The following is a 127,218-nucleotide window of genomic DNA, read 5'->3' on the forward strand; positions in this document are numbered from 1 at the left end:
GTTTATTCACAGATAAATGGCTTGTTTGCACCTTGGCATTTATCTGATAACAGGAGGAGACATATCCTTGGTAAAAGTTCTATTATCATTATCTCTTATTTTAATCACAAGCATCTGGTTGAGGTTTAGTTCCTCTTCCATAAAGAAGAAAATGGGGCTGTTCCAAGAATCAATAAAGGGGTATCAGTGAGACAGGCTTGAGCTCCCATCAGAACCATCTGGCCCTGAATGCCAGACAAGCCAAGGGAAGGCACTTGCCACATTTGTAATATTGCTTTTGAAAGTCTGCTGAGACCTCCAGAGAACACTCTGCCCCACGGGGAACTCGGTGTGAAATTTCACTTCATAGTTGTCAAGTAGATCAGTCCTGGAAATGAAAAAGTGTCTATGATGAGGGCATTAGAGAACGAAATTAGAATGAAGTCCAGGTAACTCATTTCCAGCATTGGCTCTTTGAGAATAGAGCAATATTGACACTCGAGTCACAAGTGACAGGGTGGCCTTGAGGAGGCCTAGTAGGAGCACCCGCACTTCAGGCCGGTGCTGTTTGAAACTGAGGGTACCACATCCATGGTTTCCATACAGTTAGAGTGATCCTGAGGTAGCATCAGCCCCTAATCCCCTTGCCTTTTCTGTCCCTGTCTTTACACCTACCCCCAATGTTCACAGCTCTGTCCTACAAACCTGCTTTGACACTCAGTTCCTGCCCCAAGCGTTTCTTAGAGAAGTCCAAGGCTTTCCAGGCCCACTTCACTTTTGAAACTGGCCTGCTGAGTTGCAAAGACTCTTTTTTAAAACAATTGTTCTTTCTTCTCTCCACTCCCTCTCACCATGGCCTGGAAACACTTGTTTGCCTCTGACCCAGCCCTGAGCCCTCCTTAGGCAACCATGTCACCTGGCTGGAAAGTATAAACTGGACCAATCCAATGTCTCTCTCTGGATTTAGAATTGAAAAACCAATTCAAGGGACTGAAATAGTGATGTGAGGAGAGTAGAGAGGGAGGCCTTGTTCAGAACTATGGTGGGCATCACCAGAGAGTATGAGTCAGTGTAAGAAGCCAGTCAGTAGACAACATAGAGCTAATGTGCTCCCCCCTGCAAAAGCAGGAACACATGTTGTGATCGAGACCATCCAGAGAAAGAACTGTCTCATTCTAGGAACCCTAAAATCCTGCGAGGCCAACTCTTCTACAGCCCCTTTTCTTGGGGAAATACAATTTCACTTTTCACTAAAACAAACCCACTTTACTTTCAGTATCCTGATTGGGTTTCTGTACATGAGGAAAAAAATATCTAACTAGAAGTCAGTTAGCAATGTAGAGAGCGGCCTAAAACTAGATAATTTCTGATGAACTTCCCAATGAATTGAGGAGAAATTATCCTCCTTCATTATTCTCTGGAGTCTAGACTTACAATAAAGAGATGTAAATCCAATAAAACATCCTAACAATATATAACATTCTGTGTCAATATAAATCCCAGAAAACTAGCCTGAGAGGGGCCCAGAGATCTAGGAGTCTAGGCCAGAGATCTCTAATTTCTATGGTAAAATTATTTCTTCAATCTCACAAAGAATCCTTTTATATAAAAAATACCCAAGCAGAGATGCTTTTGTTGAACAACTCAGTCCTCCTTCATACTTCTCCCAAAAATCAAGAAACCCTACAGGTCCCAGAACGTGGCTTGAAAGCATTTAATCTCTCATTTGATATGTGAACTACAAAGGATTGAAGCACTGCTCTATGCGCACATAACCAGGAGACTTCCTCTCTGAGGCCATCTGCAATCTCTGGCTCTCCTATGCTGAAATCCAATATTCCTATAAGAAGAAACTATTTTATATTTGTTCTCTGTGGATTCTTGTGAGAATTTCCATCATAGGCTTCAAAATATCCTAATATTGGAACATTCATTTGAGACAAATATTTCATATCACAGTATTTTTAACAGAGTACATTGAAAGTCCTTGCCAAAGCAGATTGGATTTGGGCAGTAGCCCAAAGACTGAACTTTAAAGAGATGTGGAATGTGTCTCAAGAAGTTCTAAGGTGAAAACCTGAGGCTGAATGATGATGAGGTCTCTGCTGGTGTAACTAAAGTGTGTCTTTGAGACCAAAAGAGAGGTATGGTTTATATATGAAAACGAGTGATCGAAGTATAGGAATGTCTCTTAAATTTGACTTATTTAAATCTCAAACGGTTGGTTTCTGTCACATAACTTCCCAAACCACATTAACTGCCAAATGCATTTATTCTGAAAGCAAGGTGTGATAGATGAGTAATGAAGGTAATATTAGAGGCTGTGACAGACGTACCAGGGGCCTTCGGTATTCACTTCCCCATCTTCCCCAGTGATACAGCTCCAGGTTTATTCTGAGCAGCACTGTGCCCACTGAAGTGACTACGTTTCCAGCTTCCCTTGCATCTAGATGTGGCTAAGTTCCAGCCAAAAATATACATGCAGAAGTGTTGTGTGAGATTTCCAGGGATTCTGGTTAAAGGAAGTTACCTCAGTTAGGGGGTGTCTGCTTTACTCTCCCACTGTCCCCCCTTCTTGACACCTCAAACTCAGATTCTGATGGCTGGAGATCCACCACTGTCTTGAATGACAAGGTGACCTTGAGGATAGAAACAACACAGTAAGATGCAGTTGTCTCACCAGCTGCACACCGCTTACCCCCAGACTTCACATACAGGAGGATCTTCTATGTCGGTCCACTGTTCTTTGGTGTTTTCTGTGAGATAACATTAAACCAAATCCTGATTGCATCATTGGCCTAACTTACAAAGTATTCTAGTATTCTTTTAGGACTGTGGTGTGAGTCGGAGGAAAAAGTGAGGTGGGAATGGATTACTTTTGAGAAGTTAAATGTGCATCTGTTTGTCTCCTGCCTGCATTTAAATGCAGCTTTCATTTTTTTTAAGTGCAGAAAAAAATTCAGTTTATGAATTCTAGCATCGCTTGAATAAACAACGGAATGTCATACTATAAAAATATGACAATCACAAAAAAAAAAAAAAAACGTGAAATGACATTAAAATTTACCCTAACTTATGTTAGGGTAAACTATGCTACCTACCTTTCCCATACCTAACTTATGTTGACCATATGAGGTTTGATTGCAAAACAGGGATGAAGTACATCCCCCCCCCCTTAGAAATCTTCCTATGCATTTGTATCTAGAATAATCCATATTTGTTTTCTGGATAGAAGGCGATACACATAGTGCTTCTTTCTGGCAGAAATAAGAGCAGAAAGATGCTTAGAACTGTTTCCATAACTGTTATTGCATATTACATGTAGTTGAAAAAAAAAAGAAACACAAGCTAACCCCATCAATCAATTAATTCTTTTCATTTTAAACATAACTGTTACCTCATGGAGAACATTAAAAATATCCTCTCCTTTTCCTTAACTATGGAAGACATTTGCATTAAAAAGGGAGGATTTTATTTCCTTAGAGTTCATCTATGCCTGCTGGTTATTCCCCAGCTAAAGTCATAATCCTGTTTGCAACATCATAATCATTTACCCAGCAAACGATCAGGGTGTCACTAACAAAGAATTATGACTTTAGGTGGGGGATAAACTACAGGCACAGATGAACTCTGAGGAAATAAAGATTGTTTTCATGAAAATGTGGCTAGTAATAAATAACCGGTGATGAAAATTATGATGAAACAAAATATCCCATAAAAACAGACTTGGGGAAATATAAATAGTATGTTTTTAAGATCTCTCCTCTCCGAAAGTATGATGCACAGAGTGTTTATAAAAGTACCAGTGCAATCTTAATATTTAAAAATTCTGAATTAACACATGATAGAAGAAAGCGAAAAATAGGAAACAATGTTTCAAAATAGTCTTGATAAATTTAGATATTTAGCTTTGAACATAACTTTATACATTGTTCAGTCTAACTGTTCAATCACTGACAGCATTCTCCACTTTAGATATTGAGTGACTTTTGTGTATCATTTATTAACTCGATCCTGAATTCACTAATTGATCCATCCATTAATTTGTCTATTCAATGACTGCAGTGTAAACTCATGAAAAGTGATGGTAATAGCATGACAGAGAGCATTTCAATTCCCAACATGTTTCCACATTCACTACTGCTTTGGGTGCCCACAACATTCCTCTGAGCTAAGTAGACTCAGTGGTTTTGTTTTTTTTTTTTTCTTTCATGATGAAAAACACATTCAAATAAGTTATATACCAACTAGCAAATAGTGTAACCTGATAACCCATGTTTCTCTCATTTTATATATCTTATTGTCTCCCCTTGGGAAAAATTACGGACTGAGATGGCTTATCATTGGATTCTGTACATTCATTCACTCATTCATTCCTGATAACCAGCAGTGTGAGCTAGGCAAATGGTAGAGGCAAAGTGTGTAGTGGTGTACAAAATGGACATAATCCATGTTCCATTGAAAATGTATAGTCTGGTTGACATACATTCAAAAATCACACTTGGGCAGCCCAGATGGCTCAGCGGCTTAACGCCACCTTCAGCCCTGGGCGTGATCCTGGAGACCCGGGATCGAGTCCCACATCGAGCTCCCTCATGGAGCCTGCTTCTCCCTCTGCCTGTGTCTCTCATGAATAAATAAAATCTTTAAAAAAAATCACACCAATAAATTAATATGCTATGAGGTACTATGAAGGGAAAAGCAGGATGCCATAAGACAGAATAAAGAAAAAGGAACATAGGAAATTAATTTAGACAGAAATTTGAAAAAGTGTCATTCAGAAGGTACATTTTGAGAACTTAGAGATGAGAAATACTATGTAGCTAAAACCAAGATGAGATAAGCATTGCTTAAGATCTTTCCAACCACTGAATCATAGGGACAAAGAGAACTGTTTTTCTGTTTTGATTTGTTTTGTTTTTTTTCTGAATCAAGGCATTATTTAAAATACCTGAGTGCCCTCTTACAGAGATGGATCCATTTTGTGACATTCCTTGTTCAAGAAAGGTTTTCTGTGTGCTTCACATATCAGGCACAGCATTAAGTGGCCTGTGTTGTGTCGTACTCAGAGTGCACTGGATGTGAACGACTTCAATAAATATCAAACAACATATTCAAACTATCAAATATAATTTAACGTCAATTTGTTTCCATTATGTCTATGTCCAGAGTTGTAAGACTATAGAATTTCATATGACTATTACACCATGAGGCAAGTCTGAGTATTAACTAGTAAATACCAACGTGCATATAAAACCATGTGATCATTTGCCCAGGGCTTGCTAGAGGCACAATGTGATAACGTTAGCACTGGGAACATGGTTGTGATTCTTCTGGGATGTCTGTAACTCTCTCAATTCCACAGTCAGAACTAGGTGCATGCCTTTAACACTGATTTTAAGCCTGAGCTTCAAAATGAGAGAACACATTGAAACTGCTTCAGGCAAAGGCTCTAATCTTATTTAGTTTTTATTTCCTCATTAGACTAATGGCAAAGGAATTAAGGAACTTTTCTAAATGTGTGGTTATGGGAAGCAAATAAAGGCAGAAGGGGGTCTGCTCTGCCACAGAGGACCCTCATGTTTAATTTCAATGTCATACTGGAAGTCAAATGACAAAGTCAATGGTATACGCCTTATCCCAGGTACTGGCCAATAATAACTAATAACTAATTCTCAGATTTATTTTTATTTTAAAATTTTAAATTGTAAAAGGTAACTGCATGTTATAAAATCTCTTTCTGAGCTAATTCATAGAAGACACAAGCTATGCCCGGATACACAGAAGGAATAGTAGTGGTCCTCCGTCCTTAATGAGGATAGAACAACACCTCCTTTCACTTTGTGAAAGACACTGGACTTGTATAAATTGCAATGAGGGGGGAATTTTCTTCTGTATCAGAAAGAAAAAGGAAGAGGTTTTACAGCAAAGGACGGTAGAGAGAGTCAGGAAATTTTAAACCTGAGCAGACATGCTAAAAACAAAAATAATCCATTTTCTTCCTATTTTACCTGATGAACAGGCAATCTCCATTTTAACTATAACTGCTAAAATTCAGAAAGCTATCAGCCTCAGGACAAGATGCCAGAAGGGCCTTTAACAGACATGATGAGGATTCAAGGGTGGCTCACTGTTATCTCTCCAGGATGGTGACAGAGGAAGTGTTCAGAGGACAGTGAAAGCTTCAGAGGAGCCACACTCTTAATTTTAAGATATTTATTTCTTTAGAGAAATTTCTTTTTGATAGTATGATTGGATTTCCTATTGCTTATTGTTTATTTATGTTAATCATTTTTAATGAAGGGCATTTTTAGAGCCAATTAAAGGGCATTTTTAGACCTATTAAAAGGCATAAAAAATAGGTATTTTTTATCCTGGCAGTAGGTGACCTGTGTGAATACCAGTACAGTATATATTGATCCCATGGGAAAAAAATATCAAAGATAAATTAAACCAAACAATAATCAGTCTTATACAAGAGGTTATTTACCCAAAATCATAAGGAAGAAAAAAAAGTTTGATCCTTGAGATATGTATGGATGGCTATGCTCTGCTGATGGCATAGCCAATATGCAAGTCTGTTTTTCTGATGTCAATAAACCCCTTAAGGGTAAACTGTCCTAAAATGTCACAAAATGACAGTCATAAAACCATCCCTGTGCATGTCTTCTTCTTTTGTTAAACCCTTGAATCAAAACACCATGTAAAGCACAGAAACCCATCAACCCGAAGATCTCCTACTACTCAAGACCAGGAGAACACCTCTATATGGGTTATTTTCTTTCATTATCACAAGAATCCAGCAACAAGTATTTGTATTAGTCAGGGTTCTCCAGGCAAACAGAACCAATTGTGTCAGCTAGCAAATTCAAAATCTACAGGGCAGGACAGAAGGCTGGAGACCTAGGAAAGAGTTGATGCTGCAGTTTGAGCCCAAAGGCAATATGAAGGCAGCAGTCCCTCCTCTTTGGAGGACTTGCGTCTTTTTTCTCTTAAGATTTTCAAACTGATTTGGGACACCTGGGTGGCTCAGCGGTTGAGAGTCAGCCTTTGGCTCAGGGTGTGATCCCAGGATCCAGGATCGACCACATCAGGCTCCTTGCACGGAGCCCGCTTCTCCCTCTGCCTAAGTCTCTGCCTCTCTCTCTCTGTTTCTCTCTCTCTCTCTCTCTCTCTCTCTCTGTCTCTCATGAATAAATAAATAAAATCTTAAAAAAAAAAAAAAGAGTTTCAAACTGATTAGATGAGACCCACATACATCATGAAGGGTGATCAGCTTTACTCAAAGTCTATTTATTTAAATGTTAATCTCATCTAAAAAATACCTTCACAGAGACATTTAGAATATAGTTTCACCAAATATATGGGTACCATAGTCTAGCCAAGTTGACATAAAATTAACCATCACACTGACCCTCAAAGTAAGATGCTTGGGTGGGGGTGGGTTTCTGCATTCTCAAGTATATGTTTCTATGTCATACTAGAATGACAAGTGTTACTTCTGCTTTATATTGGGTCCTCTTTTTCTCTTCTGGCAACAAAGTTTGAAGTTAACAGAACTTTTCTAAATGTTAAAAACCCTAACAGAATAATAATTAAAAAAAAAAAAAACGAAAACAAAATAGTAATTACCAAAGTAAAATATGGATTGTAGGCTCAATTAATGGTATTGCCAAGTATGAGTTGGTGATCAAATGTATACTCTTATGAAGACACAATTATTTAAATACAATCCAACAATTAAATATTACTTTAAATGCAATCATGTTCTAACCTATAGTAGGTTCTAGAGACATAATTATAACTGCTATTTTTACAAATTCACCTAATTTTCCTAATATGATCTGCAATATAGTGTTTGACATACAATAAATCATTTGGAAGAAAAAGCCCTTAAACTTATAATTTCATTAACTTTTATTAGTCTGAAAACCTTGAAATATCAGAAACATTAATAATCAAAATCTCCAGCACCTGGACAGGTAATCACTTGGTCACTTTTTCAGCTGTTTGCTTTACTTTAGGTACAAAATGGAAAAAGTAATGAACAAATGATCATTATCATTAGGCACTCTATGACCATGGTAGTGTGATGACATGTTGCTTGTCAAGAAAATCCTCTTCCTCCTCATCTGTGCTGCTTTCAGAAAGTGTTAGCAAAGACTGAGTTTCAGTATCTCTTTCAGAAGAGCTGGAAATACATTAAAAGATCAATACACAATATACAGAACCAGGTTTCAACTCTTCATTTATCTTCTGATCAATACGACATGCATTGAAGTCATTGGAGGCAGGCAGATGTGAGGGGGCTGTCTCAGTCTGGGGCCATAATTTTCAACGTGCCCAATATACCAAGCCTCCTTTTAATGAGAAATTCTCATCATTCTCCCTCTCCCAAGAAATAAAGCCACAGTGGAACCAAGGGGAGATTTTATGGTCTCTGGTTGTGTCTTTCATTGATGATTCAAAAGGCACTTCAGGAACTTGCAGAGCCTCAGGGTCATCATTAAGAACATTCATCATTACATTGGCTGTTTAATAGAATCCCAATGAATAGACTGCCAGATAAATCACCTCTTTTGTGTACAGTAAATTAGGACGATGTGGATAGCCAGTCAAGATATGCCAAAGCCAAAATTAATCGCAGCAATTATTTAGTTATTTTGTTACATTTTATTGGGGAAAGGAACTGCTAGAAACTCTAGCCTATGGGTGTCAGCTATAGGGAGGGAAGTGGGGCAACAGAAAGGAGTTTGTATGACTCAGATTTTTTTGTCCAAGTTATCTAGAATTTCAGCCCATGTATGCCACCAAATAACATAAAATACTTCACCCTGCGATGGATATTTTTTGGGAAGCTTTTAAATGCCCAACAGAGGCTAAATCAGCTGTTCCTAAGCTCTGATCTGTGGACCAGGGCAGATCTGACTGAGATAAAAATTTTCACTAGTCTAAGAAGAGAAAATAAGGGCAAGGTAATGACTTTTTCATGACATTTTTTTAATTTTAAAGAACTGTGCTTTATTCTGTTTGCTCCTTTATATTTTTAGTAGTAAATGTCTTTTCTTTCATGAAATGATGCCAAGGGTATGCCTTAAGTTTAGTTACTTTGTTTTAAGAAAGCTTTTTAGGAAAAAAAAATAGCGATTTTATATTGATCCCTCTTTTTAAAAATGTAAGTGGTGTTAGAAATGCAAAAATCCAAGGACCACAGCTAAATGATTTTGTCCTTTAGAAAGACAGACTAATGGACTCTTGATTCCCTTTCACTGCAATATCAGACTTCAAACCAGTCAAAGGAATTTACAATTCAAGGAACTTTTATTTTACATTTATCTTGATCCTTCTGGAAAAATCCTTCATCCTTTTTTAAAGAGATTCCAGCATGTCAATAATAGATCAACACGATGAACTACTTTCTGAAGCATTTATTAGTATAACCTGTGCTCTCTATAGACTGATCATCCCTAAATGTTTTTCACACGAGGAAAAGAATGAAATTATACAATTTAAAATATGCTATCATTAACAATCTTGATTTTAAGAAAGACTCTTCTCAATATTCTAAAAACCTTATTCACATTAAGATTCTATTAGTGCAGAGTATTGAAATTTATTAAGTTAATTAATGCAAGTAAAGCAACTGTCTTTCAGTCTAAGAAGAAAGGCTGAATGATTATAAAATTCCAAATATCTTTTCTTTTTGCTGACACACATTGTGGAGCAGAGAATTATCTCTTCACATTCAAGTAACCACTTCATAAGACTTTTACTAAGTCCTAGTAATAGGTCAACAAAAGACCTAGACATTTTTATAAAGAATGGCCATGTAAAGTGCACACATAAGGACACTCCTTCTTTATATAGTAAAGATAACTATTTGGGGCTCGTCAAAAATTTCACTATGCACTATATTTACATATGGATATGGGCTGCAGGCTTAACCTACCTCCATTCTTCAACTGTGCAGGGGCCTCTTGCACTTGAGGTCTTACGGAAATCTAGTGTAGTCTGACTTATGTTCAACGAATGGTTGTTGAAGGCTGGTAATTCTTCTGAGGTTAGGCTGTAAAGCTTTTCTGAAGGATCTGAAACATTTTATTTCATGCACTGTCAACACATAAATTCAAGACAGAAATGCACAGTATATGGTGCTGAAAGTTTACCCAGCATAAACTATAAGCAGTACAAGGAAGGTCAGCACAGATTTCTAATCATCTCAATTTTCTAGAATTTGTGGGGTGGGCAGAGTACGAAGTAATTTTGATCTGAGCTTCTGAATTAGGCTTGGGTATCAAGTTACTTTCATCATATTGATTTGGTTTTTAGCAAATTCTCCGATTCTTTTCAGCTTTATGGAGATATGATGGACATGTAACACTGCATGAGTTTAAGATGTACAACATATTGATTGGAACACTTATATATTGCCAAATGGTTACCACCATAGTGTTAGTTAACAAACACCTCCATCATGCTATATAATTAGCTTTTTTTTGTTTTTGGTGAGAACATTTAAAATCTACTTTCTTAGCAACCTTCAAGTATATATATTGTTAACTATAATCACCCTGGTGTACATTACATTCCAGAATTTATTCTTCTTCTAGCGGGAAGAGTATACACTTTGATCAATATTTCCCCCATTTCCCCCATCCCCTAGCTCATGGTAAACACTATTCTAGCCTCTGTCTCTATGAGTTTGGCTTTTTTAGATTCCACATATAAATGATATTACACAGAATTTGTCTTTCTCTGTCTGACTTATTTCACCTAACCATATCAGTTTTTAAATATATATTATAATTAAGGTGTTGATTGTCCTGAGAATTTACAAAATTGCAAAGAAAATCATGGGACCCTCTTCAAAGCTAGAATATTATGCAACTCTTCCATTTGCCTGAATGTTAAATAATTTATCGTTTACTTTTGTATTCTAAGGAATAAAAGCTTTACCCCTGAACAGTCTAAGGCAAAGGTGAGTTTTGGCAAAACTACCCTTTCTTTTTCTGCTTCCTTGCCTTGTTTGGGTAGATAATAACCATTTTTATGTGAAAGGGGAGAAGCCTTCAATCTTTTACATGAAGCTGGCCTATGATTTAGCTCAGGTAAGGACAAATAGTGCAAGTTAAATGAGCAAATGGGCAAGTAAGCATATTTTATATAAACTACCAAAAAGTCAAGTACAGAAATAAATATGATTACTATATTAGACCATAATGCCTTCTTTTCATCTTTGATAAAGTTGTAAGGGCCATCTAACTTATACCTAAGGTTATGTTAGGATGACTTTTAAACCTTACAAAACAGTTAAAATTACTGGGTGTTATTCTTCCCTTTACTCTTATGAAAATGCCAAGCAAATACCTTCTTAATCAGAAGGACCACACACCAAACTATGTGTATTATACATTTGACTGAGAGAGGAATGATAATAATAATTGTTATTATTATAATAATTATTCCTTGGTAGATAGTTACTTACTTGAAGTTTTTGAGCAAGCAGAGATTCCCCTGCTGGAAGAAACTTCAGATTATTCCTGCTGCAAGACAGACCTCAATACATTTACAACTGGAAATATCCTTAAAATTTTTTAGGCCAGTGACTTTCAAATTATGATACATGATGTATCATAGATTCAGTAGGTTTGGGGATGAGGTTTCTGCTCCCACAACTCCAAAGAAATCAAGACAGCTTTCACCTGGTCTCATATAAATTTGGGGCTCTGTATAAGACTAATTTTGAGAAAAATAAAAAATTATTCAGCTAGAATTTTTGTGGCATCCCCAGTTGTTGGAGATTGGGAAATTGTGGGTCCCCAAGGGATTGGTAACTTGGAATTCACACAACCAGAATAAAAGAACTAGGAGTAGCCCTAAACTCTTTAGCTCACCAATATCATCAATCACTATGTTCCAGTATCTAATTCTTTAGCTGAGGCTTTTATTTTCTTTCGTCTTTTTCCACAAGGTAAAAAAAAAAAAAACAGGTATGCACAACACCCCAATGATAGGGAGTGTTACCCATGAGAAAGCAATCATTTCAGGATTTGGAATTGATAAAACTACAGTACTGAAACCTAACAGTGACTCTTAGATATAAAGATACCACCAGGAGAGGTGTTTAATCTCTGCCAGGCATTTGAGTCTCAACTGAATGCACACAGAGCTAATTCAGATGGTGCATAAAGAATGGGCCTATTTTTGTATAATTGTTCATTCTCAAAATTATATTTCTGAATACCCTATGAAGTTAGTAAAGGCAAAGGGGACATCATTTGATTTTCAAGGCAGAGGAAAATAAAACTGCTAATGAAAACACTATTATGGGTTTGTGTTAAACCTAAAAGATCAATTGTACAAAAACCCAAGTTTCTCTAATAGAAGACCAGGGAAGACAGGATTGACATTTATATTGGAAATTCAGCTCTTATAAATTTACTTTATACTTGTCAAGAAAGTGGACTATTAGGAATGGATTGAAGTTAAACCTTTTCTACCCCTGGAGTAATAGTGTATATGTTCTCTGATCATTGAAGAATTTCTTAAAGGCAATAATAAAGAATGGCAAAGGGGGAAAATTGACTAGATACGAAGTTTTAAGGTATATTTCTTTTTTTTTAATTTTTATTTATTTATGATAGAGAGAGAGAGAGAGAGAGAGAGAGAGGCAGAGACACAGGCAGAGGGAGAAGCAGGCTCCATGCACCAGGAGCCCGACGTGGGATTCAATCCCGGGTCTCCAGGATTGTGCCCTGGGCCAAAGGCAGGCGCCAAACTGCTGCGCCACCCAGGGATCCCCTTAAGGTATATTTCTAAAATCCAAAACATTTAAAAAATATATATATTATATATATTATATATATTATATATAATATATATATGACTTTATTCTACAGGGAAATAAATATTTAGATGAGTAAAAGAAATGAGGGAAAGAAGAAAGGTAGAGCCAAAAAGACTAGTTAAAAACTTCAAAGAATGAACACAAAACAGGTTACTTTCCTATAAGGAACCCAACCACCACCAATAACAATATCTAAAGAACTATCTAAAAAAACAACAAAAAACAAAAAAACAAAAAGAAAAAAAACTAAAAAAAAAAAAAAAAACTAAAAAAAAAAGATCTAGCAGAGCTACAGATGACGTCACAATGTTTAGAGGGTGTGACAACAAGGACACTCGCCAGTAACCTGTGAGCCCTACCCCCAACCCTTCAGACTTTTGTTTTGTTTTCCTCTCCCACCATTCATCCCTACTGTCATTGTGTCTTGCTTTGTCTATCCCTCCATACCTTCTTTCCTTTACCTTCACTCTGTCCACAACCCTCTGTCTCTTAAGCGGTCACAATATTGATTAGAAGTAAGGGTTTCACATTATATAAGTGGCACTGTGGTAGGGTGGTGAGACAAAGGAGTGGGGCAGACTTGCCTGGGTTTGTTCCTGGGCTCTTCTGGGCACCCAGAGAAAACCCTGGTCAGTTAGTAAATCATCTAGAGACTCAGTTACTATATCTACAAAGGGGAGATAGAAAATTGTACCTGCTTCATTTACCTCATAGAGTAGTTATGAAGATCAAATGAAGCAACGTTGCATATAAAAATAAGTAGTGATTATTACTCATTGAATGGTTTCATATTCCTTAGAATTTTTTAAAATACACTGACTTTCACTTATACATGGCACTCTTTTTTTTTTTTTTTTTACCCTTAAATTGAAAGGTGATTTAAAGCAAAAAGACTGCCATTCCAGGGCAGCCCCGGTGTCCCAGTGGTTTACCACTGCCTTCAGCCCGGAGCATGATTCTGGAATTCTGGGATCGAGTCCCATGTCGGGCTCCCTGCATGGAGCCTGCTTCTTCCTCTGCACCCCGCCCTCTCTCTCTCTCTCCTGTGTGTGTGTGTGTTTCATGAATAAATAAATAAAATCTTAAAAAAAAAAAAAAAGGACCGCCATTCCAGCACATCTTAACTTGACTGTCTTACAAGGGTTATTTACTTAATTTGCTAACTATAAATCCTGATTAGCCCTCTTAGAGTTTAATATCTTACTTGATGGTCAGCCTATGAACAGAGGCCCCAATTACTCACTGCCTTACTATTTTATTTCACCAATAATAAAGCTACATCTGCTAGTATTAGGTAATTTTTATTCATTCTTGTTTAAGAAAAAGTACTTTTCTCTCTTTAATTACTTGGCTCAGGTAACTACCAATGGACTTCTACAAACATAGATTGCCATGGGAATTTAAGTTTTAAGCCACAAGTCAGAATGAATTTGAATAAATGAATCATTTTTAACTAATGAAAGTATGAATGCTTTAACATGCATTATTATTGATACTTTCTCATAATGCATATCTTCTGGTATTTCTCAAATGTCTGCAGGCTAGAACAATATTCAAAAGTTGACAAAGTGACTCGGTAAGTAAGTTATACTGCCATGTTGAGCCCATTAAGGAAGTGACTATAGCATCATTTACAAAGATATTTGTTGAGGAAATATATGGCATGAACTATAACTAACTATACCCTCAAAGTGGCCCAGAAGAAGACACGGCTTTATAACGGAGACAGCTTTTAGATGTTTTTGACCAAAAATTAGATTTATTCAGAGAACCTTACCCTATTGTATGTGGAAAGTACCATTCACTGGTTCTTTACATAACTTAACAGATTTTTTTTTCAGGGCTTACTATGTGCTAGACAATTAATTCTTGAGAGAGAGAGAGAGAGACAAAGAGACAGAGAAAAAGAGTATGTGTGTGGAGAGAAAGAAATTTTCATAAATATATTTAATATGTAATCAAATTCAATCATTGAACAATTTTATGATAGGGCCTATTATTACTCATCCTTTATACAGAGAAACTGATGAAAAATCAGATTAAGAAAGTAATTTGCCTAATGTCATGAAGCTAGTAAGTAGTGGTTTCAAATTTCAAAACCAGGCTCCTGGCCCCAGAACCGGGCTTCCAACTACCCTGCTTTGCTGCCCCCTATCTCTTGATTCAGCGGAAAGTGGTGTCTGCAACCTGCACACCCATTCCCTGCCCTGTCGGCCACCTGCGTGCCCTGCCTGCCTGCCTCTGAAAAGGCTTTAATATCTGCCACAGCGATCTGAATGAAAGGGGAAAACACTTCACTTAATGCAGTTATTTTGTCTTTTCTGCTCCCAGTTCCTTGGTACAGTTGTTTCCCATAGAACTTAGAGGAAGTGGATGTACCCTAGAGCTAATGGAAAACAAGTCGGGTTTGCTGTTCTCAAAAATTTAGCTTTCACAGGGATGTGAGCACATTTACATTTGTATAAGAGTCAAATTGTGTAGCTGTGCTTCTGTGGAACCAAACCTCATGCGGAGTTTTTCCAGGCTGCACCATGAGTAGTGAAATGTGGGTGGAATTTTTCTGCCCATTGATGCTAAACAGAATACAAAAGTCTTGTACAGAAACAGTGAGTTTTCTAGAATAGCGGCTGATTACACCACAGCATCTGTCACCTCACACTGACTGTTGGGTTGATTCAGCTGATGTGCTACCCTCTTCCTTCTTCAGCTCCAGGTGAATGTCTCTAAAGCTGTGCACTCATCCAAAGCCAATCTTCCCAAATAGAAAGAGAGCTATTCATGGGTCAAGTGTGTGTAAGTGATTTCGTTCTGCTCCTGGACCATCAAAAAAACTCTGGCGGTTCATAGGCTACACAGTATGTGCTTGCTTTTGTATACGGAAAGTTACATATTCTAGTGAAAATACTGGTGTTGGCATATGAGAAGATGAGTGGCCTGGAGAAAAGTGAAGTACGTAAGTACAAAAGTGATAAAGGAAATAGGAACGCTAAGTGGTTAGAAACAACCACAAGAGACTACTGCTTATTAAGGGCTGTGTTTCATTTATAGATAATGGAATTTACCAATTTATCAAAATAAGAAACCTTTCATTTTCTGATTAAAAACTGTGTGGTTATCCTTTTTTAGATCCAGTTCAAGCCCGTCATGCTTCATTTTGGAATTGGTCTTTAAGTGAGAATTACCTCCAAGGAGAGTTACATTTGATTTTTAGTATTTTAGAGTAAGGCAAATGGACGATGGATATAGATGAATCATAGACTCTCATTCTCCAACCCATGATGAAATGAATAGAAAAAGAAGAAAATTAAAGTAAAATCAAATCACAAAAGGGATCAAACAAAGAAAGGGATACAAGTGCACACAATAAACTTTGACAAAGGGCAACCAAAGAAATAAACAGAAGATTCATTGAGGTGTAGCTGTGTGCTACCACTGCCCACTCACTTCCCTTCTCACTTAATACTCACACCAAACTAGTAACAGGAAAATGAGAGTCATCTAAATCTCACCAATACCACACCAATTTGGAGAAAAGCAGGGGAAGGGGAAGTAAGAATAAATTATTTGAAATATTTTTAAAGCCTGTAAGTACCCACTCTAAGACCTTAGCAGATGAAAGAAAATTACAAAACTGCAGGTGTCCTCATAGGGACAGACAGATTTGAATCCAGGTACAATGAAGTTTAATATAATCAGGAAGACTCGAGAGGCCAGGCCCTTCAACAAAGGAGGATGAGTTCCCCAGTCCTTCAACTATCCTCTCATGCCTCTGTGCTGGCAAGATACAGAAAACAATGCAATAACCAATCCACAAATAGTAGCTCCAAAGAGAAGATTGTCATATCACAGGTGCACAGGTGCATTTTAGGGAAAATGGAGTCTCACTAAGATCAGAAAAGACAAAGCATGTGAGCAAAGCCACCCACAGTGAGTATAAACGAGGAAGACACAAAGAAAAGACAACAACTATCTATGCAAACTCGAATCCAAGAACCCATAACATGCAAAGAATAATTAAATAAAAGATAAATCTAGTTAGTAGAAAACAGATCAAGATCATAAGAAAATTCCCCATGAGTCCTTTTACTACTAAAAAAATAATGAAAACGACGTTTTAAAAGAGTGTACCACTGTGAGAAGCCAGCCCAACATGGTGGTATAGAAGATTCTGAACTCACCTCCTCCCATGGACCCACTTAATCTACACCTACATACAGAGCAATTCCTTCTGAAGAGTTCCTCAAACAGTTAAAAATATACCTGCCCTACGACCCAGCAATTGCACTGTTGGGGATTTACCCCAAATATACAAATGCAATGAAACACCGGGACACCTGCACCCCGATGTTTCTAGCAGCAATGGCCACGATAGCCAAACTGTGGAAGGAGCCTCGGTGTCCAACGAAAGATGAATGGATAAAGAAGATGTGGTTTATGTATACAATGGAATATTACTCAGCTATTAGAAATGACAAATACCCACCATTTGCTTCAACGTGGATGGAACTGGAGGGTATTATGCTAAGTGAAGTAAGTCAGTCGGAGAAGGACAAACATTATATGTTCTCATTCATTTGGGGAATATAAATAATAGTGAAAGGGAATATAAGGGAAGGGAGAAGAAATGTGTGGGAAATATCAGAAAGGGAGACAGAACGTAAAGACTGCTAACTCTGGGAAACGAACTAGGGGTGGTAGAAGGGGAGGAGGGCGGGGGGTGGGAGTGAATGGGTGACGGGCACTGGGTGTTATTCTGTATGTTAGTAAATTGAACACCAATTAAAAAAAAAAAAAAAAAAAAAAAAGAACTAAGGGCTGAATGAATGGCTTTTGCACAATAAATGAGAAAGCACACAAGGAAGGGTAAGAGATGGAGACACAGTAATGAAGGAAATCCCATCCCCAGAGTGGCAACCTGCAGTGGAGAGGCATATATCACTGAGGGGCCCATGCACAGACTCTTTCATCCTAGGATACAAAGAAAAAATAGTGATTTAAAGGGAAATTGGACTATAAGTAAAGGAAACCTATTAACTAACCATAGAGCGTCTGAAAAGTGGTGGGAACTACTAGAAATCACTCTGGGGGCAGCCCGGGTGGCTCAGCGGTTTAGCACCTGCCTCCAGCCCAGGGCGTGATCCTGGAGACCCAGGATTGAGTCGCACGTCAGCCTCCCTGTATGGAGCCTGTTTCTCCCTCTGCCTGTGTCTCTGCCTCTCTCTCTCTCTCATAAATAAATAACATCTTAAAAAAAAAAAAAAGAAAGAAATCACTCTGGGGTTGGAAACACTAACAAATGCCACTTTTTTATGTTCTTCCTCCACCTTGATAGCACAGACAAAAGCAGAAACCAGGTACTATAGTTGGCCTGCTAGGGCTGACCCAACAAGCCCCGGGCCCTAGCTTAGAATAGCTCTATCCATTTCTTCAAGACAACCCCAGCATGGTACAACCTGGGCCAATCCCACTCATGGGTACAGAAGGAATGCACTTGAACATAAAAAGACCATATATGACAAATGTAAAGCTAATATTATACTCAATTATGAAAAGCTGAAAACCTTTCCTCTAAGATCAGGGATAAGACAAGGATGCTTACTTTCCCCACTTTTATTGAACTTCCATGTTTTGTTCAATATATCCAATATCAGAAGTCCTAGCCACAGCAATTAGGCAAGAAAAAGGGGAAAAAATGGCACCAAAATTGGAAAGAAAGAAGTAAAATCATCAGTATTTGCAGAAGGCATAACATTGTATACAGGAAAACCAAGACTCCACCAGAAAACTGTAAGAACTAATAAATGGATTCAGTAAAGTCACAGGATACAAAATTAACATACAGAAATCAGTTGCATTTCTATACACTACTAATAAGGTATCACAAAGAGAAATCAAGAAAACAGTCCAATTTACAACTGCATCAAAAAGAATAAAATATCTAGAAATAAATTTAAGTAGGTGAAAGACCTATGCTCTAGAAACTATAAAATACTGATGTAAGAAATAGAAAACAACATAAATAAATGGAAATATACAATGCACTCCTGGATTGGAAGAATAAATATTGTTATCATGTCCATTCTTCCCAAAGCAATCCAAAGATCCACTGCAAATTCCATCTAATACCAATGGCATATTTTACAAAGCCAGACCAAAGAATCCTAAAATTTGTATGGAACCAGAAAAGATCCCAGAGAGTCTCTTCAATAAATGGTGCTGGGAAAACTGACAGCTACATACAGAAGAATGAAATTATACCACTGTCTTATACCAGAAATAAAAATGAGAGACTCCTAACTCTGGGAAATGAACTAGGGGTGGTGGAAGGGGAGGTGGGCAGGGGGTGGGGGTAACTGGGTGATGGGCACTGAGGGGGACACCTGATGGGATGAGCACTGGGTGTTATTCTAAATGTTGGCAAATTGAACACCGATAAAAAATAAATTTATTAAAAAAATAAAATAAACCAGATCTTAAGAAATAAAAAAATACCAATAAATATAAAAATATTTTTAAAAAAATAAGTTCAAAATGGGTTAAAGGCCTGAGTATCCACCAATATATGAATGGATAAAGATGTGAGATATACAGACACATACAGATACACACACACACACACACACACACATCAGAATATTACTGAGCTATTAAAAAAAAAAAGAATGAAATCTTGCCATTTGTAATAATATCGATGGACCTAGAGAATATTATGCTGAGTGAAATAAGTGAGCGAAAAACAATACAGTATAATTTCACTTATATGTGGAATCTTAAAAAATGAACAAATAAACACATAAAACAGAAACAGTTTCATAGATATAGGAAACAAACTGTTGGTTACCAGAGTGGGAAGGAGTGGGGTGGGGGGTGGGGGGTAATGAGCAAAACAGGTGAAGGGGATTAAGAGATACAAAGAGATACAAACTTCCAGTTATAAAATAAATAAGTCATGGGGATATAATGTAAGGGATGTAGTCAATAATATTGTGATAACTGTGTGTGGTGACACATGGTAAGTAGACTTACCATGGGGATTATTTCATAACATATAAACATACTAATCACTCTTACATACACCTAAAATTAATAGGATATCGTATGTCAATTATACTTCAATGAAAAAATAATTAAAGAGTAAAAACTAATCTCAAAGATCAAACAATAGCATGTCAGACATGAACATTTTTTTTCAATGGTCACCTGTTCCTGGATTGGATTCTGTACCAAAAAATATTCCCAATTATAATAACACTTTTGAGACAAATTTTAAAAATTAGATATGCACTGTGGATTAGAGAATCCCATTGTATCAATGTTAAATTCCCTGATTTCGATTACTGTACTATAATCCTTGAGAGAATGGCCTTGTACCTGGGTAATACACACTGAACTATTTTTTTGATCAAGAGTCATAATGTTTATAACTTCCTCTCAAATGGTTCACAAGAAGAACAGTGTGTGTGTGTGTGTGTGTGTGTGTGTGTGTGTATTAATATCCCAGCAGGGAAAAGACAAACAGGTAGTGAACTGGGCAAAGAGTATACAAGAGTTCCTTGTACTTTCTTACATTCTTGTAAATTTTCTATAAATTTGAAATATAGCAAAGTAAAAATTTACCCCCCCAAATCAAAGCAATATGTTTAGAGAGCTAATGTATTAATTTAATCAATTATTTATGAAATCAATCAATAAAGAATGGACTACAACTATAACTGGAAATTAAACTTCCAACACAGAACAACAAGCTTAAAATAAAGTAGCAAATGCAAAGGAAAATAAAATCTGGTCAAAATAGTTGAAGAAAATATAAATAAATACATTGTACAAAGAAGATCCAACATAGACAAAATAGGTTTGTCAGCAGGAGAAAGCCAAATGGAACAGAAAAGCAATTCAAACATACAACAGCAGAAAATTTCTTTGAAAATAAGGAGCGATTTATTCTAGACAGAAAGAAAGCCATGCACTTTAAGAAATGCTGAATTATTGATATTGAAACACATTCCTGGTCCCGTTATTGAATTTCAAAGATTATGAAAAAGTTCTTCAAATATCTAGTCAGGAAAGAAGCCTGTCACATGCAAGAGAGAGTGAAGTAAAAAAAAAATTAAAAAAATAAATCATCGTGACCTCAGACTACTTTATTTATATCAGACCCAAAAAAGCAAAGAATTAGTATGTACAAGGCTTACAAGTAGAATGACCCCAGGAAATTACCCTCATCTGATTTGCCTTTGAAATATAAAGGAAGCATGCATTCTCAAACATGAAAGAACTCAAGCAATAGAGGCACCCATGAGCGCTACCTGGGGAGAAAACTATTCGACAATTAAATTTAACCAAGCAAAAGTTAAAAGGAATAACTGTGCTAAAGTATTAACTAGCATCAAAACCCAGAGACAGAAGACAGTGGAGAAATCTCTACTAAGTGAAGAGGAAAAAAAAAATTGTGATCCACTAAATTAATCTAGCTAACTTGCCAATCAACTCTAAAGATGAAACAGGCATTCTCAAGAAGTCCACAGTCAGCTGGCCCCTATCAAATGCATGAACAACTTTCTGATGAAAATTAAGAGGACTGGTTCCTCTGAGGTCTGTTACTGAACCAGACCCTTGTATGTTCAAGGATATGATTATGATTTGCTAGATTGCAACCACTGAGGTTTAGGAAAGTGAATGCATAAGTATAATTGTCCTTAAACTAGTCTGCCAACCAGCAGCATTGACATCAACTGGGTACTTGTCAGATGCGCAGAATCCTGGGCCCCACCCCAGAATCTGCATTTTAACAAGATTCCCAGGGCATTTGTAAACACACGTTGAAACTTGACAAATACTGCTTTAAAAGTCTAACAGCTCAATTCCCCCAAAAAAGATGTTGGGCACTGGCTTACATAAAGCTACAGAGATTAGCCACTCAGCAGGTTTGTAAAAAGGAGAAAACAATTATTTTCTTGTCCATGTGACATTCCTTATGATACATTAACTGTGTATTATGTAGGCTATGGGGATCATCTCTGGTGTGGACATCCATACATTTTATTATTATTATTATTATTATTATTTTCATACATTTTATTATTATTATTATTATTTCATACATTTTATAACATCCTCAGGGTGATGTCAGAGGACGTCCAAGGAAACAATTACAATGGTTGGTGGTTAAATAAGGGAAAGGAGAGTCTTGTTTTCTTGGAGTGTGACATGAAAAATCAAGCAGAAGGCAAAGTTAACACTGTCTATAGTAAAAAAAAAAAAAAAAAAAAAAAAAAATTGCATTACCTGCAAGATTTCTCAGCATATTTAATTCTTTTTCCAAACTTTCTAAAGCTTGCTGATCAGCAGTGCCATCTAAGAAAGACTTGTTGTGGTCAGTAATATCAATATATTCAATTTCTGAAATTTCAGAAGCGGCTCTAGATAATGATCGAGCAGCTGCACTTCTTGATCGAGGATGGGAGGAGCCAAGGCAGCTGGAACTTTTTTTAACAGAGCTGGAAAGGGGTAAATTTGCTGTTGAAGGTCTCTGCGGTATCTGGCCTAAAATGAAAAATAAACAATTTTTAAATCAACTTATTTAAAAAAATTGTGAATGAATGTTTAAAGATACAAAATACTAGCCCCCTAAACCTAGAGCAGTTAACGTCGTGCAACAGAGTTTAAGAGAAAGTAGATTTCAGATTATCATGCATTCTGGTTTACTACAACGTTTTAATCTCAAATTACATTCCCTATACCATAAAGGACACTTCCAGGTTATTTTTTTCCTATATTCTACATTTCTACATTCAGAAAAAGACAAGCTAATTTTAATATTAACTAAAGTAAAACATCTGTAAACCAAGTTAATTCCAGAACAATTCAATGTCTAAACTTTTTTCCCCCAATGTCCAATCTTATAATCTATTCCATAACCATCCCAAACTGTGTTGTTCCTTAAATTCTAGGATAACTGTATGGTACCACTTCCTAGTGAATTTTATTTGATGCTGTATAGCATTCTTCTATTAAAACAAATATAAAGACAAAATACTAGTATGCACAATCTTTTAGAAAAACACAGGCTTTGAAAAAATTGAGATCATATTTATAATTTTCCCAAATATGAGTTCACTTTCTGCTGCTTTATTAGGGCACTTCAGTGGAAAAGTTCCAGAAACATAGACCTAACTCAGGTTATTACTTTGTTATATAAAGACAGCCACAACTTTGTCTTGGCCTATTTCAAGGTTGATTTAGTTGGTTTCTTCAACATGTATGTTTTTTTCATAGTAGGAAAAAAAAATCCCTTCAAAATCTTACACTAACACAAAATAACTATATCTATCTATCTATCTATCTATGGATACATATATCTATCTTTTGGTACTGCTCTCAAGATTCCTTAATGAAGGCCAAGGGAATATTCAAAGCACAAAATTAGAAATTCATAGTGCAGGTATATTTTATTTTATTTTTTTATTTTTTTAGTACAGGTATATTTTAATATGTACTAAATTATTCTTGTTTTAGATAAATATATTTATATTAAATATAAATAATTTATAAGATAATCTCGTATTCCCTTAACACAAATTGGCTTTGTGCAAAATATTGGATACATTAAAGTGCTATTTTTGATATCATGAAAATCATATTTAAACATACGCCATTATAATATTATGCCCACCCAACTCGAAGGAAACTGTGAGATTCAGTAAAGTAACTACAGGTAGTTGTCTTGTATTAAACATTTAATGACTACTGGGTTTGTCCTTTTTTTCAACTTAAAAATCTACTTTGATTGTAACTAGTACCCTAAGAAACATCCTAATGCAGTATGTAATTATTTAAGCAATTAAAACTGACGAAGGTAAGTCCCAAAGGGCACCAGTTTTAATGAACATTTCAGAAATCAATTTTGAAAACATTTTTTGTTGGAATGAAATTATGAATAAATTAAAATAAGATTCTGACCTTTTTGTCTATGTGCACGGAGACAATTAGAAAGAAAAATTATTGACAAAAATGTGTCTATGTTTTAGGACATATAAATGTAAATATCCCTATGGATTTCTTTAATGACCTGAATTTGGAAATAATTCCCCCCTTTACCTGTAATACACAAAAGTACATCAGATATAAAATATTCAAATACATAAAAATACATAATACACAAAAAAGCAACCTTGCCATTCCTACATAGTAAGGCTGTGGTCGGAACAGCCATCGTGGAAGCAAAGGCCAAGGAGTCTAATAGAAATTCAACTGTATGAATGGAAACTTCTGTATCTATGTAGAAAATGTACCCTCCCATTTCTATTGTGCTATGTCCCAGGGAAGTAAAACTTCGAGTAACGCAGAACTCTGATTAAAATAAAACAAGTGGAAGGTGTTATGAGGAAGAACTGGACGTCTGCCAACACAGGCAAATATGAGTTGAGAAAAATTTAACATAATATAGATGCCCTTCAGAAGATTCAGAAAAGCAAAAACATTTGCCAAACTCTTGTGACAACATCTGGTTGCCACAGTATTAGAGGTTAATTGATCCCAACTGAGAAAAAAAAAAAAAAAAGTATACTTGGGGGTGGGGGCAGATGTATGCTCAGCATGCAGCAAACAGATCATCTTTTTTATCGAAAATATATGTAAAGTGTAATTTAAAGTACCTAAAACAAAAAAAAATAAAATAAAAAAATAAAGTACCTAAAACATAGAAAGAGACAGAAGATGCTTCAGTCTGGTCCTTCATCTTATTTATTTATTTTGTTTATTTAGGTGAATTTATCATTCTCTCTATAAGCTTATTAATGTAGAAGCTCATTAATGTTATTGGTGGGGTTAAGATGTGAAACACCGCTAAGACTGACACTAATGAAGAATTCCATGATCAAAGGGAGCATTTCATAATTTTTTAAAAGTCCAGTTTGTAAGATTATAAGCATAAGAAATTCCTTTTGGAGTAACTTGTGCCACTACTGGCAGTGTAATCTTAGGAAATTACAGATTAGCTTTGACCATAGTTATACTCTAAAAATAACTAAAGAAATTGTCCTTGGTATTAGCTAAAAAATATATGCCTTATGACTACTGAGACCATATCAGATATTGGTAAGATAAAAGAGAAGGGCGCTTTCTGCTTTATTAGTGGGCGTAAGAATGCTGACAAGGATATGAAAGTATGAATCACTCACTGAATAGTACTTAGTACAATAATTTTTATTGCTGGTCTAAATAAAAACATTGGGTGGCGCAGCGGTTTGGTGCCTGCCTTTGGCCCAGGGCGTGATCCTGGAGACCCGGGATCGAATCCCACATCCGGCTCCCGGTGCATGGACCCTGCTTCTCCCTCTGCCTGTGTCTCTGCCTCTCTCTCTCTCTCTGTGACTATCATGAATAAATAAATAAAATCTTTAAAAAAAAAAAAAAAAAGAACTGGACGAAACATCAGTAGAGCAACATGCTTTTTGCACAATGTTTCAATAACAAATAACATCTGAACAAAGGAGCCACTATTTTATTCCTGAATAAAGGTTGCAAAACATCATTGTCTTTTGAGATTCTTGTTCTACTTTGTAAATTACTAAGCATTTATACCTAAAAAATAAAAATGTATTTTCTAAGTGTTCTGAAGATACATATGAACATTTTATTTAGCAGCATAGGGTTAGTAGAAAGAAGGCTAAAGTGGGAAGTACTCCACCAGATTAGAAATCACCCTGTGACCTGAGACATTCATATTCATATTTCACCTACAAAATTTAGGAGTAATTTAGGAGTTGAACAGATTGGTATCTTAAATCCCTTCCAACTCTGAGAGCTTATGAATTGAAATACCCAATACAATTAGATTATAAAATCATTTGTCAAATTCTAAAACTCCCAGGCACTGTGTCAGGATCAGGGTACTCAAAAGTGAATGGGACATGGCCCCTACCCTCAATGTACTCCAAACTAACCCACAGTCCTGCTCTCCCGCTTCACTCCTTTAGACATGCTTGCTAGGTGCTGACAAGATGCCAGGCTATGTTCCATCACTGAGGACACAACAAAGAAGAGGACAGGCTAGGTCCTTGCTTGCTTTCCAACCAAGTGTAGGATGAGCAGAAAATAAACAAGTAAAATAAATATCATCTAGTAATAGGTTATAGGAGAGGGACAAAAAAAAAAGGTAAATGTGATTGGGGGGTCTCAAGAGGCTAGCACTAGGTAGGGTGGTTTCAGAAGGCCTCTACGGAGGTAGCAGCTGGGCTGAGATGGATAAATTGGAAAGAATCAATCATATGAAAAGGGTATGAAGAGGGAGAAAGAGGCTACAGATCATCCCAGGATAGATGGAAGAGCAAATTCTAAAGGTAACAAGCAAAAGAGAGTGTGTGGCCTGTGCAACAACAACAACAACAACAACAACAACAACAACAACAAAAAGCCAGCATAGCTGCACCCTGGGAGAGGATGCAGTTGGGCCAGGCCAGGCCAACTCAGTACTGCTGTGTGATGTCTGGTAAGAAATATTTTTTTTCTTCCTTCTATAAGAAGCTATAAAATGCTTTTAAGCAGGAGATTGGTAAGATGCAATTTATGTTTTAAGTTTACAGAAAATATGATTAGTTCCCTGTGAACTATACACGATTTTATGACTCTAGAAACAATTCACTCACTGACTATGAACAGTAGGATTTGATGGAAATCGGTTATAGAAACTTGCTTCAGAAAAGGCAAAAAGTGAAACTGAGAGACAAATGAGAGATGATGGACAAGTGGCTTGGGCTTATCTTGGGCAATAAAGGTAGAGGTGGTCAGATTTGGGATCAGTTTAAGAGCTGAGATCAGCAGGCTCCAGGGATGACTCGGCTGTGGTGGCTAAGAAAGAGGCAAGATGGATCCTGGTTTAAAGACTTACCGATGTTTGCATGGTTGTGCACAGATAGGAAGACAGGGTGGGTGAGCAGGAGGTTTGGGCAGGGGTTGGGGATGATCAATGGGCTTCCTGCTACACACACAGCTGCATTTCATAGCTATTGTGTTTTTACAGTCAGAAACTTAAAAATCCTCCTGAAGAATTCCTTTAGATATTAGCATCAGTTCAGAATATTAGATTTTGGTAACTTGAGGCACAGTCAGAAAATTATTTTTATTTCAGGCTATGGCTTCTGTTCAGAAAGTCATTTCCCTCTGCCCCTAACTGGTAAATCGTATTAATTCTTTAAGACCCAGCTGAAATGTCACTTGGCTCTAACACCTTGGTGATCTACACTTCTCAATGGCAAAGCAATCACTTTACCATCTCCGTTTCTAAAAAAGACTGCACATGTACCTACCTCTATTATAACTGATCACATGTGCTACTATTGTCAGTCACCAAAAGTATGTTACTCACAGTCCTTTTATAGAATGTTTACTTTATTTGGGGTAATTTATGTGTTTACGTATCTATACAGCAGTTTTCCCTAGGTATGATTTTTGGATGGTCTACAGCAGCATAACATGAAATTATTGATAAAATAAATGCAAATTCCTAGACCCTATCTCAGCTTTAATAAATAGGAATCTTAAGAGTGAAGTAGAGAAATTCCCATTACAACAGGTTTCCCATGTGAATGCGGTCATACAAAGGTTTGAAAACCTTTATACCAGACTAAGCTCTTGGAATAGGTGGACAAGGGTTTATTTTGTATCACCAGTGTCTGGCGGTGCCTGGCCTACAGTAGATGTTCCTACACATGTTTTTTATAGTAAATTATTGATTTCAACTGGTCACTCCAAATTGATTCTTAAAAGCATTTGGCTACTTATTCATAAATATCTGTCTCAGTAACAAATTTCTCATAGCATGCATGGGAATTTGTTTTCAGCAATATATGGTAACTTAAAACAGTTCTCAGAAGGAAGCAACCAGGAGTTTTGAAGCTGCTTGAGACTTTGATGTAAGAATAGGTACCTAACTATAGAGCCAAAAAACACTGATCAAAAAAGGATGGTTTTTACACTAAAAAGGCATTCTAAATCTGACAGATTCTCAACATAAATGCATATGAAAGGGATCTCAGCTAGCCAAGGAGTTTTAATCATAGGATTTAGAGCAAGAGAGACACATAAATTTTGCACATTTTGATAAACCATAGGTAATTAAATCTCTGGCTTACAGATAGCCCTCAGATGAAGGCAAATAACCCCTTTTGGTAAGTGTTCCTCCTAAACCTGTGAGCTTCCGGAGATCAGGGAACATGACTTATGCAACTCTTTTCCTTCAGAACCCCAGCATCATGCCGACATACTCAACACATGTCTGTTGAACTGCCTTAATTCATCAATCATCTACAGCAACTTCCCGTGAAATTCAGCATAAAGGAAATTTACTGTAGCAAGTGTTACTGGATAATAATAATGACCTAAAATAAAACTACTGGTTTTAATGATGTCAAAATTCTATGCATAATCTCTCTAGGAAAATACTACAGTGAGATTCAACATGTCAAAAGACTTAACCTATAGACAATCTTATAATTATTTTGGTTAGAGAATGAAGTTAATGAATTTAAATGGAGATTTTAGGGTTAACACAATTGGCACTGAATGTAGAACAGAGGTGTCTCAACCATGGCTACAAGCAGCAATCCTAACCTAAACCATTCCTTCCACAAATGGTTATGTCTGATCACAATTTGAACCAAGTGGATGACATGAAAAATCTAGTACAAATGCACTGGTTCCTGAGAGTGTAATAAAACGATCTTTTATAAGATTGTTTAAAATATATACCATACCCTGAGCTACATTAAAAAAAAAACTTTCACTAATACAATGTTGTAAAAATAACTAAGACTTAACTCATGTTTTTGAGAAAAATATGACTAAACTTGGTTTTGGAGAAAAATGTCAGGTAACCTATTAAAATCTGAAAAAGTTCATATTATGAAACTGCAAAAACTAATTTTCAGGTACCTAGTAAACTGCTCAGAGACAAACTAAAAAACACAGTGAGTCATCAGTACGGCACTGTGGCCTTTCAGCTGATCTTACCCATCTTCTGCTCTGTTCTACTCACTGATGGGTTCTGGGCACTCTGCAGAACACCCAAGGCAACTGCATTATCAGCAAATGCACTTACGCTATGGTCTGGCATCCACTCTCCATCTCCTGAAATGGAAAAATGGTAAACTAATTTAAACCTTAAAAAGGAGAGAAATCCATGTTACTGCTTTATTTATTGTCTTACTGGATAATGTTTAGCTAGATAAGGACCACTTATAATGGTGAGGTATATATTACAAAAGACAAAAATCTCATGATTATACGTAAGAAAAGCATTAGATTTGCATAGCATGATAAAAAGAAATAAGTAAACTCTGAATTGCAAAGATATTACGGCACACATCTGAATAAAAACAAATATTTTTTTCAAATATATAATATAACACAAAGTATAATAGTCTGTATGTGAATACACACATCTGAATACATAGGAGTCCTGAGAATATAGGTGACAGCATGACCTAACTTTCAGAAGGAAATTACAGCTATATCTCAAAAATCTCACAGATCCTGAGAATCTGAGATTTGCTTTTAAGATGGTATTTAAGAATCATCATGCGCTACTTACCAGTTAATTAAGTGATTCAAAGAATTTCTGCCACAATTTAGTAAAGGCTACATTTCTAAATTCTAAAAATAATCTCGCCTCAGTCTCATTACAGTTATGTTCTCTCACATTCTGAGAGTGTCCTCAAATATAAATATATGGCCACTCACACAGGGTTAAAAATTTCAGCTGAAGAAGAAGAAAATGACTTTATTCATTGAACAGAATTCCCCAGTATTTCCTAAAATGAGAGGATGAAGTATTTAAAAAAACAAAAATGCCAGAAAATTGTTAGGTTGGCTCACAGGCCATCTGACTTTGTGTCTGAATTTACCTGCAATTGTAATCCTAGTACTGGAATAGCTGCATTCTAAGCTATGAGAAGGAAGTAAGTTGAGTCTTTCATTGTTATCAAAAACAAAGAATCTTTCGAGTCCTTGATATTGTTCAGTTATAGGCTTACTTCTGAGGGCTATTTCTTGTAACAACTAGGAAACAAAATATTCAACAAAATTAAGTTTATTTTATCTCATCAAAACAAAGCAGCACATTCATTCATTGAGCACCTATTATGTTCTTGGCACTCATTCTGCCCTCATCAAATTTAGGTTCTAATGGCGAAGACATAGACGATAACCCAACACTTATATATAGTAAGATTAGAAAAACATATAAACTACAATTATAGTAACTATCCAAAAGTTGCCATTGATTCGAGGAGGATGGAAGTTCACCAAACAAGAAGTTCTCCTTTCTCCCTTCTTTTATTTTCTTCCCTTCAGTGTCTTTGCATATGAGTTACTCTGGAAAACAGAGTCTCCCTTATGTGCTGTGCTTTTGAGTTAGTACCTTTGCCGATACATAAACTAATTTCAAAGATGAAAGCAGAATACCAAGGAGAATAAATGTGGTCATAGACAAAACCCAAGTTAACAAAATACTCATCATGAAGCAAATATACATGTAATAAATTGAGGCAAGAGCAAACTATGTGATTTGAGAAGTTCATAATGATTAGAAACTAGCAGGCCTAGGTTCGGGCTGATTTCAAGGCTAGGTTTATATCCCCACCCTCTGAATTCATTTTGCCATATGCTTTCATCCTAGGAAAGAATATTAATGGGATTAAAACATACATGAGTCTAATAAGAAAGAACCAGGTTAGAGATTCAGAAGTGAGAGCTCTAGATGGGCTTAAGACACAATCAGAGTGCTCTCAGCATTTAACAGTTCCCTAATGGATTGAATTAATACCCAAATGCAGTCTGTTTCAAGGCACTAAATAAACACAAAAATTATTATAACTCAATTCAAATTTATGTCACATAAATGATAAAATGTTACAAAATAAAGCTAGTGACCGATAAAGCACCTCCTTCAAAGACAAGTCCAAGTTGGCTCTACTCAGGGCATCTTCACTGGCTGTCACAGACACGGATTATCAACTTACAGCACCTCCTCAGTTCTAGTGAAGCTCTTATGTGGATTAGACAACTGCGGATCTGGAACTTGTTTTTTTTTTTTTTAGGTGTCAGTTGAGAGATAAGAACAAAGAAGGTGGGTTGGTTTGTTTCCCAAAGTTAACTGCTGGTGGTCTCAGATCCAAAATCAAGAGTCCCTAACTAGTCCATGGTCCTCCTGGCACCTGACCCTACCCCACTGCGGCTGCTCTACAGCTTGATACTTAATTTCATAGTCTCCACCTTGATAAAGGACTCAGTTTCTGAAAACTGAAGTGTAAAATGAACTATTGTGCACTCAAGTGAAAGTCAAGTAATTCTACTGCTAAAAATTGCCCCTACTGCTCACTTTTAAATTTTCTACTGCAGCAAAATAGATTTTTAAGTAGTCTCTGCTCAAGGAATGACTTCCACTAGAACAGGAGGAGAATAAAGACAGTTCAGGTGTAGTCATCACGGATGAAAACAGAGTAGATTCTATAAAGCACCATTCTCTATGGCATAACCTCTTACCATTTTTTTTTACAGTAGTAGTATAAGGAATCAAAATATGGTTAGTAGATTTGTAACATTTCAATTTTTATTATGAAATACTTTAGATGTGTAGATATGTATTACATATAACATGACTTGATCACACAATTGAGTATCAATAATTTAAAATATTTGCTTCAGGGGGCCTGGTTGAACATCTGACTCTCAGTTTTGGCTCAGGTCATGATGTCATGATGTAGCAGAATCAAGCCCTGTGTCGAGCTCCATGCTCAGTGTGGAGTATGCTTCAGATTCTCTCTCTCTCTGCCCCTCCCCCCATATAAATAAAAATCTTTAAAAAAATATTTGCTTCAGATATCCATACCAAAAAAATTTAGTCTTTAGAGCTAATTTTATTATTGTACTGAAGTGGACATAGTCTACTCCAATGCATATTTTGATTATTAATATATCTAAATGTGTCCATAAAAAGCTATAATTGGCTTAAATATTTCCAAAAATACTGACCTATCTCTATGTGTCCTTTTACGTTTAAATTTTCACGTCATATTTTTGAGATGTATCCATATAAGTAAAAATAGTTCTATTTCAATCATTTTAGCTGCTAGATTGCCTTCCATTATGCAAATTACAGATTACATATCCATGAGTTCTGGCCAAATGTTTTGTATTAGGTTACAGAAGAGAATATCTCCTCCTTGGGCACAGGTCAAGCAGGTTTGCACCCAGTATAAAAGAATTGGGGCCCATATGCTCAGAATTCTCCTCCCATAATACGACACTGAATGTGTAGGTTGTCACACAGCCTTCTTCATAATGCCATATGGAAATTGGAAAATTAGAGTTCTGTTTGCAGAAATTCATTCTGTGATTGTTTTCTTCACTGAGAGGAAGAAGAGTTCATCTGCAATGAGGCTTTGTTTTTGAGATCTATTATCAGCTAAATTGTAAGAATGCCTTCTAGAAGGGATTGGATTTCTTCTGGCAGACACATTAAGGTATCAACAAATATGGATTAAAATTAATGTGAATTTGGGGCACCTGAGTGGCTCATTCAGTTAAGCATCTGCCTTTGGCTCATCATGATCCCAGGGTCCCAGAATGGAGCCCCATTTCAGGGGGCTCCCTCCTCAATGGGGAGCCTGCTTCTCCCTCTGCCTCTGCCTGCAGCTTCCCCTGCTTGTTCTCTCTCATTTTCTCTCTCTGTCAAATAAATGAATAAAATCTTAATACATATATATATACATATATATATATATGTATATATATATAAATTTGTTTGCTTGGAGTTTCTAGGCAAGAAACGTGTATTTAAACTATAAACCTATGTTACATGAAAGCCCAAGTTTTCCATTTTTCAGGTAATATATTTTATTGAGCTGGCCCAGATCCTCTGCAGAAACCAGTTTTTCTTTATCTTGCTGTATCTGTGAATGTGTCTCCCAGGGTATTCCTTTAGTGACTGAGAAGACGTCTTAGGGAACAAGTTTCTACAAAGGTCTCAGTTCCAATTTTGCACTTCAAAAAGAAAGAAGACCCATCACAAAGTGGGCACAAATCCAGTTCCCCAAGCAGAAGTAGTAGCGGCTCAAAATCCATTCTTCTATGTTTTTGGTCCCACCTTCACCTTAGGCACCAAGGAGATTCATTTTGAATGACTTTGAAGGGCTGCTAAAATATTTGCCTTGCCTAATTTCCAAAAAATGTATTAGGTAATCATGATTACCTAAGATTTTTAATATATAGAACAGAGATTCAAATATACTTTCAAAACTTGGCATTAACGCAACAATGAGCTACTTTACTTTTTCTCTAAGATGAAATGAAAACTATACCCTATCTCTTTATTAGCCATGTTTCTGAAGGAATTGCCTTTAAAACCTTATACTTACATTAAGCCACAAAGACTGGGTCTATCTACATATCTGCACTTATTTCATTTTAACCAGTGGCTATACAGTAAAAAGCTAGAAAGGATTTATTATATTAAATTATTCATAATAATAAATTTCATTTAGAAAAGTAACAGCTCTCTTACCATGGTACATGAGGTGGGCCTTAAAGTGTTATTTGTCACAGAAAACCGTTTGTTATAATGGCATTTACCATATTAGAATTTGTCCTGTAGGTCATTAACATTCTTTCCTATATGAGTCATTCTGCTACCATCTCATGATAATATAAAGTAGCACATTTTAACTTCAATAGGTAGTAATATTTAAGAATATATTATGTCAATATAAAATTTTTCTGTGACATTTCTTATAAAAATTTTAATATAATCAACATAATGAGAGATTTACCAGTGGTGACTCTGTAGTTTTAGAATCTTCAAAGTTTGGCCTCTCATGCAGATTGCTAAATTCCAAGGATTCTTTGATGTCCTCAGATAATTGCTCCTTAATGGAAGGTTTTTCTAAATCTATACTTGGCAAAGAATCCTTGCTCTCAAGTGATACACAGGAATCATCAGACTTTTGATTGCTTTTCATATCTATCGTTTTCTCCTTGAAATTTCTTTCAAAAAAGCTGCTTTCCCCTAACTTCTCAGTGGCAGGAAAATAAACATCAGGATCCACGATGGTGTCAAATTTTGCATTTGAAGCTCCTGGTGTTGAAAACAATCATTTACAAAAGTTAAATAAAGTTGATAAAACTGTCAATAAGCCAACACTTCTGTGGTGTAAACCTTTGTCAATAAGCACTATTTTATCAACATTTCTTTACTGAGATCTCAGTGTTAAAATACTTTCACTCTGCTTATGTTTTAAATGATAATCATGATTTACTGATGTATTCAGACCTTAATGAGTTAGACTAATGGAAGGAGGTAAGATTTTATTTTGTAATGAAATCTCAAAATTGATGCACATTTTTATTTCAGCCTGTGGGTCAATTCTCACTTTCCTACATTCTCTCCTGCTCAAGTTTTACAATGGCAATTTATGAAAAATAATGCAGAGAGAACCTTATTTTCACATTTTGCCTCTTTTTCTTAGCATGCCTAGTGATGAGGTGAGGGCAAGGGGAAATCTGCAGATGAAAGAACAGTACCAGTTAGGGGCACAGAAAATGTTTAAGCTGGGACACCTGCCTCTGGAAAGCTACAAAATGAGCAAGATTATATTAGTCACCACCTCATTATGTCTGCTTTAAATAAATGAGTTGCTTTAGATCATTGGTTTTCAACCTGGGTGCACAATGGAATCATCCGAAGGTACTCTTTAAAACTGTCAGTGGATGAGCCTGACCCAAACCAATTAAATCAGATGCTGGGAATGGGTTTCAAGCACTGTTTTTTTCCACCTCCCTCCACCAAGTTCTCCAGGTGATTATAATGTGCAGCCAGATTGTGAAATATTGGTCTAAATTTTGTGAAGAATAAAAATTCTTTAACAATTTTTGCACCATATTGCAATCATTTTAAATAAACATATGTATATCATTATCCAGATTGAATATAGCTTCATCTGATTATCCCTATGCTCTTTCCAATATAAATATCTTATCTCTATAAATAGATGATATAAAATGGTAAAGGCTATGACTAAAATACTCTCCAGTGATGTAAATTCTGCGTTGCTGCCCAAAGGACTTACTCGTTGCAATCAGATGTTTGTATAGCTCGGCAATTACACATAGCATTTAGAACCTCCATTTCCAACAACTATCACCTCTTAAATCACACAAGTACTATGAGAAATATGGTAACTTGTACATCAGAGAAAACTTCATAAAAGCTGTTCAATTTAAGGAAACTTCCATTATAAGCTGTATTTTCCTCCTAAACCTTAATAGAAATTAGTTGATTTTTTTGGTGCAAAGAGATGCCATTTCCTATATATAAATGTCTACAACTAACCTCTGCAATATTTTTGGAAGTTTGCAAAATTCCACTATGAGGATCAATTGCTGCTGAAGAGGTGACAAAGCAGCCTTTTAATAATCTTTAAAATGTAATGCAGAAAGTATAGGCATGATCTAATTTAGTCTATTCAGGGGCACCTAGGTGGTTCAGTGGTTGAGTGTCTACCTTCGGCTCAGGTATGATCCCAGGGTCCTTGAATCGAGTCCTACATCAGGCTCCCCACAGGGAGACTGCTTCTTCCTCTGCCTGTGTCTCTGCCTCTCTCTGTGTGTCTCTCATGAATAGATAGATAAAATCTTTAAAAAAAATAATTTAGTCTATGAGACTTCATTGAAAGTCCCATTAAGTCATAAAAACCAGATGTCTTGGTTTAAGATTTAAAAATCAATTAATCTAATCTGTCACATCAACAGGCTAAAGAAGAAAAATCATAAGATCATATCAGTAGATGCAAACCAGAAATAAAAGGGAACTTCTTCAACTTGATAAAGACAATCTATAAAAGCCTTACAGTTAATATCATACTTAATGATGATAAACCAGATGCTTTAACCCTAAAATCAGGAAAAAGTTAAGGATGTCCCCCCTTCAACTCCTTTCCAACAACATGCTAGAAGTCCTAGCTAATGCAATAAAACAAGAAAAGGAAATAAGTATACAGATCAGGAAGGAAGAAATAAATCTAATTTTGTCCACAGATGACATAATTGTTTATGTACAAAATATGAAAGAAACAACCAAAAAACCCCTGGAATTAATAAGTTATTATAGTAAGGCTGCACAATAGGAGGTCAAGATACACAGATTAATCACTTTCTTACATGCCAACATGAATAAGTAAAACTTGAAATTAATAACACAATGCCATCATCATACAAAAAAACGAAATACATAAGAATGAACCTAGCAAAATATGTATAAGGGATATATGAGGAAAACTAGAAATCTCTGATGAAAGAAATCAAAGAACTAAATAAGAGGAGAAATAGTCCATATTCACAGATAGTTAGACTCAATATTGCCAACATGTCACTTTTTTCCAACTCGATCATAGATTCGATGCAATCCCAATTAAAATTCCAGCAAGTTATTTAGTGGATATTGATAAACTGGTTCTAAAGTTTATACAGAGAAGCAAAAGAGCCAGAAAAACTAACACAATAAGGAAGGAGAATAATGTCACTACACAACTTCAAGAATTACTATACAATTACAGCAATCAAGACAATGTGGTATTGGTAAAAGTATAGTAAAACTGATCAATGCAACAGAACAGAGAATCCATAGTTAGTCCTACATAAATATAGTCAACTGATCTTTGCCAAACAGCAAAGGCAAAATGATGGAGAAAAGATAGCTATTTCAACAAGTGGTGCTAGAACTGCAAATCCATATGCCCCCAAATTAATCTGGACACAGACCTTCCACCATTCACAAAAATTAACCCAAAAGAATGATAGATCTAAATGTAAAATGCAAAACTATAAAACTCTTAGAACATAAAAATCTAGATGATCTTGGGTATGGTGATGACTTTTTAAGACACACACCAAGGGCAGAATCCATGATAGAAATAATTGGTAAGCTGAACTTCATTAAAATTAAAAATCTGTTCTGTAAAAGAATTGCTAAAAGAATGAGAAGATAAACCATAGACTTAGGGAAAATAGTTCCAAAATGCATATCTGTTGAAGTACATTATCCAAAATATTAAAAAATCTAAAATCTCAACAGTAAGAAAATGGAAAACTCAATTAAGAAATGGGCCAATGACCTTCATATCTTCATTAAAGAAGATATGTATATGGCAATAAGCATATAAAATTATGTTCCATATCATATGCCATTAGGGAATTGCAAGTTAAAACAACAATGGAATCCACTCCACAATTTTTGGAATGACGAAAATCCAAAACACTGACAATATCATATGTTGGCAAGTATGTGGAGAACAAGAAGTCTCATGCATCGCTGGTGGGGATGCAAAATGGTACAGCCACTTTAGAAGACAGTTTGGTGATTTCCTACAAAATTAAACATATTTTTACCATGTGATCTAACAACTACAATCCTTGGTATTTACCCAAATGAGTTGAAAAGTTATGTTCAAATATATGTGGATGTTTATAGCACCTTTATTCAGAATTGCCAAAACTCAGAATCAACCAAATTGTTCTTCAATAAGTAAATGTCTAAATAAATTGTGATACGTCCAAACACTGAAATATGATTCAGTACAAAAAAGAAAAAAAAAAAAGGAGCCATCAAGCCATGAAAAGACATGGAGGCACCTTTAAGTGCACATTACTAAGTGAAAAAAAAGCCAGTATGAAAAGATTACATAGTCTATCATTCCCGCTACGTGACATTCTGGAAAAGGCTAACCTATAAAGTAAAAAGATCAGTGGTTGCCAGGAGTTAGGAGAGAGGGAGGTAATTTAAAAGGCAGAGCACAGAGTATTTTTAGGGCACTATACAATTTTTTATGATTCTATAATGGTGGATACATGTCATTATAAATTTGTTCAAACCCACAGAATGTACAATACCAAGATGAACCATAATGTGAACTATGGACCTTGGGTGATAACAGCGTGTAAGTCTGTTTGTTGATTGTAACAAATATACTACTCTGGTTTGGGATGTTGATAATGAGAGAAGCTATGAGTTTGTGAAAGCATAGTGTGTATGGGAACGATCTGTATTTCCCGCTCAGTTTTGCCGTGAACCCAAAACTGCTCTAAAAAGTAAAGTCTATTTACATAAATCAAGTATCTTTAAAGTAACACTCAATGGGTATTTATATTCAGCATGTTTCCAAAGGCAACTGGAATATCAGGCTCCAGGTAGGTAAAAAAAATATCTTTTTGGAGCTATGTAAAGTCCTAAATACCCATATGGATATAGTTCACAGTTGGTCATAATGATTTAGAGGCTTATTAAAGATGTCAAGACAGGCAGGATTACCACAAATCATGGTTCTCTGCCATCTACTACCCAATCAGAATGTAATCATCAGTTTTATAACTAGTTATTTTAAAAAAATGCTCTCAGGTATCTCTCAATCCTTAATATAAGGTACATTTATTCATTTTTCTGAAAATCCTACATAGGTTAAAAATAATATTTGAAAGGCAGATTAAAAACAATCAAGTTCCTATGTTTTAGCTTAGGAAAATGCCATCTAAGAAAGCAAGTGACATGTTCAAGGTCACACAATGATTTAAGGCAGAAAGGGAAATGAAATTGGACTCCCAGACCAAGATAATTTATTGTGAGTGTCTTTAAATGGTGCTCTCCCCATCTGGAAATTGAAATCAGACATTTGCACACAGCATTCTAAACTATAAATTCTAAGGAATTTACTAGTAATAACAATGTAGATATATAAGCACAATGATTTGTTTTGGTTTGGTTTTATCACTTACGTGAAACTTTACATCAAATCTGAATATTTTGTGAGAAGATTTGATGCAAGGGAGGGCAATATGGTGCCAATTAGATTTTCATCATCCATGTAAGTGTTGTAAAAAGTTCACCCATGTTATCTTTTAAATGCTAGCTCGGTCCATAATAACTTTTAGAGACAACCAACAGTGGCTGCTTTCCTTCTGAATATAAACACTGTTGTCCATTGACTGAAAAGAGTATTTGCTAGAAAATTACATATTTTCAACCAAGTTTTTCTAAGTACTAAATTTTCTGGTTTTAGAATGAATGGCATAGTGATAAAGCTTCTACATATTGCAATACCTCCTGGTTTTATTAACTTGCCAACATTCATTGTTAATAATATTAATCCACAAGAAAAAAATTACCTTTTGAGTTATTTTTACCATAAGAAGAGCTGTTGTTCAGATGAAGATGTAAGAGGTCTGTTTTTCCCTTGGTGAAAACATGATGTTGATAGATGTCATTTTCATACAGAAAAGTATTCTGATAATCATGAAATGTGCAACTTTCGTGTTTAGGGACAAGCAAAAGAGAAGAGTTGAAAGAAATGATATAGAAAAGAAAGTTAAAAGTCCCATTTGTTTTATTAAAACAAATAGAGCAAAAAAAAAAAAAAAAAACAAATAGAGCAAAACCTTGAGGGAATAGAATTATTCACATTAATTAATTTATTTTTTAACCTTATTGTGGACACATTCTAAAACCACATGTAGTAGTATTACAGCTTTTAAAGAAACAGGCAACTGGTCCAAATCTGATTCAACTGAATAATGTTAATTGATAGCTTCTTTTAAATAATATTCTGAAATGAGTTTGGTTCCTTATATTCCTTCCTCTAAAAATGGAGAGTTATCTTTCAATCTCATTGAAATCTGATGAAATCAGTGTTTTATGTATTTGATTTATTCTGTCCTATTGTAAATGGCATTATTCTTTAAATTTGATGTTATATGTGTTGCTGGCATATAGAAATAAAATTGATTTTTGTATGTTGAAAAAAAGAAATCAGTGTTTTATTACTTAAATAAACGTTTTCTTCATCAATGAACTATCAGAATAAAAAAGCCATATGTGATATTTATTTTCAATTTTAATAATGATCACTTTATACTAGCATATGTAAATTTTAAATAACATTTTCTATGAATTGAATAACATATTTAATAATTCTCAATATTTATGTAAGCTTTACATAGTACCACCAAAAAACTGGATTATGCTCCATGTCACTTATGATCCCTTCCTTTATGATTCTTCTCAGAAAAGAAGAAACACTACAGGCCCTTCCAAACTCAAGATGCAAAATCATTGCCAAACCATGATCAGTAACTCTCTCTGCCTTCTGTAACACCCTAAATGGAGGTCAAAGCAGGATTTGTGATAAGATATACAAAAGAGGGGATCCCTGGGTGGCGCAGCGGTTTAGCGCCTGCCTTTGGCCCAGGGCGCGATCCTGAAGACCCAGGATCGAATCCCACGTCGGGCTCCTGGTGCATGGAGCCTGCTTCTCCCTCTGCCTGTGTCTCTGCCTCTCTCTCTCTCTCTCTGTGTGACTATCATAAATAAATAAAAATTTTTAAAAAATTAAAAAAAAGATATACAAAAGAATCAAATAGAGAGCAGAGATGTCATTCATTTCCTTAGTAATATGGTAGCCCATATAAATCTCTTATCTACTGACTGAAAGATTATCTCCTACCAAAAGCACATTTTCTGCTAAATATCTGGGTCCAAACATGGGGCTTTTCAGATCTAAGTGCTTCACTTAGGCCCACTGTTCCAAAATGCTGACAAGGCCTAAGTTGATCTGAACATATAAACAAAAACTGGTGTAGGGGCTACTTAATGGGAACTTCATTCAGCTGTTTACCTAATTTAATACTCTGTAGTCAAAACACATGAAACCCTAGCCAAAGTTTCAACAGCAAAGGAGACCTGGAGTCATTTTATCATTACGAACAGATACAGCTAGATATTATTTTTCACTTGTAAATGACAAAATTCTAAAAAAAAAAAAGTTACAAAGTGAACCATTATACTTCATTTATTTATCACATAGGAAAATCTACCTAGTAAAAATCTATAGTTTGGGAATTTTTTATGTCTAACTAACCATTAATATGTGTTTTTATTTAAGGATCATAGCAAACCAAAATAAGACAAATCCAAAGAGTATCTTTGGTGAAAAGAAGAAACCTCATATATGTCACCTTGGTAAAGTCATTTCAAATAATAATGTTAAATTCAGAAGTATCTATTAAGTAATCCAGATATTAGGTAAGAATATAAACATATCATTATAGCCACTTTTCTAATTTTTGAATGTGGCAAATATTAGCAATATTGCACACAAGTTTAAAAATGACTTTAAAAAAAATAAAATAAACATGACCTTGTAAAATATATTCTAACATTGAAATCACTTAGTTTTTACATCGTGAATTTCTCATTTAAAGAGATAGTTGATTTGAGGGGGTAGGTTTTTTAATAAGCATCAAAAAATGAATTAGATGGGGCAACCCAGGCGGCTCAGCAGTTTAGCGCCGCCTTCAGCCCAGGGCATGATCCTGGAGACCCAGGATCAAGTCCCATGTCAGGCTCTCTGCATGGAGCCTACTTCTCCCTCTGCCAGTGTCTCTGCCTCTCTCTCTGTCTCTCTCAGGAATAAATAAAATCTTAAAAAAAAAAAAAGTGAAACTTAAAAAAAATGAATTAGAAAGATCTTACCTTTTTTGACTATCTGCATCTGCTAACTCAACTTTGTAGGACACTATGTCTCCTGGTTCTTCATATTCCTCTTCATAAGTCTTATTAAATGCATATAGTATAATATTAGTATGTTCAATAAGTGGACTCTACATTAACAAGCTAACTTGTATGTAATATTTAGAGAATTTTTTTCCTATAAATAACGTCATGGGCTTTCTGACTATGTGCCATAGAACATTAATTCTAGAAGAACTAAACAAATTCAGCAACTCTTTGTTGAGGCCATTTGCTATGTCAGCCATTTTATCAGTATTATAACACACCTGGAGATAACAATAATAGCTGTTTTATTATGTAACTACTGCGTGCCAAATAGGCTAGTGACTGAAATGTTTTTAGGGACAAAATGTATGGGCTTACTCTATGCATCAACAAAGTGATGACAAGCACACACACACTATGTGAGCACATGTGCTTATTTGTTCAATATCTTAAACTTATCCAGAGGGGAATTAAAATGTTGCTAGGCACACATGCAGACAGAACAGGAGCTATTAACCTTGAGAAGAAAGTAGTATTTAAAGAGGTACTTCCATTCTAGTCTTTTTCTGTGACAACCACAGGGAGAAAACTATCAAGGACAAGTAGTACATTCAGCTACTAGATGATTAGAAAGTCAGAAATGTGCTGAGTTTGTCAAAATTTAACCCTTCAGCCTAAGCTCTACCTCTGATTGGCTTGAACTTCAGTTGATTGTACTTCGTGTCTCCTAGAGGTTTTCATTCAAGTTATTATTATACTAAAACCCTTATACCTTAGTACCATTTTTCCTTTAAACAGAAAATAGGGATGCCTGGGTGGCTTAGCAGTTGACCATCTGCCTTTGGCTCAGGATGTGATCCCGGGGTCCCAGGATCGATCAAGTCCCACAACAGGCTCCCTGCATGGAGCCTGCTTCTCCCTCTGCCTCTCTCTCCTCTCTCTCTCTCTCTCTCTCTCTCTCTCCCTCTCTCTCTGTCTCTCATGAATAAATAAATAAAATCTTTAAAAAAACAGAAAATAATATTAGATGACATTCAAGAAACTACATGTATACAAATAAATAGATACCATATAAAGACCAATTTTTGTTTAAAAAGACTGATAACATAAAGAACTAAATAAAATAAGCTCTAAGCTACATTTCTATAAGTTAAAAGTAGTGCATTTCTCACAATACAAGCTTCCAAAAATGCCACAATAACAGTACAGCCCCCAGACTTACTGCCTACATTGAAAATAATATTGTTTTATTCTTTCAGCATATTTAAATTCAAATTCTTGTAAATTTTCTTCCCAACAGTATTGAATTATGAAAAAAACTCTTGTTGAAAATAATATGTAGTTGTAGCTATATGTTATGAATTTCTTGTTTGTTAAGTAATAGAGTAGTCATTATGCACTTACATCATCCAGTTCGACTATTTTTAGAGATGGTTCGGGTCTCTCTACCTTTAATTCTTCTACTGGCAGAAAAAGTGCTGGGTGTTGTATTTTGGTCTCCTCAACTAGGAAATAAGATCAGGAAATAATATCATCAAGGAATATACTTCACCTGATAATTCCCTATCTTCAAATAACATAGTCAACAATAAAGGAATAACTTTCTTTTGTGCATCCATCCATGCTAATATGTAAATGCTATCAATTTTCCCAGCTCAGGTAAAATACACATTTTCTTAACACTCAATATTTAAATAAATAAAATTATTTAATTTAAGGCAAAGTACATGTATTAAACAGGAAGAGGAGCATGCCTGATTCTGATCTAGAGACAAAAGGTGCATAGTCCAGTTGAGGCTAATATAGTAAGAAAATAAAACAAAACACAAAAGCAGATGCTGACTAAAGCTTAGCATGTAAAATTTGAAATAATAAATTAGAAGATATCTAATCAAGGGTGAACTAACCACCACTGTCTTCATCACTTTCATTCTGGGAACACTTTGCCTCACTAGCAGTTTTACACTGAGGTATGAATGTATCTGGTAGCATGTTTCGAAGCTGCTCCTGTGGAGTTCTACGAAACAAGAAAGAAGTAATTAAAAGACTGAAATACATTATCTGAAATTTTCCCAGACAAGATCTTGATTTATTACACAAACATGTGAGTATACAAAATTAATGATGAAACCAAATACTTCTAATTCACAGAAGTATGATTGTATAACAGAACCTTAATCTACTAAAATAATTTTGTAAACCAAATTAACATCACACAAGATTTTTCAACTGCATGTCCTACTGTTTTTCATTCAGGATGAAAATCAAAGTTATGACAGAGGTCAGTGTTCTTGCAGAAGCCACATGTAGTCCATGAAACACACTACCTGCTTTAAAAAGCTAATTTATGGGGGCACCTGGGTGGCTCAGTCAGTTAAGCACTCGACTCTTGGTTTCAGCTCAGGGTATGATATCAGGGTCCTAAGACTAAGTAAGCCCTGCATCAGCCTCTGTGCTTAGGAGGGAATCTGCTTGAGGATTCTCTCTCTCTCACTCCCTTTGCCCCTATCATTGTTTATACTCTCTCTCTGAAATAAAGAAATCTCAAAAAAAAAAAGCACTGATTTATGAAAGTGCGTTGTATATCACAGCCTAGGTATTATGTTGATAGGTTCTAGGGGAACCTAAAGACATTCTTCTAAACCTCCACCAAGGCAACAGGATGATAAAATCTGTTCCCATCATATGAATGTAGTGTGTTCTGATTGTTGCATTTATTAACCAATTAATGAGGTCTAATATGGCCCATCTCTTACAGACAACAACAAAACACAGGAATTCTCAGAGGTCAAGATTATATATCTGGCTCTAGAGGATATTCCCAAATTACTGGGAAGGTGACACTTTTCAATCAAGTAAGTAGCTACAGGCCTTCCAGGCCATGCCAGCTCACAGAGTCCTCAGGTAAAAGTCAGGCCTTCTTAATGATAATAGTATATAGCACTGATACAAAGCTTAGAATGTACCAGGCCCTATTCTAAGTAATTTGAGATGTTAAATATTACTAGGTATATTAAATAGGCACCAGTATTATCTTAATTTTACAGATGAGAAAACAGAGACATAAATAGGTAACCCAATATGTTCAAAGTCATTCAGGTAGTAAATACAGAAGAGGAATTTGAACCCAAGGAGTCGACCTTCCCAGGTCAATGTTCTTAACCATTATTTACTCTATATGGCCTCTCCCAACTCACAAAGGCAATAAAAGTTGATAATCTGGCAATCTATAGCTATGTTCATTTTCTCAATATATATGATGTATATATCAGAACATTCCAAAATATTTATATATTTTTCAGCTTTGTGTCTTAACAAATTTGATGAGTATGACATCTTACATCTATAATTTAATTAAGTGATGGAAAATATTAAAGAATAAAGGTCAAAACAAACTGGCACCTGGCCACCAGAAACCTCTTTCCAGTTTGACACAGATATACTATACAAAAAAAAAAAATCAATCATAGATGCACATGAATATACTATTATCCAGAACTCCTTCTTTCTGAAGTAAAAATTGATCTAATTTTATGAGCAAAGTCCTGAACCAAAGGTTTAGAGAGTCTAGACAATAGAGTATTGGAACTATTGATTGTATATTCTTTTTTTCTAAGATTTTATTTATTTGTGCATGAGAGACATAGAGAGAGACAGAGGTGCAGAGACACAGGCAGAGGGAGAAGCAGGCTCCATGCAGGGAGCCAGACATGGGACTCGATCCCGGGTCTCCAGAATCCCACCCTGGGCCCAAGGCGGCACTAAACCACTGAGCCACCGGGGCTGCCCTTGATTGTATATTCTAAACTCCATATTTTGTAGATGAAAAAAAAATGTAGACCAACATATTTTATGGGATTTGCCCATGAACAAACAACTGATCAGTCAATGAACGAGGTCTATATTCTGGATATGGGGACCCTGGCACCAATGCTTGCTTGAAAGACCACGCCACATCAATTAAAGGTGAAATATCTTTTAGAATAAGATGACCTCACCATATTTTCCTCAAAATTTAAACAAATATTTATTGAACACTGACTAACTGACAAGTATCCACTACTGAGTTTCATATCTAAAAGACTATTATGGGCATTACACTTTACATGAGATATGGACACCCTAGATAGAGTTGCATAGGAATAAACATAAGAGTATATGAATGAACTTAAAGCCCTGCCACATAAACCACAATGGGCCAGAACTATACACCTATTAAAATAACCACCATCAAACAAACAAACAAACAACCCTGAAAACACCAGGAACTGGCAAAGATGGAAAGGAACCAGAACTCATACGTTGTGGGAAAGGATGCAAACTGTGCATTTGCTTTGCAGAAATCGTCTGATCGTTTCTCATAAAGATAAACATTCACTTACCACACGATCTAGCCATCCCAGCCCAGGCATTTACCCAGGGAATTAAAAACTTATATTCAAAGAAAAACCTATTTGCAAATGTTTCTAACAGATTTATTCATAATTGCCACAGAAACCCAGAAATCAGCAGGAAGTTCTTCAACAGACTAATGGATAAACTGTACATGAGGATGATGAAAATCTCCTCCACAATTAAAAAAAAGGGGGGGTTTCAATTCACTGAAGAGCACAGATGATTCTTAAATGCATTTAGCTGAAGAAAGGACACAAAGGCTACATCTCGTGTGGTCTCATTTACATGACATCCGGAAAAAGGCAAATGTGTATGGATGGAAACAGATTGATGGTTACCATGTGTTGGGGATAAAGGATCAACTACAAAGGGGAAGCAAAAGGGAATTTGGGGGCAATAAAACCGTGCTGTTTAGTACTATGGTGAACTATGCTTGACTCCAGGCATTTGTAAAAACCCACAGAACCGTACACATATTTGTGCTATTCAAATTTTTAAAAGTACTGGGGATATGGACATAATCCAGTGAATGGCAAAAATGATTCTAAAGGAGGTAGGAAAGAAATGAGGGTCATGGCCTCAGCAACTTTGGAGAAAAATATCTTCACTGGATATGGTGAGCTAAAGATAAAAAGCACGACACACAAGCAAGGTACTGTAGTTGGTAAATTTTTTTCTCATAGTAATATTAGTTTGCAATTCTGAAACTACTATATATATGCGCATATATATGTATACACACAAACACTCTAGAGATGATAAATGAATAAATATATCATAGATAATGAAAGTCAAGATTCTCACTGAGGGTGAAAGAAACTACAAATAAGCAAAGGGAGAACGTGATGCTGGTTTGTACTCAGAGGTAGGAGTGTACACTCACGTTTACTTAACAGATGCTCAAGTAGACAGATACAGAAATAAATTTGGTTGCATGTGTGTAGTGGGTAAGTATACATACATATATTTCCTAGATGTTCTCTGAGAAGACCTAGGCTCTGTGGTACCTGTGTAACCATGATCATACCTGTAATCCAGAGCTTTCTGAATTCCATTTTCCCAAAAAAAGGAATTAAGATTAGTTGGAAAATTATATCTGGGCTAGGGCACAGAAATGCATCTTGGGTGTCAGAAAAATGAAGAGATGTTTCAAACAAATGAACCAACAAACAAAAAAGGAGGAGACTACATTGAAAGCAGAGTGGAGTCAACCTGAATCAGCTCTCAGTGGCCAAGCCAGGAACCATTTGAGTCATAAAATAAATAACAATAGTATGGAATATTAATCCAAAAAATAAAATACATATCCATGAGTCCCCACAAATAAACAAATGAATAAATTAATGAAAGGGGGGAGAGATAGTCTCTCCCTGAAGGATTCTCATTAATAAGTATAGAAGAAATAAAGGAAACAGAAAATCCCAGTTTTTCTGCTGCTGACAAAATCCACTGATATAGTAAAATTAGTAGGGGAAAGTTTAAGGAAAAACAGGATTTTATATCACCTCAAGGCATCTCCCCTAAAACCTTTATTAATTACTATGATATTAATGTGCTTGCCCCCTCACAAAAGTCATATGTTAAGATCCTAACACCCAATGTGATGGCATTAAGAGATGGGGTCTTGGGGATCCCTGGGTGGCTCAGCGGTTTAATGCCTGCCTGCAGCCCAGGGCGTGATCCTGGAGTCCCTGGATCGAGTTCCACATCGGGCTCCCTGCATGGAGCCTGCTTCTCCTTCTGCCTGTGTCTCTGCCTCTCTCTCTCTCTCTCCTTCTCTCTCTCTCTCTCTCTCTCATGAATATTTTTTTTAAATCCTTAAAAAAAAAAGAGAGAGAGAGAGATGGGGTCTTTGGGAGATGATGAAGTCATGAAGGTATAGCCCCATATGGGACTGACGCCCTTACAGAAGAGGTCCAGAAGACCCACATAAGGACACAGCAAAAAGATGGCCTCCTATGAACCGGAAAGCAGGCTATTGCTAGACTCTGAGTTTGCCAGTATCTTGATCTTGGCCTTCCAACCTCCAGAACTCTGAAAAATAACCGTTTGTTGTTTGCAAGTTACTCAGTTTATGTTGTTCTGTTACAACATCCCAAATGGACAAAGACAGAAATTGGTACCAGCAGTGGGGTGCTGGTAAAAATGTGGATGCAGCCTCAGAACTCACTGATGAGTACAGGTTGAAAGAGGTTTAAAGTTAGTATTAGTAAATATATATATTGCTATGAAAGAACCTTTAAAGACAATTCTGGTGAGAGGAGAACCGAGGAAAAGCCTCAGTCTTCTTACAGAACACCTAAGCAACCCTGAGCAGAGTATCCATAGAAATATGATTGGTAAACACTATTCTGCTGAAGCATCAAATGAAATAAGGAACACATTATTGGATACTGGAGGAAAAGCAATTTTCATTAACAAAGTGGCAATGAACTTGGCTGAATTGTGCCCGCGTCCTGGTGTTTTACATAAGTTAGACCTTATGAGCAATGTAAGGTAGAACTTAAGAGTGATATAAGGTAGAACTTACGAGCAATGAAATTAGTTCTGTGGCTAAGACAATTTCTAAGCAAAGTATGGAAAGAGAGGCTTGGTTTCTCTTGACTGCTCACAATAAAATGCAAGAAGGGAGAAATGACTTAAAAATAGAATTATTAATCAAAAGATAAGCAAAACCTTGTGTGAAATTCTCAGAACGTTCATATTGAAAGGAATGAGAAGGACTATTCAGGAGAGAACAGGAAGTATATGGCCAAAGGGTCATCTGATCCAGAGATTAGTCAGAGCCATCTAAATAGAAGTCATGACTTTTATCAGAGACAATGGAAAAATGACCTCCAAAGGCAGTTCCAAAGTCATCAGGGCTATCTCTCCCATCATGGGCACAGAAAGCTCCAGGCAGAGAACTGTTGGGGCAATGCCTGGTGAAACTATGAGAGCAAGGGTGCCCCTGTAACCCCAAGCTAAAATAGCCCCATAATTCCATTGACAGTGTGTGACCCCACACAGAGCTATCATAGAAATGGGACCCCCTCCAAAGCCATGGGAGCAGAGCTACCCAGAATCTTGGGGGCCCAGCCGCTGCCCAGTATAGCTGTGGGGACACTTGCCTTAGTGTGTCTGGAAGGCAGGACACCCACTCTGGTGTGTCTGGAAGGTGAGACTTCCATCTCAGTGGGCCTTGGAGTGCAGAGCATCAATGAAGAGGATAATTCTCAAGACTTTACGGTTTAGTAGAATTTGGCCCTGTTGCGTTTCAGACTTGCTTAGAACCTGCTACTCCTTTCTTCTTTCCTATTTCCCTCTTTGGAAGGGAAATATCTATCCCACGCCTGTCCCACCATTATATTTTAGAAGCACATAACATATTTAAATCATCACAGAGAGTAATTTGCCTGAGAATGAATCACACACTAAATCTTACCCATACCTGACTTAGATGATAGTTAGATGAGACTTTGGACTTCAGCCTTGAGTTGACGCTAGAACAAGTGAAACTTTTAGGGGCTATTAGGACAGAATAAACATATTTTACATGTGAGAGATTCATGAACCTTGCAGGGGCCAGGGCAGAAAGCTCTGTTTGGAATAGTTCATAATTTGCCATCCTAACCCCAAAGTGATAGTATTAGCAGGTGGGCCTTTGTGAGATAAGCTCATGAGGATAGAGCCCTCATGAATGGGATTAGTCCCTTATGAAAGGGTTGTGAGAGAGATGCTTTGCCCTTTCTGCCACGTGAGGATACAGTGATGGCCATCAGACGATGGCCATCTGTGAACCAAGAGGCTGGTTCTCTCCAAACACTGAATCTGCTGGCACCTTTATCGTGGACTTCCCATCCTTAGAAACTGAGAAATGAATGTCTGTGTTCATAAGCTACCTGGTCTACGGTACTCTGTGTAACAGCCCAAGACGTTATTTACAAAGGGAAAAGAGTGTACAGTGGAGAAGCTTAGCGAACACCACATTACCACCAGGTTAACATCTTGATGATAAGATACACTGACAATATGACCCTGTGAGAAGGGTATATCCTCTCTGTGTTGTCCTTCTTCAAAATGCACAACCTCAACTTAATTATGAGAAAAAACAAACAAACATCAGATCCACATTGAATATATCCTATAAAACACCTGGCAAGTACTCTTTAAAAATGTCAAGGTCTTGAAAGACAAGGAAAGACTGAGGAATTATAATGGGGAAGGAGATTTGATTTTTAAAAATAAATAAATAAATAAAAAACAATTTGGAATCCTGGATTGGATCCTGAAGTGGAATAAGGATGACAGTAGAGAAACTATGAAATCTCAATAAAAGTCTGTAGTTCAATTAATAATATTGTACCAATTTTAATCTCTTGGTTTTGATACATGCACTATGGTTATGTAAGATATTGCCATTGTGGAAAGCTGAATGAATATGTGGGAAATCTTAATATTCTTTTACACCTCCTCGGTATTCAAAATATGTATATATATTGAAATCTGCCACATGAGAAACAGTTAAAGGAGCATAGGAGTAGATAGTAACCTGTCAAACAGAAGTTTCAAGGAAGATATGAGGGCTGACTTAAAAAATCTGAAGGAATGCCACGGAGAGGAAGAATTCAATTTGCTCTGTATTGGCTTAATTGGTAAGAGTTGAGACCACGTTTAGAAACCAGTCAGAAACAAATTACAGCTCAGTAGGAGATATTACAGCAGTCAGAATGTTCCAAAGATGGAATGGGCCATCTCAGAAGATAGTTTTATACAACTGAAGGTGAAGCAAGGGCTTGCTGATCACTCCTCAGATGCATTCTAGACAGATCCTCCAACACATTGCTCCTCAAAATGCAGTTCAGAGACTAGAATTACCCACATCAATATCAGCTGGTAGCTGTTAGAAATTCAGAAATGCAGAGTGTCAGGCCCCACCCAGATCTACTGAAAAAGAATCTATATTTTGCCAGTCTGCAAGTGATTCATAGGCATAATAAAGTGCAAGCAGTAATGCTATAGGGCAAAGTGAGCCTTTAAAGGTATCTCCCAATATGGATCTTATTTAATCATAAAATTGTGAATGACTCTGACATGTACTCAGTCATAATTCTGGTCCAATATTTAATGGTTTAACTTTTAAACAATTCATAAAATAATGCATCTAGTGAGATAGCCTTTGAATAAAATAATTGAATACTATTAATAAAACTATAATATTAAAGGTCTAATTAACTTAAGTAGATTCTGAGAAATAGAGTCTCAAAAGCTTATGCTAATGTAAAAAAATGAGATTAATACCTTTTCAAAGTAATCTTTCATTTATTGCATTATTTTTGCTATCATTCTTAAATTCTATACCATATTTGTGCCTTTTTCCTCACTACACATTTGCATTTCTCCTAGCAAACTCTAAATTAATGGTGCATCACACATATAAATAAAATTTAAATTCTTATTAGAACAGTAGAAGCTTCACAGGGATTTAATATTGCTTTAAAATTATTTATGCAAATATGAAGCACACATATAAAATTGCTACAAAAAAGCATGTCACACAAGCCAGGAACATAAATAGCTTTTATATTTCTTATTAATAATGCAAAGCTTCAGAAAATACCTTCTGTGTTTTTTAAGCCATAATTTTTCCATATAGGATAGACTGTCTTCCTTAAACTCAATATTGAGTGGTTCTCTCCAAATTTTCAGATTAGTTTGTACTTCACATTCTTCCAATGAGTCTATAAAAATAAACATCATGTGCAAAATTAATGTAAACTAATCTATAAATTACAGCTTTCAAGATACAGAACTCACCATTTTTGAAGCAAATATGCTTGATATTTATCCATGCAATCAATAGTTCTAGGCTTAATTAATGCAAAAGTGTTAAATGTTAGTGATTTATAAAGTGACTTTATAGACAGTTTTCTTCAATAACCTCTCAAAATGAAAGAATCTTATGATTCATAAGGTTTTAAAAAGCAACCAATTCTTTCCAATGATAAAGATAAATACAAACAGATTCATTATATATTCTATAAATGCACATACACATAAAGGTATGTATCATAGCCACTGACAATAATATTTACACATTATGGGAAACAGAGAATAAATAACTCAGAATGACACCTGGAGGAGACAACTGTCCTCATGAATTTATATCTACATGGCAATTTGCTTCCAGATGCTTAAGATGCTTCTGAAGCACTACTAAATTAAAACCACTATTCAGAGATATTTAAAACTGATGGAGCTTTCTGGGAAAGAAAGCAGTGTAAATCCACGATTATCAGTCTCTCCACTTTCCTGGATGCTATCCCTCTCTCCGAACTGACCACCACAGGAGTAGGAAAAGTGCTAAAGGAGAAGAAAGGAAAACACTAAGGAAGAGAAAGATAATTTTCGAAGCCTGAAATTAGAGAATAGTTCCAACTTCATACCACATAGCCTTTGGTGAATAGCTTCCAGAACAGTCAAATGCCAGCAACAGAAAGAAACCAAAAGAATAGATGTCATTCTACCCCTATTCTTAACAAAAAGTAGAGCCATGTTGAAGAAAGCAATGGGAGAAAGTTCTGAGAAACCACCAGAACGTACTACACTGAAAGAACAGGAGCTAAGGATAAGAGCAAAAGGAGATCCCTCCACTCTGGGTCCTTCTTTCCAGTGCAAAACAAAATATTTCTTGATAGGAAAGCTGAAACTATGAGGAATCACTTTTTTTCTGTCTAGTCCTAGAGAGAGACCACTCTGCTTGAAAGATGACCCTTAGGTTTGTCAGGTGATAAAGAGGAAGAAGGTAAAGCAGCTGGTCTGTGATATACCCTTCTCCCATCCCATTACCAATAGTACATCTCCAGGAAATAAAGAGGGCGGGTGACCTGGGTTAATTTGCTTATGTCAATAACCAGACCTTCTGGCAAATAGATTATTGATATTTATGGAAGGAGAGTCTTACCTAATGCATGTAACAGGATAGCTCTTGCTTAGAATTGCTTATAGAAAACAAATCTAGGACACATGGATCTATGAAACATGTCTCCCTGAAAAGTGCCACTTAGAGTCCATAACTTAGGTTTTAGTTTGCTGCCTTGTTCCATGGTTCTCTGGCTACCTTTTGTGAAAATTTGTGTGAGATGCCCCATTCTTCATATTGGTAGAATGTAGGTGTTTTTATCAATAGTAAGTGCCAAAGTCTTAAGGTGAACATATGCTTTGATGTTTTTGAGGAGGTGTTGGAGGAACAGCCAGGCAGCTCATGTAGCTGCAACAGGGCAAGCCAGGAGGAAGATAACAGGGGCTGAGATTACAGAGATAACAGACGTCAGATTACATTGAACTTTCTAGGCCATCGTAGTACCTGCCTTTCACACTGAAGGATTGAGCCTTTGGAGTTCACTCAAAATGAAATCAAGTGAGAAATCAATAACAGAAGGGCACCTGCGTGGCTCAGTTGGTTAAGCATCTGCCTTCAGCTCAAGTCATAATACTGGAGTCCTGGGATGGAGCCCCTCGAGTGAGGCTCCCTGCTCAGTGCAGAGTCTGCTTCTCCCTCCCCTTGCTCATGCCCGCCCCCCCCCATTCTCTCTGTCTCTTGCTTTCTATCAAATAAAAAATAAGTAAAATCTTTAAAAAGAAAAAAATCAATAACAGAAATAACTAGAAAACTTGGAAATTCAAAGCATATTACTAGGCTAAATGGCCAAGGAGCCTATAAAAAGATAATATAATTTGTAATGAGTTACATAAAGTAAATATACCATTTCATCTCTATCGGAGCAGCAAAAATTTTAAAATCTGACAAAGTGTTGATGATAATGGGAGGCAACCAAACCTCCTATATACTGCAAGTGGGAATATAAACTGATACAAATACTTCAGTAAATAATTCAGTTTTATCTAGTATAGTCAAAGACATAGACAGCCTATGACCCAGCTTTCCACATCCAGGAAAAGACAGCTTAGAAATGTGAGCAAATGTGTACCAGGAGGCCTATACAAAGATATTCATACCAGTATTGTTTGTAATGGCAAAATAGGAATCGACCTCAAAACCCATCAACATTTAAACAGGTAAGTGGTGGTATTTTCATATAACAGAAGACTATTAAAGCAGTAAAAATGAATAAAATACAACTATGTATATCTTCATGGGTAAATCTCAGTAAATTATAGTGAGTGAAATAAGTTGCAAAAGAATAGACACTAGCTTTCCACTCACATAATGTTCAAGTACATCTATATTTAACAATGTACTCTTTAGAGAGACACACATGCAGTAAACTACAAGGAATTTTTTTATGAAATGAAAAAATACAGAAATGAAAATGAAATGAAATGAAAAAATGAAATGAAAAAATACAGAATCTAAGTTAGTGACAATCTCTTAGGAGGAAAGACAGAAAACAGGTGCTTACTGCTTTGTTTTTCTCCGGAGGGGATACAAACTTAGTAAATATTCTTTTGTATCTACTTAATATGTTAGGGGAAGAAAAATATTTACAAACATATACATATGATACACACATAGTCCTATATATAATACTCTGGGGCAAAAAAAATCACATATTATATCAACAGAAGTCTTCATCTTAATGATTTCTCTTCAGCAACCACTGACACATCATTTCTACATTTAAAAATCTATTTTAAGGTAATTGTACAAGTACCCAAATAGTTAAGATGGTCATCATAACTTATTTTAACATAGGAAGGCTTAGAAGCAAAATATCCGTCAATAAAATTCTGATTAAGTAAATCATGGAATACAGCATATTATGCAACATTTAAGTAAATCATGGAATACAGCATATTATGCAACAGTTACAAATGATGATGTATAATTCTATTTATATGGAAAATTGAGCATGATAGAATCTAAGCAAAAAAGTTACAAATAGTATGTATAGTGTCACCTCATTCACCCTTGTGTTTGTGCAACTGTGTCTATTGAAAATCATGCACCAACATGTTAACATTGATTATCTCCACATGATTGAATTCAACTTGAACCTTCATTTTCTTCTTGGTTACCTTTTTGTTATAACAAAATCATGTAAAATAATCATTATATTATTCTTATAGTTATTTCCACTATGAAAATTGTTTTCTCTTCTATCTGATTTATCAAATCAGTACTTTTATTATTTTAAACACTGTATCTTTCAAAGTAGACAACCAAAAAGGTGTTTTTATAGAAGGCTTACTCCCTTTCAGGGTAGAAAAGTAAAAAAATACATTGAAATATGAAAGTTCAAATAAAAGGCACATGCAACAACATATATTAAGATACATGTTATAAAGAGAGTACAGAAATAAAATCTTGGAAATATTAATGAAATTGATGTAGCATGAACAAGGGTAGGGAAAGATATTTCAAAGAGAACATTATTTAGTAAAAGATCCAATTCTAATTGGAAGGTGGTATGTGAGACTGAGACCTTGACATTAGGAATTATACTGCTATAAAGAATGAATAATCAGGGACAGCTGAGTGGCTCAGTGGTTGAGCATCTGCCTTTGGTTTAGGGCGTGAACACAGGGTCCTGGGATCGAGTCCCACATCGGGCTCCCTGCATGGAGCCTGCTTCTCCCTCTGCCTGTGTCTCTGCCTCTGTGTGTGTGTGTGTGTGTGTGTCTGTCTGTCATGAATAAATAAATAAATCTTAAAAAAAAAAAGGATGAATAATCAGGAGAGTTCCCATGCTGGGAAAAAAATGAAATAAAAATAATAAAATTGGATGCTGTCAAGGAAGATACATGATTGAAATTTATTACCTAATATTTTATTTTCAGTAAAAAGCAACTGGGAGTCTCTATAAGATTCTGAGTAATAAAATTAATAAATCAAATACACTTCAAAGCATGACATTCCTCAAGAGATTCTGAGAAATAGAGAGAGTATGCACCTCAGTCATCCAATCTTCAGTGTCTAGAATATGGGTGCAAAAGTCATCAAGGAAAAATAAAAACAAGAAATATCCCTTTGGGAAGAAAAAAAACAAAAACAAAGAACAAATCAATTATCCCTCTTAAGTTGAACAGCGGTCCTTGAAATATATTTTTTCAAGAGACATATAAAAAAGTTCTTTACTCTCTGTCCCAGCGATCCTCTTGTTTTATGTCTACTTAAATCTATAAAAGAACAGTTGTCCTGACAAAAACTTTCTGCAAGGAGTGCGGGGAGCTGAGAGCATCCAATTATTCATTCATTTAACAGTTCGAATTTACATAGGAAACAAACACACAACTCCCCAGTGCTCACGCTAGGGCTCTATAATTATTAAACCACTTACCCTTGGTTGTGCAGTGAATGCTCTTTGAGGAGTTATATCAAAATATTACCCTAATGCACACAGTTTTTGAACACTGCATTTATGTTCACAGAGAACGGAGATAAATACAATAAAAGCAGTTTTGTTTTATAACATACACTTTATAAAAATAGCTGTACCTGCTTTCGCTGTGTGTAAGTTCTGCTTCTCATTGTCATCATGATGTCCAGTTCTCTGCTGATTTAAAGCTTCCTGAACGGGCTGGGCAGAAACTCCTTCATCACATGACCCTTCTTCACGTAGAAGCCTATCTTTTGGATTTGAACATTCTGTTCTTTTTGTGGTTGGGACTTCTACCTAATTCAATTAAAAAGTGTATCTAAGTGTACTTTCCTAAATTTTCCATATTTTAAAACACAGGTAGCATTCATTATTAGGCATTTCGAATCATACACTACTTTTTAACTTAAAAAGAGAATGTTTTTAAGTGGTACCTACTTATATGCTTTACTGATTTCTTTAAAACCATATCAACAATTATAAATGGTCTCTTCAAAAATTATTACAACTAGAGCCTGCATGATGGAGGATTTATCATCATGTTATTCACCAGTGTTCTCCCTGGAAAGTGGCAATGGCCGTGAATCTATTCCTCCTACTTCTCCAATCTGCTCTCTGCAACCTTCCCACAGCAGAGGGAAGCAGGTTTTTAAATATGTGTATCTGATCATGTCCCCACTATGTTCAAAACCCTCCAAAGACTCTATGAAACCTCCAGTTCCTACTAGGACCTACAAGGTCCTGCATACAGACTTTCTACTCCCTTGCCATTTTACTTCACTTCTTTAATTCCCCTCTTCATTCACTGGGCTCCAGCCAAATTTATATTCTTGCAATTCTGAGCCCATGAAGCACGTTCTCACTTGAGGGACCTGTACTAGCCATATCCAACACCTGAAGTGACCCTTCTCCATATTTTCACATAGCCATTCCACTCATTTCAGTTGGTGTATATTCAACTGTCACCTACTCAAAGACTGGGTGATGACCCTACAAATATAGCCCCTTTACCCCTCCACTTTCCATTCCCTTACCTGCTATATTTTTCTCTGAATAGCATCTCTGGGTGAATTTACTCCACATGTTTATTTGTTTCTTGCCTGTATCTCCCCATTAGAATGTAATGAGATCAGGTATTTGTTTTTTTTTTCCCTCAGTACCAAGAACAGTGCACCTGGCACAAAGTAGGTGCTCATTAAAAGTTAGTTGAATGAATGAACAAATTAATTAACGCATATGAAGCATCTCATGTTTCTCAGCATAATGAAAGAGGAAAGGATGAATTCGGTACAAAATATAGATTCACTGAGAACACACAGAAGAAAATAAAGGTAGGATTTGGCAGTTATCCACTGGATCAGAGAAAACAGCCAAATTAGGACAATAAAGCAAAATAAAGTCCACACCGATGCTGAATTAGCAATGTGAATTTATCTACACTGATCAAATTGCTAAATCTCCATTGTGTATCTTCTAGATACAAAAGCAGAATCCTCTATGTTCACCCCTTAATTGCAAAATAAACAGGCAGATTGTTTAAGAGTATAATTGAGAAAAGAGCATTAAATACGTGTCCAACATTCTGAATATAAACAAAAAGCATCTGGGAACCTGAAGACACTGTGCCAGCTGCCGGCCACAGAAACACAGGTTAAAAAGTCCACAATAGAAACAGGCACAAGAAACAAGTTATTGGACTCAGATAAACAAGAACTCTATAGGCAAAATGTGGCAAAGACATACTCCAGAGACAGGGACCAGAATATATGCTAAAACATGGAGTCAAAGAGCACAGTCACATAAAACTGTTAGTAGTTTGTACTGCAATAGTAAAAGGTAGGATGTGAGAAAATATAGAGTGTAAAAAATGATCTGGGCCCATCATGGAGGATCCTGCCACCATACAGAGGAAATCAAATATTAATACATAATGGAAATTCAAAGTCATTTAAAAGTCCCACATAGTAGTGTGGGAGAAAGGGAATTAAGGTATAGTGAGTTTGGTTGCAAGGAAACCAGTTAAAACATTACTGTTCATTAATAATATCTATCAACATCACATATGCATGACCCTCTTCAACTAAGAATTTCAGAATTTTATCATATTGATATATCATATATATATATGCAATAATATTTTTCACAATTACTCTTTATACTATAGTTTGTGCTGGCAAAAGATTGAAATAATGTAAATGTTGATCAGTGGGAATTTAAATTTTTTTCAATTTAAATTTTTATATTTTAAAGTCATTCTGTATCCATTAACTGGGGGTGTTTCATAACCACTATATAGAATGAAAAGGCTATAAAATGTACTTACATGAATATCAATACTATATCTTTTTAAGTATAAAAAGCATATCTGCAGAGTAGCATTTAACATATTAACATCTGTATAAAGAAATACATATGTACAAAGCTGGAATTATTATTGACTTCTAGAAAGGGAGAGGATGAAATCCATGTTCTGTGTTAGAAGCCTTTTGCACTTTAAGAAAAAACTAATCTCAGTATTTGGAATAGCAACAAGGATAGAAGGGACCAAATAAGCACGTTTTTAGACGGTAGACTGCATGAGACATGGTAGCCAACTGGATGTGCAGAGTAAGAAGAGAAAGGACTACAGGAAATAATGGTTCTTGGCTCATCTGGAAAGCAAGAAGATAGGCTGTTACTAATAGTGACATCCACAGGTTTTGGAGGAGAGGTGAATTTGGTTTGAAAATACTGAATTTTAGGGACACCTCGGTGGCTCAGTCGGTTAATCAGCCAACTCTCGATTTTGGCTCATAATCTCAGGGTCATGAAATCAAACTGCATGTTGGGCTCTGCACTAAGCATGGAGCCTACTTAAGATATTTCTCTCCCTCTCCCTTTGGTCCTCAACCCTCCCTCATGTGCTCGAAGAAGAAGAAGAAGGAGAAGGAGAAGGAGAAGGAGAAGAAAAGAAAATACTGAATTTTAGAAGTATGTGGGAAGGTATTTATAGGTATCCAGTAATCATTATGAGTGTATGCATGTGTGTGTGTTGTACTAATGAAGCACTGAAAACTCAATGCTTAATATAAAATGGTTTAAGTATGCAGTGATTCCAGCAGGTCTCCAGAGCAGCTCTTTTCCAATCAATGAATCGGAGATATAAGACATCTGCCTTTTATATCTATGCCTTTGGAATACTTGGCTTCCTCACAGTGGTGGGAAGATAGGAAAAGTCAGAAGGATTGGACATTGGCTTTTAAGTGCCTGAGCCCCGGATTGTGATATGCTACTTCCACTCAGAGCCCATCATTACTCTAACCAGTACTGAAGAGACTAGGAAATTTGAAAAACTACACGGAATCCAGTGCTGTATGTTTATTATCCTTCTAAGCCACATACGTAAGATATGTTTTAATATCCCCTTCTAGAAGAAAGGACCCTTTTTAATAAACTTAAACCCAGAGCTTCTGATGCTTATTACAGTTGGGGAGCCACTGCTCTTCGGCCAAAAGGAGTACTAAGTATACGAAGGGGTTATCTCTTCAGAGTGTGCACTGAGTACAGGTGCACACCTAAAGGTTGACAGCAGTGACATTCACCAGAATAATCACACCACAGTGTATGTGTGTGGTGAATACTCACACACACACACCTGAGCAGTTGTTAAAACCACACCTCTGGACCCACCCAAAGAGAGGCTTAATTTAGTCATGTGTGTTTCTTTAATGGTTTTCCAGTTTGTTCTAATGTATACTCCTGGATGAAACCACTGAAATAACAGTTTTTAAGTTAGGACAAAAAGTAGAGAGGGTCTATAGACATACAGTCACCAATGGGGACAAGAGGTAGCATTTATTGTAGGGATTAAAAGCACAGGCAAAGGCATAAGCCTTCTAGTAGGTCTAGTTACTAAGTTCCTCTCTGCTTTTGTCATCTGTTAAGTGGAGTAATAATGAAAAACTTATATAGTTATCGTGATTATTGGATAAGAGAAGGCAATTAAAGGATTAAGCACCATGCCTAATGAAAGTTGTTTAACAAATGTTAATTTATCACTATTTTTATTGTTAAGATAAATGAGATAAAATGGCAGGCAGTAAGGAGAAACCCTTAAAACCACAGCCTCCGTGTAGTAGCTAAAAGCAAATAATTTGGAGTCCCAACGTTTGGGTTCAAATCTTAAGGCCCACTAGCAATGATACTTTGGGCAAATATAAAAACTGATCTTTGTCACTGATTTTCTCACCTGGAAAAAGAAGGGGAAAATTAAGAGAGGACAGAAAAAAATAATACATGTAAAAGATGTAGGACGGTGTTTGGCAGAGTCAGTTTTCAACACGTCACTATCACAATAACGAGGCCATAGCTCATCAGGGATCCTTCACAATCACCCTTGACAGGTCTATTAAGTGAACTTCACATAAAAACACTGACTTTCCTGGACATTTCAAGCACAGTTTCTTTGTTGGAAAGAGGTCCTGTGAGCAAAAAGCATGTTTTCTTCTTTATTCTGTGAGCATGGGTTAGGAACCCAACAAAAAAACTGAAGTCCAAGTCACCCTGTCGCCAGGTAACAAGCTGTTTGACTTTGGCCAGGTTTGTTATGATTTCTGAACTACAGTGGAAAGATGAGTGGCATCTAAAAGAATGAGGATTATTACATATGTCAAAATTTGAGGAAGATTGCTTCTTGCTAAAAAACCAATTCAACAAGTCTATTACAAAATATAGGTATGAACTGATGAAAACTTATCTAGTACATCATGGGATCAGTGATCAATCTGAATAACGACCAGAATTTGGATTAAATTGGATTAAAATCCAATTTTTAATAACTGTAAAATTGCCTGTCACCTAAAATAAGCCAAAATAAAAAAAACAAAACAAAAACAAAAAACAAAACAAAACAAAACAAAAAACTTGGCAAGGTTTTGTATTTTTAGCCTCTCTGAAATCTTGACTGAAATAAAATTGCTATAGTGGGTTGTGCTATTTTTTTTTTCATATTTCTCCCAAATACTCATTCATTTCCTGACATGGTAGAAATGTCCAGAAAGCAACATGGTCAAACAACCATTCATAAAAATAAATAAAAAATAATAAAAATAAAAATAAATAAAAATAAAAATAAAAAAATCAGTGTTCAATGGAATCAAAGAAGTTTCCTTACAAGGATTTTTAGTCTAGATGTTTTTAAATCACAAGACAAAACAAAAAACAAATCCAAATATTAAATACCAATGTGATAAAATAAACTGCAAAATTCTATAGCTCTAGTTAAGCCTACAAATGACAGTCTCCATGATCATGTATGACAGAAAATATCTATTCTATTTTCCATAGCTTACCTCAGGGTTGCTCCCCTGTAGAAGAAGAGGTTTAGGTTGATGCTGACTTTTCCTAATCCCTTTTGTAGAACGATTTTCCCCTTTGGATTCATCTGGATTAACTTCCTTGATAAACTGGTGGGCAACATCCAGTACATTGGACAATATTTGAGATTTTGTCTATTAAAACAAAAACAAAATATGACTGAAAAGTCCAGTATGTCAACCTAAGTAACTTAGATACATTAAATCATAGTTTTGTTATCCTATGATTACTAAAATCCAGTACATTTTATTTACCATTTCAAAATACAAATTGACTTTATATCGACCAATATAATAGTGACAGCTGCCATCTACTCAGGAGCTAGTATGGGATCCTAAGTATGTTAAAAACATATCATTGAATCTTCAAAAGTCAAGCATAACTATTTTTGTCTCTGTTTTAAGGATAAAGAAATGAAAGCTCAGATGGTTTAAATAACTTAGGCCTGGTCACATGGTGAGTGGGTGGCAGAGCCAGGAAATGACCCCAGGTGTGTATAATTCTAATGACTCATAGCCTTCCCACTATGTCAACCCCAAATAGAGAGATGTGTTATTTTTGAACAACACTGCTAAAAAACTAAATATAGCTAATCTAGTAGGAGCCTGAATAAGCAGTAATGAGCATCCCTTGGTGATAAAACATCTTTAGAAAATATTAACTATTCAAAAGTGCACACCAAGAAGTGCCTCTACCTGTAGGTTCCTAGTAAACTAGTTGTTCCTCATTTTGTATCTTTGCTCAGGAGTTTCACCTGCCAGGGAGACCTTCCCTTCTCTACCATCTTCTTTCCCTGGCACACTCCTACTTCTTCTTCTAGATTTATCCTAAGTTACTCCCACAGGTCTAGGAACCTCTTTGCCCTCCTTCCTCTTGCTGTGGGAGGTGCCCATCCTCCATACTCTCTTCATACCCAAAGTAGATCTCTACTAGCCCATACAATATTGGTTTTTACAACACTTTTTGGTGTCTATCTATTCCATCATACCACAGAAATTCACGGAAGGAAAAAAAACAAAAAACAAAAACAAAAAAACCTTGTCTTCTTAAATCCTTCTAAGGCTACCACAGAGCATGGCACATATAACATATGGTAAAAATAAGGTGGTGGGGGAGGGAGAGGGAAAGTTGCAGAATTAAAATAAACGACTGAGAAACAGAATTTAAAAAACCTCTCCATGTGCCTTCACAGTAGCTGAAAAGAACAGTCAACTCTTGGAAATTTTCTTTCCTAGAGTATCTTATATTTAAATATTAGTTTTCTCAAAAAAAATTTTTAATTTAAAAAGTAAATATTACTTTTCTCAGTATTAAGACTGTATATGTCATATGTCATTTTTCTTATTTTTAAAATAAGCATTCAAGGGAAGGGAAAGATTCTATGATCCCCATTATGTAGACGAGGAAATCCAAGTTCATAAAACTTAGGTCGAAGCCAAATGGATCCAAAATATTGGAGCTTAAGTTAGAACCAAGATCTTCCTTCTTCCAGCCTAAGTCCTTTCCTTTACTGAATTATGCTAATACAGATAATGTGTTTTCCTTTCAATTTCCCGGGTCTTAAAATATATTAAATTTTTATGTCCACAGATATGAACATTTTTCCTTCCTTTACAAAAAAACTGTAATTATAATTGCTTATGCAGGGATCACATTTTTTAGTTTTTGTTTCTAACTTATTCTGCTTATTTTCATTTTTGACTAGGCATTACTAAATTGAAGGGAGAGAGATTCTTTTTTTTTTTTTTTTTTAACTTTTATTTATTTATGATAGTCACACACACACAGAGAGAGAGAGAGAGAGAGGCAGAGACACAGGCAGAGGGAGAAGCAGGCTCCATGCACCGGGAGCCCGACGTGGGATTCGATCCTGGGTCTCCAGGATCGCGCCCTGGGCCAAAGGCAGGGGCCAAACCGCTGCGCCACCCAGGGATCCCGAGATTCTTCTTTTACTTGTCTCATCCATTACCTACAATGTAGGGGTGGGAGGCACGTGAACCTTACAGAAACCAAACTTTTGAACAACAAAATTAGAAGTATTCTATAAGAGTAGAATTATAGAACACACTTAAAACATCTATCTCTTAATTAAGAAATATAAAATTTAACAAAATCATTAAGATTAGAAAGTTACCACAGTACTATAACATACTATATTACAATACCTTTAAGTTCCTAGGTATGTGAAAATGTACCATTTATATGTTAATGATTTGCAACTTCTTGTTCTCTAGATCCAATCTCCATACTTATTCTGGAGAAGAATCTACAATCTGGGTGGAGTTTATGATAATTTAACAGAATGTGAGAAGTAATGAATTTTACTGCTACCGGCAAGGTGCTAAGAAACTACCCCCTTTACTGTTCTGCAAGCTTGCTAGATGGATGTAGGGTGACCTCGGAAGTAACATATCCAAGAGGTGGTGCTACACATTAAAGTCCCCAAATCAAGAGAGAGGGAGATGTTTAAAAGAGATGTCTTAGAGATCCATGTTGAACTCTGGGTGAGTAAAAATTAAACTTTTACTGTTTAAGCCACTGAGGTTTGGGAGTTCTTTTTATACTTCAGCAAACATTATCCTAATATATATAGCCTCATATTTGGAACTACTCCTAACTGGGTATTCTGTTTCAGGGAGAGGAAAAAAGAAAAAATAAAGATGCTTTAAAGGTATTTCCTATTAAAAACACACATAAACATAGTATTTCTATGTCTTGCCAAAGTTTTCCTCTCCACTTGGAAAGGCTAGCTTTCCTATTATAATTCTATTTATCATATTAGACCAAGATCAAATGTTATCCAGTTCCAATATATCTCAATGGCATTATAAAAAATAGCTCAGAAGGGCAAATTACTTAATCTCTCTGAATGAGTTTTCTTCCTCAACTAACTGCAGCAAAATTTACATATTTTCTATGTGCCCTTATAACTCCTTGCTTACATCAGTACTAGAGCTTTGCTCCTCCATGTGTAATCTATAAATCAGCAGCACCACCATAAACTGGAAACTTGCTAAAAATACAGAATCTCAGGTCCCACTCAGAACCACTGAATCAGAGTCTGCAGCTTACCATGTAACTTGAATGCTCATTAAGGTTTAAGAATCATGTGTCATACCATTCAGTTGCATTACAGTTAGTTGAATACATCTGTCTTCCCCTTCATGATTATGAATTCCTTGAGAGGGAGGACCATGTCTTATTCTGCCCTATCCATGCTTTATATCACCTTCTTTCGATTCTCCTCCCCGCAGCCCTATCTTTCACACTTTGCAACTAGAACATTGCTTGACACTGGTTAAGTACTTGAGAAATGTTGGTTGCATCAAATTTCACCGACTTACTGAGATAAAAATGACTAAAAATTCTATTTGAACATTCCTTCCTTATACCTAAGCTATCTAAGTCAGTGTCAACAGAGGCAAAATCAATGACACTGTTAATAACAGCATAATAGGGAAAATTGTTTATCCTTCTGATCCTATAAAACGAAGACAATATGTACCTTGCAGAGTTGTTGTGAAAAATATACATCCTGTATGAAAATCACCTACCACAGAGATGACATAAAGTAGTGCATCCAAATGATTGCTACCATTTTATCGAAATCACAATACACTACCTTTTCTGTAAGATAAATAGTTCAAATATCCCGAAAATAGAATTCAAAGGTGGGACATCTGACTGATAATAGTGAAGACGTCAGTAAATAATTCTATCTCCATAAAACAAATGATAGCTGGATAATAAATTTTTTAAAACTATTTCAGGGCTCTGAAGTCAACCAAAAGCAAACAAGATGTTGAGAAGTATTTACTCAAGGAAAAACTACTACAGCATTACTGAAGAGCAGCAAAAATCTATGGGTTCTTTAGATGGGGTTGCTCCTTTCTTCTATCTCCCTTCCCAAGTTGGTCAATGTTACTAGGGTAAGACTGAAGAGAGAGTGTGCTTGACTCCTGGCAGAGGGAAAAATCTTACAGTTATCAATGAACTAACAAATCTGGTTAAAAATGAATGAGGAAAAACTACAGCCCTGACAACTTGAGACTTTGGTCTCAATTAGGGTGAGCAATGGACTAGCCAAACATTTAATGGGATGATTCTGAAAAAAAGAGAAGGTTATAGAAGAGCTGCTTAAAAAATGGAAATCATAAAAAAGAATCAAATGAGAATTGTTTTAAGTTTTTATTTATTGATTGATGAGAGACACAGAGAGAGGCAGAGACATAGGCAGAGGAAGAAGCAGGCTCCTCTCAGGGAGCCTGATGTGGGATCGATCCCAGGACCTCAGGATCACGACCTGAGCCAAAGGCAGATGCTCAACCACTGAACTACCCTGGCGTTCTCCAAATGAAAATTCTTGATTATGACCTAAAAAGAATTTGAACAATTTGAAATGGAAAAAAAAAAAATCAGTGTACTTGAAGAAAGAGATAAATTATCTAATTTAAAAAGTAAAATGTAAAAGTTTAAAGAAAATGAAAACAGCCTTACAGATCTATGGGACATCATCAAGCAACCCATATACATTTAGTGAAGAGTATTAGAGAGAAATGAGAAGAAAAATATATATGAAAAAATTATGGCCAAACTTAAAAATTATTACTTTAAAAATCCAAAAAGCTCAACAAGCCTCAAGAAAGATAAATATACAGAGATCCCTACTTACCAAGACACATCATAACCAAACTACTGAAAGTCAAAGATAAACAGGAAAACTTGAAAGGGATGAGAAAAATTACTCATCACATATAAGAGCACATAAATATGAATAACAAATTGATTTTGCATCTAAATAAAACGGGAACCAAAAAGCATTAGAATGATACAAAGTGATGACAGGAAAAAAACTGCCAAAAATAATTCTATATTCAGGAAAACTATCCTTCAAAAATGAAAGCAAAGACATTCCCAAATAGACAAAGTAAGAGATAATTCATTACTAGCAGATGTGCCTTACAAGAAATACTAAAAAGAGGTTTTAAGGTTAAAGGTATTAAATCCACCAGAAGAGAGATAGATCCCCAGAAACACAATTATATGGATAAAAATAAAAAATATATTTAAATATTTCCTTTTTTCTGTTTTCAATTTATTTCAATAGCATAAAGTTATATATAGCAATAACACTGACACTATATTGTGAATTTATAACATTGATTTATAACATATAACCTACACAGAAAATGGGAAGAAAATAGAGCTAAAATAAAGCCAAGTTATAATATTTTACCATAGTCAGTATTAATGTGAAGTGCTATAAGATGTATATTGTAATACCTAGAACCACTAAATAAATACATGTTCATACACACACAGAGATACACAAATACCCAAAAAAGTAATTTTAATGGCACAATAAAAAAAAACTTTAACAGAAAAGAAAGTAGTAAGGAAGGAAAAAAAGACAAAGGCATAGAAAAAAAATAGCAACATGGAAGATGTAAATCCAATTACATCATTAATTACATTAAACATACCAACTGAGACAGAAACTGTCAGACTTGGCAAAAAAGAAAAAAAAAAAAAGTTCCAACAATATGCCATTGATAAGAGCCTGACTTTAGATTCAAAGACAAATAGATTAAAAGCAAAAAGGTAGAAAATATATACCTTGAAATTAATAATCCTAAGAGAGCTGCAGTGGCTATATTAACAAGGCAAAAAATAGAATAGGACAAAGAGGGATATTTCATAATAATGAGTCAATAAACAGAAAGTTATATTTATGATCATTTATATCTATAACAATTATATATGTAACCAAAGAACCACAAAATACATGAAGCAACAGCACATACAATTAAAAGGAGTAAAAGCAGCTGCTTGGGTGATTCAGTTGATTAAGTGTCTGCCTTAAGCTCAGGTCATGATCTTGGAGTCCTGGGAGGAGTCTCAGAATCAAGTTCTCATTGGGCTCCCTGCTCAACAGCATCTGCTTCTCCCCTTCCCTCTGCTCTTCTCCCCACTTATGTGCTATCTCTTTCCTTCCCTCTCTCTCTAGCACTTGTGCTCGTTCACTCTCTCAAAATAAATAAATAAAATCTTGAAAAGGAGTAAAAGCCAGTTAAAAAATACAATTAGAAATTTTAATTCCCATCCTCAGAGATTAATGAAATAGGTAGGCAGAAAATCAGTAAGGATGTAAGAAACTTAAACACCACCATGAAGTAATTTAATCTAAGAGACATTTAAAGAAACCTTAACCTCACAGCAACAAAATATGAATTCTTTCAAGCTCATATGGGGCATTCTTAAGATAGACCATACATGCTCCACATAAAACAAGTATTAATAAATTGTAAGTATTGAAAGCATATAAAATATGCTCTCTGGGCAGCCTGGATGGCTCAGCGGTTTAGCACTACCTTCAGCCCGGGGTGTGATCCTGGAGACCCTGGATCAAGTCCCAATTCGGACTCCCTGCATGGAGCCTGCTTCTCCCTCTACTTGTGTGTCTGCCTCTCTCTCTCTCTTTCTCTGTGTCTCTCATGAATAAACAAATAAAATATTTTTTTAAAATATATGTTCTCTGACCTCAGCAACAACAACAAAAAAAAAAATTAGAAATCGGCAACAATTTTGGGAAATCACAAAATATTTAGAAATTGAGAAATTTCCTTCCAAGTAACTGTTAACAAAAAATAAATCAGAAGGGACATTAGTAAATAATCTTGAGTTGATTATAAAGGAAGCATAACAAATCAATAAGATACAGTGAAAGCTGTGGATAGACTGAAATTTATAGCTTCAAATGGTTGTTTTAGAAAGGAAGAAGATCTAAAATCAATTATTCTAATCTAATCCTCACTCAAGAAAGTAGGGAAAAATAATGAAAGTAAAAAAGTTCAAAAGTAGGTAGGAATCAGAAAATAAGGATCAGAATCAATAAAATAATTTTTTTGAAAAAAAATCAATAAAACTAAAATGAGGTTTGTTAAAAAGACTTAAAAACCTCTAGCTAAACTGATCCCAAAAAAGAAGAGTAAAATACAAATTAGCAAAATCAATAATGAAAGGAAGAACATTAGTATAGACCTATAGATATTAGAGGATTATAAAGGAATCTAAAACCTTATGCCAATAAATAAGACAACTTAGATTGAATGCGTAAATTCAATGAAAAACACAAATCACCAAAACTTACTTATGAACTAACAGAAAATCAGAATAGAACAGTAGGGTAAAGAAACTGAATAATTCAAAATCTTTCCCTGAAAAAAAAAAAAAAAAATTCCCAGACTCAGATTGTTTTACTGGTAAAGTCTACCCAACAACTACAAAAAGAGGAGGAAATACTTCTAAACTCATTTATGAGGACAATACAACCCCAATACCAAAGTAGACAACCATATTCCAGGAAAAAAATTAAAAACTACAGACTAATATCCCACAGGAACTTAGATATAAAAATCTTTCACAAAATATTAGCAGATCTGTTCCACTAGTATATAAATTATGAATCACGACCAAGTAAAACTATATCCAGTAATGAATTCTTAGCAGGACATCTAAAAATCAAGCATTGTAAAAAGGCATATTAATAAAAGACAAAACAACATGATCATATCAATAAAAATAGGGAAGAAACAGCAGCAAGGAATACAAAGAGACTTCCTCATGGTAAGAGCATCTATGAAAAACCTATAGCAAACATCACAATTATTGGTAAAAAGACTAAATGTTTGCCTTAAATCAGAAACACAGCTGGGATGTGTTTGTCACTCCTATTTAACATTTACCGGTAGCTATAATTAACACAATAAGACAAGAAAAAAAATTAAAAGTACCTACATTAAAAAGGAAGAGATAAAACTATTTTACTCATACAGGATATGATCCTGCATGTAGAAAATCCTAAGGTATCTAAAACAAGCAAACAGACAAAACAAAAAAATGAAAAACAAAAAAACAGCTACTAAAATAAGTGAGTTTATCAAGATCACAACACTCAAGATCAATATTCAAAAATCAATTTTATTTGTATATCCTAGCAATGAACAACCCAAAAAATAAAATTAAGAAAATAATTACACATAGTAACATCAAAAAGAATACTTATGAAATTATTTAACAAAAAAAAATTATATGAGTTTAACACTAAGAAGTAAAAACACTGATGAGAAAAATTAAATAAAATTTAAATGTTATAGACGGAAAGACTCAATATTATTAAGATGGCAATTTTCCCCAAATCAATTTGTATGCCACATAAAATCTTTATGAAAATATTATCCTGTTATGTATATGGACACAATGAGATGTCATCTCACACCCGTTTGGATGGCTACTATCAAGAAAACAAAGGATAACAAGTGTCGGTGAGCAGGGGGAGAAATTAGAACCCTTGTGCACTATTAATGGGCTTGTAAAATAAAGTTCAGCTGCTATAAAAAAATGAAATTTCTTCAAAAAATTAAAAATAGACTTAACATATGATCCACTGGGCAGCCCAGGTGGCTCAGTGGTTTAGTGCCACCTTCAGCCCAGGGTGTGGTCCAGAAGACCCGGGATCAAGTCCCATGTCGGGCTCCCTGCATGGAGCCTGCTTCTCCTTCTGCCTGTGTCTTTGCCTCTCTCTCTCTCTTTCTCTCTCTGTCTCTCGTGAATAAATAAATAAAATCTTAAAAAAAAAAAAACACATGATCCACCAATTCCATTTCTACATGCATATTCAAAGTAATTGAAAGTAGGGTCTCAGAGAGGTATCTACATATCCATACTCATAGAACTATTCATAATAGCCAAGAGGTAGAAATAACCTAAGCATCCATCAATGCATGAATACATAAACAAAATGTGGCATATATACATGCAATGAAATACCACTCAGCCATAAAAAAAAAAAACCTGACATATGCTACAATGCAAATGAACTTTGAGGAAATTATGCTAATTGAAATAAGCCAGACACCAAAGATAAATATTGTATGATTGCACTTATATTAAGTTCTAGAGTAGTCAAAGTAGCCTAATTAATACAAACTAGAATGCTGTTTCATGGGTATATTTTAGAAAACAGCTTGGTATTTCCTTAAAAAGTTAACAAATACTTACCTTAGGAGTCAACAATTCCAGTCCCAGGTATTTACGTAAGAGGAATGAAAACAGTCTACACAAAGATCTGTACATAAACACTCATAACAGCATTATTTTATAATGATGCCAGAAGCTAGTTATCAATTAATTTATCTTTTAGTCCAAATTCCTTTTATGTTGTAGCCCAAACTCCAAAACACCAAAAACCTAAACAATGCCTGGATAAACAATATGATACATCCGCACAATGGAATATTATTTAGCATTAATAAGGAATGAACTCCTGAAAAGGACTTGCAATAATATGGAAAAACCTTATGGTAAGTGAAAGAAGTCAGACACAAAAGATTGCCTAGGAATGATTCCATTTGTATGAAATTTCTAGAAAAGGTAAATCTATACCATCAGAAACCAGACCAGTAGTTGCCTGGAGCTAGAAGTGAGAGCAAGGGATGATTGCAAAAAAAGTTACCAGAAAGTTTTTTGTTGTGATGGAAATGTTGTAAAAACTCAATTGTGGTGATTCTTGCACAGGTTTGTAAATTTACCTTAAAAATCATTGAATTGTACACTTACAATGTGAATTTCATACTGTGTAAATTAAGCTTCAAATAAAAAGAGTTTGGACTAAAAAACAAATCAATCGACAAGGAGCTTCCTGCATCACTAGGTCTAACTGCAGCAGAGACTTGTATTAAGGTGAATATTCAGTTTCTGGAATGCCACTTTCTACTTACTTTCTCCCTGACCTATGCGTGCTCTTGCCCACCACCCCACCACGGGAGACACAATCACTCAACACATTTCTGTCCTCTGGGCTATGGGTCAGTGGACAAGAAAGTAAGCACCTCGTCTTCACTGAATTCATGAGAACTTAAATTTGGAATCAAGAAAGCAATGTTCGTTCTCTCCATCACTGATGCTCTATTATCCAATTCATAATTTGTTAATTATAAGAAAAGAATAAAGCAGATACACTGGAAAGAAATAAAGTTTGAAAGTGGAAGAAGTCTGTCTTGGCTCTCAACAGCTTTCCAATTTCCAGTCCTGGTTCTGAATATGACTCAGCAGCATCACCCCTACTCCCATGCAATGAGAGACATCTATGAGGCCTTCAGCAGCAAGAAACTATTCTTTTTATTTCCAAACTAATGCAAAAAGACTTAACTAATGTGAGGATCAGTGCTTCTTAACTGGGGCAAGGAAATTGGAAAGTGTGGGGAAGTGTTTTTTGGTTTTCACACTCATTGGAGAGCATTACTGGTATTTAGTGGGTGAGGTTTAATGAGTCTTCTGAAATCTGAAGAATGGTGTAGCTCAAGAAGAAAAGGTCCTGCCCCAAATACTCAAGAGAATCCTCACTGAGAAATAGCTAACATAGACCTAGCCCTCAATTAGCAACATTGTTAAAAATTACAGAAACTCAGTAAAAATAAATCATAATGCCACCATATTAAAAAAAATTAAGAAACAGACATTCCTTCCAGTTAACAAGTAGTAATTCACAGGGGTAACCACTGTTAATAGTTTGGTATATACCCCTGCCGTGTTCTGTCTCTGCTTAGATGGACATATCTAGATGTGTAACACAAAACACATTTTCACTTAATAGTTTGACAACTATCATCTTAATAAGTAACCCATGAATAAGAATGTTATTGTTACAAAACATTTAACATAGAAAACTATGCATATTAAGTATCAAACACTGTGCCCTATCAATAAGATGTTATCAAATTTTAAAATTCAAAGATAATTATATTTCCATCTTCCAAATATGAAAACATAATATGTAACAGTACTATTAGGTATCAACAGAAAAGGGAGGGGACTGAAAATGAATAAAATTACCTGTACAACTTTTCTACATGCTAAAAATGTTTAAAAATCAAACCAAAACAGCCTTCAGGGCAGATAGTAAATCATATATCTCACTGTAGGATAGAAGCTTAAACTAAAGCCAAAGAATGTGATTTACTGCCAGCATTTCCAGATTCCCCCCATCCTTCACTATACTGCGTGATGGTAGGATTTCATCTGGTAACTGTTCTAAATTCTCACCTGAACTTTTTTCTCCCTAGAATGATATTATCTTTCAAATTACACTCTAGAAGAATTCATCACTCTGACAATGTATCATTAATCAAAAGTAAAGAGGGTTGATATTTTATAGCATTTTGAAGTAGATGGCACCTTGTAGAAGTTTAGGTCCAAGAGTAAAAGTTTTAGTTTAGTTAGAAAAACGATCTACTTTATGGTGCTGTCAATGCTTCAAAACTCTTAAGTACCATCATTATCCCAAACTCTAGCTATCCAGCAATAAATATTAATAATCATGTTGACATAGCCATGCCCCTTTATGTGATCCAGAAGTTTCAGCTCAAAGAAATTCACACTTAATTTAGATCTATGTTACTTCCTAAATTTGGGCGGGGGGTGGGGGGGGGACTGGGATGTCTCTCTTTCATGGTGTTAAAGTCCATTGATTTTCTGGGTGCAAAATTTTAGAACAGATTTATGGCAACCACAGGCTTTTATTAAAACCTGTTATTTCATCTGTATTTGGTAGGCAAATACACACAAATACAGAGATACACACATATGAACACTGAGAAAAACTTGTATGCTGCAGAACTTAAGATCCATTATGAAATTCATTGGTTGCAGTGACTGCTGAATATGGGTGGAACTTGGATAGCTTTTAACTATAAAATTATTTCAGAAAGACCAAATCACGCACTAAGGGGAACTTAAAAAGTATATATGTTATATGTTACATAATTTTTTTTGGCCTGGCTTTTGAGAAAACACTTTCCTCCCATATTGGGAATATTTTCCCACGTACAGCTTGTTCTGGTTTCTTTGATGTGAATTACCTCATATGCAAATGGTAAATAAGGGAATGATGTCAGTAGAACTGTGCAGTTTTATTGATTCTTAAGTTTTTCTTTTCCAGCACATTACTGTTTTGAGACAATCATGGGCAAGCTGTCTCACAAGCAAAGCCAAAACCTTAGCAATATAGGAAGATCTTAGGTAAAAAGATGAAAATCTCTAATAAAGCCTCCTCTTTGGACAGAACTATTTTAATGGCTTTAACTACCATGCATTCCATTATGTGAAGCTATCTGGAAACCAATGTGAGTGCAGATAAAAAAGCTGATTTAAAACAATGGGTTGATAAAGGGGGCAATAGTTTAATTCAGATTTTTCATTTTGTTGAAAATGATGTCTGTTAGAAATGAATTGTTACCAGGATCTACAACGCAGAGAAGGAAGTGCAAGTCTTTAAGATGTGTGTGTGAAAGTTACTATAGAATTATTAACTATTTTTGTTAGAGCTCGTTAAAAAGTGCAATAGGATTTGAGTGGCCTTCCCCTAACTAATTTTCCCTGAGTTAGGTGGATGATTTTCCAGAATGGAAAGTTTCTCAGAAATCATATATCATGTTATGGTAGAAACACACGGACAATGAATAACTATAATTTATAGTAAAATAAAGTTTTTCATTAAAAATCAGAAAAACATTTAAGATTTATTTATCCAAAGAAACTTCTCCAGATTATTTTGTCTATATATTTCTCTTTATACATTGCATTAAATACATTCATGATGATAGTATAAGGACCTCGCTAACTAAAGTCAACAATAACAAATCAGTTTAAATCTCTCTAAATTGGGGGATGCCTGGATAGCTCAGCAGTTGAGCATCTGCCTTCAGCTCAGGGCATGATACTGGGATCCAGGATCAAGTCTCGCTTTGGGCTCCTTACAGGGAGCCTGCTTCTCCTTCTGCCTATGTTTCTGCCTGTGTGTGTGTGTGTGTGTCTCATGAATAAATAAATAAAACCTTTTAAAAAAAATCTGAGTTGGGAGATACATAGAAAAGAAGGACTAGTAACTACAACAAGCAGATAAACTCCTCAAATTATCATGATCTGTGATAAGATGCAATAAACCCATGGGGGCACCTGGGTGGCTCAGTAAGTTAAATAGTCGACTCTTAATTTCAGCTCAGGTCATGATCCCAGGATCCCAGGATACAGCCCAGGATCTGGCTCCCTGCTCAGCAAAGAGTCTGCACTATGATTCTCTCTCTCACACCCCCTCATTCCTTCCCACCACTCAGCACTCTCCATATATAAAAAATAAGTCTTAAAAAAAAAAAAAAAGAAAAAACACGATGCAATAAGCCCATTAAATTTATACTTAGTAAAAACATTTTTTGCAAAGTAAAAATGTACTTATAAAAACACGTTAAGGGCACCTCCGGTGGCACAGCGGTTTAGCGCCGCCTGCAGCCGGGGGTCTGATCCTGGAGACTCAGGATCGAGTCCCGCGTCAGGCTCCCTGCATGGAGCCCGCTTCTCCCTCTCCCTGTGTCTCTGCCTCCCAGTCTCTCTCTCTCTCTGAATAAATAAATTAAAAAAAAAAAAAAACACGTTAAGTTTAAACATCCTAATCGATTAAACAAAAATGAAAAAAAAAAAAAAAAGCTTTCTCTCTTAATTCTCCCACATTATCAAAATATATCTTCTATTCTTGAGGCACCTGGGTGGTACAGTCAAACATCCAACTCAAGTTTTGGCTCAGGTCGTGACCTCAGTTTCCTGAGATGAAGCCCAGCATTGGGTTCTGTGCTCAACACATCTGCTTGGTACTCTCGCTCTCCCTCTGTCTCTTCCCACCTCCACCCCCTTCACTCTCAAACTCTCTAAATAAATAAATCTTAAAATATATATATGTACACACATATATATATGATATATATATATATGATATATATATATATCTTCTATTTCTATAGAGAATTGTTATTTTACTTGTCTGATGAATGCATCTTTACAGATTATCTTAGTTCAAATCTGTTCCCTAAAAATAGGCTTTACCATAGAGTCAACTCTGCATTCTCTATGAAAGTTGAAGAAGGAAATATCCATAAATGATTTGATCAAAGGTTTCATCTAGTGTTAGAAAACAAAAGAAAGAGAAAAAAAAGTTAACTTTAGGTCAGCTAGAAAGGCAGAGAAGCAAAGATGGGAATTTCCATATAGTATAAACTGGAAAATAAAAACAATTTGAGCAAAAGTTCCCATATAAAAACATAAAGAAACAGTAGAAAACTAAATATTTACAGGGTGAAAGAATGTTGCAACGGGGGAACTCACAACAGAATCATGTTTTAAATACAGTTCTGCTCATCATAGTTCTAAAAACAGATATGGTATTTGCATGAGTGGTACAAAAATATCAATGGTATAAAAAACTGCTTATTGCAAGCTAGATAAAAATCAAATTCTGGAAGTGTGAAATTCATGTGGCTGAAATTTATTGCTTATTCTAGCATCATTTAAGTATAACTTTAAGTAGAACTTAAAGGACCTTTGGATTTACCTTTCTTCTAAAAGTTTAATGAAAACCACAGATTTTATTAATCAAAGATTTATGTATTGGTATTCCCCCTTGACACATAAAGAGATAATAAAAATAAATCAGGACCTGGACACATGCTCCTGATTATAAATGCAGTTTACTGAAAGAGCAGTTCAAGACAGCTGTGCAGGAAGATCCTGACCTCACCTCGCCTCTATGGACACACCAAATCTACAGCTACATATAGATCAATTCCCCCTAAAAAAGATGTAAAAACTAGCTGAACAAAGGCAAAAAGGGCCACATTGAGACAGGTAGGAGAAACAGAGATGTAGTGTTGCCAAAATCCTCACCCTTGGCACATAGACCAACAACCAGGAGGGATCTCACAACTATGGGGTTTTTCCCTAAGGATTGAGGGGCTCATAACCACATCAGGTATCTCAGCCCCTGGGACTTACACCAGAGAGATGTACCCCCAGAATGTCTGGCTCCAAAAACCAATGACACTTGCATCCCTGAGATCCAAAAGATTATGGGAATAGAAAGTTCATTCTTAAAGGGCTTGTATGCAGACTCACCCTAAGACTAGCATAAAAGCAGCAATTTGAAAAGCACCTAGGCCATTTGTGAAAAACATTCATCAGCTAATCTTCAGGTATCTCTTAAAAATACAGGAGGTTGGTAGGACTTTCTGTGGAGAAGGAAGTAATGGCAGGCATTATTTTTGTGCTCCTTCTACCTTATTAGCACTGGCAGGCTTGCTCTACCCCTCCCCCCACACACACACTCATGGCCCTGCTGACATCAGCAGGCTTTCCTCTCCTGCACTCTGCCTTGATGAAGCTGGCAAGCTTTCCCTGCTCCCTTACACTCCTGTGGTCTTAGTATACTGAGCCCACCCATAAGCTTTCCCACCTATAGCTGGTGGGCTTGTCCTAATCCCATGCTCCCTATAGCCCCATTGGTCAGTGAGCTTACCCTGGTGCTAGATTCTCCTATGGCCCCGCTGAAGCCAGTAGGTATGCACAGTCGACACAGGAGATGCCCCTTGAACACCTGGCCCTGGTAACCTGGCTCTGTGCCACAGGGCTTCATAGGACCAAAATAATCAAAGAGGGTCTTGGCAGGCTGTCAACCCTATGGCATGGCACAGAAAACAGAGTGAAACATGGTCTTTTTGTGGGGGGGGAAAAAAAAAAAAGCCTATTTACTTGTCCTGGAGCTTTAGCCTGAAGGGTAGGCTTCAGTTTACCACACATATAGAAGCTATGGAGGAGCTCTCAGGGAATGTAGGCTGGGGGATGCTAGCTTTGTGCTCTCCCTTGACCTTGCTACAGCTCACTAATATCTCCCAGAAAGGAGTTTATATGCTCATCTGGATCCTTGATTTTTACAAATGCCATGGAGACAGGTCTGAATTGCCTGGTCTGGAGGCCAGCAGGGATTGCAAATGTGGTTCCAAAGGCCTGTATATATATTTGCATATCTAAAAGCTGCTGCTTGAGGGCATGGGTTCATATAGGCCTGAAACCAGGTGCTGGCTGAGACCCCTCCCTTTGGACTGGGAAGGGTGGAAACAACCTCAACAACTAGGATTGATCAGGAATAAATCAGATTGCTTAAATAATTATAATGGTTCAAAAAAACCAAGAATGAAAGCAAGATTGAACAGTAAGGTTTCTTGTCTTCACAAGGTCACTTAAGAGAGGTAAATGGGAGAGGTAGCTATTTCATCTAAAACATAGATACAAACACAGAGAAAAAAGCAAGTCGAGGAAACAGAGGAATATGTTCCAAACAAAAAGAACAAAATAAAGCCACAGTAAAACACCCAACAGAATATAAACAAGTAATTTACCTGATAAAGAGTTCAGAGTAATAGAAAGATGCTCATCAAATTCAGAAGAAGAATGGATGAATACAGTGGAAACTTCAACAAACAAAGTACCAAACAGAACTTAAGAACTGAAGAATACAATAACTGAACTGAAAAACACAACTGAGGGGTTCAAGAGCAGACTAGATAAAGAAGAAGAATGGATCAGAAATCTGAAAGACAGAGCAGTGGAAATCACCCAAACAGAGAAGCAATGACAATGACTAAAACAAATTAAATATAGCTTAAGGGACATATACAACAACATCAAGCAGAATAATAACATTCTCCTTCTTCTGAAGGACAAGAGAAAGAAAAAAAAAATGCAAAAAACTTTTTTTTTTTTTTTTTTTTTTTTTTTTTGGCAAAAAACTTATTTGAAGAGAGAATATCTCAAAGTTTCCCTAACCTGAGAAGGAAACATCTATAGATCCAGGAAGCACAGAGTTCCAAAAAAGATAAATCCAAAACATTCTGTACCAGACATACTATAATTAAAATGTCAAAAGTTACAGAGAGAATCTTAAAAGCAGCAAAAGAAAAACAACTTTCTATGTATAAGAGAACCCCCAAAATACTATCAACTAATTTTTTAGCAGAAATTTTTATAGGCCAGAAGATAATGCCATGATATATTCCAAGTACTGGAAGGAAAAAAAAGTTCCATCCAAGAATACTCTAACTGGAAAGGCTCACACTCAGAATTGAAGAGGAAAAATTTTTCAAACAAGCAAAAGCCAAAGTCCATCATACTAAACTGGCCTTACAAGAATTGCTAATGAGACTTCTTTAGGCTGAAAATAAAATACACTAAAGAGTAACAAGAAAACATATGAAAGTAAAAAACTCACTGAAAAAATATACAATAAATTTAGTAGATTTGCCACTTATAAAGCTAGCATAAAGGTTAAAAGGTAAAAGTAGTAAAATTAACTACAACAATTAGTTAAGAGATTTAGAAAATAAAAAGTTGTAAATTATAGCATCAAAAACAAAATATACTGGGAGGAGAGTAAAAATTTAGTTTTAGAATGTATTCAAACCTAAGTTGCTATCAACTTAAAACAGACTGCCATATATATGTGTGCACATTCATATAGATATATACACACATGCATACACATAGAGACTGTTACACGTGAACTTCATGGTAAGCACAAAGCAAAAACCTACAGTAGACATACAAAAGATAATGAGAAAGGAATCTAAACATAACACTAAAGAAAGTCATCAAAACACAAAGGAAGAGAGTAAGTAAAGAAGAAAGGAACAGAGAAAAACTACAAAAGCAGCCAAAGAACAGCCAAATGTCAGTAACCACATAGTTATCAATAATCACTCTAATGCAAATGAACTAAATTCTCCAATCAAAAGACAAAGAATGATTGAATGGATTAAAAAAAGATATGCTGCTGGGATGCCTGGGTGACTCAGCAGTTAAGCATCTGCCTTGAGCTCAGGGCCTGATCCTGGAGTCCCAGGATCCAGTCCCACATCAGGCTCCCTGCATGGAGCCTACCTCTCCCTCTGCCTGTGTCTCTGTCTCTCTCATGAATAAATAAATAAAATCTTAAAAAAAAAAAGAAGATATGTTGTCTACAAGAGACTCCCTTCAAAACGAACAACATACACAGACTGAAAGTGAAGGGATAGAAAAGATATTCCACACAAATGGAAATGAAAAAAAAAAAAAAAGCTGGTGTATGTATACTTATATCAGATAAAATAGACTTTAAAACAAAAACTGTAATAAAATACAAAGAAAGGCGTTACATAATAATGAAGAGGAAAATCCAACAAGAAAGATAATATTTGTAAATATTTATAAATGCAATATTGGAGCGCCTAAATATATAAAGTAGATATTAGCAGATCTAAAGGAAGAAATTGACAGTGATAAAATAATAGGGAATTTTAATGCCCCACTTACACCAGTGGATAGGTCATCCAGATAGAAAATCAATAAGGAAACATTGGCCTTAAATGAAACATTAGACTAGATATATTTAATAGGTATACACATAACACTACATCCCACAGCAACATAATAAACATTCTTCTTAAGTGCACATGGAATATTCTCCAGGATAGATCACGTTGGGACACAAAAGAAGTCTCAATAAATTTAAGAAGACTAAAATCATAACAAGCATTTTTTTTTCCAACCAAGAAGTATAAAACTAGAAATCAGTTATAAGAAAAATAACTGAAAAAATCACAAATATATGGATATTAAAAAGCATGCTATTGAACTGATGGGACAATAATAAAAATCAAAGAGAAACTCAAAAAATACCTTGAGACAAGTACAAATTGAAATAAATATTCCAAAAATCTATGAGATGCAGCAAAAGAAGTTCTAAGAGGGAAGTTCATAGTGATGCAGGGGTACCTCAAGAAAAAACAAAAGATATCAAATAAATAATCTAACTTTTACACCCAAAGGAACTAGAAAGTATATAAAGGAAGCCCAAAGTTAGTAGAGTGAAGAAAAAAATAAAGATCAAACAGAAATAAATGAATAGAGAAAAAAAAAACAGTTGAAAAGATCAATGAAACTAAAAACTGGTTCTTTGAAAAGATAAACAAAATTAGTAAACCTTTAGCTAGAATCACCAAGAAAAAAAAAGGACACTTAAATAAGTGAAATAAAAAATTAAACAGAAGATACAACTTATCCAACAGATATGCAAAGGATCATAAGAGAATACTATGAATAATTTACACTAGCAAATTGGACAACCTAGAAGAAATGGATAAATTTCTAGAAACATACAGTCTTCCAAGATTAATCATGAAAAAAACAGAAGATCTAAATAGATTACTAGAATAAGAAGGTTGAATCTGTAATTTAAAAACTCCCAACAAACAAAAGTCTATGACCAGAAGGCTTCATAGATAAACTCTACCAAACATTCAAAAAAAATTAATACCTATCCTCATTCTTCTAAATTATTGAAAAGGAAGGAATACCCTCAGACTCATTTTATGAGATATTGCCCTGATACCAAAATTACACAAGGACACTACAAAAAAAAAGAAAATTACAGTCTAATATCCTTGGTTAACATAAATCCAGAATTTCTCAACAAAATATTGCAAACCAAATTCAACAACACATTAAAAGGATCATATAACATGATCAAGTGGGATTTATTCCAGGGATGCAAGAATGGCTCAACATCTGCAAATCAATCAACATGATTCACTGCATTAACAAAATGAAGGATTAAAATCATGATCTTCTTAACAGATGCCAAAAAAAAGTACTTGACAAAATTCAACATCCATGTATAATAAAAACTATCAACAAAGTGAGTATAGAAAGAAAGTATTTCAACACAATAAAGGTTGTCTATGACAAACCCACAACTAACAAAATAGTCAATGGTGAAAAGCCGAAAGCTTTTCTTCTAAGATTGGGAAAAAGACAAATATGCCCATTCTTACCACTTTTAATGCACATACCACTGGAAATCCTAGCCACAGCATTAGGCAAGAAAAAGAAGCTGAAGGCGACCAAATTGGAAACGAAGAAGTAAAATGGTCACTAGATGCAGATGACATAACACTATATATAGAAAATCCTAAAGATTCCACCAAAAAAACTAATGAATTAGTCAGAACTAATGAATTTAGTAAGATAAAAAATCAATATACATAAAGTAAGATACAAAATCAATATACATAAGTCCATTGTGTTTCTATACGTTAATAACAAACTGACAGAGAAATTAAGAAAGGAATCCTTTTTAGAATTGCATGAAAATGAATAGAAAACTTAGGAATAAATTTAATCAAGGAAGTGAAAGAACTGTACACTGAAACCTAGAAAACACTGATGAAAGAAATTGAAGAGGACACAAATACATGGAGATACTCTGTGCTCATGAATTAAAATAATTAATATTGTCAAAATGTCCACGACCCAAAGAAATCTATAGATTCAATGTCATCCTCATCAAAATATCAATGAAAGTTTTTATGGAATTAGAACAAATAATTCTAAAATTCATATAGAACAACAAAAGACCCTGTATATCAAAAACTTGACATTTATCAAAGCAATCTTAAGAACAAAGTTGGATATATCATGCTTTCTAACTTCAAACTATGCTACAAAGCTAAAATACCAAAATGGCATGGTATTGGCATTAAAATAGACCTGTAGATCAGATAAAACAGAAGAGAGAGCCCAGAAATAAACCCACGCATATATGGTCAACAATTTACGACACAGAGTCAAGAATATACAAGGGGTAAGGACAATCTCTTTAATAAATGGTGTTGGAAAAACTGGATAGTCATATGGAAAAGTACGAAACTAGACCATTATCTTACACCATACACAAAAATTAACTCAAAGTATATTAAAAACTTGAATTTAATACCTAAAGCCATAAAACTCCTAGAAAAAAATATAGACAGTAAAATCTTTGACATAGTCTTGGTTTTAAATTTTTTATTATGATCCCAAAAGCAATAAGAAATAAGTGGGACAACATCATACTAAAATGCTACTGCACAGCAAAGGAAGCTATCAGCGAAATGGAAAGGCAACCTTCTCAATGGGAGAAAGTATTTGCAAATAATATATCCAATAAGACACATTAATATCCAACAAGGGATAAATATATAAAGAATTCAAACAACTCAATAGCAAAAAAAAAAAAAAAAATACAAACAAACAAAAACAAAGAATCTGATTAAAACATGGGCAGATGATCCAAGCAGCCATTTTTCCAAAGACCTGCAGATAGCTAAAAGAGCACATGAAAAGATATTCAACATCACTAATTATCAGGAAAAATGCAAATCAAAATCACAATGACATATCCTCTCACATCTGCTACAATGGCTGTTATCAGAAAGACCAGAAACAAGTGTTGGTGAGGGTGTAAAAGAAAGGGAATCCTCACACACTGTTAGTGGAAATGTAAATTGGTACAGCCACTATGCAAAACAGTATTTAGGTTCCTTTAAAAATTGCAAAGAGAACTACCGTATCTTCTGGCTATTCCACTTCTTGGTATTTATCCAAAGAAAATGAAAACAGTAATTTGTAAAGATACATGCACCCCTATATTCACTGCAGCATTAAAAACAATAGCCAAGATATGGAAACATAAGTGTCTACTGATAGATGAATGGATAAAGATGATGCGGTGTATACACACATAGATGTACATGTGTATGTACGTATATATAATATTATACACACAGTGGAATACAGTCAGTCATAAAGAAGAAGGAAATCTTGCCATTTGTGAAAATATGGATGGACCTTGAGAGTTTATGCTTTACATGGACAAATACTGTATGATTTCACTTACATCTAGAACCTAAAAAACAAAACAAAGGACAAGCAAAATAAAACTCATAAATACAAAGAACAGATTGGTGGTTAACAGAGGGAAGGGGGTTGGGTAAAATGGATGAAAGTGGTTAAATGCATGGTGACAGAACTTACTGTGGTGATCACTTTGTAGTGTATACAAAAATGGAATTATTTTGTACACCTGAAACTAGTTTGATGTTATATACCATTTTATCTCAATTTCAAAAGAATCAATACAAATGAATGTGGCTTACTATTCAGTAGATAGTAAATATTAAGTAAAACTAATCTGGACTCAGTATTTAATAGTGTCACAAAGTGATGTGAAAATCATGAAATAAAACACATTTAATGCAGGAAAAATATTTTAAGATAAGGCAATAAAGAATATATATAAAAGAAAACATGTCAGAAATTTTTAAATCATTTGGTATTCAGAAAGATAATAAAATAGGATCTTGGTCTAAACAATTGTGACTTTCAAGTTTTATTAGCAACATTAAAAAATTCTATTTAGAGAGCCAGAATAGCAACAAAAAAATAACACAGGAAATTCACACCTGCAATCTTTCTATTTGCAGTTTTGATGCCATATAATTATGCACTATATTAATTATCTTGGCAAGTACTTACTATTGTTTTCAACTAATATTACATGTATAATGCATCCAGATGAGTTAGCTGCTTTTCAGTAATTACTCATATTTGAGCTACATGAGAAAGAAATGATTTTATACACAGTGTTCTGAATAACAGATTTTTAGGCAGAGCAGAAAAACACACTAACAAATAACAATCAATAATTCGTCATATTTTGTTTTTATATATAGTAATGCTATTATGTAACAACTGAACAATTTTTATCCTATAAAGAACAATGAACCTAAAATACCATAGAACTTGTCAGGTTCCATGAAAACACTTTAAGAACATTACTAGCACCTGCAAATTAAAAACACTTCTCAAATATCCAACAACAATGGGATTGATTAAAGGTTCAGACAATTGGGTTAGAATAATGATCTTTATGGTCCCCTCCAAAATTGGGATTCCATTATTCTCCATTTGGACAATGAGAAAGTCTGTATTTCTCTAAAATTTTACTTCACTGGTTTTTCACATGAGCCTCCTGAAATCTATATTACTATAATAATTTTGAAAATAGCCCTACAAACAAAAGTAAACTTTTAATTAATTCTTTAGATTCATTATCATTCATGTACTTTGTTTTCTAGGTTCTAAATTTAGATGGTGTAGTAACTGTGTTGAATTTCTCCAAATACTCTATCCTAATAAAAACTAATATACGGAGGGCCTGCTATAAGCAGAATACTTTTATATTTATTGTCTTTTTATCTGATCCTCACAACAATCCTGCAAGTTTCTGAGCTTGCATATATGAGTTGTTATCTTAAAGATTTCCTTAGCATAAATGTTACAGAAACACCCTTCCCTTTGAGATTGATTTGAATCATGTCTGCTTTAAACCCTTGCACTGCGTTCACCTTCCCCACTCTGTTGCTCCAACTGTCACTTAATTTTGTAACATACTCCCTAGGCCACCCATGCTCTCCCCACTCCTCCTTGATGGTAATAGAAGCCCCACTCTCCCTTCTCCATTCCCCTTTCAAATGCCATCTTTTTCTTTTCTTTAGTTTTTCTTAACACTAGCATCAAACAAGTCATCACAGACCTGGTCTACCGGTGTTGGCTAATAACTGTCAGTAAAAAAGATCAGGTAAATGTTTAACTGTTTTCAAATTTTTTAAATGATTCAAATGTAAAATAAGCCAGAATAAATTTTGTAAATAAAAATGCATACTTATATACACATGCACACACATACAGACACGCTACATGAAGATTCCTAATTAATCAAAACTATGAAGACTCATATCTAGATCTTCTCAAAACTTTTTGTAGGGGTGCCTACATGGTGCAGTTGGTTAGCCTCTGACTTGGTTTTGGCTCAGGTGTGATCTCAAAGTCATGAGATTGTCATGATCACATGACAATCATGTCATGTCACAATCGTGAGATTGTCAGAACAATCAGACTCACATAGGGCTCTGTGATAAGCACTAAGTCCCCTTTAGACACTCTTTCCCTGTGCCACTCCTCCCCTGCACATGCTCATTCTCTCTAAAATCGATAAGTAAATTTTTTAAAAAACAAACAAAAAACTTCTTGTCAATACTTATCCAAAGAACAAAACTTAAAAATAGAACTATCTTATGATCCAGCAATTGTACTGCTGGGTATTTATCCACAGAATACAAGGACTTGATACATGTATCAAAGGGATATATGCACCCCTATGTTTATAGCAGTGCTGTTTATAATAGCCAAGAAATGGAAGGAGCCCAAGCGTCCATCAACTGATAGATGGATAAAGAGGTGGTAAATATATTATATAGACAGATAGATCAATCTTGATATATTGATATATTGATATATATAATGGAATATTATATTATTGATATATCTATATATATAATATATAGATATTGATATATATCAATATTGTTATATATACATATATATATATAATGGAATATTACTCAGCCATAAAGAGAATGGAATCTTGCCATTTGCAACAACATGGATGGAGCTTGAGAGTATGATGCTAAGTGAAATAAATCAGCCAGAGAAAGACAAATACCACATGATTTCTCTCCTATGTGGCATTTAAGAAATAAACAAACATATGGGGAAAGGAAAGGGAGGAAAGCCAAGAAACAGATTCTTAACTATAGAGAACTGATCATTACCAGAAGGGAGGTGAGTGGGAGGATGGGTTGAATAGCTGATGGGGATTAAGGAGGGCACGTGTGATGCACACTGGGTGTTATATCTAAGTGTTGAATCACTACATTCTACACCTAAACTAATATTATACTGTATATTAACTTATTGGAACTTATATAAAAATTTGAAAAGAAAAAGAACAAAATCTTGCCTTTTACAATGATATGGATGGAGCTAGAAAGTATAATGGTAAGTGAAGTAAGTCAGTCAGAGAAAGACAAATACCGTATGATTTCACTCATTTGCGGAATGTAAAAAAAAACAAACAAGCAAACGGAAAAAATATGAAAGAGAGAAAGAGAGACAAACAGACTCTTAGAACAATCTGAGAGCTATCAGAGGGAAGAGGGATGGGGGATGAGTGAAATAGGTGATGAGGACTAAGGAGTGCACTTGTCGTGATGAGCCCAGAGTGGGGTATGGAACTGCTAAATTGTACACCTGAAACAAATATAACACTGTATGTTAAAAAAAGAAAAAAAGTGAGGCAAAAACAAGTGTTGGCTAGGACACAGAGAAATCAGAACTTTCAAAATCTGTTGACCGGAGTGTCAAATGGAGCAGCCACTTTGGAAAACACTCTGGCAGTTCCTCAAACAATTAACGACAGAGTTACCATATGACTTAGCAATTTCACTACTAGAGATATAGCTAAGAGAAATAAAAACATGTCCATATAAAAACCTGTATATAAATGCTCAAAACAACATTATTCATAATAGCCAAAAGGTGCAAACAACCAAATGTCCATCAATGAATAAAAAATGTGGTATATCAATATATATACAAAGGAATGTTATTCAGCCCTAAATATAAATGTAGTACTAATACATGCTACAACATGGATGAACCCTGAAAACTTTTTACATTTACTGAAAAAGAAGCCAGTCATAAAAGACTGCATACTATATGACTCAATTTATATTAAATATAAACTAATCTACAGACACAGAAAGTAGATTAATGGTTCCCAGGAGGTTGGGGGAAGGATGGTACTAGGAGATGGGAGTAGTAGCAAAAGGGTATGGGGTTTCTTTTTGAAGTGATGGGAATGTTCTACAATTAAGTGTGCTGAGAGTTACACATTGTCTGTGAACATACAAAAATCCACTGAATCTCATCAGTGAATTCATAGTATGTAAGTTATATCTCAAGAAAGTTGTTTTTAAAATATTCTTGTCAATGATGCCTGCACGAGTGTTCTTCATTTATCTTTCGGGTATCCCACTATTTTGGTTTTTGAAACTGCAATGCCCACCGAGGAATCTGCATGGGTTAACTAAACTTTTGGCCTGTCATCTAACCAGTTTTGGCATCGGTCTACTGAGAAGGATGAGAAGCAGGATAGCAGTTTGCTAACAGGACCATCAGTTGTTCTTGGATGGGAGTCTTGCAGCAGTTCATGCACAAGTACAGCCAGAACAGATGAGGATCACACCTGCTTAGAAGTTCAATTTTCCACCAGAGTCAATTCCCATCTACATGGCTTCCAGAGCCTCCCAGCAGAACTGACGGTACAAAGCTCACCACGCTCACGATCCTGTGGCTTACTCCACGTATTTATAGTTTTCCCATTCGGATGCAATTTGCCAATCAGGAGTCATGTTTACCATAAGTATGTTTTCTAGGAACATAGTTGACATTACTACCTTTATCTTTTTCCCCGGAAAAATTAAAGTTCAAATTCTCTGACTTAAAAGGCTTTTCCAAGCCCTTCACCAACAGAACACATTAACATACCATAAATTCCTTTAATTATCCAATCTTTGGTCTTTGATATTCAGAGGATAATGAAGCTTTGCTACTTAAAATATAGTTTCAAATTATTTCAGGAGCCTGTTCATATCATTAGGGACTCATTCATGTGCCCCATTCATTCAAAAAGTCAATTTCTGTGAGCCAGGTACAATGTTAAGCACTGAGAATACAGTGATGAACAAAATAGAAATAGTTCCTTTCCTCACAGGATTTTTGAAATTAATCAGAAGATATAAAAGAGTGAATAGTTGATAAGAATATAATTTTTAAAAACCCTTTGATAGAGGAAGTTCAAAGTGATAATCATAGAGAAGGGCTATAAATGCAAACATGCAGCATAAGGAATTTTGTTAATTACATTATTCATGTTTAAGAAATAGAGAAAAACATGGCATGACTCAGTTGTTTATACGTATTTTTTAAGTATTTTGTTTTTTCTTAAGTATAATATTAACTAATATTTATAAATAGCAAATTTATATAAGATATTTACATTGCTTAGACTCTAAAATCATGAGACTTTATAATAAATCTTCTTCAACGGAACATTTACTCATCCTTACATATTTATCTTATTGCCGAGACTTTGGAGAATAAAGTGAGCATGCTCACCTCTGCCCCCTTTCTGGGTTTTTTCTCTAAGCACTTCCTGTCCAGAGAAGGATACACTGCAATCTAGATATCCATTAAGAAGTTTTACTGAGTAGGCCCTGCCCTGGCAAAGGGGAATATCTGCCATTTGGGGTAAGGGTAAAAAAAAAAAAAAAAAAAAAAAAAAGTTCAATTCGAGGAAGAATTGGGAAGCTGATTATGGCAATCAGTAGCTCTAATTGTAGCAATAATAAAATTGATATTTTGATTTCTATGTTTTCACTCTATTTCTCACTTGGTTCAGAATCTGAAAAATGAAGAAAGAGATGTTAAACACCAACCTTTAAAAATTGCAGCGCACTCTAAAATTAGGCCAAAAATTATCTATAATTCCACCCTGAATTAGATATTGTCATGGGTCAGGTTCCCAGGAAACAAATTCTGAGATTTGCCTGCCTGACTTCTAGTGGAAAGTGCTCTGAAAAGAACAAGCATGACTGGAAAAAAAGAGGCAAATTTGAGCAAAGAGGAAAGCTGAATTTGATGCAGTTGCCAATTCCAAGGGAGAAGCTGTGATGGCCCATCAGTTGTTCTCAACTGAGGCAAGGGTCTCATGGGAATTGGTACCCTCACATAGACCAGATATTAGACCACAAAATGGGCCACCTTCAAGAATGGAGTGAAAGCTTGGAAGTGGCGCTTCTCTTTGGGCAAGAGTGATTTCCAAGGTGAGACCCAAATATGATCTATCTGCAGGTAACACTCCAGGCAGCTAGGGAAGCATCTCAGCCCTGAAGAGGAGGATCTCAGTGGCATACCACGGCATCTATAATACGTGTATGTACAGCATTTAAAACAGGTCCAGTAAGATCATCCAAGTAACAATGAGATTGTCCAAATGACTGGCTATGACCTAAAACTACTGCGTTACTCTGAAAATTAACAGAATAATGATAATGTGAGCCGAAGAGCTGATATTGGTCATTGTCAAATCGAAGGAAAAAACTACCATGAAGTCAGTAAGCATGAATAGTATTCTGATGATAACTGAAAATCTGCCTGGTGATTATTTTCCTATAAGTATGTTCAAGCAAACATATATCCCTATTTATATCTATATAGACATACCTTTCTTTGGAGATTAAAAAAAAAAGTAAGGAGGCTGCATATAAATGCTTTATACTAGAAAACATAGAAATTCTACCTCAATTATCTCTTCTCTCATTAATAACCACTCCCCTTCCCAAGATCTCTCCTTGCCAGTTAAGAAAAATCTCCATTCCAATTAAGAAAATACATACCAGAATCTATTAATGATTTACCTAATCCAAGCTCCCTTTGTGCATGTCATATTTCATGATGGAATACCTTTTGTTTGCTTCCCCCCCCCTTCTATTATCTCTGATTAACCTTGTCTCTTGTGTTTGATCGCATATTGTTAAAAGGAAATAGAAATGCCTGATAGATTAAGACCTTATCTTTCATCAATGTGAGGCTTACCCACTGGAAAAAAAAAAATAAATCTTTTGTTTCAATCCTTAAAGTGTTGCAAATCATCCTAAATATAGAAATAGGATTTTCATCCTTAGTAATTCCTCTCATGCATTTACACTTTATTTTGCAGGTAATTAACTACTTAAGAGAGATTGGAGAGATATATATAAAAAAAAAAAGAAACAAACCTTGTGTTGGAATCACTGCCAAGTATAAATCAATCATAAATCAAAAGAAAAGCCCTTTGAAATTATAATGTCAGTCAACATGGAAATGGTAATAGTTTGCCTTCATCTTTTTCAAGGATTTATCTCTTAAGTAAAACAAGATATGCAGTACAAAATGGTCCCGGTTGACTATGAACTTTCTAAAGACTCACTGGGCTGTAGGATGGGGACCGAAACAGTTTACAGCAATCAAATTTGGCTGTGCTTTAAAATAACCAGAAATGTCAGCATAGGTTAAAGAATATAAAGTTGAGCAGCCATTAGCCTAGAATGCTTGCTTTTTATATAGTAATGCTTAAAAATCAGATATCAAATGTCTGCTCTACCTTCTCAAATTTAGAGAGTATTCAGCAGTCTACAACAACAACAACAACAACAACAAAATCTCATGGCTTTGACAGTTGCCAAAATAGTGGAAAGTTAAAAATACTACTATATGACTGGTTAATGAGGGCTAAACAGAAGGAGATACCATTCGCTGCTGACCAGCAGTCCTCAGGCCAGACAACAACAGTATCAAGAACATTTAGTCATAGGAAAGACCAGGAAGAATGATAGAAACAAGGAAAAAAAAATGACTGCAAAAAAAAAAAAAAAATTAAAGCACTAAACAGAGACTAGAAATAGGATGAAAATGGCAGATAGCTAATGGGACAATTGATTAAAGTCAAGATGTGATGGCACAGAATGGGTGAGACCATGATAAAGAAAAATGGGGGTGCCTGGGTCTGACTCTGGTTTGGGTTTAGGTCATGACCTGACAGTAGTGGAATCAAGACCCCATTCCCGGGATCCCTGGGTGGCGCAGCGGTTTGGCGCCTGCCTTTGGCCCAGGGCGCGATCCTGGAGACCCGGGATCGAATCCCACATCAGGCTCCCGGTGCATGGAGCCTGCTTCTCCCTCTGCCTATGTCTCTGCCTCTCTCTCTCTGTGACTATCATAAATAAATTAAAAAAAAAAAAAAAAAAAAAAAAAAGACCCCATTCCCCCCACCACCACCCCCGGGCTCAATGGGGAACTGGCTTCAGATTCTCTCCCCCTCTTCATCCTGCTCATGTGCTGTCTTATGTGCACACACGCTCTCTCTCTAATAAATAAATAAAATCTTTAAAATAAAAGAAGGAAAATGAAACCAGAAGAGCAAATCTCTTAGGAGAAAGGTGTAGTCCCACCTACTACATCAGCTAGTCTAGGCATCTTACTGTTGTAACAGCTACTGGTCAAAATAATGAGAAGGAGTCACCAAAATACAGTGAGACTGTATTCATTGTATTCTTTAGTAAGATGGGAGGGAGTATGTTATACATTTTGTAAGTTTCCTTTAAAAAAATACCTTTTTTAATTAAAATTTTTGTTCAATGAATAAATGGTCAAATTTACCTGAGTTATTTGGGAAAAAAATCTTCAAAGTACTTCACTATGCAGCACTCTGGATAAGTGAAATGATGTTATATAAAAGGAGTAATAATCCATGTTCAGCTCCCAATAGGGGCAAGCTCCCCATACGTTTTTCTAAAGTTAGCCTCCTAATTTGATTTCCCCACTAGGCAATGAATTTCCCAGGACTGTCCTCAAAATAGCATCAAGTAGTGACTTTTGCCTTCACAGACTGGAGGGCAACACGGTGGAATAACATGAATATGGAAAATACACAGTTCTCTATCGGTATCTAACTTTAAAATCTATACATAAAGGAACCCCTGTGCTTAAGGAGATCTCTCAAGGATTCACTGTCACTTGTCATGCTCCTTGATTCATACACCTATCATAAAATTCACTTCTGTTAACCTCTAGAGATGAATATGTCTTCCACAACTTGAGATTCACTAGGAACTTAAATATCATTTTACTATTTCTGGCTTACCACCTTTCCTCCCCTGCAATCAACACTAGAAAATGTGATGCTATGATACGAAGTATATATTCAGTGTATGATACGAAGTATATATTCAGTTAGTATTAATTCTCTCTTCCTCATCAATTCTACCCTTAGAATTATGTAAAAATCCCATCTACAAAGATGACATTCTTCTTTTCAAGACGCAGAAGACACTGAGTTTAATGACATTAATATGGAATAGAAATTGCTCAGTTTAGAAAGCAGACACTATGTTGTGTTGTTTTTAGAGCATGATTTGACCCATACCATATCTTTCTCTGGATTAACAATAAGCCATATCACAGCAAAGTTTGCCTTTTGAAATTGATTGTGTGTGTTTGTGTGTGTGTGTGTGTGTGTGTGTGTGTGTGTGTGATGTATATGAGAGAGAGAGAGAGAGATACGAAGGAGAGGAAAAGATATGGGGAGAGAGGAGAAAAACAGACATCAATAAATCTTAAGTGGCTATTCTAAACATTGAGCAGCCACTCAAAAATAACTGACTTTGGTAAATATCGATAGGAGCAAGGTCTATTTTATGTTTTGTGGTTATTATGACTTGGATCATCAGCCTCCTTGAGATGTACCAATATTTATGTTGAGGTAACAGGTACAAATTGAATCTTTCTAAATACAGATCTGATTGGTCTCCTTTCTTTTGCCTACAAGATATTAGAATCTTTAACCCTTTACACAAGATCCTTGGTTCTCACTTTTACCCTCAGGTCCTTAAGAGCAGAATCCTAGTGTCATTCATCTGTGTAAGGTACTGGCTAGCACAGACCTTGCTCTCTAAAAGATATTCGATAAATATTTGTTGAATAAATTATTATACAATGAATGAAATCTTTGAGAAATCAGTGCACTGTTAAATGTAACTTGGTATAATATGTCATATCTATATTTAGCCATATTTATTAAGTATTAGAATTTTTAAAGCATCTGACAGGGTTTGAGTTTAAGCATTTCACAAAACAATGACTATATGAGGAAAAATAGAAGCTTTCTACTATATAGGAGGAAAAGTAGAAACCTGAGAGATAAGCTTATTTAAATGATAATGGGTGAGGACAAATAAAAGACTAATTAAAAAAAAAAACATGAAAAGAAAACATTGGAGATTCCTATTTAAAAACTATACAGAAATAATACTTAAACCATGCGTTCATTTGAAACCACAATAGATAAAAATACTGTCTAATTTTTAAATGTCAAGTTCACCGATAAAGTGCACGATCTAAAAACTCTAATCAAGCGAATGTCTCAGGAACTATATTAAAACACAGTTTAAATAGCAGATTAGCACTCAGTAAAATAATTTTAAGATATATGTAAAGACTGTACATAATAGAACTTTAGAAATTAATATAAATCATCCTAAACTCTAGATAATTAAACATGTTTTAAAATGTCTTTGTGTTGAAACATTTTATAAATACACTTACAAGTAAAGCATTTTAAAAACTCATACCTGCAAAAGAGTTGTTCTATGGAGCTTCAGTGCCCCCTTCTGGTGAATTTTAGCAAAGCAACCTGAACAATAATCTTCTCCACATTCAAGGCATACCTTAAAAGACATTAAAATATCATACAATCTTATAATATGACTTTGCAAAAACATTTGCATAAAGTAGTCATCTTTATTTCTACAATTACATGCCCAGATTCATCAGAATTGGTAGCCCAAGGAAACTGGAGCCATTTGACCCGATTACGATGTAACTGAGAAAAACCAGCTTGTAAACTCTGAGCCATTTGACCCGATTACGATGTAACTGAGAAAAACCAGCTTGTAAACTCTAATTACTTTCATATCAAAATAAATAGTTGCAAGTGGATTTTAAATATATGTGTTAGGTGCATATATGTTGCTACAATTCCAAATAGATCATAAAAAATTGCAACCTCAGACCAAACTTTTTGACCTGATAAACTAAGCAGCATCATCTCTGAAGTCAAGACTACTTCATGTTTATGAGTTCTTTAATCTTTCTCTATTGATTTACATGGCACAATGCATATAGTGTTTGTCTCCAAAAATCCCCACACACTTCTCTCAATGGCACTAATTCACTGGTGATTTTCAAGATATGGTTTGAAAAGTATTCTTAGAAGATTCCTCAAAGGAAAGAAAGTATAAGAAAAAGAACTGGATGGAACCACATCAACATGTCAGCAATTTTTATGACTCACGAAATAATTATGGACAAGTCTGTATTTATCTTTCAAATTCTGTATGGTGTAAAAATGTAAATTTTTAAAGATTTTATTTATTTATTCATGAGAGACCCACAGAGAGAGGCAGAGTGAGAAGCAGGCTCCATGCAGGAAGCCCGGTGTGGGCCTCCATCCCAGCACCCCCGGCATCATGACCTGAGCCAAAGGTAGATGCTGAACCACTGAGCCACCCAGACATTGCATAGTTTTTTAAATTTATGGATAAATTGATGTGATATAACTGTACCTACGATGGCACTGAGCAAGACTGAAAGTAAAGAGGAAAAAAATAGAATTTTTACTGCAAGTGAAATTACTATGTCCAGTTGTAGAGCCACTTCAACACCTTTTACAACATGAGAAAAACCAGTCCAAAAGGCTAAGACCTCTAATTTTCTTGATTTTGGCCTAGGTTAATAAGGCCAGCAGCACAAATAAGAAAACGTGAGGGTCTGGAGAGATAACGTTAGAAAGTCTATGTCACAGAGCCCACATTCCCTTTGATCCTTTTTCATTTCCTCTCCCTCCACTTAGCATGCCCACCACCCTTCTTCCCCACCTTCCTCTCTCCTCCTATCAAGAAATCCTAAGGAGAAAGCAGCTGGGGCAGACTGGGGAGAGGCTGAGTGAACTGTGCAATACACAGTGATGCCTCCCAAACTGGACTGTGCTTATGAATCACCTGGGATTTTGTAACAGCAAAGACTGATTCGGGACATCTGGAATGGAACCTGAGATCCTGCATTCTAACAAGCTCCCAGGGAACATCCACGCAGCTGCTGGTATGCAGACCACACAGCAAGTAACAGGCACTGGAATGTACAGGATGTAGAAAGGTAGACTAAACTCTTATTAAAAACCCAATGGGAGTCCATTAATTTTTAAAAATTGTATTACAAGTCTCCATGTGATGACAGATACCTATTATAATGTGGCCAGGTTTATTAAATATAAAATTATTAGGACAATGCTAACAACCACCACCAAAGGTAAAAAGAGTAAGACAGTTTATGTAACTAATGAAACTAAAAAGGAAGGTTAGGATCACATAATAATAACAATATCCATAATACTTACCAAACACTTACTCACTGTGCTAAGGGCTTCATATATTTTATCACTGAAGCTCACAACAACCCTATAAGATTAACACGATCATTGTATCTCCATTGTGAAGAGGAGGTAACAAAGGAACATAATGATTGGGAATGTGCTCAGTCACACAGCTAATGGAGCCAGGATTTTAATCCCACAGTCTGGCTCAAAGCTCAAGCTCTTGCCCATGGCCCAAATTACTAAAAATCACATTGAACATTAATTGCAGCACTAATCATTTATTGACAAACCTTGATAAAATTTGCAATAAAACAAAACCCAGTTGGTCAAATGACTGCATGGTAGGTATCTATCAAAATCCAAATGTACTTTTTTTCAAATGTGATGAGCTATACAGAACCAGATTTTTATTCAAGAAAAATAAACACTATCCCTACCATGGGAACTAGTCCTACCCTTTCAACTCATGTTTCAAGAACAACAGTCTCTTACAGAAATGATGGTTAAAAACACTATCTAGATTCCTTAATATATAGGTGCAAAATCAAATATAAAGCTATAATTTCACATGCATGAATGGCGGTACTATTGCATTAATGAATATTTCAAAATGTATTCTCTGTAATTTTTAGTTAACCTATCTGCTAATGTTTTAATAAGTTTCTCATAAATAGTTGGCACTGTCTTTATGATGTAATACGGAAGATTGAAAATCAGTTTGAACATAGAATTCTAAGCCAAGTATTTGTTAACAACAGATTTTTAATGAAAGTAGCCAAACGGATGTTGTAGACGAGAAGATCAAAGCTGGAATTGCAGAGTAAGCTTATATATTTTGTTATACAAGCATATTTGGATTTAAAGTGGGTTAAAATGACCGCCAACTGGAAAATCTTTTTAGGCAGTTTGAATAACTGGCAGAAAAGCACTAAAAATGTAGATAAGGACTCCATTCCACCACAAATGCTTCTTTCAATGATGGAATACCCAAGTGCAGTTTTAGCAGATATCTTTTTAATTTGATCAAGCCTAGATCGGTTGTGCTAAGCCTCCAGAATCCCTTTGAGCTTAATTAAATTATCCATATTTGCCAAATTAATATGTAATTTTTAACTATCCATTTCAGTTTTGCCATGTACAAATAGCCTAAAGCTACTGGAATTTCTTTTAAAAATAAGAAATTTGGAAGTTTGGGGTCTTATTTTTACCATCAATGTATGTGAATGTGTCAGGAGACATAAAAACCTGCCAACAACAAAACACACACAAGTTACTGTCTCCTATCAATGTGCCAGGTACAATGCTAACTGCTTCATACGCATTAACCTTTATTCTCAATAACTCTGAGGTATAGACTACCGTTGTCTATATTATCCCACTGTTACAAATGAGAAAACAGAAATACAGAGGAAATTAAGCCATTTGCTAAAGGTCACATAGCTAATAAAAGGTAAAGTTAAGATTCAAACCACCAGATTGCAAGCTCTTAACCCCTATCTCCCATATACAACTCATCCTGATGAAGACCCGATCATAAGATATAAGATGGTTTACCCTCACTACACAACCAGCCTTACTATGTAGAATGATGGACGCTAAGAATACAAGATAACCTTAAGGTTTATCAGTACCATGGTCTACTTCATTAGATGTGCCTAACTTGAATTTTTAAATAACTTATTGTGGTGTTTGACAAGTATCATTTCATTTCAAATCAAACAACACATTTTCCGAAAATCTTAGCAAAATCCTTTAAGAATGTGTAGGCTCTAAAAGCTGGTTTCTATTTATAACAGTTTTTCAAGCAAATCAGCCTTTTAATCACTGCGCCCATCATCACTCTTATTTGCTTTCCAGCCATACCCCATTTATCTTGTCTAGGATGTCCCTCTTCTTGCTTTTCCTTCTCTTTGGAAAAACAGATTCTTTATTTCCAACTCAAATTTTATTTATCTACGTATGTCACATTGTTCAAATTTCCTGGCCTTTAAAAAACGTTCAACATAGGACAGCATTCACAAGAAATATTGACAGCTCTGACATAAATACTTTATTCTGATCATTAATAATGGACCCCAACAATTTGATTCAGCCAGTAAGTCCCTTTTAGCTTTCATACTTCCAACTTCAGGATTATTAACACTGTTTATATTTTTAAACATTTCTGGGTAGGTATAACTTGTGAAAATGTCTTACTTTTTGCCCGTCATTGTATCAAATAAGATAGGAAAACAACATAATGTAACAGTAAGAGCATTGTACCAAGAGCCTGGGTTTTACATTTAATACTGCAATTAATTAGCTTTTTATTAGACTTACAGCATTCTAACTCTCTTAGACCAGCTAAAACTGCCATGAAATGAGAATAGTAACGTAGTCTCAAATCAGAAATGATTGTGGCCAAATTCTCTGAAACTAAAACAACTATCAGTTATAATAATCTACAAATATTAGCTATACCCATTAAATTCTTTGGGAGAAAAATGGCTTCTTAAGTCTGTGTAATATTTTCAATTACATAAGATATTAGAGTACTTTAAATACTAACTGAAAGGAAGATGTATCAGAAGTATTACAGAAAAAAAAATTGATTCATTCAGCAAATAGTTATTGAGTGCCTACTGAATTGCAGGCATAATTCTAGGTGGTGGGTATTCAACAGTGAACAAAACTAAATCCCTCCATGCCTGAAGTTGACATCGGTAGGTGGAAAATAAACACATAAATTTATATTAAGGGGTAATAAATGCAATGAGGTTACATGGAACAGCTCCAAAATACTCAGGGCAACTCAACTGTTGCTTTTACAAAGGGTTGCCATGGCAGGGAACATTTGAATTAATCCTTATTATGAGGAGAATGTAGGGGGAGAAAAATATGTTGGAAGATATACTAAAGGTTCGATTTGAACACGTTAAGTTAGTGATTACTATTAGACATCCAAGTAGAGGTGTTGAATAGGCAGTCTGAGTTTGAAAGTTCGGGGAAAAGAGATGAGTTCGAGATGTAAATTTAGGAACCATCCATGTAGAGAAGATGGTCTTTAAAGCCAAGAGAGTGGTAAAATTACCTATAAAGAGTAAGTAGGGGCCCCTGGGTGGCTCAGTCAGTTAAGCATCTGCCTTTGGCTCAGGTCATAATCCCAGGGTCCTGGGATCAAGCCCTGTATCGGACTCCCTGCTCAGTGGGGAGCTTGCTTCTCTCTCACACTCTGACCCTCCTCCCTGCTTGTGCTGTCTCAAAAAAAATAATATCTAAAAAAAAAAAAAAAAAGAGTAAGTAGATAGACTAGGGAAGAGAGCTGAGGAGTAAGCCCTGTGGCACTCCAATATCCAGGGACCTAGAATACAGAAAGTAACAAAGACTGAGAAGGAACAGTTAGCAAAGTAAAATGAAACCAAGAGAAAATCATGTCCTGGAGGAAGGCAAGTGAAGAATCACAAAAGAGGAGAGAGGAATCCTTACTGATAGATTAAGATAAGAACTGAAAATTAGCCACTGTCTTTAGGAATATGGATGTCACTGGTGATCTTTATAGGAGCAGTTGCTGGACATAGACCCAATCCTGAATGGAGAGGGTTCCATGAGAATTTAGCAATTCCACTTTTAAGCATATACCCAAAAGAATTGAAAGTTGACCCCTGGACAGGTATTTATACTGATCTATGTTCACTGTAGCATTACTCACAATACTCAAAAGGTAGAAACAAGTGTCCCGAGTGTCCACTGAGGGGATGAATGGATAAACAACACGTGGGATATACATACAATGGAATATTATTCGTCCTTAAAAAGGAAAGAAATTCTGACACATGCTACCATATGGATGAACCCTGAAGACATTAAGTCAAATAAGTGAGGCACGAAAGCACAAATACTACAATCTTCCACTTATATGAGGCACCTAGAATAGTCAAATTCATAGAAACAGAAAGTAGAATGAGAAAGTAGGATGATGATTGCCAGGGGCTGACAGGAGGGGCATATGGGAGTTACTGTTCAATTAGTACAGAGTTTCAGTTCCTTAAGATGAAAAGAATTTTGTGGATGGACGGTGGTGATGGAATCACAATAATGTGAATGTATTTCACACCACTGAACTGTACTCTTAAAATGGCTAGAATGGTAATTTTTAAATTACGGTATATTTTGCCATAATTTTTTTTAAGTTCATGAAATCAGCAACAATGAGGAGTTAGAGAACTGTCAGGACCCATTTTCAGGGGTCTTTTTTCAATTTCATTTCATAACTTTTAAGGAGAAAAAAAATAAACATCATTGGAAGGGGAAAAAAAAAGACTTGCAGAGAAAGAAATATCCACACAGCCTTAAACGTAGTAAAAAACTGGGAACAACCCAACTGTCATTCAATACATCAATGAAAAAACAGATCTTGGTATATTATATAATCGAGTGCTACTCAGTAATTCAAATGAACAATCTACTAAGAAATGTAATAACACGGGTGAAATCTCCATGTGGAGCAAAAGAAGCCCTTACACAGAAAACTATGTGCCCTATTTATTCCATTTACATGAAGTTCAAGAATAGGTGCCACTAAATGGGTGGTGCTTAAAATCAGAACAGTAGTTGGCTTTGTGATGGGAATTAATTGGAAAAGGCACGAGGGAACCTTCAGGGGTATTCATCATACTGATGGGGGGGGGCGTGTACATATTACATTTGTCAAAAGGCATCTAATTGCACATTTAAGATCTTTCTATTTCACAGTAAGTATGTTATACCTCAGTGAGAGAGAGAGAGAGAGATGCCTGGGTGGCTCAGCGGTTGGGCATCTGCCTTGGCTCAGGGCGTAGTCCCCAGGTCCTGGGATTGAGTCCCACATGGGCCTCCCTGCATGAAGCCTGCTTCTCCTTCTGCCTATGTCTCTCCCTCTCTCTCTGTCTCTCGTGAAAAGATAAATATTTTTTTTTTAAAAGAGAAAGAACAGGAAGAGAGAATATGATGAGAGCAGGTATAGGCAACTCTTTAGAAGTCTTCCTAACAAGGATGCAGAGGGGGATGTGATGGTCATAGAACTTTGGTTGTGTTTTTGGCTTGGAAAGTACTGCAGCATGTTGGTGTGCGGAGAGGCAGGATCCAAGAGAGAACAAGAGTTAGGTGATATCCTTAAATGGCAATGAGAGGGTGAGATGCCGTGCACTGAATGGGGGCGGCAGGCACACTTCACCTTTAGCAACAGCGGAGAAGGTAAAGTACCTGGCTACTAGAGCAGGTCAAGTTGGGAGAGGTGAATGAGGCCATGGGAAAGTTATGTTCTAGTATCTGATTACAGTGCACATACCAGCAGAGCACTTTTGTTCTCACACTGTCCACACAGCTTCCCTTTCATCTTGGGTTTCTCACTTTCAGAAGGATTGGCCATCTTATAATTAAGTGGTTGTTTCACTGGCTCTGAAAGAAAAAAAAAAATGTTAGGCCAATCACATGAAATATGATGTTCAGTTTTCTGACTGATGAAATAATGAACTATGCACATTTCTAAATTCTCAGAGTATTTAAATATTAATTGCCCAGTAAGAATGGTGTGCAACCAAGTCTATTCTTCCCAGTAAACCGTGGAGGCCACAGCCTGCCTCCCAGCCCCCTTGGCCACAGGGCCGCACATACCGGCCCACACCCATTCTGTTTAAAACTCACTTGAATTGGACATTTGAAATTACAGAATGTTAAAAACTATGCTCTTGATAGAATCCTTACGGTTCCATCCCATCTCTAGAACAAACTAAATGAAGCTTACATGGAATAACTTCTATATTGAATGTTATGTGTATTTATTTCTAGAATTTGTTCTACCAAGTAATCTTAGCCATTCAAATTAAATGTACTTATCTGCTACAAAAATATATATATATATTTCTTTTAGAATTACTGTGAATTCAAAATTGATTTGGGGGTTTTGCTATTGTGAAATCATGTATTAAAATATAAAACCATTTTCAATATTCTTTTAGATTCCTGGAATTAAATTTCAAAATATAATTTTACATGGCTAAACTATCTTCCTGGTTAAGAGATTATGTAATAAAGTTTACAGAAAGCCCTCACTTTTGAAAATGCTATTGGACGTTTTCTGATGTTTTTTGACATAAAATGAGGTTGCCCCCGCCGAAAATAAATAAAATGAATTTGAGTATCAAAAGTCATATCAGAGTCATCATTTGGGGGGGGGTTTGACATAAAACGAGGTTGTCCCCCCCCAAAAAAATAAATAAAATGAATTTGAGTATCAAAAGTCATATCAGAGCCATCATTTGGGGGTTTAGAATCTTTATATTGCATGAACAATTCTGGCATTTTAATGTTCTTTAAAGATATAAAAGATATATATCTTTCTTTCTTTAAAAATATAATTTTAATTCTATCTTTAGCATCTAATAACACAGTGGCAAACTGGTTACCTTGAAGTTGCTCCTTCAGTAATTTTAATTTCACTTTTCCAGCAGAAAGCTATATTAATGAAATAGATATCATTTGTCAGGTATACATTCTCTTCTCCAAAGAAAGTTTAAGTTACCAACAAAAATATTAGAGAGTCACAGCATTTCAGTGCATCTTGAGTAAAACAAACATTTTGAGAGAATAATACAAAATTAATAGAAAATCATAATTAAAGCATATATAGAACTGGTAATTAAGAGAACATACCAAAAAAAAAAGAAAATAAATTTTGGAAATACATAAACCACTTTTGAAGACATGCCATAAATTATGTTTTAAACAAAAATCATTATACATCATCATAAAATTATTTTAGGAAAGCACTAGTATTCAAATACTGTAAAGGCTCAGTTAAGCCTGTTCTAGCTCTGCTCTTTCTGAAATACACAAAGTCTAATATTTGGGTAGACTAAATCTAAACTGAATTCTGACTGAGCCACTCTGCTTACATAACCATAGAAACCAATATTATCTTATTTGTCCAATTTAGAGAACCACATGCTTAAGCATCATAGATTTAACCTTCAATATATTGGCTGTGATCCCTGACTTTCTGAAGTTATAGCCCAAATATTGAGTAAATAAGCTTCACTGTTAGATGTTTCAAATAGTTACTTAAAAATCCTTGGATCTTAAGATTTTTGTTTTTGATCTTAAGATTTTAAGACAAAAAACAGACTCACCAATTGTATGTACTTGCCTTAGTCTTATTAAAATCAACATTCAAAGTACACAAATGAGCATGAAGAAATGGTGCACTTTTATACAGACCCTGTCAATTCAAGCCTAGTTTTCAATTTGCAATTTGCATGCTCAATTGCCCAATTTGTACATGAGAATATGAGAACAACGGTTGCCTCTATGTCGACGGCTGTACCAACTGCAGTCATCTTTGAAAATTTAGGCATAATTATTCTCAGTGAATCTAGTGGTTTTGCTTCAAAAGGGCATATTTTGTTCACATTCTTTAAGTAGCTGCTCAGATGCTATGTACCAAACACAGCAGAAAAGGAAATAGGATTGAAATAATCAATTTTTATGTGAATCACACTTTTATTTTTAAACCGAAAATGTTATACAAGTTACAGATAATTTAATCTCATTTTTCATAATGAAACTATCCAATATTATTACCTTAATGATACATCTGAATTGCAACATGATCAATGTGGTTATAGGCTACCTGGGCAGAATGGCTACGCCAGAGCAAATTGAACCCATTATTAGGGAAATTTTACAAGTTGTTTTTATTATTGTGAATATTTTTCTGCTTTATAAATATGGCCATATCTACTTCAAATGATTCAAACTGCATAAAAATATTTCAGTGAACAAACTGCCAGTTGCTATTTTTAGGCAAATAGAATTTCCCCCTATGTCTGATTTTCATCTGTTTGGGAAAGAGTTGAGGGCAAGGTAGGGTTGGACCAGGGATAGACATATACCACACACACGTCCATATGTGTATACACATACATGCACGTAAGAATGTATATCCACAAACGTGTATATCCAAAACATAAGGCATTCGATATTTTGAAGCCTATGCTGCATGAACCCACTTATGTCTCCACCAGTAGATGCTGACGGGGTGCCATTGGGGACCAGGGTGGTTGAGTAGCTGTACCATACAGACACATCACCTGGGCCATTGGAACCAGGCTTGCTGTCATCATCAGCCTCCTTGGCATTGACAAATGCCTCCAAACTCCCACCAGTGCCCTAATCTGCTGTGCGAGCCCACACTCCTCCCGTGAGCCACCTTTTCAAATATTCTTATTCTTAACCCAATGAGCTACATAACCTTTGCCATTTTCTATGGTCTGTCCTTCCATCCTTGTTCCCTGCTAGTCCACAGAGTCCTTAATAAACAGTCATTTATCTTGTGCCTTAAACCTTTCCTTAAACTAACTCTTGCAAAACTTCACATTAACTGGACTCACCTTTCCTCAGATACAACCTTGTCCAGAGAACTCTCCAGAGGAACTAGCTGTATTTCTCTCCATCTCAGTTCTGGGTGATGACCATGGAGGCTTCAATGTTCATGGTCACCTGACATCCTGATGCTGAAAAACCCTCCAATATGTTGACTACTATGAAGGTCTAAGTGCCTTGTCAGTCACCTAACCATTATGACCAAACCTTAAACCTAAGCCGCAATCTGTATGATCACACCTTCAAAAGCCCAAACTCAGAGCTTCTCAGTGCTAACCTTGATCAGCTTACCTTCTTCCTCTTAGACCTCTACCTCTATCTACCTCCCATTGTGATGAAATAATCCTGACTGGGTCCCCTACAAATCCACGCTCTTATGGCTTTTCAGCAGTTTACTTATTCATTCCATGCTAAACCTCAATCATGACTCCCTCCGTGGCTACATCCAACTTTCTCTATCCCAAAAGACCCATATTCACCCCATTTCCCTTCCTTATTGTGAGATGATCCTGCCATACTATGAATGCTGAGGTCTTCCCATTAAAATCTTTCCCTGGCTTCCTTCCTCATCTCCTGTCAAATGCAATCTCTAAAATGTCACCTTTGCTGCCACCTATTTTCTCTTCCATCTTTCTTACCAGATACAATGTGTCCTCCTTCCATTGGTTAAGGCCTTCTTAATGAACTCTCTCTTTAAATACTACACCCCAGGAACTGATACCTCTCTCATTTGCACTTCAATCTTTTCTCCACTAGTGACTCTATCCCTCCGCTACAAACTAGCTCACATGTCTTATAATAATGATTATAATAAACAATATACACTTGATTCTTAAACAACATGGGGGTTGGGGCACCAAGTTTTGACCCCCCCAAAACATAACTGCTTAATAGCTTTGACTGGAAGATTTATCGATAACATAACCAGTCGATTGACACATACATATTCTGCATATGTATTATATATTATATTCTTAAAGTAAACTAGAGAAAAGAAAATGGTATTAAGAAATAAGGAAGAAAAATGCATTTATAATACTGTACATACATTTGAAAAAATGTCTGCTTATTAAGTGGACCTGCACAGTTCAAACCTGTGTCGTTCAAGTGTCAACTGTAATAAAGTCTTTCCTTGGTCCTGTTAAATCCTTGAGAGGTCATCCACCATCCTCATACTCACTGCAACGTTAACTCTTTACTTACTGCCATCCACCCTTATTTCTGTAACCACGTGATATCTATTTTTCCATCTAACATCAAATCAAATTCAGTGTTTGTTAAAAACTCTCATTCTCCACAAACATTTTAATGTGATTTGCAGCCAACGTTACAACTGGTTTCACACAAAGAATCTCAACATTGTTTAAACTCTGTGAGGTAGTTAAAAAGTATGGTTATGTATGTTTACAAATATGATAACAGAAGCTCAGAGAAGTTAAGGGACTTGCCTAAAATCACAGAGCTAATAAAATCAAGATTATAATCCATACAGAGTCAAGATTATAATCCATATAAGACAAACAGAGGGTTTCTTGACCCTGATACCATTGACATTTGGGCCAAATAATCTTTGGTGTGAGTGCTGTCCAGGATATTGTAGGATGTATAGCAGCACTCTTGGCGTGTAGCCACTATCATTAACCAAACACCTGAAACCCTTGTGGTGGTGATAACTAAAAATGTCTCCTGGGAGGTAAAACTAACTGCTGTTGAGAAGCACTGGTCTCAAATCACAGTCAAAACACTCTCCTTTACTTTTGTTTTCTATGAAATTACATTACTTTGATGCTACTGCTACCATCCTTCCTCTTCTCAGGCTCCCTTTACTGGAGAGCTGGTAAATCACCTTAGAACCAGATTGAAAGCCTGCATTCCAAATCTTGGCCCTGATGCTTGACCTTGAGCAAGTGAATTTCTTTGATGTTAAATTACTTCATCTGTGGAACTGGAAAAATAACAACTGCCTCTAAGAGTGATATAAGCATTTAATGAGATAAGACAAGTAAAACAGCTCAACTGTTGACTGGTATAAAATAGATAGTGATTATCAATATTAAAGTTCTCTTTTACCTCCATATCCTTTAAGCTTTATCCTTCACACCTGCCCTTTGTGAGCTCTATCCTTTATACCTTTCTTCTCCTTTTTTATAAATTCTTAGGAAGTACATTTATTCTCTTGGCTTCAACTAACACATGAAAAGTCAAACAAAACTCTAAATCTTCAAAATTTGTTAGGTAGAACTTAAGTGTCCTCAAAGAAAGAAGGAAAGAGGTAAATAATGTGATGTGGGGATGTGTTAATTAAGCCTAGGGGGGATATCTTTTCACAATGTACACATATATCAAATCATCATGCTGTACATTTTACATTATCTTAAAAGTGTAATTATCAATTATGCCCCAACAAAGCTGAGAAAAGAAGGGAAGGAAGGAAGGAAGGAAGGAAGGAAGGAAGGAAGGAAGGAAGGAAGGAAGGAAGGAAGGAAGGAATTTCTAAATCCCCAGGGTTTTTTTCTACTTCTCTCTTCTACCTCCTTTTCAATCCAAACTGATATCAGAAGTCAAATGACTTCCTCCTTTCTTTTCTCACTGTTTTTTTTTGGTTCCATAGTTTTCTTCATATTTCTTCCACTACATTCTAATTCAGACTCTTCTTATTTGACCTCTAGATTCTTTTAGTTGTCTTCTAAATAGTCTCTCTGCCTCTATACTAGTGGCCTCCAAGGTATCATGTAGACATGTATGACAGAGCTCAGGAAAAGACCAGAAAGTAGAAACAAAGTATCTGTGTTTATGTCATCCTTAAGTAATGTCCATAATTTGTTTTACAATGCACATGATATATTAGTAAACTATCATTTATATAAATAAATTCAATTTATAAATAAATAAAAAGTTCATGTATAGAAAAGTCCATGATCAAAATACATTATTCATTGATATGGGACATGATGAAAACAGTTTCCATATCATTCTATTTTCTATTTATAAACTCCTAATGCACTGGCTATTTAGACAAGATCAGCCATCATAAATCATCACCTTAATCTTGCTTTCCTCCTGCTCAAAAGCTGTCAGGGAATTCCATTCCCACAGTAAGAGTCAAAACTCTCAACTCTGATATTTAAGGCCTTCCCTCCTCCTCAGGCTCACTTTCCACACCCACCTTCTACAGCTCCCCAGACCCCAGGCTTTCACATCTTCTGACTCAATTATGAGGCTTGTGGGGCCTCGCATCATGACTTATTCACAATTTTTCCCTTATAAAGACATCTAGTAGACTCAAATATTTCTGGAACTAAAGTATTTTTTTCCCAAACATAGATGGTTCAGATACTAAATGGTTATGAAAAAAAAATGACATACTGACTTTTCCTATTCTCGTATGTGCATCATCTTTCACATTAGATGAGGATCTTCTCAGGGACAAAGATAATGCACTATGTGACAATGGAGGCACTTAATAATTGTTATTGAATAAATAAGTCAATAATCACAGAGTCAGCATTTTTAATATTTTATATATCAATAACATCTGATACATGGAACACTCAGAAAGATCATGAAAAATGGGAAGTGGATTCTAAAACTTTTAATCCCAAAATTAAAGAAACATATTGCAGTAAGAGAATGGCACTAAAGAACAAAAGGCTTTTTTGAAGGCAAAAAGGTTAGAATCATCAAGTAAAATGTTTATAGATGCCACTGGCCCAAAGAAAGTTCAGTGATAGGTATATAAAAAAGAAAAAGCTATATAAGTTAAAATTTACAAAGTCACGGATCTCATACTAACTGAACAATCCAGAAATAAAACAGCTTTCCTTACATAGAGTCACTCATCTGGTTTTAATCTTAAATATGATGTAATGTTATATTTTATAATATACAGTAAAGATGAAGCAATTCTACAGCTGGAAGACCTGAAAGCATTTTTTCTTTGGGTATCTTCACATATGGAATCAATAGTATATAAATAATAATCATTATTCAAGCAAAACAAACAGATTAAACAGATGTGATACAATAAAAAGGCAGGAAAAAAAGTCTGTCCTTTGTTATATCAAATAACTTGGCTTTCATCGTAATATAAAACTACATAGTTGTACTGCACATACTTGAAACCAGAACTGAACCATATGAAAGAAATTCAGTTTAGAAAAATTCTACTCGAAAAAAAAAAATTCTACTCGAGGTGAATTTTTAAAAATCATCTTGCAGATGAAAAACAAAGTATATCTGAATAATGAAAGCTACAGATTAATCCATAAAATTGATCAAAATCCAATAATATGTAGTTGTTAAAATAAGAATAGTAGATTCTTAAGTATGGAAGGGAATACAAGATCTGAAAAATTAATTTATATCTCTTCACTGAGTAAATTCCCTGAGAACCAAATGGTATTTTCTTACCTTAATAACATTTCCTTTATTTTGTGACATCATGTGTGATTGATTACCCAATTTTCCCAGTTGCCCAGATTTCCAGTGATATCCACTTGACCTTCAATACATATAAACAGAAGACAAAATGTAATTACTAAATACATTTCTCCTTTCAATGAAAATAAATATATTTTCCTTGTTTCAAGAAATGAAATTCAGTCATTAACATGTAACAGACCACCACAAAATGAAAATGAAATATCAATAATGCCACAATATCCTCAGTAATTCTAAAATATAGCTGTACCGTATTTGGAACTTCTGAGAAGAAATGAACAAAAGTAAAATGTCCAAACACAGATGCAGAATTTCATTTTTTAGACATTTATGATGATTAAAGATAGTTTTATGGATTTATAGGAAATTTTACAGATTGTCATGCAGTTTTAAAAACTGGTCTACAAATGTAAAGAGGAAAAGGAAGCAAGACAATACTCAAAATAGTTGGCAGATCTACTAAGTGATGAATTCCACATTTAAGACGACAAACCAGCTCCCACATTGAAAGGTAACAGAGATGGCAAAGAAGGCAAACTGTTTAATTTCTAGTTTTCCAAGCACTTTTGAGTCTCACAAAATTTTTTGAAGTTAACAAGGCAAAAGCCCAATTTTCACTTAAAAAATAATGAGGCAAAAACTTGCCCAAGGTCACCCAGACAATAAATAATGAAGTCAAGTTTAGAACACTGGACTTCTATCTTCCTGACCAGTGAGTAGCAGGTTCTCATTCTGGCTATGACATTTACTATCTATGTGATCTTAGAAGAACATTTACCTCTTCTAAAAAGTCAAGCATTAGGACATTTTTAAAAACATCTAGAAAAGGTTTCTCAGCTAATGAAAACCCACTCTTGGGGCTGATTTCTAGACCTCTGATGCACAAATATTTCATGATCCACTAAGAAGTTCAAACTAAATTCACTGGATCACTAAGAGAAGAGCAGCAAAATATACAATATACTTTGTCACCTGAGATGACATACGACATTGAGATCCTTGATTAAATCAATGTTCTGATAATTAGAGAGGGTGTGTGTATGTGCCATGAATATGTTTTTAAGGAATCAGACTCTAAAGATAAAAACAACTGGAGTTACTGTAAACATCTGAATTTTCTTTAATGGCTCAGAAGGTATTGCATGGATATTTGATGATATCACTTGGATATTTCATAAGACTAAACAAAAGCTACTTTAATACACAAAAAGCCTGGCAATATTTAGTACCAGCCAAAGCACATGAGATGGGCACTGTCATTCTCTGTAGGAGAAAGTTACACATTTTTGAAGCCTATCTGAAAGACAATTTCTCCAGTATCTACCAAAATGCAAACTGCATATATACTTTGACTCACAATTTAACTCTTGGATATCTTTGTGTATGCAAGCACAATATATATAGAAACATATTCACAGCAGCATTTATAACTGCAAAATAGAAAAAAAATAATAAATATCTGTAAAATACACAAATATCATGTGCCATTAAAAGAAAGGCATCATGGGACGCCCGGGTGGCGCAAGCGGTTGAGCATCTGCCTTCAGCTAAGGGCATGATCCTGGAGTCCCGGGATCGAGTCCCATGTCAGGCTCCCTGCATGGAGCCTGCTTCTCCCTCTGCCTGTGTCTCTGCCTCTCTCTTTCTCTGTGTCTCTCATTAAAAAAAAAAAAAAAAATCATCAGTTGTGTGCTGATGTGGCAACAGCACTAAGACATATTAAGTAAAAAAAAAAAAATAGGGTGTGAATCATTTTATAGATCACCTCACTTGTACAAACATAAGACATGTCAGATATACACAAACACACATTCATAGAAAATGTATAAACACACAGGTTTATACAAAGATATTAGTGGGGGGAAAAGAATTTAATTGTTAAAAACAGTGCTACAAATGGGCTGGGAGTCAGCCTAGAGCTAAGAAGAAATAATTTCCATTATATAACTATCAGTTCTGTTTGGCTTTTATCATCTGTATTTATTAGTTTTATAATAAAGGAAAACTCCCAGTAAAATTAGTACAGATACAAAGCACAATATTAAAGAGTGCTCATTAATAAAATTTCAGCTAAGGCACATTTGTCTAAAAATATTTTAAACATACTTGAGGGTTTGAATGATTCCTATATATGAACATGTAAACCCCTGTCCCGGCAAAGTATTTTCATAAATAAAAATGACCTTAAACACAAACTGGCAATCTCCTACGGATGGCAATGGCAGTTTTATGAGAGCAAAGGCCAACTTCTGCATTGCTGTGCTAAACATCCCAGACTTTAATGGTTCCGAAGAGTCATATAAGAGAAATAAGAAAGTGTAAGACCAAATAAGGTTCAAAGGAAACAGAAGTCATGCTAATGTTAAAAAGGAACATGCCTTAATGTAAAGGACACAAATAGAAAAAGCAGGAGAAATTTAATATTATTTGTTCATCAAGAAAAGTTAGAAAATTCTCATTCAGGGCAGATCTTTGTTGGAATGACAATAATATCCGAAATAGTTTTCTACTCAATTCAGTTTATTTCTCTATAATCCCCTGAAAATGTCACCTACTTTCTTTCTTCCTTTTCTTTGCTCCAAGCTGATTGGAATTCCTGTAGTTTCTTTTCCATCTGTTGGTTCTCCAGTTCTAACTGTACCTTCTCCAATCTCAGTTCCCGAGCATTTCTGAGTAAAAGTCAAACACAGAACATTCATTTGTGGTAAACAAACAAACGAACAACAACAACAACAACAAAAAAGGTAAAATAATTTTTGTGTCATCTTTTGCCCTTACAATTATGAATAGTAAATAAGTGATAAAGTACTCCAAGGACTTCCTTTGGAAGTCTATTGGTTTCTATGGTTTCTTAAGTTAACATTATTTTCCATTAACATTCACCTTAACATATGTATATTTTCAAACTTCAGATTTTTGGTTTACCTACTACAGTGCTAGAGGTTTCAAATCATAATTCACTTTCCATATGAACCCTGTCCTTATAAATGCACAAATATCTATGCTATACAAATAGAAAGTAAAAGAAAGAAAGATTTTCCAATTTCCATACTGTCTTTCCTCTAAAGAATTCAAGTAGTTCGAAGCACACTGTTTAAAATAACTGTTTTCCGTCTTTCTAGACAGGATACACATTTTTGCTGACCTGATCATCTTAGAAACCTTCAACAAATTTCTACCTCTGTGTTGTACAAGTACAATAACAAAAAAAAAAAAAAAAAAAAAAAAAAAGGCAGAGCTTGTTTGGGGCCTATTAGGGAGAAAGCATCTACTGAGGTTCTTGGTATAGGAGCCATCAAAAGGATTGAATGGGAACTGGGCCAATACCACCTATTGTTTCCTCTGAAGGAAAACAAGAAGAAAAGAGCTTTTTGAGGACAGAGAAGAGTCCCTTTACAGATTCTTGAGCAAGAGATTTTGGTAATAATATCTGAAGCTCATCAAACTTTGACACAAGCCATCTCCTTCATTTTATGCTGCTGGTCTCTTGTCAGTTTTAGTCACTGACTCCATCTTCCATAAGCCTATGCCAACCTAGTTCTCTAGCTTTTCTCATCTATCATCAGTTTAAATCTCTTCCTTTATTATTATATTAGTGTTTGACTATATTCAAATAATCCTCGTGCATACCCAAGGATTCAAAGGCCAGGAATTAAAAAATAACGAATAATGGGGATCAGAAAGGGAACTAATTTATAGGAACAGTCACCAAAGAGCAAGTGGGCCAAAGATACGTGCCCAAGTGGACACTATCCAGGGAGACATACGGAAAGTGAAATAAGGCAAAGGCTGCCAGAAGGTTCAGAGAAGCTGGCAAAATACTGAGGGAGAGGCACTATTTTCATTATATCTGCTCCACAAGGAATATTTCAGCCCCTAGGATACTGTGGTGATAGGACATGTGAAAGTACATGATAGGATATGAGACCCAGTAGAGCTTCCAGTACAGACAGGAATATACACACACAGATATGCATGAAGGTAATCAAAATAGAGTATAATGGTGTTGTCATTGGAGAAGAGCATGGAGGTACCTGAGCACAGAGAGGGCACGTACCCAGCTGATAGGCCTGCAAGAACAGTTCCTGAAGAAAGAAAAGTCTGAGCTGATCCCTACAGGATGAAAGGACCTAGCCAGTTACAGGGAAATGGTGAGAGCTGTGTTCCAGGAAGAAAGAAAAGTGTAGGCACTAGTAGACACAGGTGATGTGTGGGACAAGGAACAAGAGGTTCCACGTGACCAGGAATTATGTACAGGATGGGAACAGTGGCAAGAAATGGGGCGGCTGAGGTGGAGAGGGGCCAGGTCATGAAGAGCCACGCAGGCCATGATGAGGATTTGTATTCTATAAGAAATAAGAATTGCCAAAGGATTGTAAGAGAATGGATCAGACTTGCATTTTAGAAAAATCACTCTGACTGCAGAATGGGAAATTAGAGGGTGTAAGGCTGAAAGGCAAGGCAAGGCAAGGCAGCCAGTTGGGAGACTATTTCAGTAATCCTAATAATAGAGAGATGATGCTGGTCTGACTAGATAGAGACAGTGGAGAGAAAAATGGGAGCATTTGAGAAATATAAGGAAATAAAATTAACTGGACTTGGAGACTGACTTGAAGTATGTGACTCACCATAGAAGGGACAAAGAAGGAATCTAAGACAATCCTAGGTTTCTTATTTGGGCAACCAGAAAGATAATGATGCCTAGGTCACTTTGGGATGGGATGGAGACACAGTTCAGGACTGTATGCTGAGGATACATGAGCTGGTCTCCCTGTCCAGAGTCTCGATGGCCAACAACAATTTTCCATGGCTTCCAGAGGAAGAGTTCAAGAGCACAATTGTGATTGTGTTACTCCCTTGCTTAGAAAACTTTTAATGTTTCTAAAGACTCCACTGGTAGAGGAAAGGGATAAGACTGGAAAAAAAAAAAAAAAGACTGCTTACTGACCAAGTGGTCAAGTTGATGGGATGCTATGGGTCTGAAACAAGACAAGGGTTCCTTCTAGAGACAGCCTCAGACACAGAGCTGGGGGGGCGGGGGGGAGCAGGGGGCAGGCAGGGCCATTGGGGAAAACTAAGGTTGATTCTGCAGCGATCAGGTCGACCCAAAAAATCCAAGGGCCAGAAACAACCTGCTCAAATTAGTTGGGGGCTGGGAAAGAGGAATACAAACACCGGAGAACACCAATGCATAAGCCAAGATTAAGATCATCATTAAGATAGTATCAAATGCAAATAGGCTTCAAATAAGAAAAGGGGGACAAAGGGAACTCCAGAGCAATTACTGTGGAGTAGGTGTTCCTGTCCTACCTTTTGTAGGATATTGATCATGACTGGATCAGGGAAACCTAATCACCTCCAAAATAAATTCAAAACTCCTTAGTGCACTGTACAAGTTAATTTACTATCTATACAGTCCTGCCCTTCTAACTTTGTTCTATAAATCTCTGTTCCATAAATCACTGCATGTGTCTGACACTTCCCAAACTATGTGGTCTCTCTACCTTTGCACAAGTTTCCCCCCAGTAACTACCCAACTAACTGCATCATTCAAGCAAAGCTTGGAGACCTCCCCACCTGTGCCCCAGCAGCTTGGGCCATGTTCTCATTGCCCCTTGGGCTTTCTCATCACACCACGCTTGCTACTATCTCATAAATGTGATTTTATCTATTCATATCCTCTACAAGCTACCTGAGAACAAAGATTGTGTCTTCTTCCTCTCATATCCACCATTCCCTAGCACACTGTGTAGAACATGCTCACTTAATAAACGTCTGTTGGCTAAATGGTCTTTATGTATCTAAACACAGACTAGAAACACAGGACCAAAATCAAATTATATATGCCCCCTTTTCTTCTTTACACAAAAAAACAAAATCGGTAATAGTAGCAATTGGATAGCTCCCCTCCCACCTAAAAAGGGTAAAATTAATACAGCTGGTCTTGAACAAAAGAAGTTTGAACTGCATGTGTCCACTAATACACAAAAATTTTTTGATAAATACAGTATAGTGTTGTTTTCTTTTCCTTTCGATTTTCTTAGTAATATTTTCTTTTCTCTCGCTGAGTTTATTGAAAGAATACAGTATATAATACAATGCAACATACAAAGTATGTGTTAATTGACTACGTTCTCCAAGGCTTCTGGTCAAGACTAGGCTATTAGTAGTTCAGTTTTGGGGATGTTAAAAGTTACACAGGGATTTTTGACTGTTCTAGAGCATCAGTGCCCCTAACCTTTGTGTAGTTCAAGGGTCAGTTGTGCTGGGAATGCCATATATTTGTGTGACATTTTCCAGTTTACACGTGCTCTTACTCACAGTATCTCAAAAGTGAGGGAAGAATTAGGAAGGCTCTGAACACACTGAATAACCACAGGACTATTGATCTAATTCAGGGAACTCAAAACTAAAATTGAAAATCAACAGTCTGTCCCTAACCCAGACTGGCTGGCCCTTATCGATACTTGAGAGGCAGGCCTTGGGAATTTCCAGTGACTCTAGATGACCTCAAAAAGAAACAGTATATTGACACTGCCAGTACTCCTGCTATGTCCCGAAATTCCCAGAAATGGCTTGGCTAGCTGAATGTGTCCACAAGACAATCCAGGACGTAAGGTACCCTTCCCAAGAAAGGTGATTTCAACATACTGTCCCTAGTAGATGAAGTGCTGGGATGACACCTTCTATTCTCTATTGAAAGATCTTTCAGTCCAATAATCTCCCTAAATTTCAGTGCCTTTCAGTTTCTTCAGGGTGATTCCTTTTTAACCCTGAAAAAGTATCACAAACTATCTGAAACCTTCTGTTAGACTGCTTCAGTAGTCAATAAACCCAAACCTCACTTATAACTTTTCACCTCAATTTTGTGGCATAAATAATTTTAGTCCTCAATTTAAAAATTATGATAGATTATATCAAACCTACTATCTCATAGATAAAAATACACCAATGTAAAGAAAATGGAAATAAGAGCTCACAAATTTAAGTTCAAGTCCAAATTGTCTCATATAAAAAGAATACAACATACAGAAATGTTAGCAATTATTTCTATTTTAGTAATAAATATTTATGCACTTACCTGTATCTTAGCTTTACAGAATTTCCAGGTTTTCCCCATGGAAGAACTATAAAATCTTTGGTGTCCATGATCACAGTCTTTTGTTTTTTTTTCCAGTCTTATTATTATCAAAAAATTACTGTGATTTACAAAAACTTCTGAAAAAGTAACAAAGAATTATGCCAGAGTAAAGTAGTTAAATTACAAATTCAAAACCATGTGTAGTTGCAAGTTTTACAAACCGAAATCATTATGAGAAAAAAGCTTAATTAAAGGTTAAACAGTAAATATATATGTATATATGCTAAATTTAAGTTTTATATAGATCTATATACTAATAAAGTTATAAGTATAACATGTGATGGAACTAAAAATTTACGAATAATGTTATAGCAAAAAACTATGGAAATAGCTGAAAGTGAAGAATGCACTCATTAAGACAGAGCACATTCTCTGGCTCTTTCTGTGGTAAAGAGTATAAAAATATGCATCAGGTTTTGTTCCTATCCAAAAACAATATCCATGGCTAAATATAGGGAAAAGAAAAGAAACTTAGAGATACAATCCAAACTCAAAACCTTTCTTTGTACATATATGGCAATGTAAAATGAAAATTAAGGTATGTAATAATTACCCAAAGGCACTCTAATATCCTCATTCATCAAAGAAAATTTTAATGATGCTCTTTGCCTAAGATCAGAAATTAGCATATTTAGAAAGAATTTTTTAACAAGAAATGAAACAAAAAAAGATTTTCTGCCTAACTCCAAGTTAACCAGAAAATTAAAGTATTCAGAACACCCTATTTCCTGAATATCCCAATTATTCATGGTTCTATAATAATTTACTCTGTAATGCTGAATTACCAAATCACGTGCACAACTATTAGATTTTTATACCAATAAAAATTTCCAAATTCTGAACGCTCTTAAAGAAATATAAAAGGTATTACCATGCAGTCCATAGTTTCAAATGGCCAAACCATTTGATATTGTTGGTTTATACATGTGTTTCTACGTACTCACAACCCCCATAAATATTTACTAAGTCTCTGCTATATGCAAAGCACCATGCTGAGAGGCATGAAGGTATCAAGATCCAGGGAAATTTGTTTTCTATGCTCAAAAATGGCATAGAGTCAAAAAGGGCATATAAAACCTATATATAAAAGCCATAAAATAGGGTAGAAATTATAAAGGCCATAAAATTTATAGATGTAATAATATAAGAAGTGAGAGAAAGAACTTGAGCTGGCTAGCATTTAATGTGGGGATCTGAGGAGAAAGGAGGCTATCTAAGAAGATATGGGGGGGAGGGGGCACCTGGAGAGTACAGTTGGTTAAGCATCCAACTCTTGATTTCAGCTCAGGTCATGATCTCAGGGTTGTGAGATCAAGCCTCACTACAGGCTCAGAGCTGGGCATGAAACCTGTTTTAAGATTCTCTCTTTCTCCCTCTGCCCCTTCCCACTCCACACTCACATACACACACACACACATACACACAAGAAGATATGATAAACAGTCGACACTATGAGAAAAACAGCTTTCAAATGGGGACTAATGACTGATTCTATTTGGTTGATGTGCAGGTTGCGTGGAGGGGAAAAGTAGGCATACATTTGGAAATGTAGGCTGAGGCCCCATAACGAGTGGCTTTAAATGCAAAGTTCAGGCATTTGGAATTTACTCTGTAGCTAATGAGAATCACTGAAAGTTTAAGACGGAAGAACAGAAAATAAATCTAGAAGCTTTGCTCAAAAACTTCAGGAGAGAAGGCATCAGAACGGGAGTAACCAAATGGAAGGCTTTTGTAACATCAAAGTCTATATAGTCAAATGAGTAATTCTTCAGTTTTGTTCCTCTGGGACACTATCTCATAATTCCAATGATGCAACCACTGCTCAAAATACTTTTAAAATGCCTCTTTTGAAATCGCCTGCAAAGTCCACCATACATACCCAACAAACACACAGATCTACTTCGTTGTGCCTCATTTAAAACTAAAAAGGATATTGTTCAGCAAGAGCGACTACTTTGTTCATTCAAATCCAGTTTCAAGTTATTCTCCCCACCAAAAAAAAAAAAAAAATTAATTTAGTCTGAAAGAGTAGAGTTTGACTACCTTGAAGAAAATTCTGAAGGCACTTATTCTCTGAAGATAATCAAAAATGGAATTATACAAAATAATTCTATATTGCAAGCAGTGTAGTGGATGCATCGTAGGACTAAGTATATTTGTGCCTTCGATAAACAAATATTTAGCCACTCCTTTGTGACCTCTTTAAGCGTACTTTAGTCACAACGGTAAATAGGACATGGTGTCTTCCCTCAAAGAACTCAAAATGAAAGGGAAAGCCATATAGTGAGACAATACTGTGGACCATTCCAACAGAAGGAAATACTTAGGAGGGACATAGAACTTAGACTCACTTCTCAAGCACCAAGCCTTAGCTTTCAAAGCTAAAATCAGTGTCAAAGAAAACTAAAGATACCACTGGGAAACTAAGATTCGGTTTGCTCTGGGGAGGGGAGGGTGCATCTTCTCTACCCCTCCTTTGTAGGCAAAACCTTTGTCTCACTTAAAACGAAAGAGAGAGAGAGACAGAGAGAGAGAGAGAGAGAGAAAGAAAGAAAGAAAGAAAGAAAGAAAGAAAGAAAGAAAGAAAGAGAAAAAGGAAGGAAGGAAGGAAGGAAGGAAGGAAGGAAGGAAGGAAGGAAGGAAGAAAGAAAGAAAGAAAGAAAGAAAGAAAGAAAGAAAGAGAAAAAGGAAGGAAGGAAGGAAGGAAGGAAGGAAGGAAGGAAGGAAGGAAGGAAGAAAGAAAGAAAGAAAGAAAGAAAGAAAGAAAGAAAGAAAGAAAGAAAGAAAGAAGAAAGAAAGAAAGAAAAAGAAAGAAAGAAAGAAAGAAAGAAAGAAAGAAAGAAAGAAAGAAAGAAAGAAAGAAAGAAAGAAGAGAGGGAGGGAGGGAGGAAGAGACAAACTCTGGGAATAATCCTACTCAAAAAGAGTCTGTATCTCTTTTTTATTGTAATCTGGAAATACAATTGCTGGACCCTTGTCTACTGTGGCTAAGTTTTTCATGAAAAGTTCCACACTGTTATCATTACCAAAAAAAATTAAGCCAAAAGTTATGTGATCTTTAATTTTTAACTGTGTGGGGGATCGTGGCGTCTATTCCCCCCCACATTGTTCAAGGGTCCACTTGTGCATAAAACTGAATACACGACAACTGAAATGAATTCTTATAAAAAAAAGTCTGTAAATTTCATTAGGATGAGATGATTCAGATTTATAGCTCTGCTGATAATGTGATTTAACCAATCAATGGTCTTATTCGGGGGTATTTCACCTCACTGAATGCAATTAGTAAGGCTTCTTCTCAGCTAAATGTTTTATCAAGTCACACACATAAGCCAATTTTCCTGTATGAAGAGAAAAGGAAGATTATAATTGTGAGTCATGCTGTTCTGTCTGTTTCCTCTCGTAAAACCAACAGAGAGGCGGTCACCTTTCTCGGCACAGCAAGGACATAACAATGTCAGCCGGAAGATCAGCAAAGCCCCAAACTTGAGTCACTTAACGGAATCAGGGAACTACAGATCAACTCCCTATTATGCAAACTTCGTCATTCCACCTGTCCTTTGGTGACACAATTTTTTTTTCTGATTATTAAACACCAGAAGTTTAATAGCTATTTGGAAAATTGTCTGGTTACCTGATTTATTAGGCCGCATCATTTTTCCATCCCCAACCTATTCTTCCCCATTCCTATACGCATGATATGACCCAAAGGTGTCCATGATGGTTGGATTCTCCTTCCACCTGAGATCTCATTCTGGGAATGCAACCCAAGAATCAAGACTGGCTACCACAGAATGGGAACCAGGAAATCATGATGATTTAGAACCTTGGAAACTCAGAGCATTCATAAAGAGTTGCCCTACTCTCCTAGAATTTGCCATGATGCCACCGGCAGAATGGGAGGTTTGGGAAGCCACTGTTTTTGAGATGGGACAATTTGTATAGCTAAAAACTTTTTTTTAAAGATTTTATTTATTTATTCATGAAAGACAAAGAGAGAGGGGCAGAGACACAGGCAGAGGGAGAAGCAGCCTCCTTGCAGGTCCTTCCCAGGACCCCGGGATCACGACTTGAGCCAAAGGCAGACGCTCAACCACTGAGCCACCCAGGCGTCCCTATAACTAAAAACTTATCTGAGATGAGTTGATTATTCTAATGACCCAGATCATCTTAGACCTGAAAACTTAAATGCCAGTAAATAAGAATTTTTCTTTACTTTAACACATATTTTGAGGCCCAAAAGTAAAGATTAAAATCTTTCTAAATATGTAAGGAAAAATACATGATCCCTAGCACAATCTGATGCCTGAGCGGCCTACTGACTAAATATATGCCATTTTCTCCTGGCATAGGCCATGAAAGTAAATCAGGTATTGACTTCTCAGCTGCACTTCATCTTTCAGCCAAACAATATATCTGATTAATATTGCCTCAGGGTACTAAATAGTACCCATGTCATCCAGATTTTACCTTTTATATGCAGGTTCCCTTGAGAAAAATTAGCAAAGTTTGCTTGTGGATATCAAGGGGCAAGGAATCTTTTTAAAATATTTGCCAACTAAAAATGATAAGTAATATTAATGGATACTAGGTTAAACTTCAGAGGACCTTTGTGTCAAAGTGGTCTCTGAGCCTCAGTTTATCGCTATATTAAATGATGAGAATTCCACCCCACCGCACCCCACCCCACCCCCCACCCCCCTGCCCTCCCATCCCCACCTAATTTGCAAGATATCAAACAAAAGGACTCTAATTTGTGGCCTGTAAATCAGGGGGCTCCTTATGGGCCTCCAGAGAGCTCAGGGTTCAGGGAAGGGGCAGCCTTAGAAACTACCCTGAAAGTGGAATGAGGGAGCCATCAAGGCTTTTCTTAAACCACAGATTCTGATTTCATCCGTTTTACATAATGATCATATCTCTGAGTCAGATTGACTATAAATAAACTCCTCTATAGCTTAAAAAAAATGTTTTAAAGTCACAACAGTAAATCAATATACGATTATTAATTCTGTATCAACTGAAGACTTCATATGATCGCCAATAGCAATGAAAGCATTAAATTTATCAATCACACCTTCTGGAAATCCAACCCTTTCATGGATGAACCCTTTCACGACCTATGCCACTCATTCTCATAAAGTCCACTATTCCCCTAAGTGGTCACTTATGAATATTTTAGGAATGGGAAAAATTAAGGCATCCATCCAAGATTGGTGACAAAGCCAGAAATTACAATTTTATTCCCAGTCCCATTAGTTCCTCTTAGGACTTGAAATCTAAATATTGTTCTACAAACTTAAAATGATTAATTCCTATCATTCATATTCTTCCCCCTTTCATGATCTCAACCCATCATAAAAAAGGAAATTTAGAGACAGAATTGTATAGCATCAGATTATCTTCTAAATTTTACAACAATGTATTTAAACATCGGTGAAAACCTTTTGGGTGTCAAAGTGCTCCCATGTAATACAAGGTCACAAAGGCAAGGTGTGACCCCGGGAGCCCGAGATCGAGTCCCGCCTCGGGATCCCCGCAGGGAGCCTGCTTCTCCCTCTGCCTGGGTCTCTGCCTCTCTCTCTGTGTGTCTCTCATGAATAAATAAAATCTTAAAAAAAAAGAAAGAAAAAGTCAAGTTGTAGAGCGGGTACGATGGAACCCCCTGGTGTCGTGTCCAGGGTTCACAGTTCCCGACTCCACTGGCACCAGGGGCTCAGAAGTTCTCTGTTTATAGGAAAAAAAGGAGCTTCCACTCCTGAGGCCAGTGGGGCTGGCAGTCGGTGGGGCTGGACACCCACTCGGGCAGCGCCCCAGGCCCCCGAATCCCAGCCCACACCCGCCCCCGCCCCTCGGATCCCGGCCCGCCAGCTCGGAAGCCCACCCCCCGCCGCCCCATCTGCAGCCCCCGCCGCCCCACCTGGAGTCCCCGCCGACCCACCTGGAGCCCCCCGCCGACTCATCTGGAGACCCCGCCCCCCGCCGCCCCACCTGGAGCCCCAGCCGACTCACCTGGAGCCCCCGCCGACTCACCTGGAGCCCCAGCCGACTCACCTGGAGCCCCCGCCGACTCACCTGGAGCCCCCGCCGCCCCACCTGGAGCCCCCGCCGCGCCACCTGGAGCCCCCGCCCACTCACCTGGAACCCCCGCCGACTCACCTAGAGCCCCAGCCCCCCGCCGCCCTACCTGGAGCCCCCGCCGACTCACCTGGAGCCTCCGCCGCCCCACCTGGAGCCCCCGCCGACTCACCTGGAGCCCCCGCCCCCCGCCGCCCCACCTGGAGCCCCCGCCGCCCCACCTAGAGCCCCCGCCGACTCACCTGGAGCCCCCGCCGACTCACCTAGAGCCCCAGCCCCCCGCCGCCCCACCTGGAGCCCCCGCCGCCCTCCTCACGGCCGCGGGCCCCAGCTTCCCCGAACTTCCGCCTCGGTCTCCCTGGTTACCGCGTCAGCCCCGTACCCATGGCAACCAGGACGCTTGGCCGGGCCGCTGTTGACCAGCAGAGGGCACAAGGGAGCCCCGCCGGAGGGCGAAGGGGGCGAGGCCGGAGAGCGGAGGAAGGAGCCCGCGAAGCTCCGCAGGCGGCAGGTTTTCTGCGGGAGGCGCTCCTACCGCCTTGCAAGCGCTAGTCCAAGTTTTATCTGGAATATTTAATTCATCCTCACAACGGCTCAGTTTATATCCAAGAAAATTAAGGCACAGAAAGTTGAAATTGGGACCCCAATTTACACAGCTAGCAGATGGCAAACCCAAGAATTAACCCAAGCAGCTAAGGACTCCCACGTGTGTGCTCCGTCCAGTCGCTTATCAAAGGTCACAAGAGCCAAAATCAACCCTGAAATCCAGGTCTCAGGAACCCTCGCTTCTTTATACCGAATATATGACCCACGGGTGTATGGGTCACATGGCAGACAGAGAGAGAGAATCAACCCACGCTTCTCAGACTTCTCTGCTCCAGTCACCTGCTTATTTTTCACTCCCTAAACATCTGTAGTTTGGGGTGGGTGGTGGGTTGTTTTGTTTTGTTTTGTTTTGTTTCAGTTTATTTTATTTTTTTATTTTTTCAGTGAATTGAAAAAATTCTTCTAGATTTATTTAAACAGAGTTTTTTTAATGAAAATCTCTGTTGTAATCCATAGAAAAGAAAGTATTGGTAGCGTACACTGGTTTGGGAGGCTTTAGATGCCATTTTAAGTCTGACTTTTCCCTTTCTATTTTGTTTTTTTAGTTATATTCAATTTGCCAACATGTAATATAACACCCAGTGCACCCAGTGCTTATCCCATCAAGTGCCCTTTTTATTTATTTATTTATTTATTTATTTATTTATTTATTTGTTTGTTTATTTATTTATAGCTCTGTTTTTATATGCTTCAAGTAGAATGTGTGGTTGGTTCTTTAGTCACTTGGTCTAAAAATGTCTATGCTGGGCAGCCCGGGTGGCTCAGCCGTTTAGCGCTGCCTTCGGCCCAGGGCCTCATCCTGGAGACCCAGGATCGAGTCCCACGTCGGGCTCCCTGCATGGAACCTGTTTCTCCCTCTGCCTGTGTCTCTGCCTCTCTCTCTCTCTGTGTGTCTCTCATGAATGAATAAATAAAATCTTTAAAAAATAAAAATAAAAATGTCTATGCTTATCCACATCGTTATCTATCTTGTTACTAGACTAATAATCTCGACTCTTATGGTTAAGATACTAACCTTTGAACCATTGCTTTCCACATTAGTGTACTCTGTCAGAACACATTTAGTGTTTTCTCCTGGCAGCATTAATTGTACAAAACTTAACTAGCATAGATAAGAAAAGACAATGACAGTCTTATGGTTGTGATTCTGGGCTTTGAAATGAAGGCAGACCTGAGTCGGAGTCCTGGTCCTGCCACAAATTATCTATTGTATGACCTTCAGTGAGATATAAAACCCAGTTTAATTGGTTAAATGAGATAATAATAATAATCCATACATGGTCTAGCATGGAAGGGTAAATGAAACAATGTATATTAGGTCTTTAGCACTAAGCCAGGCCCATAGTTGGTGCTTAATAAATGGTTAAAAAAAAAAAAAAAGCAGTGGTGCTTCTGTACAGTGATCGATATCTAACTGCTCATGATATAAATTCACCAAATCCTTCCCTCAAATCCTTCCTTTAAATCTAGTATAATGACAAGTGTCAAATGGATATTCAATACTACTAGAATTTTCTTATGCAGGACTGTTTTCCAGACATGCTCTTCAAATTACCAGGAAAGAATTTTCAGTGTGTATCCATTCATTCATTTATTCAACAAATATTTGTTGAAAGTCCCTTCTTCTATATCTTGAAAATACTGCAGTGAAGAAAACTTAGCCCTTCTGTTAGCAAACATATTTTAATAGAAGCAGAAAGAAAATAAACAAACATATAAATATATGTTGGGTGCTTTGAAAACAATGCAGCGGAATAAAAAAAAATAAAAAATAAGAGTTTAAATTTAGGTTAGATGGCCAAGAAAGTCCCAGAATGCAGGGAGAGAAGAAGACATGGGGCAGTCAGGGCCAGGAACATTCCAGAGGGAAGAGCAAACAAACTTCAGTTCAGGCCCCATCAATAGCAGTATTTTGCATAAATCCTATGGATTACTTCTGTACAACACTGTTTTACTTTAAAAAGGCATGTTTGAAACACATTTACTAGTGCAAAGTAAAACCAAACTCATAAAAGTAATGTTTAAAATATTCTGGCACTTTTCAAAAGCGTTAAAAGGATATTACCTTGCTTATATTTAGAGAAACAGCTCATGCGCGGTTCTGCAAAACAAAGCAGAGCCAAAAAAATAAGCCCATGCCAAGTTACATGGTAAAATGAAAAATATGAAGAGCTTGTCTTTCAGAACCATGATTAGTGACAAAATGAAATGAAACATGTAAAAACAATGACACCTCTAGAGATAGGATTTCCTCTCTGCTGAAGCAGAGTGCATTTAAGTGACACCAGCAATTCTGCAAATAGTTTACCACATCTGTATCGGGAGCACAGTATTCCTGGGGGTTTTTGCAGATTCGTGTTTCATCATGCCAGTATGAAGACAACACTTGAACGCACGTTTTCTGAACTAGGGGTATTCAATGTGGGGATACACTTTACCCACACTGAAGAAACTGAGAGCGCAGACTTACTGAATTCAAAGGATAGCTACAAGGTCATGCTTAAAAAGACATTCTCTCTCTCTCTCTCTCTCTCTCTCTCACACACACACACACACACACACATTTGTGTTGCACAAGCTCCGCTCATTAAGTAACCTTCTTTTGTACTTGGTGCCCTCCTGCCTGGATGAAAATCGTGGCAGGCCTTGGGACTTTCTGGTCACTTATAGGTGATAAAAACTCTTAAATGAATAATAAAAATGTCCAGTTCCATATAATTGTCAGACTCTGCGTGTGATTCAGTATTGTTTCCCCTTCTCAATGGTTGGGCCTCCTGAATGGAGAGAGGCCTGAAGTCAAGAACCTCTTAAAGGAGGCTTGTGTTTTCATTCCTCACCATCATTCGCCCATCGGTCTTATCAATTGCCTACATTGAAATCACAGGAAAGGATAAGGATTGAAGCAGAGAAGCCCTAACTTGACTGGTACTGAGCCTGCCAGGTGTTTAGAGCAGGCCATTCTCCAGAGAGACCACCCCACCCCCATCCACTGAGGACATCAACCTACATGGCTCTAGATGCAGGGGATGCTTTCTCCTAACACCTTTGCTTACTGGGCCCCTAGGTATCCAGTGATTATTCTTGCTTCTCTCTGTGGGGTCTCAGTGATCCTCCTGGATGACCATTAAGTGACCCATTTTCTCTTACATTTTCTTGTGCTCCCTACCTGACCCTACAGGAAAGCCTCCTGCATGCTTTGTACTGCCACCCTGTGGGTGTGCAAGACAGCCAACGTAATCACCTCTCTTCAGTTCCTACACAGTGACCGGCCAGTTTAACAGCTGCACTTATGATTCCGCACATGGAAAGTCAAAACCAGTCTGCCACAATCCCGGTTGCAGGGACCCCCTGATATATGTCTTACCAGGCTTCAAATGACAGTCAGGGACTGTTAACAGACATTGCCCAAAACTTGGAAATAAGGTAGAGGAATCATTGCATGTCCTTTCAATGCCCAGTCTAGGAGCCCACTCGGAGGTTACCTTATTTTCTAAGAAAATGTACCTCTGTGTGATTATCATTTACTCTTCTCTGCATAGGGCTATGTAAAGTTACATGTTCATTGGTAGGATTTTTTCATCTATGAGTTTGTTATCATTTGCATCTAGATATGCAGTGAAGCTCTGTCTTTTAGATAAAATAATGCCAGAGGTTGGGCATTTACTGCCCCGTAATAATACATCCACCAGTTCGGTCTCTAACCTAAAAATCTTACACCAATATTTTTGGTCAATTTTTGATATAGAGTTAGCCTCTCAAGATTTTTTGAACCAGCTTTACCATCCTGGTGGTTCCTTTCATAATGAATTAAATAAACTGTGGAACATGATGTTCTAACCTACTGAAGTTATATTTTGATAGCACCAGGCCTTCCTCTTTTGAAGGGAGATGGGACACGGCATGCCAGCAGCTCTCCAAAAGCACTCTCTCAACCTTCACTCTACTTCTTGGCTCCTCAAATCCTTTTCTAGGCAGAAGTTGGTGGTCAGTTCAGGACTGCAAAACAAGTTTTCTACTTTCTCCACTTTACAAGTCCTATAATGTAACCTTACTCTGAAATGGAGCATCTACTTCCTTCATGCCTTGGCAGACACTGAATATAACATCCTATTACATATGGATGGGATTTTTCAAATTGTCAAGGATAGCTGAGCTTTAGAGGCAACATAAAATTACAAAAAGACTGCACAAAAACCTAAATTAGTATGATATAAATATATTTAAGTGCTTCTGAAGGGCTAAACTTAAGGAAAAAGAAGAAACTTGTGGTTAGGGGGTGACATTGTCCTCTTATAATTTTTCTCAGCCTTGTAATTTCTGGCTGTCACCAATGACACAGAATTCTTCAGCAAATAAATTTCCATAACACAAGGCAATTATTACTGATGTTTCACAAGTAGAGGAAAATCATCAGGGCATATGATAAATTTCTGCTTCCTGCAGTGTGTGGTTCTTTCCCAGTTGAAAAATAAATGTATAGGCTTGTTGGATGGGCACAGTTTCATTTCATCAGCACCTACTCAACATCTGTTCTATCCCATGCACTGCCCTGACCTGGATACAGAGGAACAAAGGTTGCACCTCTGCCCTTGAGGAACCCCCTGTCTATCGAGGGATGTGCGAGTTTACAAATAACTGATATGTAATGTACCAAGTACCATATTCACAAATTACGAACACATGACATGTTTGTGGCATGGCCAGAATTTCTGGATCATTGAAACACAGTATATGTGTCACAGAGCTGCAGATAAGAAGCGGTGCTCTGGTCAAATTTAAAAGCATCTCAGACATTACCCCTTTGACAATGGAAATCCCCAAATTGGTCTTAAAACAGAAAGACAACCACCTCAATTATGCTTATAGCAGCATCTTTCAAAGGTAACTGGTGCCAATGTGAGGATGGAGCAAAAGGAGAAGACAAAGACAAAGGGACAGTTTTGAAATGCAGTTATATTAGGCGAAGACAGAAACGGTGAGTCTGGAATAAATCAATGCAGAGGTCACAGGTCAAGTGAGATAGATTCAAGGGGATTTCTTAAACTCCAACAGCACTTGTAGCCTGAAGACATGCACTTGTCAAGGGAGAAGGAACAGTTCGTAGAGTGCGGACCAAGGAGGTGCCGGATCAAGTAGTGCAGTTTTGAAGTTTTTACTTCTGAGATAGCAATAAGAAGTAATTAAAAAAAAAAAAGGGCAAAATATAGGTCTAATTATTGGGAATGCGATGGGGGCTGGTCATATATGTTAGGGTGTCTCAGCATGTGGAAAATAACCAAAGATGCAGGAAGAGAGGAAGTGAAGCTAGAATTTGTGATGAGGGCCTTAGAAAGACCCTTGAGTTGAACATAACATTATTTTCTTTCTTTTTTTTTTTTTTTTTACTATACCCTTTAATTTGATACG

At 36.1% G+C, this 127,218-nt stretch overlaps 1 protein-coding gene across 15 annotated transcripts; it reads right to left on the reverse strand.

The window, feature by feature from the left end:
• Window positions 1-7,878: 7,878 nt before the first annotated feature.
• ZBBX (zinc finger B-box domain containing) lies at window positions 7,879-121,243 on the reverse strand. 15 transcript variants are annotated; one of them, XR_013369643.1, is made up of 21 exons: window positions 115,685-115,706; window positions 115,072-115,208; window positions 110,546-110,659; window positions 107,961-108,051; window positions 101,576-101,624; window positions 100,459-100,568; window positions 93,352-93,447; window positions 61,465-61,623; window positions 56,254-56,431; window positions 51,415-51,535; window positions 43,328-43,437; window positions 42,825-42,925; window positions 41,397-41,476; window positions 39,035-39,174; window positions 33,652-33,956; window positions 29,728-29,881; window positions 28,835-28,951; window positions 22,112-22,369; window positions 11,465-11,493; window positions 9,929-10,067; window positions 7,879-8,170 (listed from the first exon to the last, which is right to left on the reverse strand). XR_013369643.1 is itself a non-coding variant. In XM_077880203.1 (20 exons), exons 2-20 carry the CDS (start codon window positions 115,137-115,139, stop codon window positions 8,053-8,055), a joined length of 2,508 nt encoding a protein of 835 aa, XP_077736329.1. In that variant the 5' UTR covers window positions 115,140-115,208; window positions 121,225-121,243; the 3' UTR covers window positions 7,879-8,052. The 15 variants fall into 15 exon arrangements, 8 of the variants coding, with proteins under 8 accessions (XP_077736329.1, XP_077736330.1, XP_077736328.1 ...); XR_013369642.1 differs by having other exon boundaries at window positions 11,465-11,496; XM_077880203.1 differs by lacking the exons at window positions 11,465-11,493; window positions 115,685-115,706 and adding an exon at window positions 121,225-121,243.
• Window positions 121,244-127,218: the final 5,975 nt, after the last annotated feature.

Source organism: Canis aureus, chromosome 31 (assembly GCF_053574225.1).
Source record: "Canis aureus isolate CA01 chromosome 31, VMU_Caureus_v.1.0, whole genome shotgun sequence".
NCBI classification, from domain to species: Eukaryota; Metazoa; Chordata; class Mammalia; order Carnivora; family Canidae; genus Canis; species Canis aureus.

Coding starts and splice junctions, on each gene's coding strand:
- ZBBX (XM_077880203.1), bottom strand. CDS start 115,139: ATGGACACCAAAGATTTTATAGTTCTTCCATGGGGAAAACCTGGAAAT. Junction 110,660..115,071: donor TCTGTAAAGCTAAGATACAG/GTAAGTGCATAA, acceptor ACTTTTACTCAG/AAATGCTCGGGAACTGAGAT. Junction 28,952..29,727: donor TACTAGGATTACAATTGCAG/GTAAATTCAGAC, acceptor TTTCCATTTCAG/GAGATGGAGAGTGGATGCCA.